Genomic DNA, 144,000 nt, shown 5'->3' on the forward strand with positions numbered 1-144,000 from the left:
AGGGAAGGGGCCTTCCAAGGTAGACAGGCGTCCTGGGATGGTGGGTAAGGCTGTCCCGCTGCCCTGGAGCCGTCCATCCCTCTTGGCTTGGCACCCTGGCCGCTCTTGTGTCTGACAGGATGCTGCTGAGACAGAAAGGCCTGAAGTAGATCCGACCTGTCCAGATGAATTTAAGCTGGTTTCTGGAGCTTGGGAAAGTTTGGAACATGTTAAGAAGCAGCCATGAGAAAATTAGTTTAGTACTTTGCTTGTATTGGTTAGTGTTCATGAGAGAGACAGAGAGATTGGAACATGTTAAGCTTTATCAGAGACAGATTATTTAAGGCACCTGTTTTCTTTACTAGTTTAGCATCCAGGAGACATGGGGTATCAATTTTTGAGAGTATTTAACAGTAATAGATGGTTATATTAAAGTCTGTTTTTGTAGAGCCCAGCACTTTTGGGTCTGGGGTATAAATACCTTTTAGTTGTTACTGTTTCTTACTTGATGATCCCTGGACTCCAGTTCTGTGGTGGTCCTATAACCATTAGCTGGGCAGTTAATTAGGAGAGGAAACTGGGAAGAGAAAAGCTTGTGGGTGAGAACTCATTTTTTGGAATTAGGGGCAGGGCAGAGATCAGGGCCCCGTCTGTGTCCCTGTGGACGAGGAGAAGCACTGTGACAGGTCTGGAGTGAGGCACATGGAGGGAGCAAAAATGACAGCTCCTATCTTAGCTGGAAATTTTTTTCCATTAAGTAAAAGTACAATTAAGTCTGGAAGGGGGTAAGGCTGTTCTTCCTACCCCAACAATAGAAAAACGAGGACAGGTGAGACCCCAAAACTCCCAGGACTGGGTTAGTGGCTCTGGTGTCCAGAAGGGAAGAAATGAATCACTTCCATGCTGCATTCTGGGTTCCTGAGAACGAGCCTGTGACTGAGCCTGGGTCTGCTGGAGGTCTTCGCTTGATGTTCCCTTGCCCTTGGTGCCTGGGTGCAGTCAGCTGACCGGTTGTCTTTCTGGGTGGCACTTCGAACAAGGCTCAGTTGATGGTCTGGCAGGCAGCATGCACTAGTCTGTGTGGCCTCTCCTTTACCTCCCCCCACACACACACACACTTAAAACTGGGTCCAGCGGCTTTGTGCCAGCACTTGGCAATTCTGTTCTCGGATTTTTTTTTTTTTTTTTTAAATCTCTCCCCTGGTACACCTTAAATGCTACAACTGAAACTTCTGCCTGTGGGTCAGGAGCCTTGTTCTCCAGATACTTAAGTTTTAGCCCTATGTCAGGGAGGTCTGGGGACAAGAGACAGATTTTACTCTGTGTCTTGAATTTTTTTTTTTATTTCTGCTGGCTTGAGGACAGCTTTAGGAAGACCCGCCAGGAGGCAGGGTGTGAACTGATCTCTGGCTAAAGAGCGGTCCTGACTACTGTGATCCCCATGTGGGTCCTGATCATAAACTTACTCGAATGTATCTTAGCTTGCTTTCAGACTCCTCTGTGTCTCTCAGGCAGCTTGAGAATGAGTGGGAGGAGTTAAGGTGAGTTAAAGCTCGATGAGAGTGGGGAGCGAAGTCAGGTAGACAGCAGTGTTGCACATGCAGAGAAAGAATCAGAGATGCAGAGGGAGAAGGGTTCAGAACTTCGGCAGAAAACTTGGGGGTAAGGTAACTTTTTCATTTGCCCGTTCACTGGCAGAAGTTAGATAATTCCTGTGAAATATTGGGTTGAAGCAGCCAAATTTACTGTATCCGCCCCTGTGTCTCATGGCTGCAGCACCAAGAGAGGAAAAATGAAAACTTAAAATAATGAACCGGGATCAGACTCGAGGCCCAGGCATCCCTGAGGTAGAGAAGATCTATGAATCAGCACTGGTTGCTCCCTGCTTCGTCAAGAGAGGAGTAAGGGCTGGGAGTGTATGCAGCAAAGGACCCCGATATTTCACGGAATTAGGGTCTGGCATGAGGAATACAGCTCAGGCTGCAGTCGCAGCAAACGATGGGGAACTCACCAATCGTGGTGCACGTGTGGTGTATGCAGAGCGGTCCTGTGGCTGAGCAAATGAAAAAGCGTAGTGGACGGTCACAGGTCCTCAGTATAGTCTCCAACAACATTCAGCCCCGACAACGAGTGAGCGGAATTTCCTATCCGAGTCAACGGCACCAATGAAAGGATGATAAATGGTGCCGTGTGGCGCTGGTTACCACGTGGAAAGGTCACAGTCACGACAGAACCCAGTATCAGTATTCAGAGATTTATTTGGAGGAAAAGTCGGGGGGGGGGGGCAGGCCTGGTGAGAGAGAAAGGTGTGGGGTGGGGAAGAGGGGAGCAGAGCAGAGCAGGGAGCAGAGAGCAGAGAGAGCGTGGGGTCTGCATCCAGCTTTTAAGGAGCAGATTATGTGACCACGCTGCACATACGGAGTCGCCAGCACCCCAGATGAAGTAAGACACAAGACCTGAGCTGCACATGCGCAGGATCCTAACAGTCCCTCTGTCTGTCCAACACAGCGATGAGAGCAGAGAGCCCAGAGCTCAGGTGGGGCAGCGTTTTTATCATAGCAGAGGCTGGGGAGGGGATTTCCAGAATTCAGGACCCTGATTGGCTGACAATTGTCTGGGGGTATCTGGAAAACAAAAAATAGGTGTGTGCTAGACTCAAGGACATCTGGCCACCTTATCTAATGGTTGAATGTTTGGGATGTCAGGTACTTCCTCATCCCTGGGTGGATCCCTGGGTGGTATCAGCTTTTCCCGGATCTGGGTGTTGCCTGCCAGGAAGCCTTTCACAGAAGCTGTTTCTAGGCTCCCAAGTCTGCTGTGTGGTCAAGCTGTTTTGGGGCCCCTCTACACAAACAACAATCCTCCTGCCTCAGCCTCCTGGATTAAAGATGTGCTCTGTGATCCAATCCTTAGTGACTCTTGGAGAAAATACATGCCAAAAAATCAAGCATTAGGTAAGGAGGCAGAGGGGTGAAGAACTAAATGACAAGGTCCATCAGGCTAATTCTAAAACGGAGGACACACAGTTCCATTCTCCCAACAGATACCCAGTGCATCTATCTTAATTCTGGGAAATTTCCAAATTGCCAGTATTCCTTCAGTGAATGTTAAATGTAATAATGTGAGACCAAAATGAGCCATCTTAGAAATAAGACCAAAATGCTTTCACCCAAAAACTAAGGCCTAAGATTTCTCCTTTTAGAATAGGCCATTAGTTACTGAAACCAGTCAGTTCAGATTCCAGAAACCAGGAAGTGTAAAAGTACAGAGTCACAAAGATCGTCACGAGTAATGCCTGCCAGACTATGGAATGTCCTCTCCCTGGTTTCCAGGGTAACTGACCACAGAAATGCCCCTACCTGAGGCAGCCAATGAGAAATGGTGGCGGGCAACCACTCCCTTAGAAGTAATTTCTAGAAGTCCCTAGAAGCGAGCCAATCAGAATTGTATCCATACTAGCACCCCTAAATGATGTAACCTTGTGACTTTTCCTTTAAAAACTGAGCTTGCAGACAGGTGGCGCTTCCTCCAGCCTCCACTGCATTGGATGTATTGGACGAAGTCCCTGCCTAGGCTTGTATTGCTTTTGGATATCCAGAATTAAACCTTGCTTTTGCATTCTGGCATGCTTGTCTTTGTGGTCTCTCTGGGGTCACCATCTGGGCACAACAATAAAGCTTAGAATTTTAGATGTTCTGAACAATAGCAAGTAAAATAGTGAGAAAAGGCATACTATGGGTATAGAAGGTGTAGACTGGCACTGTAGTTAAGGTTTGGGTTTAAGTTCAACGTTCTTGGTGCTCAAATTTCAGGTGCTAGGTATATGTCCAATGACATCATAGCCCCAATGGCTAGGATCATGGGCTGCTGTCTGTTTTCTTGTGTATCCCAGTCTTAGACAGTCAGGGCATTCTGACAAACATTAGCTGAGAGAGTGACATTCCTGCTATGGTGGAATGCTCAGAGCACTCCCTCCAGGAACTGTCAAATGAAGGTTACTCTGACTCCACCGTAAGTTCCTGGCATTGCTGAGAGGAAAGGAGAAATAATGAACTCATCAGTGTAGCGAGCCCTTTACTCTCAGGAAGGGAAACTGAGCTGTCCTTCCGGCTTCTCTGTCCTCCCTCCCCTTCCCAGAGGCTTAGCTCTGGTCACTTCTGCTTTCCTTCATGGCTGCCTGTGAAATCCCCTTGCCCCATTTCTCCTGCACAGCATTGAGGATGATTAAGCTGGCCAGCTCCACTTTGCGGCTGAGGAGATGGCTGAACTTTTTCTGTGACAGCCAGCCCTACTTTCAATGTGCACACTAAGCCAGGTCATTGGCTCAGAGTACAGCACTGCACTGTAATTGGGGTGCTCAGACGCAGTCAGTCTAGGAGTTCTGTGCTTTGAATTCCAAGTTCACAAAAGCTAAGAGGAAGTGGAGTACTTCTCCTGGGGCTTCCTGGCTTGGCCAGATCCCAACCATTTTAGCAAAGCCTCTGCCTGATCTACTGCTCCTGGAGCCCATGAAGGACAAGGCTGCCTGCCCAGAAACTACAAAATATTAAAAGACAGAATCTGGTTTGGTTGCCTGTGTTCCTGGAGGCTCTGGCTGTGCCTACCAGCTTTAACCTGGTTACCACAGCCGAGGATACAGACAGAGAACCTCTCAAACAGCTTAGGAATCAAGATCACAAAGATGATCAGGAGGCCTGGATCAGAGCTGTGATTTATTAATTGCCTCCGAGGCATGAGGCTCATGCAGTGCTCTGTATCTGTCTGTGGTATACACAGTGATGAGCCACCTGGGCCTCCTTCAAGCTGCAATACAGCTGCCAGGATTCCTGCTGAAAGACGGCCTTCTGTCCAAGGCCATGCCCTTCCCTGAGTGAAGGACACCAGTAACTGATCAAGGTGTGTCTGTAAGAACTGGCCAATTTCAGCACAATTCAGGACTTCTCTGACAGAGCATTTCAGCTCTCTGGTTCCCCGGAGGTCATCCTAGGCTGCCCCTGGCCTACAAAGCAGTCTGACTTCTACCTCTATCCAATGTGCCCCCTTCTCTTTGGTAGGTATTTTCCAAACGCTGCTTTTATCAACATCCTACATGTGAAACTCGGCACTCCTCTGCTTCTGGAAGAAGCCAGCCTATGACAGGATGGTGGATGATCTCTTCTTTAACCTCTGAGGAACGTCGAGGAAGAACTGAGACGCAAGAAGAGCAGGTAGGATTTGTGTGTCTATAGCCCCAAATTGTGGCTAGCTGCAAAGTGTAAAGAAGGCTATTTATCTGCTATGGTGACTAAAAACACGGAGATAACTGGTTATTCTGAAATCACTGTTTTCTTTATTTACAGGCAGGAGTACTTCCCAAGTTCTCAGCTGAGTTTTGTGTTAGCATTCAGGCATCTGTCCTGGCAGCCACTAAGAGCATCCCATGCTCAGTTGCTGCCCTCCCTCAGTTCCCTTAAATGGCAGCCTTGCCCACCTCCCCACTGCTCTTGTCCCCAGGACCTGTCTCTACTCCCTTCTCGGCTCTCTTCTCTGCCTCATCTTTCTCCTCTTCCAATAAACCTCCCATGTGAGCCCTGTTGTGTGACTTGACTCCTTCCCGTTGTTTTTGAATTATAAACATTTTGGGTCATGAAACTACTCTGAACTTTGCACTTTGACTACTACGATAATCCGGCTTTGTCATTCCTAGGCTCAGAGGGCTACTCACATTCTAGGATCCATTCTGCATCTAGGTGGTGAGCTATTCCTTCCCTTTGGATGTTGTGAGATCTTTTCTCAGTGTTGCTTGAGTGTCCTCAGCCAGAATGAGCAATCCAGGAGGGGAAGCTAATGCTTCCATGACCTTTGTCAAAAGTCACAACTATCACTTTCTTCATATTCCATTCACCAGAAAAGATTTATTAGTCTTATCAATATGTGACAGGTGTGGTATTAAGCTCCAAATATTAAAAGAGAGAAAACCTTGTAAGCATATATTAAAGCTGCCACAGTCCTGATCTGGGGTGGTTTCAAAGCTTTTATGTAAATTTGGGAGAGCTTTTCCCCTCTCAGGACATTGAAGATTTTGGGGGAAGATATCATGTTAGATAACAGTTTGAGGAACCCCCTTATTACTTAACCAGGGCTTCTTTAAACTTCCCAGATATTGCTTTAACAAGAATGCAATATCAAACATTCATCTACAGTTTTTGACTGCACAGAGACCATTCCTTTTCTTCTAATTTCACCTCCAGAAAGCCACACTCATGGCTATTAGTGTGGAACCGGTGATTGCAACCTGCTTTCTTCATTTCCAGAGGTAGTGTGAGAGCTAGGCTGACCAATGAGCACAATGTGTGTTACCCTGTCTGCAGTGATTGACACTGGAACCAGCAAAGCAACATGTATGTTCAATGAAAGTCACCTCCAAACCCTGTTAGTTGGAGTTGTTTGCTTCCGAATGTTTGCTTCCATTGATTCTGAGTTCCTGTCATACCAAGGTTGTTTGCTTAAGAGTGAAGTCATCACAGAGGGAAAACGGCACCAGGAGGAAGGCATAATGGAGAAAAAGGTGCACGAGAGATCCTTTTGGGGATGCATTGGTACTTGCACCTAGTAAATCAAGGTGATTCTGATCACTTCTATTCCTGGGTTTTAAAACCATCAGCTAATAAAATCCAAGTTTTATGTCACTCAACTAGAAAGTCCTAATGCACTGTTTTACCTTTAATATTTATTATATGCCAGGACTGATGTCAAGAACCAGAATGTTCCCATTCTTTCTTAAAAGAACAACATTTTGGAAGTGTTATTATACTTTACAAGTGAGGCTTGGTGAGGATAAAACCAGGCTCCATTATTTTCTGAATCTGTTGAGAAGCTGGGACCCTGATCACCGTGTTTGCACTAGGCTGTGAGGACCAAGCTTGGGTGCCAGATGTCCACACAGTTGTCACTATGCTGCCTTGCCCAAGTTTATTAGAGGAATTCTTTACATCACGGAACCAATTAGTTAGGTGAGAATCATAGTTTCCTATCAGTTACTCCAAATACTAACACTATTCAAAGGTTTATGTGCATGTGCGCTCATTTTACAGATGAGGACACTGAGGGTTAAGACTGTTAGAGACAGAAACACTGCTCTTCTATCAGCAGCACCAGTTTTGATCCAGACAGACCCAAAAGAATACAACCAGTGCATTCAAATCGGCCAAGACAGAACAGTGATGGACTATATGAGATTTTATAAAAATGCCAGGGTCCAATTCAGGGTTTTTAAATATTTCCTCTCCTATTTTAGGATTAACTAACTTGTTTCAATTTTACCCATATTTTTTCAAGCTTGTTTTTGTTATTCTTATTTTTTTTATTTATTCTTTGACAATGTTTGCTCTCCACAATTGATAGAAGATAAGACCTACATAATTCATTGAACAGAGAAGTCACAGTTGTGCTTACCTAGAGCTTTGATTCCTACTGACCAGTGCTCGTGTTACCAGAAAGTACTCTGCATGCTACCAGAGGAGAAATGGAAATACCAAACCCGGCCCACAAACCTTCCAAACTAAAATGAGATCTGTCTATGAGATGTGCTAGTGCAATTAATGGCAATGTGCAATAAATGACTAGTGCAATAAATAAGTTCTGGAGTAATCAATGAATATTCTGATTGATTTACGACCCATTCTGTGAGATAGAACCTATACCTGTCATGCTTGAGTGGTCACAAACCTGAACCTAAATAATCCTTGGCCTAAAGGAAAACCAAATACTATAGTGCTGCTAAAGAATGTAGCAATAAGATGCCTACATTCTGCTACACTTGAAATAAGTGTCTTGCTTAGTCATCATCACAGAAGCTTCCTCCTACACTAGATGGGGACAAATAGAGCCACAACTGGAAAATGTACAGAGTGAAAAACCTTGGAACACTCAGTCCTAAATGGGATGTCTCCTCAAATACCTCCTCTCAGGTCTCAGGGAACTCTGTGGAAGAGGAATATATTACAGCCTGAGGGAATCAGAGCTCAAAGGAAACCACGGAGTTGGAATACTATGACTATTTTAAATCTGAGAGGGTAAGGAAAAGACACATACTCTCCTTTAGATTCCTTTAGACTTTTTTTTTTTTAATTCTTCTATCATATTCTCTATTCTTTATTTCCTGGTGATTTCTTTTCTCTCATTCTTGTGTTTTCTTCTAACTCTTTCTAACTCTATCGTTATTCTTTCCCTTACAGCTTATATGCCCTCAAAAATCTTTCAGGCATCACAAAAATTGCAATGTGGTTACATTCTATTTTTCAAGTGAATGATTATAATGAATACAAGTAAAAAAAACAGCATTTTCTCCATAGCTCTTACATGATTAAACATTTTATGAATTACAGGTGAAAAAAAATATCTCAAGATCTCACATACATTCATACCAAGCATGTTGTTATAGATTAACAGTGTAGGCAAGCAAGGTATTCTTTTTACTGCAGGCTGTGTTTTGTGGTTGCAAAGAAAGCGTCAATCACTTTATTGCTTCTCTTGAAAGGTAATCTTATAAGGAATCTTAAAGGAACCACAAACCTAAATTTTTGCATATGAAAAAAGAGTCAGTCAGCTCTACTTTAAATCTTTAGGGTACATATTCACTCATCAGTAGTTTTGTTTTCATTTTTTTTATCAGGAGGTTGAGGACAAAAAATGGGTACAAGGAATTAATCATCACCTTTGGTCATCAACCAATCCTAGCAAGTAAGGCATGTCAGCTCATGACAGATAATTGGGCTGCTTTTTCTTGTTCCTGACCTTAAAGAGTTCCTCACTCAGTACGTGCTTTTATAAAACTTTAGATTGTCTTCTTGGTTTTCACCTCAAAGATATTTGACAAAAACATCTTAGTCTAAATTAAGTTATTTTCAAAGCCTTGTTCAGCTATGATGTACTCTAACTCTGTGAACACATCCCAAAAATTAAGATAAAAGAATTTATCTAGCTGGGCTCCTGGTACTAAATTTTTTCTTAATCATTAACCTAAGCCAAAGTCTATATTGTTCCTCAATAGAAGCTCATGTGTTCTAGCTGTATGGACACTTCCTTGTTTTATTTGTTATCATCAAAAACTCTATTTGAACTAACATTATTATTATCAATTATGATAGCAGAGCTTAGGAAGAAATCATCTTCATAATAATCCACAAGTAAAATGCCCAGTAGAATGTTAGAATGGGATATTTTCAAGACAAAGATGGCAGTGGCAAACATGTAAAGACACAGCAGAGGCAAAAGCACTCTGGGTCTGTGGTCTCAGGCCTTACCTGTCTGAGATTCATCCAGGGATTTGCCTCCTGATAAGCTGACACCCTGAGGTCAATTGCCACCTGCTGCTCCTCTGACATGGCCACCAGCAGAGGCTGTAAGAGCCAGAGAGGATGGAGGACACCAAGGAATCCAGGCCTTCTAGAAATAAGAGAACTGATGAACATATGAACTCACAGAGCCTGAGCAGCATGCACAGGGCCTGCACAGTTTAACAGATGGGTCCCAGTGCTGAGGGAAGTAGACACGTGCTCCATCCTTAAGCAGTGGAATCGCACTGGTTTAAGGGCTCAGTAGATGGCCAACACAAAATGAACTCAATGTAATTTTGGAGGTTTATGTTGTCTCATAATGCTTTGCAAGGGTTTTGTTTTTTGTTTTTGTATTAACCTTACAGGTGTTTTGCTTATATATTATGGTTTCCATTTTTTTGTTGTTGTTTTTATGGATTTCTCTGTGTGTGAATGTGTATTTCTCTGTGTCTTTATGTGTTTCTTGTGCGTTTTTCTTTGGCTCTTTCTTTCTGTTCGGTCTTATTCTGGTTTGTTTATTTTTAATCTTCATTTTTTAAATGTCTGTTTGTTTTCTAATGAGAGAGAGAAATAAGGGGTATGAATTTGGGTAGGTATGGAGGTGGAGAGGATTTTGGAGGAGATGGGAGAGGAACTGTAATCAGAATATGTTATATGAAAAAAATCTACTTTCATGTTTTTTTAAAGAAATTTCACAGTGTACATAATACATTACCATCACATCTACCCTTCACCCAATTGTCTGTCTCCTACTCACCTGGGCTTCTCTTCAACACATCTCCTTCCCAGCCTCATGTCTCTTCTTTTTTTATTTTGGTAATATAGTAAGTATCATATTCTCGATGGATATCAGGTCATCCATGGGATATAGGTAACCTACTGACATTCATCCACCCAAAGTAAAGTAACTTTCCTTCCCTCAGCAGCCATCAACTGCCAATAGCTCCTCAGTTGGCTTGAGGTCTTCAGAGTCGCCTTGCCCACTCCATACTGGACTTTTGATTGACTTGACCTTGTACAGGTCTTGTGCAGGAACAGTAGCTGCTGTGAGTGCCACAGCCAGGTCACATCCAAAGTAATTACTTCACACACTTCTCCCTATCCTCCAGCTCTTTATATTCTTTTCTACTCCTTCTTTTGCGATGTTCCTTGACCTTTGAGGGAGAAGTTAATTAATACAGATAGGGAAATCAGTCACTCTTCTCAGCACTCTTGAACAGAAAATCTGTCTCTGTATTCATAACTGTTCACTGCTACTAAGAAGCTTCTCTGCTAAGGTTGAAAGTAATACAAATCTATGGTTATGGACATAAATATTTAAAAGGCAATTTGACAAAATGATCATTAATTAAAAAAATATAACAATAGGCTATCTTCTAGGATCTATGATTTCCTTAGCTATAAATTTTGTCTATATTTACAGTACTAGACAATACCAGAAGTGTCTCATGTGGGCTTCAAGTCAATCGAGGGGCCAGTTGCTTATTCTCATGAGTAATCTTCCCAGTACTGCAGCAGGGGGCACCTCTTGCCTCCAGGCTAGTTGAGTTTCTATTCAGTTCAATACTGATGTCTCTATATCCTGCAACCAAAGTGTGTGGTGTCTTCAGCAATAGGGTCTTACTACGTAGTTTGGGTGGGCAACCAAGAGCAATGCAATAACCTGTGTTGTTTGGATGGATCATGAATGTTTGGATCCTATGATCAATAATTCATAGGAAGTAACCCATGCTTGGCACTGAGATTTTCATTTTATAATCCATGTCTTCTGAGGGTAGTTTTAAAACTGAGGCTTTTGGACTCTTTCCAGTGGCAAATAGATATTTGACCTTGACTAATCAATGAAAAACAAGGGTTTGAGACTTCTTGAAAACTGAGGGCGAGAGAACAGACCTTATCCTTGGGAATTAGAGGCAGAAACTAAGAAGGCTCTGTTGCCTGTCTAGTTTATCTGTGGAGTCATCTTGGAGATGGACTTGGAAAATTCCAGTGTTGTTGATGCCCTGAGTATTAGTTCCAAGTGTTCTGAGTCTATATGACATGCTGTAGTTAATTAGTACTTTCAGTTTAGCAAGCAGTGGTCTTTGTCAATAAACATACTCTGTGAGGTGGGAATCTGTCCTTGATGAGCTTTGGTGGTAGATACTGTACAAACAGAGTCAGAATGCTTTGGCTTCCACCAGCAATAATTGACTCCTACATTGCCACCAGGCCTTAATTTTCTCGTCCCTAGAACTGAGTAGGTAGCAAATTTTGGGGGTTTTCAAGACTGCTTAATATGATAGGACATGATAGTTCTTTGTATGTTGAAGTGGTTCTAAATATAGTAGATGTTCCAGGATGGTTTTCTCATATACTATATCTTTTTAATCATATTTTATTTATTTTATGTAAATGGGGCACATGTGTGCCATGATGCCTACGGAAAAGTCAAAGGACAAGCTGCAGGAATTGATTCTCTCCTTCCAAATGTAGGTCCTAGGGTTTGACTTGGGTCATGAGGCTTGGCAGCAGGTGATATACACAGTGTTCCATATCTCTGCCCTATTCTACATCTTTAGATCAACCACTTTCTCATTTAGAGTCTCACTTCTGTTTTAATTGTATGTACTTCTGAATGTTTTGGCCCAAAGTCTAAAAACTTAGAATAAATTTGGTGATGGACAGAATGCTCCCCTCCCCAAGAAAGATGTCTGCATGTTAATCCCTAAAATTCAACTGACCTTAACAAGGTCCTTAAACAAGGAAGAAAAAAGCAGGACAGTCAGTAACAGGATAATACAACACAATAAATAAAGATGTGATCAGTCAATGTCAGCTTTGAAGACAGAGGAAGGGACCACAGTCAAAGAATGCTGCAACCTCTAGAAATGGAAAAGGCAAGGAAACGTTCCTCTGCTCCTGTAGTCTCCAGAAAGGAGAGCAGACCTCCAAATAAATGACTTTAGCCCAGTGAGACTGGTGATAGACTTCTGACTTCTATAACTATGATACATTAGTTTCTTCAAGCTATTAAATTTGTAATGATTTATTAAAATAGCAAGAGTAAACTAATGTACTTGTATAATCAAAATAACCTACATGATATGTGCATGAGATTGTCGTGAAAGGTAGGTCCATCACTTACTGGAGCTGAAACATTTACTTGTGTTTCTCTGAAAAGTTTGAGGTATGCTGTTCAGTAATTCAAAATACAGCATTTTATTCATGCACCTTTATAATTTTTCCATTTATTTTAAAATATTTATTTATGCATGTATGTATATGAACTGTGTGCATGCCTAAAGCCTTGGAGGCAAAAAGAGGGCTCCAATGGCTGTAAGCTGCCATGTGGGTGATGGGAACTGAACCCAGAAAGGCAATCCTTCATAATCAGAGTCACCTGCCCAGGCCTGGAGACATGTGATATTGATATCTTCCTGGACTGGTACACTGCACAGAGGTATAGAAGTAATCTCTGCAAATGGAAAGGTAGTAAAAAATAAATAAATAAAACCCCCAATGTCACTTCTGAATTATGTCTCCAAAACTGTCCTAACTATTCTTGGCCTGCCTTTTTACATTGTGGATAAATGATAAGGCTTCCAGTTGTTTGGAAATATGGTATTTCCCACCATTCTCTCTTAAAACATTTTTTAGAGCACTATAGCAAAATGGCAAAGGACTATAATTTGAATGACACTGTCAAAAGTTGAACTTTGTTCCCACTATATATAAGGTGATGATGTCAGACAAATTCCATGTCATCTTCTATTGGTCAGAGCCTGGCATACCCGAGTTACATGCACAGAGGAAGTGTGTCACTGGGGGTGAGTTTTGAGGTTTAAGAAGCTCAAGCCAGGCCCCATGGTTCACTGTCTCTTCTTGCTGCCTGTAGATGCAGAGAAATCATTTGGTGATCTCTCATTGGAAAAACTTGGCTGATGAGGATAGATCTTTGAAGGCCTAAGAAGAGTAAAATGAATGAGGATAGAGAGATTTTTACAAGATGCCTCTTTTGTGGCAGATATTCCAGGGCTATTAACTGTTTTGCTATCTATTCCTAGTCTAAAGGAAATACACAAGAGAAGAGTCAAGGCCAGCGCAAGCTGAGGGCTCTGTGAGCAGACAGGCACTGTGGGATAATCAACAGGGACAGTCCTCCTCCCTCTGACTGTTGCTTGACCTCCAGTGCAGACGACTCAGGCCTCACAAGGCTTCTTCACTTCGCCTGTCTTTTCTGACATTGCAAACATTACGTTTGAAGAACACCCCACTAGGTGCTCACGTTTCATAAGTAATCATTAAAATTATCTGTAGCACCAGTTGTTAGGTTTCTGGGGCTCATCATCATAAATATCATCATGCTGCTAAGAGACTGAAGGGTTCTACCCATAGCTGGTATAATTTATTGGCAGAACTGGGGCATAGGAGTCACACAGACTTCAAACCCTGAGTCTACCACTTTCCAGATGTCTGTTTTCTTTGTCCATAGAAAGAAGATAACAATGCTTGCTTCCTAGTGATTTCTTTGGGATTAAATGTGATAGTCAGTTGAAGAGTTTGAACAGTACCAGGCAGCCATAGTAGTTGTTATATACTATTATTGTGCTACTAGAATTTGATAATAATTCTATTGGCTACCTTATGAATTTTGACAAAATCCTAAACTAATTCTGAAGCTATTTTTCCTTTTGTACAAAGGAGGCAGTGGAGGTACTAGCTTACTGAGCTGGTGTTTCATATGAGACAGTGCTTACTTACATGTTTTGAAGCAATGAGGATGCAAATTTTTCTGTTTATGCAAAATAATTCACTGACTCTATTTCTCTCCCCTATCAGCCTGAGTGAGTGGATGGTACATAAAACAGGGTCTCAAGTGGTTCTGCCTGGCCTCAAATCTACTGTATAGGTGAGGAAGAGCTTGAACTCCTGATTTTCCTGACTCCACCTCCAAAGCTCTAAGATTATAGGTGTACACCACTCTGGTGGTTTGAATAAAAAGTGACCCCCATAGGCTCATAAGGAGTGGCACTAATAAGAAGCATGGTCTTGTTGGAGTAGATGTGTCCTTGTTAGAGGAAGTGTATCACTAGAGGTGGGCTTTGAGGTTTCAGAAGCTCAAGCCAGGCCAGTGGTTCACTATCTCTTCCTGCTGCATGCAGATACTGATGTAGAACTCTCAGCTACCTCTCCAGAACTATGTCTGCCTTTATGCTGCCACACTTCCTGGCATGGACTAAACCTCTGAAACTATAAGCCAACCCCAATGAAATGTTTCCTTTATAAGAGTTGCTCTGGTAATGGTGTCTCTTCACAGCAGTAAAACCCAAACTAAGACAACCACCACCATGGCTTGTTTATGTAGTGCTGAGGACCAAACCCATAGCCTTCTGCATGCTAGGCAGGTACTCTACCACTGAGTCATGTCCCCAGCTCTCCAGAGAAGAACATGCAGAACTCTGATGAAGCCCCAGTGGAAAACACTAGCGTGAAAAGGCAGGTCTGTGCCCTGTGGCAGCTCAGCCAAACATAGACCAAAAGCAGCCCTTCCTAGGACTTAACTCTAGCCTTGCTTGATCACAGTCCTACCATCAGCTCTATCAGAGGACCTAAGAGAAGCCATGCTTGCCCATGTCCTGATTACAGACCACTGGCTAGGGCCTCAACCATATATCCTGAAGTGATCTGCTTCCTACACTTTTTGAGAGATATGTCCACCTGTGCCTTGGAAGGAGGCCCACTGACATCATATCCTGAAGCTGTCTTGTGATCTCACCACAGTGATGCTCTAATACCAATCCAGAGTTAGTTGTCATATACAGACATTGTAGGAAATATACCTGTCCATGCTGTCAATCTTGGCCCTGCTAACTTTGGTCCTAGTTGTGGGCCCTGAAGCATCCCTGTGACACAGTTCCATTTTCACTCTCAGTCACGCCAAATAGAAACTAGAATAAAACATCTTTGTAGCGGGTTCACGGACCTCAGTTCCCTGAATTCTGCCCAGCTGTGAACTCTGATATGGCCCTGCTTTCCCAGTGTCCAAGAGCAAGTTCTGTTCCATAGGGATCTAGTGGGACCGTGTCTCCAACAATAGCCTGCTGACTGTAGATCCAGTAACAGCCACATGACCTTCCTCCTTTTAACTGTAGTCCAAAAGCCAGTACTGTCAGACTGAAGACATGGAAGAAGAACACATTTACTTGTCAAAACAATACTATCAAGACAGGAAGACATGTTTACACCTTCAAATGCAAGCCTACATAGAGTGTGTAGGAGAAGGTGAGCATGACATCCCCAAGAAGACTTATAAAGCTCCTCATAGGTATCTTTTTTAAAAGCCTAATAAACAATTCAAAATACTTGTTTTGGTGTTTTTGTTTGTTTTTCTGAGATGGGGTCTCACTGTGTAGCTCTGCCTGACCTGGAAGTTGTTATGTAGACCAGGCTGACCTCTAACTTATACAAATCCACCTGCCTCTGCCTCACAAATGCTGGGATCATCAGTGTGCATCATTCTGATCAGTTCAAAATGCTTCTTTTCAGAAATTAATCTAGGTATAAGAGAACAGAGATAAAACTGACCCCATAAAAAATCCTGATAGAATTAATTAGTAAAGTTGTAAAATATAAAGTGTTCCATTGGGACCCCTGTTCCCCCTTGCACAAGCTTGGATACCCCATCTGTCCTACTTCCCCCAAATGCCGCCTGTGCTGAGAAAACTCTGAACAAAGGAATGGCACCAAGTGTCCACCCAGGCACTTGATCACAGACCAAGCTTGTGATCATAATTGGGCACAGTCCCAGCTCCAGGCTGGCACATCATTACCTCTCACCTAAGGTTTATAAAACCTCCCTGCTTTAGCCTGGGCGCACAACTTCTCTGGCCCCACTCTTTAGAACTGGTCAACCCACCCAGGAGCCATGCCTAATAAACCTGCATTTATTTGTTTTAATCTAGTCTGATCTGGCCTTTTGTATCAGCAGAAACTTATCACAAAGTTAACATACAAAGATAAGTTTTGTTTCATATACTGAAAACCAACTTATTGCACGAATCCTAATTGGTCTTAATAAAAACTCAGAGCCAGATATCAGGGTGAAAGTTGAAAGATCAGAGAAGCAGAGCAAGCCACCTCTTCACTCTTCAGCCTACAAGAGCCTGAAAAGACCTTAGTTCCTGTCTCCTCCTGCCTTATATTCCCTTCTCTGCCCAGCCATATCACTTCCTGTTTCTATCTTCCTAGTACTGGGATTAAAGGTGTCTGATCCCAAGTGCTGGGTTAAAGGTGAGTGCCAACACTGCCTGGTTCTGTTTCTATTTTAGACTGGATTAATCTCATGTAGCCCAGCGTGGCCTTGAACTCAGAAAGATCCAGACAGATCTCTGCCTCTGCCTCTGCCTCCCGAGTGCCTGACCTCTATGTCTAACTCTGTGGCTGGTTCTGTCCTCTGATCTTCAGACAAGCTTTCATTTTTTAGATTACAAGCAATATATCATCACACCAACTAACCCCCCCCAATTTTTAAATAAATAACTTTTAAAAGCAATTCCATTTAAATTATCATCACAAAGGGGAAAAAAGACTGACAAATCAATTTAGTCAAGTAAGTAAGATATGTAGACATTAAAAAGCTAGGAAACACTGATGAAAGAAGACATAAATACATGGAAAGAAATCCCATAGTCAGCTGTCAGTACCGTCAGGATGCCATGTACACAGAAGTCTGCAGAGTCAATGCAATCTGCATAAAATTCCCATTTTTTTCATAGAAATAAAAAAATCATAAAATTTTTGTGGAACTATTTAAGACTATTTAAAATAAACTTGAAGAAGAATACAGATGAAGGAAGGCCTTATAGTCCTTCATTTAAAACTATCTTTGAAGTTATAGTAATCAAAACACTATCCACTAGCATGTCCATTGTTTTTGTTTTTAAGGACACATTAGACAAATGGATAAAATAGACCAGAAATAAATCTACCCATACATCTTCAATTCATCCTTGATGAAGATACAAGGAAAGCATAATATACAGTCTCTTCAGTGAAGACTAGCAGCAAAACTGGATAGCCACATGCAAGCAAATGAGAATGGGCTCATCTTAATTTAGCTGAAAATTGATTGATAACTTAAACGGAAAACCTGAAAACACAAAATTATGAAAGAAAATACATAGAGAAGTCCTGATACTAATCTTGATTTTTTTTAAATGAGCAACCAAATTTATAAACAAACTAATGTGATTACATCAAACTAAAAACTTGCTGTATACTAAACAAAATGGTACCTGTAAAGTAGTAAAACAGCCACGTGGAGAACTACCTGCAATCCCATATTCACTCACAGTAGGCAAGGCATGGTCACAGTCGGCACCCAAGCATGGTAGAAGGACTAAAGAAAATGTCACACACACACACACATACACCACACACACACACACACACACACACACACACACCACACACCACACACACACACCACACACATACACACACACACCACACACACACACACGCACACACCACACACATACACACACACACCACACACACACACCACCACAACCACCATACACACCACACACACACACCACACACATACACACACACCACACACATACACACACACCACACACACACATACACACACACACCACACACACACACATACACACACACCACACGCACACAGCACACACACAGCACACACACACACCACACACACACACCACACACACAAACACACACCACACACACACACACACACACACACACCACACACACACCACATGCACACACATACACACAAACACACCACACACACCACACACACAAACACCACACACACACACATACACACACACACCACACACACACATACACACCACACACACATACACACACACACCACACCACACACACACACACCACACACAAACACCACACATACACACACACACACCACACACACACACACACCACACACACATACACACACACACACCACACACACACCACACCACACACCACACACACACACACATACACACACACACCACACCACACACACACCACACACCACACACACACACACATACACACACACCACACACACACACCACACGCACACGCACACACACACGGCAAATATATATATATGGAATAAGTGTATTAGTTCTAGTATGGTGATGAACTCACACCCCGTGTGGCAGCTTCCTCCAAACCTAAACACTTCCTCAGTGAGGGAGTGGAACACTCAGGAGACTTAGCGGGTAAACAAAATATCACACGCCTGGGAGAACAGAAATTTACAAGTTTCCGGGGCCCCTCGAGAGCAGTATACAAACAGGGCTGAATGCCTGCTTGGATAGGAGACTGACCAGGAAGCAGAGAAAAGCGATTCTCGGACTGTGGAGCAGCCCACCAGCTGCCCTGGGGCCGCCCCTGCCCTGAGTCATCACCCGCCGGGGTGGAGCTTTTCCATGGGGGGTGGGTTTCTCCGTAACACAGATGCTTTTCAGTCATCCCTACACCTGGTAAGAGACCCCTCACCCATATTTCTGTTCCTAACTCCAATTAAAAACTCCTAAATGACAGGTTTCTGATAGTCATCCAGGGGATTGCCAGATTCATTCCTTGTCAGGGACAAAGAATTGAACACCAAGGAAAAACAGAAGACAGTGCTGAGGAGAAAGAGGAAGAAACAGCTTTATGCCCCAGGATGGGAGAGGCCTACCGTGGCAGTCCACTCTACAGACACTGGCTTAGGTACTCTGTCGGTCTCCTGTGCCTCCTGGTTTTCCTCACAGTGTCTTCTGAGAACAAGGAGCCACAGTCAGTCCCAGGGAGGCAGCTTTCGCTTCCCTTGTCGACCATGTCCTCTAACTCTCCAGTTGAGTGTTGCTGCAGTCACGGCTTCAGTCTGCTGCCGGTTCCCTTTCTGCAGTCAGGAGCCATATTGCACTGTTTTTTTTCAGGAAAAGTCTGCCATACAGCAGTGTGTAATAGCAAAACATCACTTTGTACACACTAAATATTTATAGTTTTTATTTGTCAATCATTTCCTGATTAAAACTATGGGGAAACCCAGTTGGTTACAAAAATTCTCCAAGACTTCATACCAATAGATTTGACTTTCCCCAAGGACTACTTACTCACAGTTTGCCAGATGTGTTTATCATATTTATGTATTGGGTATTTTTTAAATTCTGCCTTTCTATGTGTTTCAGCTTGTCTGCTTTTCCTTGTGCAGCAGATCTATGTGCTTGTACTCAGAAGCTTCCTAATTATCTTTGAAGCCATGAAAGGTTTTGGGTTTTGTTTTTTTGGTTTGGCTTGGTTTTTTGTTTGCTTGTTTGTTGTTGGTTTGTTTTTGGCCTTTCCCCCCTCGTTTCCAGAAGCTCTTCCTGTTTGTGGACACTGAAAGAAGGAGAAAGAAGTGTGAACTGTTTTTTATAGAGACTTGAGTAACTGGCAATTTGGACATCTGAGACAGTGGTTATCTGTTTCTCTGGGAGACAAAAAGCAGGGTTCTGAGGAAGGAGATGGATTGTTTCTCTCTCTCTTGAAAACTATAAAAATCAAACAAACAAACAAAAACCCTCAAAGGTTCTGAGTGTGAATATAGTTTGGCCCCATGGAATCTTTCGAGAAACTGCACACGTGCTTGGCTTCCCTCAAGCTTGAGATTTATAACAATCCTTGTACTCAACATCAAGGTAGAGGTCATATGGAGAATAATAGCAGAGATTCTTATCCTTGACGTCCTATAATTTTAAGAGCCAGTGAGATATACTATAAAACAGGAGCACAATGTTAACTAAAATACTTAAATATTCAGGGTTAGCTGTATTTTAATTAGTGTAAATATTTGTTTATAAGTCAGTTGAATTTATCAAAGTCTATTATCTGGCCTTCCAGCTTTAAGGTAATTATGTGAAAGCAACATTCTCCTTTTGAACATCTGAGCATCTCATGGGATACAGAAATGGAACTCCACTTTGGATCAAGCAATCTTGCATTAAATGAAGTATCTACCTCCCAACCGGATACAGAGAAGGCAAATGACGTCATGGCCAGTGACTAAGTAGGGCAGTCATTTCCTCCGGCATAAAACTCCGCAGAAGCACTCAGTACAGCTGAAGAGTTAAAGCTGTTTGGGAGATAGTGGTGGTCACATGGTGCTGTGTTACCATTCTGACCCACCCCTTGAAAACCCGCCCCTTGGGGCCACCCTGCATCCTGAAAATCTCCTCCCCTTCCTCTCTCTCTGCATTCCCAGGAAGGGTGCACACCTCTGCTTTCTCTCTCTTCTCTTTTTTCCTTGTCTCCCTCTTTCCTATCTTTCTCTTCATCTCTCTATTATAGCAAACTCTCCACATGGATGCAGTGCCTGAGTGTGAATGACTTTCCACACACAGCTGCCCCTGCTGCATCTGATCAGCATGTTTCCCTCACTCATGGGATATCCTGGCCTGGACAGCTGGGGTTCCCACTAGTGCAAATTCATGACAGACTGGAGCAGGGAAATGTTCTGAAAGTCAGCATAAGACATCATTGTACCTAAGGGTTTATAAAGCCTGCCTCCATGATCCTTCATAAAATGAAACTGAAATGAAGGGGTTTCTGACTGGAGATCCCAGGGGAAGATCGAGAGCTGGGAAGGAAAACAGAAGCCTAAGTAGAAAGCTCTTTCTACAAGACCCACAGTTTCCTACCACTGCGTGATCCAGAGTTCCACTGGCAGGCTATATCTACATGGTATCTGCATTGACACTAGCCCCAGACTTCAGACTGGAGTGATCTTCACTTGGGAAACTGGACTGCCCCCTGACAGACTATGAATGCCTAGCTGCCTATGAAATCTAAAATCAGACTACCAGACGACAAGTCCCATCCTTGCACACAAACTTCCAATGACTTCTTTAGCACCAATGAAGCAATGGAAGTTAAGGATCACCAAGTATTTTAGGGAAGCTATAAATTTGTGTGTGTATGAAAAACAGAGGAGAGAGAATAGAGAATGCAAAGAGTAGAAGAAAACTTAAATGAAGCTTAAAAATATTTTCAAATAGTTTGTAATAGAAGCAAGAGGTACTTACAAAAACAATTCTAATAAATAAAAAGTATAGTATGAAAAACAGCAGGTTAGCATATATCTGCTTCCTGTCATGATAAGCTGACTCATTGCAGGCATAGGAGAAATGGGACCAGCTGACCTTGGCTGATACTCGCAACTGGGAACCAAATAAACTCTTTCAAGTTGCTTCTCCTGGTTTTGGGGTTGCAGTAATGGAAAGCTGAGTAACAAAGAAGAAATATTATGTCAGGTACTGAGGTTCAATTGAGTTGGGAGAATCTGAGAAATAGCGTAGAACACACACACACACACACACACACACACACACACACACACACACACGAGAGTTATTAAAACAAAAGAAGGTGTGAAGGGACCCACACACTGCGGGGTGCCCCCCTCTGGACCTTGGATTAGGCACAGATCACACTCAAACACTAATTCCAAGCACAAAGAGATCCTTTATTAAGCAAGGCAAGCAGGAAAGGTGGCTGAATCTGAATCTGAAACAGCTGTGAATGGCTTTGCAGGAGTGATTTTTAAAGGGAAAAAGGGGAGGTCCATACCAGGAGAAAGTGGGATGAGTTGGTTGCTTCTAATTGGTAATCTTAGGGTAACCAAATGGAGAATAAGGATTGCTGGACCTTGATGATCAGCCTCAGGAATGAGTCAGGCATAAGGAAGTGACCAAATAAGGGAATGGACCTTGGTAGCTAGGTTTAAGATTGTGGAAGTGTCTAAACAGGGCAGTTTAGTGGTTTAGGAAGGATGAGGGAAATGGGGCAGGGACCTGCCGAGACCATGATTGCCAGGCTTGGGCCTGCTGAGTCTTTCTGGGAGTGTCTGTGGTACTTTTGATGATGGTCTCTAGACATGTCTAGCTCATTTTCATGGTCAGATGTGCACCCGTAGCTCAGGTAACAATCTCTCAGGATGCGGTCACAGGAGGTAACAGTCACTGACTATGCTTCTTGGGGCTGCAATGACAAATTACCAAGAACTGGAGGCTTAAAGCAATGACAACTTATTTTGTCACAGTTCAGGAGGCCAGAAGTCACAAAGTCAATGCTTCATCAAGATTGGCTCCATCAGGCAGCTCAGAAGGAGAAAACATTCTGTAGCGTGCTCCTCGCTGTGGGACTGTTGGCAGTCCTTAGCCATCAACAGAGACAGCACTCCAACGTCCATGTCCACTGGCACATCGTCTGCCCCAGCATCTCCATGCCCTCACCTTTTTCTTTGTTTAAATATGTTTTTAGTTGAAATGGAATGGCATCACTTTCCTCCTTCTTTTGCCTCCCTCTGACCCCTCCCGTGCCCTGCCTCCAATTGATTGTCTTTTTATCTTTAATACTGTTACATTCATATATATATATATATATATATATATATATATATATATATATACATACATACATATATATGTGTGTGTGTGTGTGTGTAAAGGTATGCATAAATGTATAAACACAGCCAGCTGAATCTGTTTTTGCTGTATGTGTATATGGCTTGAGAAATGATCACTCTGCACTGGACAAAACAATAATGAGGCTAATCCCAAAGAAAGGTTAATTTCCCTTTTCCCAACAGTCATTAGTTACCCATAGTTCTTTGTCCAGGGGCAGGACCCCACAAGCTTTTGCCCCTTCCACATTAATAATAATTAATAATATTATTAATAATAATAGATATTGTCATTGTTCCAGTCTTATTTAGGCAGCCTTTTCTATGGAAGGCTGTTTCACCCAGACATCCTTGTATTCTGGCTCCTATCATCTTCTTGCCCCCTTCTCCACAATGTTCCTTGAACTATAGATGCAGGAGATATGATGGTGATGTACACATTAGGACTGGGCTTCCTACAGTCTGTTTATTTCTGCATGTGTCCAGTTGGGCTTTTCTATGATGGTCTCCATTTGCTGTAAAGAGAGCAATCTTTGATAAAGTGTGGTATAGCTATACTTATCTATGGGTATAGGATAAGATTTAGAATGTCATAAGGAATTATGCTGGTCTAGCAAAGTGGCAGTAGTGGATTCTTTTCTGATGTCCATGAACCTTACTAGCCCAGGCAGCTGGCTAGGTTTCCAGTACTAGTAATGATTCCCCTTCTGTTGGGTAGGCCTTCCGTACAATTAGATAGCTTCAATGTACCAGCCTACAAAAGATTATCTTGAGTGAAGTAACAGATCCAGAAAGACAAACACTGTGTGTGTTCTTTCTCATCTGTAGTTCCTAGCTCCAAATTCTCATGTAAGTATACATGTAGTAACCAGAGGAACCAAGAAAGTATAAAGAGAACATAGATAGAGTGGGAGGGACTTGGGCTTGAGAAAGGACTAGCAAGACATAGGTATATGAATTGGGAAATAGGAATATGGGCAAGGGGCTACAACTATGGAGGAGAGAGCAGGGCCAATACGTGTAGAGAAAGAGGGATGAGGGAAAAAAATACAAGTTTCTTTGATAAAGCCTTATGGAATCCTAATTTTATATTTACCTAAAATTAGAAATGATACATATAAGTACACACACACACACACGCACACGCACACGCACACGCGCACACGCACACGCACACACACACACACACACACTCACACACACCTTAAAAGAAGGTAAGCTACTTGTGCTGACATTTTTTCCCTATTATAATCATAGACTAATGAAAAATCCAGTACCAAACTTGAGAATCCTCATGTTGAATGGCTGGCCAGGGTAATCCAAGTAGTGCCCAAAACAATACAGACTCTTGGTGCATTGCTAGCTTGCTCTCGGGGTTAAGGATGGGATCCCATTGCTGAAGACACTGCACGCATAGCACACAAGATGGATTACTGGAGCTGCACCTGACCTGGAAGCCTCTGTCCTGCACTCTAGCTTCCATGGTACCACAAATACTATTCAATGTGTCAAGGGAGGAAGAAATTAGAGTCCTACCCAGTGTCAGTACCCATGAACCACAAGAATGACCATCATGGCAAGCTGTCTGTAGAGGTGCAGTAAGTGGCACTCATGTGTTGGTGGTGCTTTTTCTTTCTTTTTTAAATAAGAACACTAGTGATTGGATATAGAGCTCTTTTTAAGACCAGGTGGATCTCATTTTTATCCTTAACTGCATCTATCTTCAAAGACCCCATTATCAAACAAGATCACATTTTGAGGAAGCATCATTTAACACAGTCCACTAGCTGAAGCTCAGGTAGTGAGGTCAGTGAAATATCAGCATCTACTCCAAAAAAAAATGATCCCAGAACAATATCAGGAAATTGTCTGAGTCTCAAAAACACACTAAGTCTCCAGATTTAAATAACTCACTTAGCCTCCATCAAGGTACAGGCGCATGGATGAAGACTGTTGTACGTCGTTCTGCAATGGTGAAAGACCAGTGATAAAAGAAAGAGCATGGCACCCTCTAAAATGGATGGGAAAACACCCCATACATACACTAAACACATGTATCACAAACGCAGACACATGCATACACAAATAACATGCTCATACACATGTGCATGCATTCACACACCACACAGAAACATTTGCACACACAGGCACATACATAGACATACACACATGCAACACATTTATACACATATATGCACACACAACACACAGAAACATCAACATACAACACACACATATATACAGATATACACATGCAACACTTACATATACACATAAAACACACATATAACACACATACACATGCACACATACAAATACACAGATGGAGAGAGGGGGGGAGAGGGAGAGAGAGAGAGAGCATCAGAATGACAGAAGGTGTTTCACTGACAACACTAGAGCCAAGACAGGATGAAATGACACCTTCGAAACTCCAAGGGAAATCATTTTCAACCTGCAATTTTCTGCCTCCTAAACTACTAGTCAAGTATGAGAACAGAAAAAAATTTCACTTTCATATTTCAAAACAATTGCTTCAGTGAGTCATTTCCTTTGTTCCAATAAGATTGAAGAGTGGACTGCAGTGGAGTAGTGGAGCCCAGAAAAGGCTCAGGTCAGGTTAAGGGAATTTCCAAAATGGGATTCTCCAGAGTGCCAGGTAAGGAAGAGAAAGCCCAGGGCTCCTCGAGCAGAGATGGCAGTCCAGGTTAGAGCTGTCTGTGGAATACACTGAGGGCTAGTAAACAGATTAGTTGGCAAAGCCTTGCAGACATGAGGACCAAGTTCAACTCCTAGAATTCATGAAAAAAAAAATTCAGGAATGATGGCGCAGTGGTGAGGATGTAACCCAGTGCTGGGAGGTGAAAACAGGCAGGTCCATGGGGCTCACTGTTCTGTCAGCCTATCACAGAGACAGTACCTCAAAACAAACAACAAAAGATAAGGAATGAAACCTGAGGTCGTCTCTGTCCCTACACACTCGTGTGTCCCCACACCCTCACTACATGCATATACAACATTGAAACCGAGAGACTGAGAAGTTGAGAACTGAGAAAAATCTATGTTGAAAAGCATTTTGGAAGTGATCTGGAGATATAGAAAGGTTCACTTATTTCTGAGCAGCAAAAAATGAAATCAGTCAAAATGCCAGGTAAAACAAAACTAGCATAAGAAATAAGCAGAATGGTGGCACCTCATTTGAGGAGCAGAGAAATATTTATGTGGTCATAATAGTGAAAGCACGGAGGTGTAGTTAATCAAAAGCTGTCATTTAATTACATAGAAGGTGGCAGAGGTAAAGGAAATGTAACGTAACTGAACCAAAACTTCATCTCTGTAAAGAATTTGGTGGATAATATCTAAATCTGAGAAATCAAGAGAAAATAGTTCAGCAAAACTTTATTTTATTTTTTCTTTTCAGTCCTTTTCTTTTAGAAATATAGGTAGTGTGGAGAATTAAGTCCTGAGTGAATATGTATTGTTGATATGAAGCACCCAAGTGAAGGCCACAGCCTCAGACCTATGGGAACGGGGCAAAGCCTTCCTCCAGAGGTGAGGGTCCAAGTGATAACAAAGCCTTCCATGGTCCATGTGCTGAGGTTGGAAGTGTGTGCAGAAAATAGATTTCTCCCCACCAGATAGTTATGGCCTGGAGACTGATCCCCTACAGACACTGTTCTTATTAACATTAGCTTAACCTGCCTCCTTGATCCAGCTGGCCATAGATAGCAACAGGGCTTCCTTGTTCAGCTCTGTATAATAAACATGCTGAGGTGCCAGCTTTTTAGAACATATGTCTGTCTGACTGCCTGTCTGCTGTGGGATGGTCTATATGTCAAATTGCTCTCATTGGTCAATAAATAAAACACTGATTGGCCAGTGGCCAGGCAGGAAGTAACAGAGAGAACAGAGAAAAACAGGAAGGCAGAGGGAGTCACTTCCAGCCGCTGCCATGACAAGCAGCATGTGAAGACGCCGGTAAGCCACGAGCCATGTGCAAGGTATAATTTATAGAAATGGATTAATTTAAGATGTAAGAACCAGATAGCTAGAAGCCCGAGTCATTAGGCCAAACAGTTTAAATAATATAAGTGTCTGTGTGTTTATAAGTGGGCTGTCAGACTGCCGGGGCTTGGTGGGACCTGGAGAGAAAATTCTCCAGCTACAGTCTGTCATTTCTTCCTATCTTTACCACACAGGGAGCTCAGTCCCTTGAAGTTGGGTGAAGACTTGGTGGAGTAATAAACTGAAGAAACTTCAGCTAAAGGCTTAAAACAGCTGCAACTGAGGACTGTGAGAACAGTGAGTGAGTGTATCTCAGGACGCTGAGGTATCTTGGGGTTCTGAGTGTGTTTCAGGGTGTTGAAATGTCTTGGGGTGTGGGGCAGCTTCAGTTTCTTTCCCTGACTAATTACCTGAAGAATATTCCTTTATTTAATATCTTGTATATGGAAGAGTGCACACTGTCACAATGACAGATGTGGGTCAGTGATGTAGTGATTCTGATGACTCATTTATAGAGCTAGTACTTTGTGTTCAGTGTAGAGCCTCATCACTGTGTGATCCAAGGCCTCATTACAGAAGGAAGTTAGCCATGTCCAGGTGTCCTCCTTAGGCACCACCATCTTGCAACATGTTTCAATTGCACCAAACTGCCTCCAGGTAGTAAAACCTGTTCTGCCGTGCCCTCCTGTTCCCATGCTACCCCACTTCCCATGCATCGCTGTTCTGTTGTCTTTCAAACATGGATAATTCTTACTTTTTGAGACTCAACTGTACCCTCTCTCTGCCTTCTCTGATTTGGTAGTTTGGCTTGAATAGTCTTCAAATGCACAGCTCAGTATTAGCTCTGAAAGCATTACACATGGCTCTATAAATCTGCCTCTGTGTGTTCCTTTGGTTAGGAGGCTACGAGTTTAAAGACCAGAACTTCATGTACACCATCCTCCTTCAGTGACAGCAACTTGAGGCCCTTTATCTGCTGTTTCTGCTGATTACTCTGCAAATGCCTCTAGCAATCATGAAGTTTCTCAATAGATGTGTATTGAACTGATGCAGCGAAGACAAACCTCTTATCTTGGTGTCTTGCTTATTGCTGCATAAAAACAAAACAAAACAAACACAAAAAACGCCTAAATCACTTAATGTCTTGAGACTCTGAGAGCCAAGCACGATAATCAGGTTCAGGTTGTGGTGCCTTTATGTGGGGCTGGCTGCAGTCACAGTTGTGGTTGCACTGTGTAGAGGTTTCAGCTGAAGCTGGAACGTCTAAGGTGGTCCCATTGCAGTGTCAGGTACATTACTAAGATGTTAAAAAATGTAAGCTGGTCAGGTGACTCCATCTGTCTATGAGATCCCTCCTCACTATGCATCAACTAAGGTCCTGTCCATGAAAGCTAGATTCCAAGGGCACAGAAATACAACCTGCTGATTTTCTTAAGACATGTGTTTGGAACATACCATATTACCTGTGTCATATTCTACTGATCAGCTCACTGGACTCTACCTCTTGGTGGGAGTAGTGATGGTACATTCAAAGATGGGAGACAATTGTTGGCATCTGTCTTGCCAAACAAGCTACATTTGATAAACCAATCATTTTGGTAGCTAACTAGATAATTGTTACTCTGAAATAAAATAGTTTTATTTGATTATCATTGAGTCAAGATGGGATTAGGAGATACCTTATTGTGCATTTTTGTTTCAAAGATAAAAGACTGGATGAATCAATGTGGACATATGAATAAACACACCCAAGTGTGAAGCTTATGTATGGTCCACAAATGGTAAGTTGCTTGTGCAGAAAGCCAGAGAAGAAAGCCAGGCATGGAAGCCCACACCACTCATCTAGCATCAGGAGGCAGGGACAAGACTATCTCAATCTCAAGAGCAGCCTAGGCTACTTAGCAAGACACTGTCTGGAGTCAAAACAACCAACAAACAAACAACTAATAACTACTGTGAGAGAAAGAAAGCCCAAGGTGCTTCGCTGACAGCAGAAACATCAGAGGAGGAGTCACTGGAACAGGCTATCTGAGACTGCTGGCTGATTTTAACCCAAATGATATCAAGTTTAAAACCATCTATACATAGTCATTCTCATTTGGAACAGTCTTTCACATGATAATGTTTAAGAGAATATGGGGCAGAATAATGAGTAGTAGATATACCTGCATTTTAGATGTGTGCCTGTTACACTAATTAAAATACATGAAAGCCATGGCTTTTGAATTACTTCCCATCATTGCTGTAGTCAGTGGAGTTAGTTTTATTACCCACTATAATTCCTCACTTATAATAAATCTTCATAAAGCTTGAAAACAGCATCTAACGATGAAATTCCAGCCATGGGCTTTCCTGTCTAATCTTTGCTTGGAGAGGCATGGAAAAATGATGCTTGATTGCTCATTATCTGCTAAGACAAACAACACAAGTATGATCAGTCTAAGTAGACTTATACTTTTTTCTGTCTTTATTTGAATATCATGTTCTCATATTCCAAAGTATCTTTATACCTTAGAAGATTCAGAGCATCCGCTGAGCCTCAGGAGAGCTAGAGACCTGCTGTGAAACTGGCCCAGTTCGGTTCTGACCCTTCAGCTGTTAAGCCACAGGTGAGTCTCTTGAGTTCCCTCCCAGCACCTTGCTCTTTTCAGTCACACAAAAGAAACCAGCTCAGTCACTCCCTCTCTCACAGATGGGAGAAAGACAATGAAAGCACTCCCCAAACTATAAATCTCTAAGCAGATGGAGGAAAGAAATTGATGAAACCATAAACGAGACAGCAGAAACCATAAAGAATCAAAGGTAGGTCTAGACATTCATTTATTTAGTCATTTAATATTTATTGAGTGTCTTGTGTATATTAGGCACTGTGCTGGGAACTGAAGATTAATGGTGAGCAAGATAGATGACCATGTTCCCCTGCAGTAGGGAAATACATAAGTGAACAACTGATGTCCCTGTAAACATGGTAGAAGGAAAGAACAAAATGGTATCTATGAGAGAAACAGAGAGAGATGACTTGGGGACCCTTCCTGTTATATGGAACTAAGTCTGCAGGGGAGGAAGGACTGAGACCAGCAGACAAAGGAATAGACATGCAGAAGGTCCTATGCAGAAAGCAACAAGAAGATAGTTGTGAAAGTTAGATTCCCAGAATTCACATTGAAGAATACAGTCAAGGAGCTTTTAATCCTTTCATGCCACCCCTTGGAGTTTGAGTCTAATATGGTCTACATAGTGAGCTCCAAAACAGTCAGGACTACAGGCATGGTAGTTTATGCTTATAATCCCAGTCTTGGGGAAGCAGAGACAGGAGGGTCTATGGGCTTCCTAGCCAGCCAGCCTAGCCTACTCAGGCAAAACCTAAGCCAATAAGAGACCTAGGCTCAAAAAACTGAGGTGGACAACACATCTGGAGTAACAAAATCTAAGGCTGTCCTCTACGCCTCCATGCATGTGCCTTCCACACCACTACCACAAACAAACAAAAAAATCATGAAAAGAGAAAGATGCCACAGTGATACAGGGCAGTGAGGCAGAACCAAGAGCAGAAGCAGAGGGGCTTACACTGAATGCAGGTGTCATTTGGAGGTGGAAACGGTGCAATTTCCTCACAGAAGAATTACAGCAGGGAAAGAGAGAAGGGGACTCCAACATTTCTTGCTTGAGCAGCTAAAAGGGTAGCTGTCCTGCTAACAGAATTGCATAGCTGAGGCGGGTTTGTAAGGGGAATAAAAACACACTCTTGTGGAATTCTGCCTTTGATCTCTACATAGTGCTATTGAGAAGACAGCTAGCTAGAGAATCTAAGTATGGACCAGAGAAACAGCCAAGCACTGGTTGTGCAGGCTGATGCCACTGTCTGCTGATATGGACTGCATGAGGGCCATCCACCCATGCTGCTGCACTGCCATATTGTGATTGCTAGAAGGTGGGTGACTTCTCAGGTCATGATCAAACCTTTTACGTTCTCTCCAACACAGCCCTAAGATTCTTATTCTATATACCAGAGAGGAGGGCACAGTTTCTAGAGAAATTTGAGGTTGCGTAGCATATAGGGATGGCAAATGGTAGAGCTTTGCCTTCCCTCCCCGCACCCTGCTGTAGAGGTCAAGGGTAGGCTCTACCAGACATGCAGCTTGAAGGCAGAGTAAGCTGTATAGGTGTCCAGTGATTTGACTTGCTAAGTTACATTGAGTAAAGTTCTGCATTTCTCTGTGACTTACTCTGGTGGTCATCCAAATTCTCTTCTCTAACCTTATTTTATGATTGAACTGAGGACAATTGATCTGAATTAAAACACTTTCTGGCTTCCTGTAGTTATTTTTCTGCCCCAGGTAACACTGGGGCTGCCCTTCCTTGTTGGGAACTGAAGGACCATGCTTTGTCCTTGAGAAAGCTGCCATAGGAGCCCCTGACAGTTTGAAACTAAGCTGCAGTACTTACAAGCTCTGTGCCCTTGACCTTGTTCTGTGATATCTCTAGGCCTTAATTTTCTCATTTGTGAAATGTTGCTAAGTACCTTGTTCCAGGGAAGTGAAAACAGTGTCGTCTGAATGCAATGCTAGATACCATGTTAAGAGTCTGCAGCTGTGGTTATCGTTACTATCACTACATAGAGCCAAGGTTCTGATTTGGTTTGGGCCAGCATATCCTGGGACCTCTAATGAAGAGTACAAAAGCACCAGGTTAATAGCCATCTACAAATAATGGGAAAGTGAGTTATTGTGGTCATGGGAGCGTGGCTGACCTGAACAAGCAAGCACAAAGGCTTGAAATTTTCCTCCAGTGAGCTATGCTTGTAAAAATTGTCTACTCCCAAGAAGGCATTAGCATCTTGATAATGATACTTTTCCTTAAGACCTTAGACATTGTATTGTCCACTTTTGCCAGGTTACCCTGTGACCACACCTATCAAGACATAAGGATGTAATTGCAAAGAGAAAGAAAGAAGAGCCAGTCTTTGTGGCTGTAGGAAGAAGCCATAGCAGGCAGCTAGCTCTTTAAAGATTATTGCATGTTACATTTAGAGACAGGCAAATAATGCTATTTAAACCATTTGGATTTAGGGTTGGGCTCGGTGTGTGCTAGATTTGAACCCAGAGCCTCACCATAGAAGTAGGCACTCTATAACTGAGTTACATCCTTAAAACAACTACTTCAATTTTTAATCATATCTTATTTTTGTCTAGTAATTTTCCACTCATGTTCTTTTATTCATACAAGATCCTCAATTATTCTAAAAGTATTTAACATCTGCTTCATTCCTGACCCCACACCTCACCATGGGCTGCTGTGAGACAGATAGTGAGAGAAGATTTGGGAAATGCATTCTCAAGGAAGTTATATCATTTGTTCCAAGGGTTGGGCTTTCTCAGAGCTACTGTTCACTGTATGATCTCTAAACATTTTGGAATTGAAGAAAAAAAGACTATGCAAAACCTTGGAATTTAAATTTGTGTTTTGTTTTGTTTTCACTGTTAATTAATAATTGAAAGTTTCATGATTGTGATGACTGTCCATATATTTTAATTTTGCTGAAGCATAAGTCTGAATTGCCACAAAGCTGCCTCATGGAGGTACACATACCATGCATCTGAGGTCAGAACTGTTCACTAGTGCTTTAGAAATGTATTGTTATAAGATTTTTACCATGTTACCATGGTAACAAAAATGATATGCCAGCGTGACTCCTCATCTTCATTTTTCAGTAAGAGTTCCTTGGGTTTGCTTTGGATTCAATGCCCTTCCCATAAGATGATGTCTCAGTAGTAGAAGAGGTTATTAAAAAGCTTAGCTCCCTTTGGGAAGTGTTCAGTTAGCTTATCCAAGAAATTTTCATCTTGAAATGAGAGGTGTATCCACTGAAAATGGTGAGGGAACACTTAACTCATATGCAAGTTCTGAAAATATTCGCCATTCATTCCCATGGCTGGCAAAGACACTTGCTAAACTTTTTATATAATAATCCCAATACTAGATATTTACGATTGGAGGAGCATGGACTCCTTGCCTCAGTTGCTCTCCTGCTACTATAAGGCAGTGGTCACATGCACACAGGCTCACTATGGGGATTAGTGTTCCAGAGTATTAGGGGAAGCAAGATTTGCCTTTGGGTTAGAGTTTACAAAACTGCAGATTTACAGATCCAGAGGTATTTTGTTCCCTCTCTTTACTAATATTTTCAACTTTTCTTCTTATTCTAAGCCCTCTACTTCTGAAGTTAGTCTCTTCCTATGTGTAATATTGTCACCATCCACTTCTGTTGACCACCACCAAAGAGCTCTTACTGATCATGACCTTCTTGGCTCTTAAGTGAATCAAGATGAATGCCTACATGTACCAATCCATCTTCTTTATGACACCCATAAAAGAATAGTGCATAAAAGAATAGATGCAAAGCTTTAAATCAATTTAGGTTGATTTATTTTATTTTATGTGTATGTATGTATGCCACATGCATACATGGTGCCCAAGGAAGTCATAAGATGGTGTCAGGTCCCCTGAAACTGGAGTTACAGACAGTTGTGAGATACCATGTGGGCACTGAGAATTGAACCTGGGTCCTTTGCAAAAGCAACAAGTGCTTTGATAAAATGGTGTCTTAAGAAAACTTTCTGTAGCTGGTGATAAGCACAAAAACAAAGTGACACCCGACAAAAGTAATGGTGCTTTGGCAGATGTTTAGGATAAGTTAAAAAATGAAATGTTGAAGTTGGCTGTGGCTCAGTTCTATAATTTACATTTGTCCTTTGCAATGAAGTTAGAAACAGTGAGTTTACAACCTGTCTAAGGAAGCATTCCAATTTTTTAAGTGATCAAGAGGTTTATTTTTAAATATTTTCAAGTGTTTTAAAATGTTAGAAATGATGTTTACTTATAGTGTAGTTTAATCCAAGAAGGCTTAAGCCTTACACATTGGAAATCTCTAGCTCCAGTCTATGCCAAACTTTCCCCATTGGCACCAGCATCCTTGAGGGTCTCAGTCTCCCAACTGGCAGATTCCTCCACGAACAATGCTTGTCCTTTCTATCTTCTACCACCTAAGAGAAAAGAGGCAGCCCATTTAGACGGAGCAGATTAAATCCACGTCTTCCCAGCCTGGCACTAGGACACTTCAGTAATGGTGTGTCTGAGGCAAGGATGTTACCCTCCTCCAGGCAAAACAGACAATCAAAAATGGCCAGTTGCAGCAGAGAACAAATGGCTCTCAAGATTCTCTGATGTTGCTAACCAGAGGGACACAATGGCACTAACCTTGTCTGAAGCAGTCTAAGAACCCATTCTTGCTCTGATGAGTGGTGTCCCTGATACTAAAGCTGGCATCCCTAGGAGAATCATTTTTTAGGAACCACAAGGACCTAAGAGCACCACAATGAGATCATTGTTTCAATTCTAAAGAGAAAGTTCTCAACTGAGTACCAATTACTTGGACTCTCCTGTACTTGCAGATTTCCCTTGGGTTAGAAACTGCAAGCCTCAGGTTTCAGAGCTTCAGCAGGGAATAATGTTTTTTTGCAACCTTCACAACATTGCTTAAGTTCTGGTTTGTGCTTCTTTTGAAATGATCAGGGTTTTCATTTCATTCCAGGCACACAGAGTCTTTTCAAATGAATGTATCTGAGCTGTAGATGTGGCTCAGCAGGTAAAGTGCTTGCCAGGCCAGCATCAGGACCTGAGTTTGGGACTCCAGATCCTTTGTAAGCCAGACAGTGTAATTCCAGGGCTCCCCGTGGGAAAATGGAAGGCTGGTACAGGAGAATCCCCAGTCTGGCATAAACAGCAGAAAAACAAGGGACTGTCTCAAAGCAAGGTAGAACGTGAAGACTGATAGCTGATGTTTATCCTCTGACCTTCATATGCACGCTGTTGGTGTGTGCATGTGGGCCAAGCACACACACACACACACACACACACACAATGCACATGCATCACACACAAGATTTTTTTTTAATATGTCAAAGTTTAAAAGCATTAATTTAAAGGAAAATTTAATAAAGCACCTTCACAATGATTCTCTTAAAGTAGGCCTATTTTTATTTGACAAATGAGGCAGGCTTTACTTGTAAGATTAATTTACTCCAGGTTATACAAACTAGAAGATGAGAAGGACTGTGTTCTGGAACCCAAATTTCTACTATATGTGAAGCCTTGGAAAGAGTGGCCTTCACCATGAGCTGGCCCGATGTGTTTCCAAATAATTGACCTATCTACTGAAGGATAACTCTCTTCAAACAATACAGATTATCCGACTGAGGTCTTCGTAATTTAACCGTGCCATTGCCACTGCGTGAGATGCCAGGTGTTGCACAAACATTATATTTGACAGATGCAGAATGCCACAAAGAAGGATTGTTTTCCTCCTTGTCTAAAGAGAAACCTGAGATCTATTTGTCCAATAATGCCACGAGGTATGGAACAGAAATCCAACCCAATCTTCTAACTGCTCTCATGCCCTCTGTCCCTCCCCAGTCCAACACCCTGTTGTTATACAAGGCTGTGATGTCCCACTATAAGAACCGTTTTGTACACCCCAACCCTTCCATTTAAAATCAGAAAAAGTTGAACATGCTTGTTCAAGAAAATTCCATCATATTCCAGCCACGTTGCTCCAGAACCTCGATTTCCCATAGCTAAATTAACCAGTGTTTGGCATTGAAGTCATACACCAAATGCCAGTGCAGAGAGTTGAAAATTGCAGCTTGGCCAGTCTGGTAGCAGAAGGACTACTGCAAGACACACAGATAACAAGCAGCAGGCTGTGGATGGAGGGCCATGACATTGAATAATTGAAGGCAGTGGAAGGAGAGCAGGGGCCAAGTCTGCCTGACTATTTGTGAAACTGAGAAAATGGAATATTGATGTTTGGTTCCAGCACCAAGAGCTCTCTGGTTAATTACATTCCTGGGAGAAGTCAGAAAAAAATATGATACTTACATTTTTCAGAGAACACAATAATTTTCAATCATTTGCTGGGAATTGGTTAACTCTCTAGCTCACTTTCTTTCTGTAAGACCTGCAAGAACATTTTATTGACTAGAACATTGAAATCTGTAGCTTTTGCATCTCCTGCTTTTATTGCAAATTTGTCGAACACTTGCTTTTCCTGGCATGGATCCTTTTTGTAAATCATGGTAGACAAACAAACCTAGATATAATTAGATCTAGTTGGAAAACTACTGGAATAATACCCATTCTCTTTCTGACCAGCTCTACCTTACAAAGCCTACTTTTTTTTGGAGACAGTGTTTTTGTTTTCGTTTGTTTGGTTGGTTGATTTGTTTTTTCCTGGCTGTCCTGGAACTCACTCTGTAGACGAGGCTGACTTCAAGCTCACAGAAATCCGCCTGCCTCTGCTCCCAACTGCTGGGATTAAAGTTGTGCGTCACCACCACCCAGGAGTGTACTTATATTTTAACCACTTATTTTTGCTAATACATCTACTTCCAATGCTTGGCATCATGCCATAGGCACCAGTGGCAAAGCAATTGAGGCCATGGGGAATGCAGAGTTGTCCATGATGTACTGTGCTTACCAGAGAGGCCCACATTTCATTTAGTAACTAGTAAGGTACACAATATGCTGGAGGAGTAAGATATGGGCACAGCAGAGAGAGGAGAAGGTAGGCAGAAGGATACAGAAAGGCACAAGATGCCCTCATGCATGATGGAGCAGGGGAGCGAGAGTACACTGCTTGAAAGGGTGACATGTTTGATGGTACCACCTGATCCCAGCTGACTGGGCCCCACTCATTTCTCCCTCCCAATTCATCTTCCAAAGGCCATTTGGCAGCAGCTTTCAGCCCCATTGGCTCAATTGCCTTTTTCCTCACTGGGACAACTGTCTTGAAAGATATGCTTAGGAGAAGGTTTATTTCCGTTCATAGCTCTAGTTCATCATGGTGGGGGAAAGCCAGTCACTTTGACCCTCTCTGGATCCTCGTCTCTGTTTCCCTCTGTCCTTCTGTTTCTTTCTCTGTTGTGGTTTCCTTTTGCCCCATATGCCACACCCCTTCCCTCTTCCACCTTTCAGCCGCCTTCGTTTGCTTCTGCGTGTTCACAGCATCTAAGAAACCAGCTCAGATGACTGACTACTCCCCTCAGTCTCTCAGATTTTAAGATTCATAGAAAGGGAATTGTATTGGTTCAGCTTGGGCCCCACAAGCCCCACGCTCTAGTTAACTGCAGTAGGAAACAGAATCACACTGTATTTATATGCCTTAGAGGGCTGGGGCATTGTCCCATGGGAAGGAATTGAGCATTTCTCTAAGAATGCACATGAGCTCTGACTTACAGCCACACCTGGAACCAGCACTCGGAGGCAGAGGCAGGCGGATCTTTGTGAGTTCGAGGCCAGCCTGGTCTACCAAGTGAGTTCCAGGAAAGGCGCAAAGCTACACAGAGAAACCCTGTCTCGAAAAACCAAAAAAAAAAAAAAAAAAAAAAAAAAAAGAATGCACATGAGCTAAAACATGTCCATTTCCTCCAAGGACCAGGATTAGTCAACATTATAGGAGGAATTAATGTTCTTTACACTAAAGTTGATTGAACAAAAAAGCTTAACAAAAGATACTATGTGGAAATATCATACTTCATGCTAATCAAGACTTTGAAATTCAGGCCATTTTGTGAGTTTGTGTACGCAAGTCAACAGCTTCCTGGCATCACTAGGGAGAAGAGACTGTGGCTACCTCCTGCATCTATCCAGAACTCTAGCCAGCACTTGAACTTTAAGCATGGGCTCTAGGCCTCTTCCCAAAGGCTCAGCTTTCATCCTGGAGAGCCTTGACAGCATGTAAACCAAAATCTACAGGCAAAACCTAGTGTTGGGATGAGGAGACCACACATCAGTGATTTTATCTGAAAATGGCCAAATTCCTTAATCCACGTGGAGTTGTAATTTTGCTTAGATTCATTTAGTTTGGTGGTAAGTCTAAAAATAAAAATGGAAAAGGAATACAGAAACCATTAAAATGATATTTTGTTTCAGTGTTGATGAGGAAGAGTGTGATATACTTTAAGGTAATTTTTAACTTTGAATTTTAAGATAATCATAATGTATATGTAGTTGTAAGAAATATCATTATCAAGAGGTTCACTGTAGCCTTTTCCCAGTTTACCTCAGTGGTAGCATCTTGCTCATCCACATGCAACACTGTAAGAAGTAGATCACTGTTGTCGATTTCAGTATGAGGTTTGTTCAGAGCTCATCAGTGACCCTCAGATAAGCAGGAGGCACTAAACCCTGTCTTCCCTAGCTGGCATCTGGCATCTGCTCGCCTGGTGTCTTTTATTTTATCAGGGTTAAATAATGACAGACAGTCTGCTACAGGAGTAAGCACATTTATCAGGAAAGCCCCCAGGAAAATGAGGGATTTGGGTGCGGACTACACTAGACAAGTGGAAAAGACTGTACCTCTCAGCCAGTGAGGAATTCAGGGTAAGGAAATTTACTTAGGAATGAATATAACACCCACTGTTAGGGCCAAATTGGTTAGTAGTTTATTCTTGCTCTTTTCTCTTAGCTGATGCCTTAACCTGGCAAGGTAAAAAAAAATAACCTGTTTTGGTTTTCACTCCTCTGAGTCTTCCCTGGGAAGATGGACCTGAATTGTATAAAAAAGCAGTCTGAGCAAGCCATGAGCAGCAAGCCAGTAGCCAGCGTTCCTGCCTTCAGAATCTTGAGTCCTTTTGCCCTGACTTCCCTGAATGATGGAGTTGCAAGTGATAAGCTGAAATAAGCCTTTCCTCCCAAGTTGCCTTTGGTCATGGTGTTTATTACAGCAATAGAAAACAAAAAGGAGATGCCTGCCTTATTTAGGGGAGTGATATCACCAAAAACCATGCTATGTAGACTTTTTTCTTATACACATATACATATGATAAAATTTAATTCATGAATTAGACACAATAAGAGATATAATAAAATGTAATGAGAACAATATGTTGTAGAATATTATTTTAAGATGTGTTACATTTGTTTATGCTGTGGAACATTTGTTTAATTATGCAAAGATGTGTTGCATTCTTATATGTTGCATTGGTTTAACTCTGTGAAGCTGTGTTACTTTGCCTTGTCTAAAATATCTGATAGTCTTATAAAGAGCTGAATGGCCAATGGCAAGGCAAGAAAAAAAAGGTCAGGTGGGATTGGTGGGCAGAGAGAATAAATAGAAGGAGAAATCTGGAAAGAAGAAAAAGAAAGAGCAATAGAAAAGAAGGGGCCAGCCACACAGCCACAGCACACAGCCACATAGCCACAGCCACACACAGCCACACAGCCAGACATAGAATAAGAAGGAAAGAAAAGATATACAGAAGTAAGAGAAAGGAAAGCCCAGAGGCAGAAGGAAGATGGGATAATTTAAAGTTAAGAAAAGCTGGCAAGAAACAAGCCAGCTAAGGCTGGGTATTTATAATTAAGAATAAGCCTCTGTGTGTGATTTATTTGGGATCTGGGTGGTGGACCTCCAAAGGAGCCTAAAGAGCAAAAGAGCAGAAAAATAACCCACAATAATAATAGAAGTTACAGAATTGCATCTTTTTCTTATGATACTTATTTATCATCTCCCTGTGTTACCACTGAAGATATTGCTTCTCTGTGGTGGCTCCAAATTGCCACTGTCACCACCCTTTAGCTTTGGTGGCATTATTAAGAGAAGCCGGGCTTACCAGAACATGAACACATATATTATGAGAACAGGTCTGATGACTGAGACAATGAAGGAATTAATGGGCAGGCAGCATATTACGTGTAGATACTCTGAACAAGGAGTGATCATGTCCTGGACACAATATTTTATAATGCTACTTGGAATGGCCCATAATTTAAAACTTACAAATTGTTTATTGCTGGGAGCTTTCATTTACTGTTTTGAATCCTTGTGAGATTTCATGTAACAGAAACTTTTGAAAAACTAGCAGGCCTGGTAGTGTATCACTCAGGAGGCTGAAGCAGGAGGATCAAGAATTTGAGGTTAGGATGGATTATATAGTAAGTTCCCCCATCTCAGGCCCTGAAAAGTGAAACTAAGAATAAGGAGGACCATGGTACTGCTATAGAACATTACATTTCAAGATGTTATTTATGTGTTTATTTGAATACATTTTCTTCAAGAAAGTTTTTAACAAGAATTTATTGTGACTGCTTACCTCTCTTAAGAATTGTTAGGTGCCATGGGCTCAATATAATGTGTGCTAATCTTCAAAACAGTCCAAGTATTCTTAGAGAGGAATAGAGTGCACTAGCTTGGAGCTGAAACATGATTCTGATTGCCAAAGCTTCTCAAAGCCTACGAATAGATAAGAGTCTATGATTATCTTTCAAGCAAACCATCCATGTTATAGAGCACTGGTTCTCAACCTTCCTAATGCTGCGACCCTGTAATACAGTTCCTCATGTTGTGGTGACCCCCAACCATAAAATTATTTTCATTGCCACTTCATAACTGTAATTTTGCTACTGTTATGAATCACAATGTAAAATATCTGACATTCAAGGTATCTGATATGCAACCCCTGGGGGGTGACCCACAAGTTAAGAACCACTGTCACAGACTGTAGCAGGCTTTTTCTTTTGGGTCACCAACCAGCTCCCAAGTCATGACACAGAGACTCATTATTAGTTATGAATACATGGCCTTATCTTATGCTTGTTTCTTGCTAGCTCTTATAACTTATATTAACTTATTTCTCTTCATCTTCGTTTTGCCTTGAGGCTTTTTTACCTATCTTTCATTCTGTATGTTTTACTCCATGTCTGATTGGCTGGCCCCAGGCATCTCCCTCTCCTTCTCCCTCGTTCTCTCCTCTTCTCCTGTTCTCTCTTATTCTTTCTACCAGCCAGCTCAACCTATCCTTTTAATGCCTAGCTATTGGCTGTTCAGCTTTTTATTAGACCAATCAGGTGCCTTAGGCAGGCAAGGTGAAACAGCAACACCTCTTTACATAATTAAATAAATGCAGCATAAACAAATGTAATACATCTTTGCCTAGTAAAAGTAATATTCCATAACAATAAAGGGTAACCAGAGTCTCTTGTCCTCTTCCTCTGTGGCACCTTTAGAGTTTGATTTCTCTGCTGGATGTTCCTAGAGTCTCCACCAGCTGTTGTTCTAAAGCCTATCTTTTAGGACATGGCCAGGTTACCCCAAAGGCCCATGTGAGAATCATGAACTAACACAGCATTGATTGACAAGTACATCTTTAGATAGAGGCTTCCAGTAGAATGCAAGACACTGATAAAGAGAGGAAATGGGGATCTTGGCCATTGCTCTGACAATGTAACATCTCACCAAGTGAAGCAAGAAACCCTCCCCTGGAAATTGTCTCTACCGTGGGATGTAAGTGTGCAGCTAACTGTTTCCTCTGGGTTGGAAATGACCATAACAAGAGCAGCAGTGGTGACCCCCATGAGATGCTCCTGAGATCACATCTATTACCACTCCCCCATGGAAGGAGAGGAGAAGACTTATGGTACTCTTGGTACCTCACAAGGCCTTCACAAGAGCCTTAGGAGACCATGACCCTCCCTGAGATTACATGAGAGGTTGACTTCCCAGTGATGTAGCTGTCCTCAAGTCATTTGGAGACCTCCCAGTGGTATGGCTGCCTGTGAGTTACATCCTATGAGAAACATCAATAAACTCATTGGCTGGCCAAACTGGTCTTCAATGGAGTCCTTTTATGTTCTGCTGGTGCCCTCTCTCTGCAGACTGAATGGACACTTATTTTTGTCATTGAGCTGTGTTGTGTTTTGAGAGGTTCTTGCTATGTAGGACTAGCTATCCTGGTACTCACTATGTAGCCTAGTCTGTCCTTGAACTCATATCATCCCTTCTGCCTTAGCCTCTGTGTGCTTAGAATACAGACATGAACTATCACGTAAGGCTATGACAGATATATTTCCTTACATTTCTACAGGCAGTTCTACAGGATAAGAGGTCTGCTCATCTCTAGAGCTAGTCCCTTCTACCAGCCATATGACCAGGCAGACTACCTGATCTGTTTATGTCTCTGTGGTTTTAATTTGAAAGTAAAATCCGTGACAACAATCACAGCATCATAGTGAGAGAAATTTTTCATGAACAAAATTGTTTCCTACTAGCTATTTCAAGCATGTATTTCCTATCAAGTTTGGATCTTAGGTTAGCTGGACAGTCTAGCATAAAATACAAACTATTTGGTATATGCAGAATTCGCTTCTGAAAGTGCCAAAGAATAACTGGGGGAGAAAATTCATCTTCCCAAGCACCCGACGCTGCAGAATGTGCACCTGCTGAGTCTGGAGCCTGGCACTGAGATGACAATATGCAGAATGAGAAAACAACCACTACAGCCACCAAACAGTATCTGCTGGGTCCCGGCCCCAGCCACATCCCCACAGCAGACTATCCGAGACAGTCTCGTGGTTGTTGTGGCTGCATTGCCTCACACACAGACACCTCTGCTGGCACGTTTTACTGAACAGGAAGAACAACAAGGACACTCTCCTGCTGCAGAGTACACCAAGCAGCTACAATTGTCTCCTCTATGCATCACCACTCGGGAGTGACTTCTGTCACTGCTCTTCCCTTGCACAGGAAGAAGCAGCGTTAGCAGCACACTTCCTTTAATCCTGGGGAGAACAGGCCAGGAGTGAAGTGAGCCTGCGGCACAGCTGATTGCCATGTTAGCTGCACGGAGCCTGGAAACTCTGTCACTAAAGCTAGCTGACAGCGCCTACGTGAGATGTCGAGTGGTTCTCTGTGCAAAGGGCTAGGTCAGTCATTTAATTTGTTGCTAATTCAAGGGAAGAGTTTATCGAAGAGACATCTGAGCTGAGTGCTGTCCAGATGGGTGGGGGGAGGGGAGGGGGGTCTGTGTCCTGATGGAAGGCCTGCAGAGGAGCCACAAGCTGGGGCAAAGGCTTGAGGGCACAAGTGCAGGACACACCTGCAGAAGCAGAACACACCCAGGGAGCAGCAGGCCAGCTGCTCCTTATGCAGTTCTCCTAGGACCAGTAGCTTTCAAAATTTGTTTCATGCGACACAGCCTCAAAATGGTGGCCCTTTGGCAGATCTGGCCAATGGGCCTTTTATTTGTGCTACTCAGGCTTCTTTCGTTCGCAAAACTTGAATTCATGATCACAACTTAAGATGTGATATTTTCTTCCAAGCATTACAACTTTCAGCTTTTCTTGAAAAGTCCCAAATGTATCCCATGCTCATTAAACTTTCTAACTTGGCAATGGTGTCTGGGGCTGAAACACGGGCTGCCATTTTAGAGTTGTTTCCATAGTTCCTATCTCTTCCCTGGTCATGCTCTGGACACTTCTTTGATTTACATCACCTCTCCATTTCCTGTGGGGACAAGAGTTGGTGGGCACCAGCTGTGGGAAATGTGGAGTAATTTAAAAATAACTTACTGCATACTTAGAGCCTGCATCTCCACTGAGGCAAGGAACTTGATTAATACTATGTTATTTCTGGAATATTCATAATCTAGTCCAGTAATAAGGCAGGCCCTTACCATGTGTGGTTATTTAAAATGAGATTAAGTTGAACTGAGGTTTGGTGCCTTGTCACATCAACCTCATTTCAAGTACGCACTGGCCATTGGCCATCATAGTGGCCAGGCAGCTTAAGAAACTTTTGTCTTCATGGTCAATTCTGATGGGCAGACAGACACACAAGAAACAGTAAGGGGACATATAACAAGGCACTCTGTATTTACCTCTGATGGCGCTAGAGGACCAGAAAGGGGGGAAGATCCCACAGGACACAGTGAGGAAGGAGGTGGCCAAGGACTGGCAGGATTCACAGGAGGGGCAAGTATGAGGGAATGATGCACTGGGAGTACTGTGACTCAAAACCACAAAACAAGTGACTAGTGATAGCATAAACAAGTGTTTAACATTTCTCATACAAGAAGAAAACCTGAACATTAGCTATGGGACTAAGTGCACCAGGTCTCTGACACTCCTGTGGCCTTTCCTAGGTTGTTTCAAGGTGGAGCCCCTCTGTCTTCAATAACAGCAAGCAAGAAAGGGACAGAGGTAGTCTTCCATTTATGTCCAGGGGCCTCTAACACAAGCAATTCAAGGCAGAAGCAAACCTTGCCAGTTTAGTGACGTCGTTGGCAGTCAATTGTGTGGGAGCTGGGGTGATAGTTCAGGGTGATGGTAACTATTGACTACCATCATTGCTATCAACTAAGGGTGCTAAGCTTAAAAAAAAATCATAGTAATATGAGCCTTCCTATGTATCACCAGTTTATATTTAATGCCTCTTTAGGCATGGCTTGAGGAAGCCTGTAAGGTCATCTCCTCACATTACATTCACAAACCTTTATTTTTGTAAATATATTCAGATTACAGTTAATCAATTTATAACAAAAATTAAATAAGAAAATGTCAGCATTGATATCTTTCCTCAAGTTTTGTTTAACATGCAAGTATAAAAGCACAAGTATACATTACCTTTATAGTAAGCCCACAACTGGGAACATAGTTAGCTATTCCCAAGAATGAGCACTCATGGGAGGTCTGTAGCCCATTCCCCAGTGTATGGCATTAATTTGTAGAGCTGGAATCTTTGTCAGCTGCCTCAAAGGATGCTCCCTGATCCCTGTATATACTCATCCCTTGTACCTCAGCAAAATGGGTGCAGAAGTGTTCAATGTCAATCATTTTCTGACCACAATTATTTCATCTGTAAGAATCCTTTTATTCCGACTATGCATTCTAATTTGTAAACATCTAGTACCAAATCATCCAATTTTATGAAGTATTCTATAACCAAATAATATCTACATTTGGCTATAAATAAGAGGTGTAAGTAAAGTTTGTGAAGAGCTTTTGGCATACATGTGCATAAGAGGCATAAGTCATTCTTCTCCTAACATAGCATAATGGTCCCTACACCTGACCATGGACCTCACCAAAGCAGCAGCTAAATACTGACTCAAAGATTATAGAAAATCTAACAAGTGCACATATGCAAAAGAAAAAACTCAACAACAACAACAAAAGCAGAAACATCACAGTCCCCTATAGCTGGAGTTTTTCTCTCCAGGTCCCGCCAAGCCCCAGCAGTCCGACAACCCACTTATAAAATAAACATACAGACACTTATATTATTGACAAACTGTGTGGCCATGGCAGGCTTCTTGCTAACTGTTCTTATATCTTAAATTAACCCATTTCTATAAATCTGTACCTTGCCACGTGGCTTGTGGCTTACTGGTGTCTTCACATGCTGCTTGTCATGGCGGTGACTGCAGTGTCTCCTTCCTGCTTCCTGTTCCCTCAATTCTCCTCTCTGTTAGTCCCACCTATACTTCCTGTCTGGCTACTGGCCAATCAGTGTTTTATTTATACAGAGCGATATCCACAGCAGTCCCCCTGTGACATATGCAAGATTGGGTTTATAATTCGCAGGTGTATTCTTGTTACATGTTATAATTGTACTGCAAATGAGTCAAGTAGTCAAGGCCTTTACTGTCTTGAAAAAGTTAGAATGAACTAGTGAAACTTCTTTCTTGGTGATACACAATAAACACTTATTAATACAGTATGTTTGAGATTTTTATTGAAAGGCACAATGTACAATGCAGGTTTTTATTAAACTCTGTTGAAAGAACACCTGGCAATTGGACTGCAATCATCTCAACAACCAAGAAACACTTTGTGATACAGCACCATATTTTCTGGGTTTGGTGGGTCCCTCTAGCTGTCCTCTAAGCCACAAACATACCTGATGTCTTAAAAATATTTATCTTTGCTCCAATAATGTTCATCATTAAGACTGTATCCTAGTGACAAATATTAATATTTCAGTTCAGTTCCTTCATTGACTGCAAAGATAATGTCACAAAATGGGAAATAACCAGAGTGTGTACTGTGGGAAACTGTTTTCAAAGGTGACTGTGTATACACACAAAGGTTTTTCAGACATTCCAATAACATAGTGACAGCTATGTTGTTTCTAGGGACAAAACGCTGCACAAGCTGGCACAGAGGCTCATGAGCACTTTAATGCACAGGGATTCGTAATGCTGCCAGATTGGCAAGATACAGAAAAGGCACCTAAAAGAGGAATGTTGATTCCTTTTTTGTGTATGGAATAGAGAGGCATGAAACAGAGAGAAATGCCAGGATAGAGAGGCATGAAACAGAGAGAACATCCAATGGGGTTAAAGTAAACACAGCGAGAAGTGAGGAACAGGAAGGTCAGCAGTGGAGTAGAAACTACCCTGCCACTCCTCACACTGCCTCGTCCACATCCCAGAAGTTCTCAGCTTATAGCCTCAACCTTCACTGCACCTTGGCTCATCTTAAAAAAAAAAATTGATATTGTAGTCTTATCAATCCAAGTCAGTCACAACCTCTGGGAGTGAGGACTCAAACATCAGCTTTGCTTTATTTTGATTTGGTCTGACCTTAATTTTTGCTTTATTTTCCGCTTCCTATACAGTACCACTTTGGAGCCAAGTTTGAGAATCTTATTAAAGATGGTAGCTCAAGCTTTGCATAGCACAAGCAATTAGGTTATAGAGTTGAGGATTTCTGTTCTACAATCATTTTGCCCCCCTGGGCAGATCTGAAAGAACACCCTGGGCTTTCAATGAGGAGCTGCTTAAATTTCTACAAATATTCAGCTCTGGACAATGGAACCATGGCCTTCCCACTTTAGAAAATCCTCATTATTAACAGGAAGATAGATAAGAACCTGTGCCAGTGGTGATGGCTCAAGCCGGTAGGATTTGCTGAAGGAGGCAGAGGCAGGAGGATCACGAGTTTGAGGCCAGCCTGGGCTACACATTTTAAGCCGGGCAGTGGTGGCGCACGCCTTTAATCCTAGCACTTGGGAGGCAGAGCCAGGTGGATCTCTGTGAGTTTGAGGCCAGCTGGGCTACCAAGAGCTCCAGGAAAGGCGCAAAGCTAAGCAGAGAAACCCTGTCTCAAAAAACAAAACAAAACAAACAAACAAAAAAAAGAACCTGTGTTTATCCACTTGATGGCTCCATGCTCAAAGGCAGCTTAGAGACATAAACTGGAGGTTCAACTGGGTTTCAAGACTTGCCCTGTCAATGTGGTATAACGTCATTGACCAGTAGCCTCCAAAATCTCTGTTACATTATATTTTATAGGAATCAGGTAATGGCTCCAAGTCTGGCCCCATGTGCTCATAAAGTTTGTAGTTCAACAACAAAAACCAAGGAATAATGTGTCTACTTTGTTCTTTGCATTAGTAGAAAAACTGGATCTTGTTTATATGGAGGGGAAAATGACTGTGGGAGCAATAAAAAGATATTTGGAAGGATGCTTTCAGCAGCAAAATAAATTAACTGAATGAAAACAAATAATAATGTTAGAGACTCACTGTCCCAGTAAATTTGGATTTGCAAATTTCCACCCTGAAGTCCATCAATCTCAAAATTGTAAAGCACATACAACACAGTAAAGATTAAAGCACTGTGATAAACATCATGTATGATGCTACATCAGTCCATATAGTGGTAATAAAGAAAATGCCCATGTGGATCTTTGAAGGATTTGTGTGGTCTCAGTTCATCCTTTCATATCCTCACTATGGGCTGAAGCCACTAGAAGTGTCCCGTGTTTAGTTTAAATCATAATTGCACATTTGGATAATGACCACTAAACCTTCTGTTCCTTGAGAGGATTCATTCCGGTTCTCCTAAAGCCTGGCCCATTGGTGCAGAACCAAGAATCAAGAGTCATGCTCTCCACCCATTACAGGGAGGAGCTCAACAGGAGCTTGGATCAACTATTAAATTACTGGCCAATGATGCTCTGAGAAACAGCTTTCTAATTCTACAGAAACCACCAGAACAAATTACGGGACCCACTAGGGGCAGGGCCTGTAGCTGCTCTATTGGGTACCACTCCAACAGAGTGCCAGCCATCACATCATAAACAACCATGAGGCAAGGCAAAGATAAGACAGAGGCAAAGAGACAGACCTGCAGCAGCCTGTCCGCCGAGTAAAGAAGCCACCACCCCTGTGTGGAACCTATGTCTTTTGAATAGAGGGCCACAATGGAGAGTAATAGAGTCCCTTTATTTAAGTAACACAGGTGGTCATGGTTACTTTCACTTTAGGGAAGCCATAGAAAGAAATTTTTTTTCTTCATCCATCAGAAACACCAGGATAAATCTTTATTTTTATTGTTCTTTCTGTTCAATAAATAGAATCCCATTAAACATAGTTTAGAGAGGTAACACTGTCTCCCCACAGATCTTAGAGCCTCCATTCATACATGTGAGGACTCCACACACAGCAGGCTGATGAGTGAACCTGCTTCCTTCCAGCTAGTCTCTATTGCCAAGCTCTATGCCTCAAAGCAATGCCTCATAGGCATATAGTAGCTGCTTCAAACAGCCTCCAGGAGTTTGGAGAGAAAGATCCCTCCTGACCACAAGAGGTTTTCTAAGGGAATGGGACTGAAGATGCACCCGAGAGAGTAGGCTGTCACCACAGGAAGGGAGAGGAAAGGACAGACTATTTGGAGCTGTGGGTAAGGATGTGAGGAAATTGCTGTCTCATTAAAGGGAATCTACTGAAAATAGGAACCAAAATTTCATGGCAAGTGATATAGGGAAAACTGATTGGAAATTATCTCCAAACTAAAATAGTAACATTCTAAAATAAGTTTAAATGGTATTTCAGAACTTACTTGCCAATGATAGTCATAGCCACATGCTGTCTATTTTGTTTGTTTGGGATTTTTAGCTTAATTTTATTTTACAATTATTGTACAACGTAGCAGGTGTCTTTAGGTCATTTTCACACTTACTTAGTTTTGGTTGACCCTCTGCACACTGAATCAAAAGAGGTACAGGTACGTGTGTGTGTGTGTGTGTGTGTATGTGTGTGTGTGTGATGTAAGTTTGAATATGAGGTTCCATGATGTAATATTTGGAACTCTGGACTCTGAAATGCTTTAATCGATTTGTATGGTAACAGATGAACACTGACATTGTACACTTGATCCCCATAGGATGGCCAAACTCACAAAAATGCTTTGAGTGCCAAGTATCTTGTATGCCCTTTATTGCCCCACAACTGCTGCATCTGCTGCAATGTGGATAGTGCATTTGCAGTCAGTTCACTTTGTACTGATGAGCTTGCCTTCCACTGGGGAAAGTGTATGACGATTGTGGAGAGAGAAATTGACTCAAAGATTAGGGATACTGGGCAGGTCCTAGTTTTTAAACATTTTCATTTATTGTAAATTTCACATATAGCTTTGACTTTCTTTGAAACACCATAATTTTTATTAGTGGTTATATAAAAGACTCATTATCAACGAGACTTCATAATATCAGAGGAGATGGATAAATGCTAGAACGATGGCACGTGTCTGTGATCAAATGCTTGGAGGCTGAGGTGGAGGGATCCTGAGTCAAAGCAGGGTTTGAGAGAGTGTTAGAGGATAGTCGGAGTTTATAATGAAACTCCATATAGAAAATAAAAACAAACCCAAAACAGAAACAGACAAAATCAGGAATGGGGCTATTGATTCCAGGCACAGCAGCGTAGGTCTATGACTCCAGTAGAGGGCATGGGATCAGGAATTCAAGGTCACCATTAGCTACATAATGAATCAGAAGCCAGCTTGGTATATGAAACCATGTATCAAAATATCAATAACAACAATAAATAAATAAATGAACATTTGAAATTGATGGGATATAAGATGTATTATATGTTCAGCATCTGCATCAAATAAGGAGTCAAAGTTAACTCGCTCCTTGAACTCCAAAGTGAAAAGATGGGGCTTCCATCAATGCTTACAGGAAAGTTACTGAAGGTGTTTGAGCCGGGAGTATTTGTCTGGGAGTGGAAGGGAGGAGTTCAGTTGAGGCTCGGGTGTGCACACACAGCCGAGCAGCTCTCAGAAGCCATCAATCCAGTGTTCCCACAGTTTGTCTACAGGGAAAGGCAGCGAATCCTCATTTATCACACTCTCCTCCTTTGGCTTCCACTGCAATTGATGGAGAGGTGTGCTTGCATTAATCTTGGTGAGATGAGAGAGGTTTTTCAGGGCCATTTACATGTTTTAGACAGCCCACATGGAGACTAATGTGATTGGCAATTTGGAACATATTGTCTTTATTTAGTTCCAGTATCATGCCTGAGGAAGAAGGGTTGAGAAGGGAGATAGATCCCTCTCCTTCCTACCTCTGTGAAAATCTGAAATTAGTTGTTCATCTTGTGATATTTAGTTTAGAAGTTGTAGTAATTAAAAAAGCTAGACCTGTTTTTTTGACTAAAGTCTTAGTGAAGTCTTGAAGATAAAGTGATGGAGAGGTTTTCAAACCATCTTCAAAAAGTGGTTTATGTAATTCAACTGTGTGTTATTCTTTCAGACCCTGGAGTGAGTACAATACATAGAATGTTACAGGAAACTGTGGTTTGAAGTCTTTTTTAAAAAAGAGTGCTAATACATGCAAGATTCACTTTGTTAATTATTACACACAGAGAGAGAGAGAGACACAGAGAGAGACAGAGAAAGAACACAGGACATATTCTACTAGAAACACAGATGCAAGTTCAGTAAGAAAAAAAATTATGCTATCCAAATAAAATTACTAAGATTAGGCTCTCATTTTCTTAGTTGAAGGCTTTTAAATTTTATTAGCCACCCATGAGCAAAAAAATGTGCCCTTCTATTTCAACACAAATGTATACATTGACATCAGGAGCAGGGTAGCCCTTTCCCGCCAAGATGTACTCCAGTGGTACTGCTAAGAGGAGAAAAGGACTCAGGTCTCTGTCTTTGATATATTTTTAAACTTTCTAAAGATTCCAGGCTAGAATTTTGCAACATTTTCTACAGTTGTTCATTTACTTCTCTCCAGAGCCTCTGCCGTAAATCAACCTGAATAAGAGAAAACCGAAGAGATCCCAAACTGAATTTGAAAACCATTTCTGTTTTATCTGTGAGGCTTAGTGACTCCTCCTTTGCCAACTGATAAAGGCAGAAACCACGTCAACCATTTCCTATATCTGAAATCGTCATATGTTGAAACTCCAGCCTCTGAGACGATGATATTGGGAGGTCATAGTCATAAGGTGGTGTTCTGCTACCTAGGGTTAGTGCCCTTAAAGGAAGGCTTTTAGAGAAATCTTCCATCTCTTGCTAATGTTCCACACAATGAGAAGAGAAATTTCGCCTATGAACCAGGAAGCAGACCTTGCCAGACCCTGAATCTAACTAGTACCCTGATCTTGGACAGCTGTTTAAAACCCATCAAGTATGCAGTATTTGTTTGTTTATAGCAATCCCAAAGACAAGACTCTTCTGCTTATCAGGCAAGCAGCCAATGTGTTCAGCTCCCACTGCATGCTGGGCCATCAGGAATGGAGTAGAGTGATGCCTGCCTCAAAATTAAAAGTTTTCCGCAAGAGAAGAAAGAAATTGACATAATAAATGACTTTATGCTGAGAGCAATAAAGAGAATGAGGCCAAAGTGCATGGCATTGAGGTGAACTGGTTCACCCAGGTCCAGCGGCTTGGTAGAACTCTGTGAGGGTGATGGTTGAACAAAATGTAACATTTGGACTAAAGTTCCTACTTGAACAAAAAGTTAGGTAGCACTTGGATTTAGGGTTAGTTTTGCCAATGCTAAATCTCTATGAAACCCATATTTAAGTGGACCGTTCCCTTCTACCATGAGTGGAATAGAGAGGAGCTAGTTTGTGTACTCACAAACCACGTCATGTAGTGAGAAACACTCTGAACAGTTTCACAGTGGAGATGAAGTAAATGACCAATTCTGAGCTTTTTTAGCCCTGATTGTAGATAGGAAAAGCAGTCTGAGTTAACTTTCAAAGCTAATTTCCACAACAGATAGAGGAACCTTGATGTCTTAGTGCTAGTTAGGATCCTCAAAGATGAAAGAAATCGTAAATGGTATAGTACCACTGATTGCTATATAACAAGCCACCCTGAAACATGGCAGCTTAAACAAGAAACATATATTCTTGCCTAGTTTTGTGAGCCATGACCTGTGACTCGTGTCTCCTCAAGAGGCTGTTATCATGAAGTCAGCTGGGCTGTCATCAGCTCAAGCTGTGTTTGAGGAGGCTGCACTCCATGCTCACTCACCAACTGGAGGCAACCTCCCGTTCTCAAGGCCTTTGGTCACATTATTTGTTACACTTCTCATTGCCAGGACCAAATGCCTAGCAAGAAGCAACTAAAGGAGTAAGTTTTCTCTGGGTCGAGAGGGAGAGTGGGACCTTAGAGCAGAGGGATGCAGTGTGTCTTAGTGGGCAGGTGTGGAGCAGGAATGGAGGTAAGTGATCATATTGCATGTGCAGTCAGGAAGCAGAGAGAGATGAATCAATGCTGGACCTCAGTTCCCTTTCTTCTCTGCCAGACCTCCTGGAAAGTGCTGCTCATATTTAGGGTGAGTCTCTTACCTTAATCAAGCTAACCTAAATAATTCCTCACAGACATTCTCCGAGGTTGTTTTTATGGTGATTGTAAATCTCATCTAGCTGACAATCAAGATTAATCATCTTGAGATGATCAACTCCTTGCCATGTAATGCTCTCAATAGGGCAACTGGGAGTGTGCAGCTTACTTCTCCCACAGCAAGAAGTCTGAAACATTGTGAGTGAGTGGGTGTACAATGTGGAAACTGGAGTCTTTTGGAAAACTAATCAAAGTGACATCTTCCCATTTTGCCATATTCTCTTCATTATGTCTGAGTCATGTCCTACCCCACACCAAAGAGAATGTGTGTACTTACTACAAAGACAGATGACTAGGGCTGATTTGGAACAATGTGTTAGATGCTTCTTACAGAAAAAGGAGGAGTTTTAAGAAATGTGAAGTCAAAATGAAAAGTTTCACTAGACAGTTATATAAAACTTTATTGTCATGGTTTGGATACATGATTCAATTGAATGGTACAACCAAAACAATGACTAGAATTAACTAATATAACTTGAATAAGGATCAAAACAACTGCTAGAGCAAGTCATTTACCTATTGAGTCAGAGACATAGTAAGACCTTCCCTATCATTAAGTACCTTTGACTGTATCAGCTTCCCAAATAAATAAGTAGAATGATCCATACCGATGCCAAAACTAACAGTCTGTCTTTCACAGACGTTGCTAGGTTATCCAATTTCCTAGCCTGTTGCTGGAGGCTTCTCTCCAGGTTCCCCAAGCCGGCAGTCCCACAATCCACTTATAAAATAATCACTCAGACGCTTATATCACTTATAAACTGTATGGCCGTGGCAGGCTTCTTGCTAACAGTTCTTTATCTTAAATTAACCCATTTTTATAAATCTATACCTTGCCACGTGGCTGGTGCTTACCAGAGTCTTTACATGCTGCTTGTCCTGGCGGTGGCTGCCATGTCTCTCCTCTCAGCCTTCCGCTTCCCAGAATTCTCCTCTCTCCTTGTCCTACCTACTTCCTGCCTGGCAACCTACTTCCTGGCTGGTCACTGGCCATCAGTGTTTTATTTATATAGAGCAATATCCACAGCACTAGCCATACACTTATCTAACATTCCAACTGTTAATTTGTAAACTGTAGTTAGTTTTAAAGGTTTCTTTGTGCATGGTGAACTGCAACCTAACTTGATGCACAGAGTGAAACCTATTATTTGTATCACATCCAAGATAGACATGAGTTGTAGCTAATCAGACTACCATTACACCTTATTTCTGTTTCCTATGTTCTACTTTCTTTTCTCTGGCTATAAGTAAAACTTACCCATGTAGGGTCAAGACACTCTTAACCATTTTGGTCCAGATTGCTGCCTGGTCCTAGAATAAAAATAAATCCAATTAAGGTCCACTGTAATTTTAACACACCCAATTTCCCAATACTTCCTGTTTGCCCACCCGCCCCTTCCCATCAACCAATGGTTGACTCTACTGTCCAGACACTTGCTGTTCCTCAATGTTCTCAACCCTCATCTTTGTTCTCCACCGTGTATTTATAGCAGACCAGCACACTAGTTGGACTGATGGTTTTAAAATATCTACTTGACTGTATGGCTAGAGATGTAGAGCAGTTGTAGAGCACTTGCCTAACACACAGGAAGCCCTGGATTTCATGCACTGTACTGCCTAAAAACTGGGTATGGTCTTTTACACCTAAACTCTAGTGGTAGAGCATCAGAAGTCCAAGGCCACCCTTGGCTACACAGCAAACTTAGATAATCCTGATCTATGTGAATACACACCTTAAATATGTGTAGGGCTCCTTTGCTTTACTCCAATGTGTGTGGAGTTGAGAGCTTATATAAAAGATTATATTTCTACAGATATAGGATAAAATAAATTCTTAAGAGTTAATTAAAAAGAAGCTTTTACCTATCGTAATAAAAAAAAGTTAAAGACTCAATTTCTCACTGTCCTACATAGTGTTTAAAACACAGTGAACAGGTGGGTCTGTTTGAATTTACTACATGTCGGGTCCCATCTGGTGAAAGACACACACACACACACACACACACACACTGCCTAAGGCTCTGGAGAAAGGCCAGAGTGAGAGTGGACTATGCCCCACCCCAACCGCCATCCTCCAGGCACGAGGCTATTGACACCTGAAATGAGATTGTTTTCTGCGCCTTTGGGGACACCCGAGTCAACATTCCATATTCATTAACTAGTGAACAGCTGTGGAAGGGAAAGCCTTTCACAGAAGGCCACTCAGAGCTTGCTCAGTCAACGCCTCCTTCAATGGCTCTGCTAAAGCATCACCCTTGACTTCCTCCTGAATGTCCTCCCGAGTTGTCCAGCTCTACTGTGCAGCCTGTGATTGTGTTTGGACTCCAGGTGCAGGAAGGAACATCTAGGAAAGCCTGAGCACTCAGACTAATGAAGGTCCTTTTGAAATCCCAAAGCAAGTCTAACTCTCTCTCCCTCCCTCCTCCTTCCCTCTTCTTCCCTCCCTCCCTTCCTTCATTCCTTCTTTACTCCCTGTCTTCCTCTCTCTCTTTTCATTCCTTCCTTCCTCTCTTTCATTCCTTCCCGCCTTCCTTCCTCTTTCTCTCTCTTCATTCCTTCCTCTCTCTGTCTCTGTCTCTCCACTCCTTCCTTTCTCTTCTCTCTCTTCATTCCTTCCTTCTCTCTCTCTCTTCATTCCTTCCTTCCTCTCTCCACTCCTTCCTGCCTTCCTTCCTCTTTCTCTCTCTTCATTCCTTCCTTCTCTCTCCACTCCTTCCTGCCTGCCTTCCTCTTTCTCTCTCTTCATTCCTTCCTTCCTCTCTCCACTCCTTCCTGCCCTCCTTCCCCACCTTCTCCCTGTTGCTGTGCTCTCATTTTTTCACTCCATTCCTCCCTCCCTCCTTCTGCTCTCCCTCCATCCTCATCTACTTTTCCTTCTCTTATCTTGTCTTTCCAACCTGTTTTTTTTTTCTATTTGCTTTGTCTGATGACTATTTCTTGGATGATCTACCTGTTTATTCAGAGTTTTCATTGCTGAGAAGACAGTCTGTTTCAGTCTAGAGAAGTACCTAGTAAAATGCCAGAGACAGGGCTAGCTTTGTGACTGAGGACCTGGGAGAAGTCTGAGGCACCTGTATTTCAGGTTTGTGAATATTAGTAAATAATGTTCAGAAAGCCGTGTTTGGCATGGATAAATTACTGCCTGAAATAATTTCATCATCTCCCTCTAATCGCCAAGCCATTAAATAAAGAACTTCTAAGTCATCCTGACAATCAGATTAAAAGCATGCCACAGAATTGGAAGTCATTTTTCATTGTGTCTTGTCTTGTTCTCAGAGGTGACTGAGGTAATTCTAAACTTTATCCCTGAGTCATGGGCTTCCCTGGAATAAATTTAGTTCTAAAAAGAACCACAGTTTCCTTTCCTGTACTTCAGAGAAAGCTGTCATGACAGGCTAGAAAAGGTGTGCTAGTGTGGCTGTTAACACTGTTTGCACATTCTTAGGGTGCCCCCTTCTGTATCCTGGTAGTAACGGTGTAGACCATTTTAGGTTGCAAATTTAAATCCAATTGTTCTTTCTGAGCTGTGTAAAGGGGGATAGTACTCACATCATCTTAAGCTGGCTATGGATCCTAAGTGAGCCAACAATGGTGGCCTGATACAGCTTAGCAATAGTCATACTATAATAATTTTCTAACAAGTGTCTTAACCTGGTCTTGTCTCTAAACCCCTAAGCAGGAAGATGATTACTATGATCCCTTAGTTACAGCTCAGAAATGAGTTAATTTGTCAATGACATACACACTTTTCCAAAATAAGATTATGCACCCCCATATCCTTTTTAGGTATGGTTGGGTAGACAGATGACCTGCCTCCCTCAGGCTCTTTGAAGGTAAGCAGCTGAAACCAACTAGACTTAACCTGAGCAAGAGAAGTTAAACCATTATAAGGTGCAGGAGCTTCTTGTAAGAACTCAAAGACCACAATACAAAGACACAGCTGAGCCAGCAGAGTTAACAATGGCATCTCCTGGTCTGCACTGAGTGTCCCGTTCAGTGCCTTGCAGCTCTAAGTCAGTTTGTCTGAAACCTCGGGTACTCTCTGGAACCAAACTATTCATTTTACTCCCAAGTTTTCAGGTAACCCAAATAGATGGCCTTCATCCGAGAGAGGTGCCTAGATGCAGGAGTGCAGTGTCAAGCTCCGGAGGCACAAGCTCAGTCCTGTAGACTTCCTGGCAAGAGTTTCTGGCAGATGACCCAGCACCAGACACTTGACTTACCTGCACAGCTGTGGCAGCCAGGATACTTGATTTGTGCCTTGAGAAGAAGAGTTTGAACAACCGATGTCCTGGCCCTTCTTTACAGGAGGCTCCGCAAAGATGATGCTCTGACCATTGCCCCCTGAGGTGTGCAAGAGGCAGAGTAGGGCAGTGGGACCAGGTCAGCACCGGGACTCATTGCTCCTAGAACTTGAACTGGGAGGGAGCAGCAAGCAGGCCTTCTTTATGTCTAGAAGGTCCTTGAAGATGAATGAAAGTCTGTTTTACCAGATGGCAATACATCATTATCATTATTAGTAAAACAACGTAGTTGCCCTGGTCTTGACACCCTCTGGAAAACGAAAGTAGGGACTGAAAACCTGTTTGTCATCCTATCACAGCAGATGACAGACATTTGTCATCTGCAAACTTTCCATGAAAATACAAAATCAGCGTTTCGCCTGAGTGGCCGCTCGCTTCTGTGTGGCGCGGCCGGGAGGGGCCGCGCCAGGAATCTACAATTAAGAGATTGACTAGAGCTGGGCATGGTGGTACGGCAGAGGCAGATGGATCTCTGAGTTGAAGGCCAGCGCTGGTCTACTATTCAAGAAATGAAAAAAAAAAAAAATTGGCAGCTTTAAACATGAGCTTATTTGGGGTTTTAAGTGCATTTCAACTTGAATTTATGAGGCTATAACCCCATTCATCATGGAACATCAGGACTTTAAATGAAGAGTCCAGAAAAGATGGATACAAAATATGGAAAGTCCAGACAGGAAAAGACAGAAAGTTTTAAAGGCCAAAAAAACAATGCCTACAAGTTGCCGGAAGCAGTTGGAGATCCTGAACAAGTCAAAGAATCTTGAAGCTTCAAAATCAACAGTTGGAACTAATATTCCAAATGGCTATGATCAGAAGATGTTTTCAGAAAACAAAGAAAATGTTAAGCTCATGAAAGCTTCAGAGCAAATTAATGAAAATGGTTGTGTAGCTCTGGAAAGGCATACAGCACTGCTAGAACAGGTTAAACATTGGATCCGACAGGAAAATCTACATGATAAATGTAATCTGTTTGATAAAAAACTGAATGAACTGAAATGAACGCATTGAAAGACCCAGTGTAAGAATAAGCATGAAGCAATAGCTGGTGAACTCTTTATAAAAATCAGAAGACTTCAAAGACGTATTAAAACAGTATTATCATCTCAAGGAAATTGTTTGAACCAAACACATTACCCAATAATACAGTCTGTGAGGTTACAGATTCAGAGCAATGAATTCAAGTGTGACCCAAGAGTCAGTTAAAAGCCGAAGTAAAAGAATGCCTTCTGTGAACCCTGATGTTTTAACTCTTCAGAAAAAGCAAGTAGAAGGGTTAATTTGTCATCACCTTGTGTTGAGTTTTTCTGAAAGTAACACTGATGATGTTATGTTAATTTCTGTGGAAAAACCTAATTTGACAACTCCAGTTACATCAACTCCAACAGAAATTGGAAAAAACACATCAAGGAAATTTAGCAACTCACCTAATACCGTAATTGAAGTTGGGGCTGTAGAGAAGAAACTTGATTTTTTATTGAACTTGACAAAAGAAGGCCTGCCCAACTACAACAGAGAAAGCCAGCATTCACCCTGAAGTCATCTTCGAAAGCTGTTTTAAGATCAAATGAAATAATCCCAGTGGCAGAAAATGGAGCTGAGGGTTTTGATTCATTTGAACACCTGCCACCTCTCCCAGAGCCACCACCACCACTCCCTGAGATGGCAGACAAAATCCAAGACACTCTTCCTCCCAAAAGCCTGAGCTGAGAGTGAAGTGGGTGTTGAAGCCGCCAGGCATTGCCCTGACTTGAACATCCCCAAGGTCAACCCCAAGTGTGCTCCTTGGAGAGCTACCACCTCTTCCTGTGCTATGAGAACTCAAATCATTTGACTTGGAAGAAAATTGCAGAAATTAAAGCTTTACCTCTCCCAATGGCCTGCACTTTATCTCAGTTTTTAACTTCCAACAAATATTATTTTACTGTTCAGTCGAAAGACATTTTTGGGCGATATGGACCATTTTGTAATATAAAATCTATTCTTGGTTTTCTGAAAACCTTACCTAAAAAGTTCTCAGTAATTATATGTTGTGTACATGTCATGTTTTCATATTTGAATGTTTGTTTACAGTGTTTCTCTAACACTATACATTGTAACATTGCGCAGTTCAGTTTGTGACCCCTTTGTATGGAACAGTCCTACATGTATTGTGTCTTGGAATTTGTGTATTTCTAATTTGCATTCAGTATGTACTTCTGTGATCTGTGTTCTCACACAATACCTATCGTGGACCCATGTTGCCACTGTGTGTTCCTGTGGTGGCAGTGAAGTTGCTGCTGTGTCAGAAGCCCTCTTGTACAAGCAGCCACTTTCCCCATTCTTGACAATCAGCTGTAATCCTGGATGTATCCCTGCCATGATCTAGTACACAGAAATCCCTTCCTTTTCTTTTATTCTAAAGCAGACTTTTGATTTGCACCCTTTTCTTTGATTTTGTTTGGCTAGCAATCATTTGAGAGAAACAACTTGGAGGTTTGCCTAAACACCACAATTAGTTAGGTCAGGCATTTGGGCATTGTGGGACAATGCCCTAATCCCAGCACTTTGGGAATTCAAGGCAGGCTGATCTCTTTGTTCAAGCCAGACTGGTCTACATAAAAAGTTCCAGTCTAGCCAGAGCTATTTAACAGGCTGTTTTAAAGAATTTTTTCTTTGTTAAACATTGTGTGATATATATATATATATTTATATATGCACGGTGCTTCTTTAAAAAAAAAAATTCAACCTGCTATTTCAACCATGGAGTTGATCCCTTAGGTTGGAGACTTTAATTTGCTGATTTCTAATTTCTTTAAATGCCTCCCTTGCCGTGTTCCTGGCTTCCCTCAGTACTAAGAGAACGTAATGCTTAAAAAGGCTCTGATAAAAGTATTTTGTGCACACCTCTCCCCAAAGAAGCACTTAAGTAGAGTGCAACCAGTCCAAGAGATGGTATGCCAAGAGAGCCCTGAGATGTCTGCGTCATCACTCAAGAGAGACAGACTACGTAGTTAGTAACTGGGTCAAACAAACCAGCATGGTGCTCAAGTGGCACTCTACTGGTGCACAGTGGAACTGAGGTACGAATAGGGAGCGGTTTCCCTGGGTGTCTGGTGTTCCTCTAAATCTTCATAAATAAAGCTTTTGTCAGTTAAAAAAAAAAAAAAAAAAAAAAAAAAAAAAAAAAAAAAAAAAAAAAAAAAAAGAAAATACAAAATCATAGGTGAATAATCCACACTAGGTTTCTAATAGGGTACAAGAAAGATCATGTTCTTATTTTTCTAGCCCAATTCAGTTGCAAGTTCATTCTCATGCATCTTAAGGCCATTTGTGAGGATCTGGGGACAACTTTCTTTACCACCTGAGCATTGTATAAAATGTTAACCCCTTGGTGCAACTTCTTGTATTTTGAATAGCTCTCCTCACCTTCTGTACCCAGTGTGGGCCAAGGCTCCCAGGACTCTGGCACTGCAGTCTTGACCCAGCATCTGTGAAGTAAAGGTCTCAAAGGATTTCTTTCTTTGGGATCATGTGACCTGTAGCTGATTCAGGGAGGTGATGGTTCCTAAACACAACGAAGGGTCCAGGAATATAGAAAATAAAATTATAAGCTTAAGAGATAAAAACGGACAATCATCAGCTCTAAAGTTAACTGCTAACAATGGCTCTGCTTTACAGCAGGTCCTCTGTCAGCAGCCAGGGTTAACTTTTAACCCTCTTGCCCCTTGTAGCAACAACTACCTCGACCAGGGTTAACTTTTAATAGTCTGTTCCTACATGACTTCTAGCATGCATCCCATGCCTGATGCCCTACGTGATTTCCCCAGGCCTATGCACACCGTGCCTGACACTATAAAAAGGGGCCAGTAATCGCCTCCATTGCCACAGCCCAGAATCCCAACATTGGCTGTGGTCTCATCTAGCTGATAAGCTTTTGTGCCCCACAGTGTTTTATTTTAATTTTAATTTTTTTATTTTTATTTTTCTGGAATAAAGTTTGTTCTGGTTTAATAGACTTTGGTGGTCTGTCCCCCATTATTGTGTGACCCTGGACCCAACACACACTCAGTCATCCCAAATGCCAAAGAACTGACTTTCTTAAACAGAGCCATCCAGGATTTCCTCGTGAATTCACCCACAACCATTCCCCCCACCCCCACCCCCGAGAGAGAATCAGACTCATTCACAAAAGCTCCTAAGTCAGCTTTGAACTCTCCCATCTGCCTGTACTCTACTCAGAGTTAATCTCTACAGGCAGCCATTGATAATCTGGCATTTTCTGAATGCCCATGCAGCATCTAATTACTTAAATCTCCAGTCCATGTTAATTACAGCAACCATTTTTGAGAGTCCCCTTTGCCAAGTTCTTCATCATCCTTAGCTTTGATCCTTAAAGCAATTGACAAGAGAAACTGAGTTTTATGTATGTTGCCAAGGTTATAGAGCAGCACACCATCCAACAGAAATAAAATTTTAATTTATTTTTTTCCAGAGCCATAGTAAAGACGTAAAAAAATACCTTTTAAACAACATATCAAGAAGATTGCTGTTTTGACATGTCAATGATGTAAAAATTGATTCAATGTTTCACTTTTTTTTTTTTTTTTTTTGCATCGTCTTTAAAACACAATGTAGCTCTTTTGGTTTGTCTTTACTTGAGTCCCTCTTGATTTGGTTTAGTCACTTCTAGAAATAAATGCAGACATTCCGATAGTCCGGCCTTGCATTTACAATAGACCATTATCTTTGCTTTTGCTTTGTGTGGACTCAGAGAGAAAGAGATGGCAGAGGCAATCAGACGGGGAAGAAATGTATAGAGACTATCACACTGATGTAGAAGAGAACCTCGCTGCCTCCTGGTCATGTCTGCAATTTAGTGCTGGGTCCTAATTAGCATCTGCAGGCCTGGAGGATTCATCTCTGTCATTCCCTTGATCTTGAGTTCTGGTTTCCCTTTCTCCCTCTGAGTATTCTGGCAGAGTTCCAGCAAAGAAGCTCATCTGTCTCCAAGACATTCCTGCCTTAGGGGTGTGGCTGCCTCAGAGCCCAGCCAGCATCTAGCCTTGGGGCAGCTTCTGAAGCCTTACAGGACCTGCCAGCATTCAAGGCAGTTATGGGACATTGGTCTGTCCTTCCACAAAGGTAAGTCTCAAAGAGGAAATCACCTAGGAATCTGGACAACGTCTGAATGTGGTCACTTACCTAAGGAAGCTGGGAGGAGCTATGACTACATCCCAGGGTACCAGGCAGGGCCCATAGCAGGAGCTTAAAATGGAAGGTAGAGACAGCTGGTGTTCTCAGAAAGGAGTGCTGCTGTTCCTGATGGTGCCTCCAGTCCCAAGGCCATTATGCCTCAGTCAGCTACCAGTCGCTGTAATCCAACAAGGCCCCCTTTCATCAGGGTACTGCCTTGGAAGTGCCCCCGCCATTTAAAGCTCTGTCTGCAGGTTGAATTCCTTCATAGAACTTGGTAAACCCAGAGACACTTTTATGAGATTCAAATGACACACAGTGAAATTGTGCTTTTTGGTACAGATTATGTTTCTATATTGGTATGCCCTTATGATACATTGACCATAAGGACTGTGGTAGTGTGAATGTAGTTGGTCCTCTTAGTCTCATAGGGAGTGGCATTATTAGGAGTTGGAGTAGTATGGCCTTGTTGGAGGAAGTGTTGGGTCAGGCTTTGAGGCTTCCTTGCTCAGGATAGTGCCAGTGTCTCGTTGGACTTGCTGTTGCCTGCAAGATGTAGAGTGCCAGCTCCCGCACCAATCTGCCTGCATGCTGCCATGCTCCCCACCATGATGATTGTTGCTCGAATTTCTAAAGGTCTTTAATAAAAAAAAAAAAAAAAAAAAAAAAAAAAACGCAGCCAGATATTGTAGTAAATGCTGAAAGATCAGAGAGACAAAGGAACAAGCCACAGCCTCATCTTACCTCTAGGACTTCTTAGCCTGAAAAGCCTCTAGTTCCTGTCTCCTCGCGCCTTACATACCTTTCTCCACCCAACCATCACTTCCTGGGATTAAAGGCATGTGTGCTTCCCAAGCAAAGGCATGAGATCTCAAGTGCTGGGATTAAAGGTGTGTGCCACCATGCCTGGCTCTGTTTCTCTCCTAGACTGAGTCAATCTCGTGTAATCCAGGTGGCTTTGAACTCACAGAGATCCAGACAGATCTCTGCTGTCCAATAAAGGGTATGCCACCACTGCCTGGCATCTATGTTTAATCTAGTGCTTGCTCTGTTCTCTGATCTTCAGGCAAATTTTATCAGGGTATACATTATATCACCGCGATGATAATAGACTAAAACCTCTGAAACTGAAAGCGAGCCACACCAATTAAATGTTTTCCTTATAAGAATTGCTGTGGTCCTGGTGTCTCTTCACAGAAATAGAACCCCAACAAAGACAAGGACTACACCAATACGTGTGTGTGTGTGTGTGTGTGTGTGTGTGTGTGTGTGTGTTACACCTCTCCCCACATCTGTGTGTCCATTCATGGACAATCCAAAGTCTCTATTCCTGTACCCTGCAAACATGACTGGGGTTTGTATCTTGCAGCTTTTCCTCCTCTAGAAAGTCCTCTATATGAGTTCAGAATGTGCAGCCTTTAGACTCACCTTGTCTTATACCTGAGCTTTGGAAACTCGTCCTTGTGTGTGGATGTGTGTATTACTAAAAGTTGTCTCTTTTCTGTTGCCATGTAGTATTCATTGTATGTATATACCACATTTTGTTTATCACCTTGGGGCTGTTTCCATTTTCAGCAATTATGAGTACAGCTGCTATACATGTTTATCTAGGAACCCCAGATGCATATATATAATAGCTAAGTAATATATATGTAGAACTATATCCACATAAGACTGCTAAAACAACAGAAAATGATCGGACTGTTTCATTTGTTGATCCTTTTGGCTTTATTCATATTATACTTAGCTTATTTGCTGAATTCCTGGGCCAGCTAAGACTACAATGTGCAGTATGTCCAACATGATAATTTATAGCTTCTTGTCACTACTCTGAGGGACAAAGAAATACTGAGAATCTCCAAAAAAAAAAAAAAAAGCATTTAGCTTTTTCTCTGGGAATATATTGGTGCATCTCTCTTCTCTGCCTCAGATAATTTCTGAACAGTACAGAGCTTCCATTCCTGGCCAGCCACTTGCCTGGGCCTCTCTTAAGAGTGTCTCCTTCCATGATTTAGCCCCATATCATCCTGCTCTAGGAGGGAGCCTGGCCCTCTCAAATAAATGCTGTCTGCCAATCACCTTGTGTGTGCAGAGTCGTCTGGAAGCAGCACTTCACATCTGCTTCCTGAGTGTGTGATGCAGGGAGGGTCCCTCTGAGGGGAGCTGAAGCCCTTCTTGTTTGTTTGTATTCTACACCCAGTGTTGCAGTGCTATGATGCATTTTGGAGCATTGCAAGGCTGTAGTTAAGAGTTAATGCTGAGTCTTCACAACAGTCTCTGGATCAAAAGCATGTTAAGAGAAGTTGTTGCCAGATGGTGGTGGTACATGCCCTTAATCCCAGCACTCAGGAGGTGGATCTCTGTGAGTCTGAGGCCAGCCTGGTCTACAGAGCAAGATCCAAGACAGGCACCAAAACTACACAGAGAAACGCTGTCTCACCCCCCCCCAAAAAAAAAAACAGAAAAAGAAAGAAGTCATGAATATAATATAAAATGTTTATGACAATGTAATCTCCCTTGCCATTATGAAACATATTTTTGTCCATATTTAACGTGATTTATATAAAGTCATTTTTCCACTTAAAAAAAGAGTGATTCAGACTTGACCTTAAGTGTCTAGAAAAAAACCTTCAAGGAAGAGCAATAAGAGTCAATATCATTGACCAAAGGCCTACTTCATGGCTGTACTGTGCACAGTGTTGTGTTCGAGCAACATTTATAGCACACACTAGCAACCCCCAGGACTCCTCCATGCTATTCCATGACTCCCTGTCTACAGATGAGAAAGTCTAAGCTCACAGAGGTTTAATGTTGTGCTTAAGAGGTGCAGTATGGTAGAGCTTGGGAAGGACCACCCATTTCTCTAGTGTCCCCACAACTCTGAACTGTGGGAGACAGTGGAACTGGTACTGCTCTGGGCTCTGGGAATGTCACTTTCTTACTTGCATTTGTAACCCCTGTTGTGCACTGTGCATTTCACGTGTCTGTTCTTGGCTGGTGTCTCCAGTACTGAGGTTCGTGAAGCTTGACTCAATCCCTGATATTACAGATTGGGTGGAATGGGCCTTCTTGACTAAACTTCCCACATCAAGATGGCTGGGTAGTTCAATGTTGCGAAAGCTATAGCTAGAAAGGTGAGGAAACTCATCCACATTCAGGCTGAAAATGAACAGGAGAGGAGTCAGAATACAAACTCTGGCTTTTCTTCTCAGTTCTCCCTACCTGATCTTTTCCTGAATGAGGACAGTGACTCTAACTTCCATGGGCACCATGAGGCTCCTTCTGAGCATCTGGAAGGATATACCTGGAGTCTGGGATGAGAAAACACTGAAAGCCTATGTATTTTAGCTTGGCATAGATGGGATTGTACAAGTGCCTAATCCCCAGGGAAGAAGCAAGATGATCTACCAAGTGCTGTGATAGAAGGCCAGTCTGACCATGCCCAGGCCATAGCAGGGCTGTGTAAATATGTTGAAATTGTGTTGGGAACAGTATGCTTTGTGTATCCATAAGGTTCTAAAATAATATGTGTATAATGAAAATTGTTAAGATAGTATTTGTATAATGAAAATTGTCCTCAATATTTCCTTAGGAAGGAGGCATGGGCACTGAGCAATTGCCTCGAGTTCCAAGCCTGGGTATGTCCCACTATTACAGCAGACACTTGTTTTCTTGAATTGAGTGCAGAGTGAGAGGAAGGTTGTGTGATAAAATGCTGCAAGCAAGCTGCTTGCATTGCAGTTGATGAGATGCAACATCTGTGTCTTGGCTCAGGCTCCCTGGGGTAGACACCATACCACTACCATCTTTCCTCACAGTTTGGCCTACCACCTTGATTGAAGGGCTATCACTCAGGTGCAGAATCAAGCATGCAGAAACCCCCCCCTCTCTCTCTCTCTGTCTGTGTGTGTGTGTGTGTGTGTGTGTGTGTGTGTGTGTGTGTACATTTCATGCAGGTGTAAGCACATGTGATGTGGGTGTGCATGTCTGTAGAAGCAAGAGTCCAACCTGGGTGTCTTCTTCAGTTGTCTTCTGCCTTCTGTTTTGAGACAAGATCTCAGTGAACTTGGAGCTAGATTAGCTACCAGTAAACCCCAGAGACCTGCTTGCCTCCACCTTCCCATCACAGGCTTATGTCTGACTTTTACACAGATTCTGGGGACCCCAAATCGGATCCTCGTGCTTGCAAAGCAAATGTTTTCCCCACTGAGCATCTCCCTGGCCCCAGAGTCACTTTCTTAACTTTTTATTGTTGAAAAAGACATATAAAATCTTCTATCAATTTAGAATAAACATACAAATTGTTAACAGACATTTTTGCTGTTGTTTAGCCAAAGGAAATTGGTTGTCTGGTACATGTATAGCTGAAACACAAAACTCAAACTACAGTCTATTCTTTTTACAATGCACTAATCTTCCTCCCTGGCTTTTAAGTTGAATGGGCTATTTTCACTCAAAGACTATAACGCTCGATTGAGATGAGTTTGTTGTTTTGGTTTTGATGATCTTTTTATAGTCACTATGAATGTGTAGATTTAAATGCTGTGAGAAGTTTAACATGCCTCTGGAAAGACCTAGAGGATGTATTTCAGAAGAAAGCTATGCTGGAAGGGAGCAGCTGCAAATCTTGCTGCACAGCCAGATTTGCATCAAGGTCATGGTGCCATCTCTTCAGTGACCTGGACCTTAGTCCTTTAGTGATTAAAAGCACTGTGCTTTGCTAAATGGCTTATGGATTCCTTTCTGCACAGTATAACATTCTCTGCATTAGTGACAGTATGTGTTTGAAATCACAGTTGAACATGTCATGGTTTTAACAATAGTTCATAAGTATTTCTCCTCATCACATTTATAAATCGCTGGTGGGCAAGCCTCCCAAATGGGAATAAGATTGGAAATGGGAGAGTGAAAGAATGCTTGAGCTTGAAATAAAAATCCTTCATAGATAGTAAGCAGCTGTATCTCATGAACCTCAGATCCAGGAAAGAGAATGGCAAGCTCTACAATGTAAGTGTGAGTAGAATTTCTTGGTTTCAAAGTTGAATAGCTATGGTATTTTGATGAGAATAGTCTCCCATAGGCTCATTTATCTGAATGCTTAGTCATCAGGGAGTGGCTACACTTGAAAAGGCTAAGAAAGATGTGGCCTTGTTGGAGGAAATATGTCACTGGGGGGTGTGCTTTGAGATTTCAAAAGCCCAAGCCAAGTCCAATGGCTTCCTGTCTTCCTGCTTCCTGTTGATCCAGATGTAGAACTCTCAGCCACTTCTCCAGCAACATGTCTGCCTGCATGCTGCTGTGCTCCCAGCCATAATAAAAAATGGACTAAACTTCTAAAACTGTAAACAAGCCTCAATAAATGCTTTCTTTTATAAGAGTTGCTGTGATCATGGTGCCTGTTCACAGCAATAGAACAGTGACCAAGACAGTAGGGACATGAAAAAATTATCCAGAGAAGGATCTCACATACCTCAGGCTGGGATTACAGCAATGTGCTGCAGCACCTGGCCTTGTGTAACCCAGGGAATCGAACCCAGGCCTCTGTACAAGTACTCTATCACATAACCCAGACCTTATTTTGCCATGCCTGCTAAGAATAAACTTATATTCTTTCAAAAAACAAAACAAAAAAACTCTGCATTTCCAAGTAAATTCTCAAACACATTTGAGAATTGGGGTCAGGTCCCTCCTTTACTATAGACTTTCCCAGAGATTTTAATATATTAATGCGCATTGGGATTTCCCAAGGAAAAAGAAAGCTTGCACCTTTCAAATTATGTTGATCATGGACATTTTTTAAAATGTGTTTCTGAGAAGCCAGACTCCTTGGAATGGAGTTGGAAAAGCCACTTCAGTCATCCAGCACGGATGGAAACATAAAGAATGTCTTTTGTGCTCTAGGGCAGCTGGAAGAAAATATAGCACAGCAGGTGAACACTCACCGTTGCTGGAGAATCCCAGGTGACCACTGTGGAAACCAAGCCTGAGCCTCTGATGGACTACACAGCCACAGCTACCACATTCTGGAAAACAGTGACTGAGCTTGCCATTGCTTCTAGAAAAAATAGAGCTTCAGTAAGGTCTTGCAGGCCCTGTGTGGTCACACCAGCCTGACTTAGCACCAGTAGTATCACATTCACCATCTAGGTGCGCACGACAAATTCCTCAGAAGAGGCAGCTTACAGTAACTGACACTTACTGGCTCACAGCTCAGCAGGTCAGATGCCTCCTCACCTCAAAGACACTCACAGCTCTCCAGAAGCTCTGAGATGGCACCCCCCCCTTTTTTTTTAAATTTCTACTAGTGTTTTCAAGTATCTTTGTTCATGGAGGCATGGTCACAATAAGAGATCTCCCTCTGTCTTCATGTGGCCACGTTCCTTTGTTGCATATCATATATCATATCTCTGTCTCCTCTTCTTCTTTTTGTTGAATTTAAGCAAACTTTTATCAAAATTTCTAATAGTGACCAAGATGGAACCTGTCAGGACCATCACCTGGAAACTTTGCAGGTGATTGCCTGCAAAACACTTGGTGGAGCCTATGAGTCTTTGTCCTTAGTTTCCAAGAACTCCAACTGCCAGAATCCCAGGAAGTTACTTGGTACTTGGGCAGGTAGGTGTTGTCTTTCAAGAACTACAATTTCCAGAATGCCATGAAGTTACTTGGTCATTGGGCAGCTGTTATCTTTCAAGAACTATAGCTCCCAGAATTGCAGGAGGCGCCTTGTCCTTGGGCAGGTGGGGCTTAACTTTTGGACTAACTGTATGTTTTCACCTTTGAAAAAGCAAAACAATCATCAGAGCAGATACATACACTGGCAAGATGACACATGCATAGTTGAAATCAAAAATAACAATTGTGAAAATGTACCAGTTTGAATGAAAAAGTTACATTACAAATCTGCTCACTGTGCATAAGACCCAGGAAATTAAATTTTTTTTATGTATTTCTGAAATAATAGATTCTGCTATATACAGCTTAACTTTTTAATAATTTGTACTTTTAGACAGTTATTAAAATCAAATATTTTGCAACCCTTCATAGAGTTCTTTTTTAACTTTCTTTTTATTTATTCTTTGTGTTCTGTCCCTGCATATCTGCCCTCTGCCCTTGCATCCCCACACCCCCGCCCTGAGATAAAATTTAAGAGATAAATAAATAAAAGGGAGAGGATCTCATGGAAGCTGTAGTGTGACATAGTGAGTCATGCTGTCATGGGCCATGACATAAATACAACAGATGTCAATTAACAATTCAGGTGTTGACCCACCAGATGAATAACTCTTTGATGGAAGAATCTCGTCAAGCAAGGCTTATGGAACCACAGACTATGAAAACGGGTTTCTCCTGTCTGTAATTTTTCTCATGTGCCACTACATTTCTTCCCTAAAAACAGCTATGGGTATTTCCCCACTGCTCATGTGTTTATCTCATATGTAGTCCACCTGCTGGGCACACATATATTTGTGGATGTGTTTATCTCATATGTAGTCCACCTGCTGGGCACACATATATTTGTGGATGGTCAGGAAGATGATATCTTCTTCAGCTGTATAATTTTGAGGAATAGAAATAATACTAGGATGTTTTTTTATAACTCAGACTGACATAGGAAAGTGATGGTGTTCTCAGCTGCAGAGACAGCTTTTTGCACAATTAGCTAATTTAAGACCTCAGAGCAAATTCTAAGCAGACTAGTTGCCCAAGCAAATGAAATACATAAGGACAGGTTCCCAGGTATCTAATTATGGTACCAAGGTCAGGCATGAAACAACTTTAGTGCCAGTTTTTTGCTTGCACTTGATGAGACATAACTCCCTGCAGCAATGAACTCCTAACTTCACTTTCATGATACAAGACTGAAGGTTCAGCCAAGTAACTGCTTATTGTTTAGGTCCTGAATTTCAATGTCACTCTTCCTCAGGAAATACTTGGTGTTCAGCCTATGTGCCTCCTGACTTTGTGCACATCAGAGAACTTGGCTGACAGCCAAGCATTGATTGCCATGGTCACTCACTGGCCTGTCAACGTGACATCCCGAGCCTGAGAGAAACCATGTGATCTCTCATGTATTAACAGAATGGCTCTGTTTCTTATTGTTTACTCAAAATAATGCTTGTGACCCTGAAAATGTAACTCATATATTGTCTAGAGTTTTCTGTTGGGAAAAAGATTTTTCAAGATGTGTAGAGAAATGTGTGGAGAGAAGGATAAGAGAAATGTGTGGAAGAGAGATGTGTGCAGAGGAGAAGCATGTAGCTGTGTAAGAGAGAGATGTGTGGAAGAGAGATGTAGCTGTGTTGAGAAATATAGCAGTATGGAGAGACATGTAGCTGTATGGAGACAAAAAGATTTTCAAAGAAGAATTTTTAAGATGAAGTAAAAGAGAAAGTTACCATCACAAAGCACGTATTTCTTTCCTTCCATACCACTCAGACAGAAAAAGTCTAGCCCTTGCCACATTTGTGGATTTTTTTTTTTTTACGTACCCTGGGTGCTGCCTGAAGGGCAGTTTACCCTTTTGTCCATATGTCTTTACTTGTAGGTGTTCATTGCGGAGTCGTTTATCTGGTTCTAGGTTTCTGCTACATTACCAACGCTGGTTTCTCACTGGAATTCTTGGTTACCCTGCTGTTGCCCTGTGTTGTAGAGATCCTGCACCTTTGAGTCTGCAGGACTGGTTCCTTCACATGCTCCAGCAGATCACAGATAGGATGGATATTGGGGTGGGCCAACCCATAACCCTGGTTCTGGGCCTACGTAGTTGTAAGGTTGGTTTGCCTGCCAGCTCTCCCTTGTCCTCACCACCAGGGTGAACTCTCCTGCATTGCCTTGGTGAGTTCACTCTTTGCAGTGATGAGCAAGGGTAGGGTGGGAAAGTTATGCTTTCCTGTCCTCAGGGTCAGATCTCCCACATCTACACCTGCAGGGCCAGCTCTACTGTGCTGCCCAGGCATAGTCCAGGGGCCTGCTCTCCCAAGTTTTGCAGCAGATGAGGGGCAGGCCTAGCTCTCCTGCTCTTTAAGACTTCAGGGCCAGCTCTCCTACCTGCCTCAAGCATTGATGGGCAGGGGTAGGGGGGCATCTCCTTCTTGCCCATGCTGCCACACAACAGGTGAGTAATGGGGACAGCTCTTCGATGCTCATAATAACTGGGCTGGCTCACCCACACTTCTGCCAATGGAGCTGGCTCTATTGTGCTGCCAATTTGAGGTGCAAGGCCTGCTCTCCTGAGTGTTGCAGCAGGTGGCAGGCAGGGGCAGCTCTCCCACCTGCCTCAGGCATTGATGTGGGGGGGAGGGGCATCCATCTCCTCTTTAATCACACCAGTTAAGCAGAATTAGAGTTACAATACCACAACAGGACCTCACTTTTATACCTGCGGTGGCCACATATCAAAATATTCTGAATTATGAGAGACTAGGCCTTTAACATAATTTTTCTGGAGGGGGGAATACAATTCAATTCTACTCCCTCTTTTTGATGAGGAATCATCTTTAAAAGAAAATAATGTCCTCAGTGTTCCTCCCTTATCTGACACTGTCACAGGACCTTCGCATCAACTTCTCCCTCCTTTACCTCTTCCGTCACTAGGTATCCCCATTATCGCCTCCCTCATGTATTTCCTGTCCTTTTCTGACCTCTGTGCCAGTCTAAAAGGTCATTTCCCCCTTTATATTTATGTTGTGTGTGTGCACAGTTGTTATGTGAAGGTCAGAGGTCAACCTCAGGTGTCATTCCTCAGTTGCTACCCACTTGTTTTTTGAGACAAAGTCTCTTGTTGGCCTGAATCCCACCTATTACGCTAGGCTGATTGCCAAGCCGAGCCTCAAGTATCTTCCCTTCTCCAGCTCCCCACGCTGATCGCAGACGTTATCACCACACTTGGCTTTTCATATGGGTTCTGATGACCAAATCCTGGCTCTCACACTTTCACAGCAAGCACTTTTTCACTGAACTATCTCCCAAGTCTTCCCTTTATACACTTCTAACGCCTGTAGTAGTTCCTCTTTTTTGTAGTTAGAATGAAAATGTTCCCACATAGGCTTATGCCTTACCTTGCCTATGGCTGTGGTAAAATACCATGGCCAAAGCAACTTAGGAAGAAAGAGTTTATTTTGGCTTAACATTCCAGGGATAGAGTTTATAATGATGGAGATGGCATAGTAACAGGGGCAGGAGCCAAGAGGTTCCACTTCACCTGTGATAGGAAGCAGAGCAATGACAGGAAGTGGGGGGAGGCTCTAAACACCCACCCCACCCCCCAAGTGACATACTCCAGCAAGGAGATTCCAAAACTTTACCAAAGAGGGCCACCAACTGGAGGGTCCAAATATGTGAGTTCAAATATATGAGCCGATAGAGGACATTTTCATTCAAACTATAATAGCATGCCAAAGATGTACACCATAGAGAATCTGCTGCATTATTATTGAATGTAGTTTTTATCGCTGTCTTTACTGTTTTTTTTTTCAGACAGAGGCTTTGTTGAGTTTATATTCTGCCATTTAGCAGGATTCCCCTAGAGAGTTTAATGAAAACATCTCATTAATATTTCCACAAATAATATATATATTTATATATATATAATATATATATATATATATATATTATATATATATATATATTATTCGTTTTTTCCAGACAGGGTTTCTCTGTAGCTTTGCGTCTTTCCTGAACTCACTTTGGAGACCAGGCTGGCCTCGAACTCACAGAGATCTGCTTGCCTCTGTCTCCCAAGTGCTGGGATTAAAGGCGTGTGCCACCACCACCAAGCCACAAAAATATTTTGAATCCACAGATGAACCCTTGAGTTTAAGAAGCTTTCGAAGAAAGTGATCCAAACACTAATTTCTTCTGCTTTTCTGTGGCAACAGTTCTGCCTTTTCATGTAACACTCTGCCCTGTACCTTAAAGTGAGGAAACAAAAGCTCCTGCTCACTCACATGGAGGGGGTGCCTCCGAAAAATCTCAAGTAGCTGTTATAGCAGGATGAGATCTTCATAAAGGCCTGTGGTTGAGCATAACTCTGAAAAATGCCCTTTATAGAAGGTACTAGTTCTTGTGGAAGGTCCTTAGCAAGCAAATCAACACCATTCATTATCTATGAGGATAACTGGGCTCTGCCTCTCTAGGAAGCTAGCCTCAGGTTCATAAGCTGTGTAAGTGAGTGATTGATAGATATCCATATTTGTTATCTGACTGCCTAAAATACGTGATGTGTTGTCTGCCTCAGTCAAAAATTCTTTTATCTGAAATGAGAGTTTTTGTGGAATATTAGTTTAAATTGTGTTACATTTGTTATGATGTGGAATATATGTTTAATGATGCAAAGATGTTGCATTCTTTTATGTTGCATTTGTTTAACTCTGTAAAGTTGTGTTACTTTGCCTGTCTAAAACACCTGATGGTCTAATAAAGAGCTGAATGGCCGATATCTAGGCAGGAGAGAGACAGCATAGGCAGGCTGGCAGGCAGAGGGAATAAATAGGAGAAGAGAGAAAACAAGGAGAGCAAGAAAGGAGAAGCAGAGGAGGACACCAGGGGCCAGCACCCAGCCACACAGGCAGCCATGGAGTAAGAAGTAAAGAAAGGTATATAGAATAAAGAAAGGTGAAAGCCCTGAGGCAAAAGGTGGATGGGATAATTTAAGTTAAGATTTTCTGACTAGAAACAAGCCAAGCTAAGTCTTGGCATTCATTAGTAAGAATATATCTCCATGTTTTTTTTGGGAGCTGGCCAGTGGGTTCCAAAATAGTAAAAATAAATAAATAAAGAGAGAGAGAGAGAGAGAGAGAGAGAGAGAGAGAAAGGAAGAAAGAAAGAAACAACTACAGAGAGTTGCATTCCTTTATGGTTTTGACAGGACATTTCTAATCATGTATTGCTAGTGTGGAGCATGGTGTGTGTGTGTGTGTGTGTGTGTGTGTGTGTGTGTGTGTGTGTGTGTTAGTATTTTTACATGAGAGAAGTACCCTCTCAGACCAGGTTAAATTCTCATGTTTTTGTCATTATCATAATCAAGTTCATTGCAATTAAATAGTATTTTTCTGGTCAATGAATGAGTCAGGAGGTTAAAGGATCAATATTTACATTTTGGGAAAGCATGTCAGTGATGTGTATCTGGTACGTATGGAAATATTCAGGCTCAATATTAATTTCCCTGCTTAGGGGGCGCTGCTCCAGTCTCTTTCATCATGTTATCTGGTCATGCTAATTCATCTCAAAGAGGCTTTGAAATCAGGACCCAGAACAGGTGGATTTAGTCTTCAGCTTGACTAGTTGTCAAAGACATTGTCCCCAAATGAAAATGACTTATAGGAAATATTTGTCACTAACAAGATTGAACAATTAGTAAGCATTTCTGAATATCTTTGGTGTACCAAGATGACTTCTTTCTGGGCATTTATCTGAACTAAGTCATAAGTTGTATATTTCCACATAAAATCACAACACAACACAGTGTGAGGCTGTACAAGTAGAATTCTTGAGGGAAACCGAGAAACTAGGGACGAAAGACAAGCCACATTCTATACTATCCCAGTATTAGCAAACTCGCCAGCTAATGACTGTCTGCATCGTGTTAGAAAAAGAATGGTTAAGAGATTTGTCTATTCACATTTCAACAGCAAGCTTAATGAGCTTTCAGTGAACCTAAAATAGTGTGAGATGTGTTGTTCCTACCACCTGCTCCTTCATTGTCCTTGGTCATTTGAGTAGAGCCAAGTCACTGTTCTCCTAATCAAGAACTTCAGAGAAGACTTTGATTCGCAGGTGGCCAGAAGATCAAAGTTTTCATTGGTTTTATGTGCACACACAAGAAAGACTCAAGAGTCAACAGCTTTCCAAATGTGTACTTGCTTTCAGAGCTAAGACTTGATCATCTTAATTAGCTTCACACCCAGATAGACAACATTATTTCAATTAAAATGGCATCAAAATATATACCACCACAGGATAATTATGGTGTAACTTGTCTGAGGCTGAAGTCACTTGGGAAAGGTTAAGGGGTATGTCTTAACTGGCTGGGGGAGAGATGAGTTTCTGTGGTGTGTGTTGTGTGTGTGTGTGTGTGTTGTGTGTGTGTGTGTGTGTGAGATACCTGTGTGTACATAGTCATGGGTTCATATGTAGAGGCCACACATATGTCAAGGAGAATGTCAAGTGACCTGCTCTATCATGCTCCATCTTATTCTGTGAGATGGAGTCTCTCTGCACTGGCAGCTAGTCAGCCCCACTGATCTTCCTATCTCTGCCCCCAACTGTGCTGGGTTGCAGGTGGGCATGCCACACCTGACTTCTTAGATTGGATAAGGCATTTGAATTCAGGTGCTATGGTGCACAGCAAACACCCTTGCTGAGCCATCTCCTTAGCCTAAGAGACAAGCTTGTAGTACTCATTAGGAAAGTGCCTGATGCTGTTGTCAAGCCCAGCAGAGAATGAGTTAGCACTTCCTGCCTGGGTGCATATGGTCTGATGTTGCTGGTTCTCCATTTATTTTAAAAGCCTGCCTTACCATATGTCATCTGCTTCATCCTCTAGGAAGCAAGGCCTTGTCTGACATTTAAAAGGTATTTCCATATCACCATGCAAAGTGTTTGGGGGAAACTGAGTATTGATTGGTCCAGACAGGAGTGGCATTTCTCAAATGTTGTTCCTTGCAATACCCTGCTAGGGGAAAAAAAATTCTATACTCAAATAAGTTTGGGGATGTCTGCAAATGTTTCCTCCATCTTGGAAGATCACAATGCAAAGTCTACGGACTGTGAGCTTTATGTGGCCAGAAACCATGACTCATTGTCATTCTACAGGGAACAGTAGCCAGTTGAAATAGCAGAGTCCCAGGGAAGCTCTCACCTGTTTATTCATATTTTTTCCGGAGGTCTGACAACAGAATTCTTTTGTGCATTAGCCCTGAATAACATTTGCAGGGCACATTCTTGTGACATTTCCCCATTACTAAAAGTTTGCTTTTTTCCTTCAATAAGGGAATGAAACCATTTATAAGCTCAGCACTCATTAAACATATATGCCTCTGGTGAATCTAAGAGGACATGGGGAAGAATATGATCAAGATACATTGTATAAAGTTCTCAAAGATTTAATAAAGATATTGTGTAATTAAAAATATTCGCCGGGCGGTGGTGGCGCACGCCTTTAATCCCAGCACTCGGGAGCAGAGCCAGGCGGATCTCTGTGAGTTCAAGGCCAGCCTGGGCTACCAAGTGAGTTCCAGGAAAAGGCGCAAAGCTACACAGAGAAACCCTGTCTCGAAAAAAAAAAAAAAAATATTCTAAAGAAAAAGATACCTCTGGTCTGGGAGTCTAAGAGTCATTTTATGATTTGAAGGTCAGGAAAAACTAAGCTAAGGGGAAATGTAATTTAGGAAGGCTAAGACTTTAAAATCTGATTTTCGTGCACACGCCAGTGATGACTGAAGGGGAATTTCTCAGTGGTCTGAGAGTACTAATCAGAGTATACTGTGTGGCTGGTCCTGTCCTTCAGTCCCTGCCCTCCTCTCAGACATACCTGGGCTGTCTGGGTTCCGTTTTTCTGCCTTCCACTAATTCTGTTGGCATTTTCTGCTATTTATCACTTTTGTGTTTTAAATAAATTGCCTGAAACTTACTTCCGCTCCCTGTTCCACAGTTAGACTTTATTTCATTTATGTATAAGGGTTCAGTCAGAAATGTCTTTCTCAAGAAATAGTGCTCTGTTCTCTGGTTTGTAGGCCACACACAGAATTCTTGACAGTACCATTTCCTTAGTCTGTTTTCTGTTGATGTAACTGAATACTATAGACCATGTAACTGATGAAGAATCAAGTTTGGTTTGTGATTCTAGAGGTCCAAGGTGGGAGGAGCTAATGATGTGGCTTCTTCCAGGCAGAGTTCTTAGGCGGTGCAAAGCCTAACATGACTAGAAAGTGAGAAAATGCATTTGTGAGTGTTCCTTCTGGTCTCTTTCTCTGATTTTTCAAGTCCACAGTATTCAGTTACGGGACCCTAATCCACAAAGGTCTGTCTCTAAACACCAGCTTGATTGCATTTCTCCTTTCTCTGGTATTTGTTTGGATGATTTGTTTTTGACTTTTTGGAGACAGGGTCTCAGTTTCTCAGAGACTGGTCTCAAACATACAAAACTCCCCTTGCTTCAGTCTCATAGCTACAATTTCTACTTTCGTGGTATGTCAAAATACAGACAAAGAATAAATAAATAAAGAATACAGCCATGAATAAAACACACTCAAATTCTGTCCAGACAGGAAACATCTATCACATGTTTGTCAAGTAATTAGTTAAGTAATTATTTGCTTAATATCTGCCTTCTTACAGATGTGAGGTTCCTTGACACATGGACAGTGCTGTCCAGTACAGCACAAATCATCTGTTTGGCAGGTTACTGATAAATGATTATTTGATAATTTCAGAGTGCATTTTATTTTTATTATTTATTTATTTATTTATTTATTTATTTGGTTTTCGAGACAGGGTTTCTCTGTGTAGCTTTGCGCCTTTTCCTGGAACTCACTTGGTAGCCCAGGCTGGCCTCGAACTCACAGAGATCCGCCTGCCTCTGCCTCCCGAGTGCTGGGATTAAAGGCGTGTGCCACCACTGCCCGGCCAGAGTGCATTTTATAATGAAATAGAGTTTAGAAAAAATTCATAGATCTCATACTAACTATCCCTTTGTTTTCTCCAACAGGACATTGGCCTTTTTCTGAAAGAGAGCAGTAAAATAAATATTACTATAGAAACCATTTGAGTTGTTAAATTAAGAATGTTGGTTTTGAGAAAAATAGATTTAGTGCACTGTATACATTTTACACCTTAATAAAAATAATTCTCATTTTACATACCAGTTAGTATTTCTTTTAAATTACACTTGTTTAGCTCATATTCAGGATCTACCATGTGCAAGAATCATGGAAGGCTCATCTTACAGGGTTTTGTTTATCTTTTTTTCTGCCTCACAGAGCAACAGAAAGCTACCAGCTCTTAGCAGAAAGCTGTCAGCAACCTCGTGTGGATTGAGACTGCTTAGGTCCTAGAGAAGGCCCACTCAGTCTACCTGCAGGAAAAGATGGACTGTTGCAATTGCTTTTCTTTTGCCGTGAAGAGACCAAGGCAACTTAGAAAAGACAGCATTTAATTGAGGGTTTCCTTACAGTTTTAGAGGGTGAGTCCTGTGGCCATCAAGGCAGGGAGCATGGCGGCAGCAAGCAGGCATCATGGGGCTGGAGTAGTAACTGAGCTTACTTAGCTCTTTATCCACAAGTGGATCCAGATAGACAGACGCTGGGAACCTTAAAGCCCACCCCCAGTGACACACTTCCTCCAATAAGGCCAGATCTCCATATCCTTCCCAAACAATTCCCCCAGTAGGAACCAAACGCTCCAGTGTATTAGCCTCTGGGGACCACTCTCCGTCAACCCAGCACATGGACAGAAGTGATTTTGCCCCGGGTTTTTCCTTGACTTCCTTTTCTATTTGTCTGGGCATCGGGGGGGAGTGGGGGGGTGGGGGGGATGGGGGTTGGGGTGGGTGGGATGGGGGCGGGGGCGTGGAGGGAGCTGCAGGCCTCCCTCTCATGTTTGCTGAGAGTAGAGCTGACTGGTTGGTGCTCTCCTGTAGGCAAAGCTTGCTCTCCATTCCCCTGCCTCATTATTCGTCCTCACAACCACCACTCCTGCCTTTTGATGACCCACTGCAGAGAAGTTAATTAAAAGCAGGAAAAGGTTCACCTCCCTCCCTGCCCTGCCCTTTCCTTCCGCCTTCCATCTCTCTCTGCTTCTTTCATTCCTGCCACTTCCTTCAGTCTTCCATACGTTGTTTCCTTTGAACCTCGTAGCGTGTTTTAGCAGTGGCTCTTCTGACCATATGCGTCTACCGCTGACAATGGTGTATTCATTTTGTGGATCCCCACAAGCCTGCATATATTCCTACCAAAAGTTGGATATTAGGAATGAATCATCAGCAAACAAATTAAGAGTTTGTTTATATTTTGTTTGTAAGTCACTTTGAGAATGTTCTCTATTAATATTGCCTCTCTAATACTAAAAGCTTATTTGGGAGCTGGGTGGCAGGCACGAAAAGAGTAAAAAAGCTGCAGTTCAGTTCATAGGTCTCCAAGAAATGAACTTCAGTGAGTAGACTCCTCCCACAAACAGAAGCCTGCTCCGCAGTGGGGAAGCCTTTGGGAAGCCTTAGAGTGTGGCTTCATTTGCATCAGAACCTTGGAGTGTGGCTTATATCACAACTTCTCCCAGTCTCGTAGGCTTGGCTACATCAGAATTCTTTCCAGTCTCACAGATTTCTACTTAAAATCAGGAAACTCCTCACCCTTTTTAAGGCAGAGGAGCCTATTCTTCTGAAACAGAATTAAAAATGACCACCATTACAATGTGACCTGAGGGGTAGGAATGTGTGTTGTCCATGTTCTTGGCCTCCATAGTCTTCTCAACAAATTATAAACTTCCACAGAACATATTGTTAGAGCCATTAATGTAAATGCCTATTGCTTTTAGAGTGTCACTCTTGATAATCTACCTTCTCATTTGATATCTTCCTGTGCACATGGGGTAAATAAATTCTTATTCCTGCGCTTCCCCTCCCTCTCCCTCCCTCCCTCCCTCCCTACCTCCCTCCCTCCTTCGCTCCCTCCCTCCCTCCCTCCTCTCTTCTTGCTTTTTTCTTCTGGCTTCCTATAACCTCTTTTCTTGATCGTCCTAGTGTATTTGAGCAAACACCTCTTTCACCAACTCCTCTGGATCTATTACCTTAATTAGATTTCTTTTAATTGGGCTGGTAAGATAGGTACTAAAAAGCCTTTTACTTCAGGTCAAGATGCCACAGCCATAGAATAGAGAGACTCAAGGTCACAGCCCTGTGGAAATAGAATTCTCACTACTGCTCCATGGGCTAATCCTGCTGTTATTTTGGTATATGGTTGTTCTATTTTCCATTTGCCTTGGTAGATGACAAGGATTTTAGAGATCTCAAGCTGTTTTCAATTTGAGGGAGAAGAAGAAAAATTAGCCTGCGATTTGAGCTTCCCAGGGTCTGTAGAAAGCCCTCTGCTAAGAAGTCAGATTTCAGAAAGTACTTTAGATCTTTAGTAGAAGGTTGACTTGGATAAATTCCTGTAAGTGTGCTGCGGTCTTAGAGGAACACATAGTTGAGAAGAATTTCATTTAATTTTTGGTGGGTTCCCCAAACTCCATTACAAAGCATTTGCTAAATTGCTTGGTACTTGAGGCTGTTAATAAATACTATTTTTTAGAGAGAAATCTCAGATACTTCAACACTGTGTCTCCTTTATTGAAACTAGCATTGCCTACCAGTACTTGGTTTTTCTCTAGTTATTTCCTCTGAGTTGATTATGTTTAAACAATTGGGTTTTATATTCCCAAAGCAGGGCCATGTTGAGGATTTGCTGGAGGGATGAGAGAATTTTAGAGATGAAAAATAACAAGTGATACATTAGTTGAAAACTCTGTCCTCCAGTAGTTAATACAACCCATGCCAGGACAGGGCTCCGAAGACTACAAGCACTCTCTGCACTGAGATGTACCCAAGGGGTAGGTGAGGTGCAGGAGCCAACAGCGAGTGAGGGCATCAGGGGTGCATCAGGCGCTCCTCCTGCCTTGCTGTGCCATAGTCTTTCCACAGTCTTGAAATGGTGGGACTGCCTGTTATCTACATTTCATAGGAGACATTAGGACTAGACTCCTATGGCTTTATAACTTTTCTTTTGCCTGTATTCTAGAACACCTCCGAGGTCTTGGACATGCCTGTAAATTCTTTGCTTTTTGCTATTAAAAAACAAAGTACAACTAGGTTCTATGTACATTCTATGTACATTGGAAGGATGATGGGATGATGGGACGGGCCAGATGGTCTCAACTCAATAACTGTTCCCCAATAAATGTTCACAGAACATGAGTTTTTATTTGATTTAGTTTAGGATTTGGTTTTATCAGACAGAGGCTCACTATATAGCCTAGGCTGGTTTCTTAAATGTGTAGCTCTTTGACTTTGAACTAGGGATCCTTCTGTCTCAGCCCCTCACCCCTGCTGAGTGCTGGAATGATAAACATGTACCATGATACCTGGCAGAAAGCGAGGATTTTTAGTAGAACTGAGAATATTATGTTGAAGTATGATTCTGTGGCGAGATAAGTTTTGGTGTTGCTGGGACAAGCAATGCTGCACTTACTTCTTGGAGCCTTTACAATAATTGATTCACTCATTCTGCAAATATCTACACACAAAAGGCACTGTGCTGAGTATGGGAACAAAGTCAGGGTCCTGACTTTGTGGGTTTTATCTTCAACTGGGGAGACAGTGATGTAATATATAGACAGCCAGTTTACCAAAATTACCTCCTTTTTCTAATTTCTCCAAAGGAACCATAAAAAAAGAGGTAATAGAGACAGAGGGTGTGTGTGTGTGTGTGTGTGTGTGTGTGTGTGTGTGTGTGTGTACACACGTGTGTGCATTCTGTCATCTTCTCTTGTGTGCAATTTGCTTTCTGTGAGTTCAGTTATTGATGATCAACAGTGATCTGAAAAGGTCGAAGAACTCCCAGTTCACAAGTCATGCACCATTCTGCGGAGTATGATGAGACCTTCTGTTGTGCTTACCATAGCAGGTGGAACATGAGCCCTCTGAGCAGCATGCCCATGCTGTACATGGCACCTACATGTTTGATGATCAATAGCTGTCTCAGCTTTGGTCTGACTATTGCACTGTGGCAGCACCCTGTTCAAATAACCAGTCTTGTGCTTAATTACGTCTCCCACATACAAGAATGGTGCTGTGGAAGCAGCACTAGGGCAGAACACAGCGAGGCCAGTAGCTGGCACAGAATGGCATGCTGCACAGCATCCTTGGGAGCTGAAGTGAAGTTCATGTCTTAGCAGACACCAAAATAGTGAAATGGAGATGGGCTTGTAAGTGATTAAAGATTTTTCTAGAGGGAAACAATGCAGAAAAACTCTAAGCCAAAAAAGATCGTGATGTATTGAAGAAAAGGAAACAAGGTCAGAGTTTCCACAGTACAGAGGACAGGAGAGGGCACCCTGAGTGGCCAGGCGAGCAGTCTTCAGGTTATGCGCAGCTTCACATGGAATAGACCATCTGGCTTTTGCTCTGTTTGGAATGGGTCTCACTCACTATCATAATCCATGTGTCAACCAGGGCCTTGTACTTAGCAGGTGCTCAGCCTATGTATTTAAATGAATGATTACTTTGGAAGAGACTAAGTATAACTTTAAGAAGTCCAGTAAGACAGACACTGCTACAGTCAGGTTAGAAGGGACAGAGCTCCGGGTTCGAGTTTATTGTAGAAAAGAATGGGAAGGTTTGTGGGGGGAGTGTTCTGGGAGCTTTTATGCTAGAATTGCAATTAGTCATAAAGAACCAGAGAGAATTTGACTATTAAGAGGCCGATAATTGTAGGCTGATTACTAGGTTTTTAATAGATTTTCTGCTTCATACCCATAATAGGTTTCTCCACCAGTGCAGTAAGCCAGATCACACTGAATTGAAAAAGTATAACAACAGATTTATTTAAGCACAGTGACTCCTAGGCTGGTTCTTCAGTCCCAGAGATCAAGGCCAGAGAAGCCACACGCCTGAACTAAAGCAGGGAGATTATATAGGTTGTAGGTGAGGGATGATGACATGTCCCCCACAAACTGGGTTTGTACTCACTTATGGTCCAAAAACTGACTGCTTTAGGTGGGGACTTGGGCAGCTGGCAACTTGAGGGGAGAAAGCTGCCTTAGCACCAAGAATGTGGAACTGGACATTTTGTCTCCTTGCCTTCTCGTTCAGAGACTCTCTGAGTGGCGGGTTTGGAGAAAGAAACAGGAATGGGGCTTTCTGGATCTGCAAGAGCGAGCTAGAGTTTCTTTTTTTCATCTCAGTTTAGAGTCCCGTCTGTCTGTCCTGGATACTGAGACTTTGTTGAAGTCACTAGTAGGCTTTCCCAGTTCAGGCATAGGGGTGACTGAACAGCAGGAAGAAGGGAGCAGGACCCATCCCTTCTGGGACATCTTCATGGGGGCTTTTTCCATTTATAAAAGGCACCACACATTTCCCTTCTTCACACCAGTAGAAGCACTTCCTCCCCAGAGCAGAGATTTAATCCAGATTGAGCATATCAAACACCCACAGAGCCTCTCCATGGCCTCTGCTTCAAATCCTGCCTCTGGGCTGCCTTGGGCTCCTGCCTTGCACGGTGGACTATAAGCTGTAAGATGAAATAAAACACTTCCCTCTCCAAGTAGCTTTTGGTCAGGATGTTTACCGCAGCAACGGTAAGCATTCTAGGAAACAAGTATTTAGTGAATAAGTATAGTATTCTCAAGAGAGGGTTAGACTTAGTATGCAATTTGGGCATTCAATGATATAGATGGTATCTAAAGGCAGAAGGTCACATGATCTCCTCAGGGAGAGACTGTAGGGGGATTTGAAAGGGTTTAATTTAGAGAAGAAAACAAGGCTTTAGGGTTGAGCAGCTATGCTGTGTACTTATATTCAGTACTAGCGAAAATTATTACAGAGAAGGCTCTAGGGCACCCAGGAAACAGCAGCCTGGTCCGTAAGGTTCCTGCAGCGAAAGTGTGCACCAGGCTGGCTGTGCTCAGTGGTGCAGCCCTTGGCCAGTGTGTACATGGTCTTGATTACATCATCAGCACTGAGCGGAGAGGGAACAATACAGCTCCTTAGCACAGAAAACAAGAAAGGGGCTGAGAGGATTCCCAGCAGAGAACAGGAAAAACCTGTTACCTTCTGTATTGTACCTTTTGTGACCTTTAAGCAGAACAGCAAGGACATAAATGTATCTGGCTGGGGTGAAGAATGCTTTTGCACCATGTTGGTGACTGTTCTAGTCCCCACCTAGTGAGAAGTGAGCAGAACTCTGACCAAACCCATGAGCTCTTCAATCAGCAGAACCAGGTTTTAATCCTGGCATTAACACTGTGTAGATTTGCAGTGGGGCCTTGTTTGTAAACTAAGTGTAAGAATTTGTAACACCAAGAGATACAAGGCTAACTAAATCAAATATTTCTCGAAGGGTTAGCATGGGGCCACCAGGCTGGTAATGGTCAGTGAATAGTTGTGTTGCGATGCAGTGACAGCATAGGAAAACTAGATTTTAAGCAGATCAAATGCACTTGCACCAGAGGGACTGCATTCAGGAATTTCTTGCAAAGCACAGAGCAGAGTGCGCCTTTTTAATATGAATTCCATGTCTAATGACAGGTCAGGTGTCAGGACCCTGCCTTTTCTGAGAAGACTTAAAGCAACATGTAATTCTGTCTAGAATAGCAATGAGCTTGGCCTTGGATGAAAGAGATCCACTCCTGATACAGTGCCTGCAAAGTCCTAGGTGATTCACAGACTTAGACATGAAGCTGATGAATGACTGTGCCAAGAGTGGACTAACAACACAAGTATTTAGGAACATTTATCCAGAAGAAACGAAGAACTAGGGCTATACCTTACATTTGGTTAAACAGGATTTCCAATTTTAAGAATAATTTTCATCTTTAAAAAAGATTCCTGGGGCCTTGATATACTGGATAAACTAGGCTGGGTAGGAGGTGTAAAACTGCGGCTTAAAGGAGACCAGTGACAACAGTGACATTCTTTTTATGTTGAGCTGAAGCTCTATAAACAAAAAGAAAACTCTGTTGTGCTTGTGTAGTCTGACAGGGCAGAGAGAGCTAGACTCACGGCCAACCAAGTTAAACCACCAGTACCTTGGCTTCAACAGAATTTATTTGTGTGTGTGTGTGTGTGTGTGTGTGTGTGTGTGTTGTGTACAGGTACACATGGAGGCCAGCAGTTGATACTGGGTGTCTCCTATTGTTCTCCAGCTTATGGAGAACATTATGTGGCATATACTTGTATGTGCACACTTGTGGAGGATGAGTGCATCCGTGTGTGAGTATGGAGCTAATGTTGAGCGACCTTCCCTTGTGACTCTCCACCTTACTTGTTTTTTATTTTATCTTTTAAATTTTGAGACAGGGTCTCTTCACTGACTCACTAGACCAGATGGCAATCCCTGGCCCCCTCTCCCTAGTGCTGAGGTTACAGACACCCACAGGAACACCCAGCTTTTACGTGAGTGCTGAGGCTCCGAATTCAGGTCCATGGCTTGTGTCCTCTGAGCCTTTCCCTTAACCCTTGTGCTTTAGTTTTTAGAGAAATAGAGTCTCTCACTAAGTTTAGAGCTCATCAACTGAGCTCAACTAGGTGTCTATTCATTGCTTGTATATATTGTATTATAGTTATTGTACTTATTGTATATAGTTTTTCTCATATTAGTTATAACTTTTTTCTTTTTATTAGAATAGAAGGGGGAAATATGGTGATATTTTATTTGTGCTGAAATGTGACTTTATTTGTATGTTAATAAAGTTACCTGGAAATCAGAAGTCATAGCCAGCCATAAGCGGGAGTCAGGCGGTGGTAGCACACGCCCTTAATCCAATCACATGGCAGGCAGAGTCTCTGTGGTCAAGGACACATCCAAAGCAAGGTGACTTGAACTTTTAATTCAGTACCAACCATAGAAACCTGGAGGTCTGCATAGACAGGCAATGACAAAGAAATCATGTTTTGGGGTTTAAGCCAATGAGAAGGCAAAACAGAAAGGCAATAAAAAGACAGGGCACGGGAAGAAGGTCTCTCTCTCGGGAAGGACGAAAGTGAGTGGTAAGATAAGGTGGTCTTAGCTCTTGGCTACTGCTCTGATCTCTGGGCTTTTAACTCTGCATCTGGCTCTGTGTTTCTTATTTAATAAGATCATTTACAATTTCATCTACAGGCCAGTTTGCTACAGGGATCTGTCTCTCTCCACCTCCTCAGGGCTGAGATGATAGAGGCAGGGACTGACCTTGGCTTTTTTCCTATGGGAGCTGGGATCCCTGAACTCAGATCCTCATTGTTTTTGGCAAAAACTTTACCAGTGAGCCATCTCCCCAGCCCACGTGTATACCTGCTTACATACACTTGATTTTTGATAACTCAGTATCTGCTGTAAGTCAGCATTCTCCCAGTCTGTTGCTGCATCCAGGGCTCAGCTCTTGTGGTTCACACCACCTCTCTTAACCCGGGCTCCATATTCCTCACAGAAAAGGAAGAGAGAAACTCCACAATTATACAGAGGTTTCTCCTGTTTGAGTCTGAAAAGGACACAGGTCTTTCTGGTCCATTTGTGGGATAGAATTTGTCTCACTGCCCTTTTCAACTGCCTGGTGGTAGGGAACTGTACCCTTCTATGCCCAAATCAGGACAATAACTTAAAGATGATCCTAAAGAACTTAAAGATGAGCCTTAGTGACATTTGCCATGGTCACTGAGGTCATTCTGGTGTGTTTCTAATATGGAAACTCTGACTATTAACTGACCTACTTAATATTGTGGTGCAGCTGCTGCGTGTAGTGATCTCATGATGGCATTTGATGCCCTTTGGCCTTAAAGTTTTCCCGTGAACACTCCAGAGGGACATCGGGTGCCTTGAGCCTGTGGCACCTCAGGTTTGGTGGTGGCCACAAACCAGCTACATCAGAGATTCTGGACTCCATTTCTCCTGTTTCCCAACCCTTATTTTCAGTCTTCCTAGACATTTGCCAGCTAGCTAGTATCCTTCGTAAGACTCCGAGGCTGCTAACTGGCACAGCCTCCTGAAGCATGCACGAAGACAGGGGATGTCCAGCCAGAAGCAATGGTCCTTCCTCCACATACCCAGAAAATTCCATTTGCTCTTATTGTTTCCCAGTTTTATGTTTATCTCACAGTGCTTGTCTCTGAAGACTTCCTATCTCCTTGCTTTGAAATGTAAATATAAGTTTTATCATGACATCAATTACAAATAAAAATACTAATGAATAGATTCTTATTTTTTAATGAAATCAGGTATCCCATTGTGTTCTATAATATTCTTGAAATATTTCATCCTTTTATTTTGGGATAGTTTTGTGAGCATAGGGTCTTTGTCTTTTTAGGGGCATTCTAGAGTCTCCTTTTATTTCACATTTTATTTTCTTTCTTATTTTCTGAAAGGCATTTCTTGGTATTTGTTGAATTAGTGTTTGGAAAGACACACTGTTGGATTATCTTTCCTGTACCCTAAATTCAGCAACTAGACTTTCTTGGGTATTTTAAATTTTGCTTTCACATACTAAATCAAAAATGTTTATTCCCGCTTTTCAGAGGAACAAAAGCTAAATGACTCTGTATGAGTGTGTATATGGACACACCTGGGTAAGGAACACGTACACACACACACACACACACACACACACACACACACACACACACACAGTGCGGTTTGATGTTAAGTCAGTGACCCAGACGGGATTGACTTGTAAGTGGTTTTGGCTGTTGTTTCCACCATCTATGATCCTAAAATGGAAAAACAAACAAACAAAAAACTCTTGTAGTTTAGATGGCTTTCTGGGTAGGGAACTAAGTTAGAGGTTAGTTTGAGGGGAAAATTGACAGAGTAACTAAAAGGTAAGCCTGGTGTGCCCAGAGATGAACAAATGTGTAGCTCTGACACTCTGACACATTTAGATCAAAATTGACATCTTAATCAGTTTGTCGTGGTTTGAAGAAGAAATGTTCACATGGGCTTATGTGTTCGTACATTTGGTCCCCAGCTAGTGGTTCTTCTGGGGAAGGTTATGGAACCTTACTGTGCTGTGGGATGTTCTGTATGGCAAATGTGTTGCTCTGATTGGTCAAAATAAAACACTGATTGGCCAGTGGCTAGGCAGGAAGTATAGGCGGGACTAACAGAGAGAGAAAAGAAAGAACAGGAAAGCAGAAAGGGACACTGCCAGCTGTCACCAGGACAAGCAGCATGTGAAGATGCCGGTAAACCACGAGCCATGTGTCAAGGTATAGATTTATGGAAGTGGATTAATTTAAGCTATAAGAACAGTTAGTAAGAAGCCTGCCACAGCCATACAGTTTGTATGCAAATTAAGTCTCTGTGTTTACTTGGTTGGGTCTGAGCAGCTGTGGGACTGGCGGGTGACAGAGATTTGTCCTGACTGTGGGCAAGGCGGAAAACTCTAGCTACATTACTGAGGCTCAGACTGGCTGGAGGAAGTAGATCACTGGGAGCTGGCTTTTGGGTTTCATAACTTTGCCCACTTCCTGTCCTCTCTGCTTCTTGTGTGTGGACAAAACCCACCAGCATCCTGGTTACCAGGCTACCCTATGCTCCCACTGCCAAGCCTTCCCTGACGTGATGGACCGGATCCCTTCTGGAACTTTAAGCCTAAATACACTCATTCTTCCCTAGAGTCACTCTTGCTCTCATAAATACCAGGACCAAAAGCATGGGGAAGAAAGGGTTCATTTCAGTTCACAACCAGGTCACAATCATTCACCAAGGGAAGTCAGGGCAAGAACTCAAGACAGGAACTTGGAGATAGGAACTGAAGCAGAGGCCATGGAGGAATGCATCACTTGTTCCTTGCGGCTTTCTTAGTCTACCTTCTTACAGCTCAGGACCATCTGCCCAGTGGCGACATTGTCTACAGTGAGTTGGGCCCTCCCACATCAATCATGAAAATGCTCTAGAGACATGCCTGCCAGTCACATGGAGGATTTTCCCCATGGATATTCCTCTTCCCAGATAACTCTAGCTTGTATTAAGCTGACAAAAAAGTAGCCAGCACATTTCCCTAAAGCTTCTTTTGTCAGGAAATTTTATCACAGCAACAGGCAGGTAACTAATTCAAGGCTACACCTAAATTTCCCATTATTGAAATCAAGGTGAATTAAGTAGGAGATGAAATGGGCTTCCAAATCTGTGTGAACTGGGCTTTTCTGTCTCATTGTATCCCTAAATTTTTCTTTTCTCTATTATGTTGTTTTCCATGTGCCATGAATGTCCTCTGCCATACTGTGGCTTGAGTTCCATGAGACTAGAAGTCCCCTCTAAATTCCTTCATTCAGTTCAACTAAAGTGCTCTGCCTGGCTTGCCTCTGGCAGGGATCACTGTATTACTATTTAGTAAATGTGTACTGGTTGCTTCAGTAAGTAAAACACAGTCCTTGACTTCAAAGAGTTGTTTTAACTTATGAGAGAAGCTGGGAATGGATATTTCAAAACTAAATGAATGTGCCCTGTATTGCAGGAGTGTGAAGATGTGACAGCTTTGATCAGGAGAGAAAAATTTAGGGTGTGTAAGATGAATCTTAAAAGGTCTTATTAATAAAAATCCCAGAGCCAGATATTGGGGTGAAAGCCAAGAGATCAGAGGGACAGAATAAGCCACAGCCACAAGTTCTTATCCTAGGAAATTCTCGGCCAAGAGAGAGCTACTTCCTGCATACTCACGCCTATATCCTTTCTGTCCTTGCCATCTCACTTCCTCTCTCCACCCAGCTACATGACTTTCTTCTTTCTGCCCAGCTCTATCACTTCCTGTCTGTTTGTACAGAGCTCCAGACCTTCATGGTTAGTGCTGGGATTTAAGGCATGTGCCACCACACCTGCCTCTGTTCCCAGTGTGGCCTTGAACTCACAGAGAACTGGATGAATCTCTGCCTCCGGAATTTAGGATTAAGGGCATGTGCTACCACTGTCTGGCCTCTATGTTTAATATAGTGCCTGGCTTTTTCCTCTGATCTCCACACAAGCTTTATTTATTAGACCACAAATAAAATATCACCATAAGGGTGGGAAAAGTTCAATGCCTCATAGTTGAATCAAGTACTGTTTCTTAGAAAGTGGAAGAAAGGAAGGATTTGGTTTTTAAAGTGAGATGTGGAACTTAATAAAATGTTCCTAACAGTATTGAAGACAGTTTCCTTTAGGTAAATTCCACTTTGTGTAACCTAATATGCCACATGTAAGTTTTTTAGCAAATCTATTATAGCATCAAATTATTACTTCAGTTTCTCCTAGATCAGTATTGCATCCTATGCCAGCATAGATGATTGTAAAATCAAAATATCAGGGCTGGAGAGATGTTTCAATAGTTAAGAGGGTTTGTGGCTTTCTTAGAAGATCTGAGTTCAGTTCCTGGCACACAACTGTCTGTAATTCCAGCTCCATGAGATCTGATGCCCTCTTCTGGCCTCTGAACCATTTCCCATGCCGTTCAGTCAGACAGAGATACATGCACATTCATATATATATAAATTAAAAATATTACTCAAAATAAAACTATCTGGTGACTTGAAAAGTGTTAAAGATGCCTAATATCCTGCAGTATCAAATATTCAACCCAGACTTAATTCTTTACATAAAAATAAATTAACATATTTATCCCATTTGAATGTAACTTTGCTTTTGTCTTTAATGAATGGCAAAACTTTATGTATTCCAAAGAATCATTTGAAGACAAATTTCTGTATGATTTATTATGAGTAAATGTTTAATTTGTATACCTATTTCATGTTCCTGTGACCTGGAGCCATGAAAATTTTTGAGTGAAAAGGAGTCTTGGGTAGGAAAACTTTTAAAGCCTCTATCTTCAGCACCTGGGGCATGGTAAAGGGTGAAATACAGAAGATAAACTTCTAGAAGCTGAGCGGTGGCACATTACATGTACATCTTTTAGGAACGTGAGACAGAAGCCTGCCTGTGGTCACTTCATCAACTAGAGTTACATTTTTATCACATTAGTCCAAAGCCTTGAGCCTTGAAGCAGGGAATCGGTGATGGCCTCCCAGCCCGAGCTATCTGGGCCTCAGCATTGGTCCTTTTGTGTTTCTGTTTCTCTCTATAGCATGCAGATTTGGTCCTAATCCCGATCATGGCTCTACCTACAGGTCTTGCATTCCTGTTCAAAACAGTGTTAGTCAGCCAGCAGTGACTGTCACAGCAGGCTGAGGCCAGATCATGAGGGCCTGGTGACTCACAGGATCGAGTGTGGATTTCATTCTCCAGGCAGAAAGTAGGTCTTGAGGGATTTAGGCAGAAGAGTCAGGGATTTGCTTATTCGGGCAGTTGGGTGCAGTGGACATAGGGAGGAAGAGCAGGAAGGAGGTAGCCAGGATGCTGTAGGTCAAGGGATGGCTGTGAGTGGAATGCAGGATAGATACATGGCTGAGTTCTACCGTCTCTTTCATTCTGCTTAAGTCAAAGTGCCCATGCACATAGAGAGGACACTGACATCTAAATGTGGTATCACTTGGATGGGCACTTTCACAGACTGGCTGTGGAGTAGGAAGTTGACCTAAGCATTGTGGCAGATAAGGAATGGCCATCTCCATTTTATGGAAGAAACCATTAAAGACGCAAACAATTAAGCCTCCTGGTGAGTGGGAAGTAAAAGACAGTGAATTGATGATTTCCGAATCCGATTGTGGCGTATTCACACTTGTGCTACTTTGCTGGTCACATGCAGCATTCATGGAGAAACCCAGCCGCCCAATCTTTTCCCTTAGTTTTCTTCTGTTTTTCTTAGCTTTCTCAAGGTTTCTGGATCCCCTCTCCCAAAAATGTTTCATGAGTTAAACTCGGGCTGGAAATATTTATGGAAAAAAAAAGGAAAGGATTTCTTGGCTGCTGCTTGTTGTAGAGGCATACTCATTTCTGTCCTATGTTGTTCCGTTTTCCCTGTATGTAAACAAAAGTAGAATTTGCCATCTGGCGCCATCTCGTGGCTCCTTTAGAGATTGCACGAGAGAGAGCCTTCAGTGAGCTTCAGTGCTGCCCCGAGACTCGCTGCCATCATGAAGTCATGCTGTTCATGAGATGCTGTAAACCCCAGAATTCTTCACGAAGACCCAGGGACAACAAGCACGAGGAGTGATTGTCCCTCTAGCCTTTCAGGCCTTTGTCACCATTTTGGTTGGGGACTCTAGTTTTCATGACTTATTTAAAGTCCCACAGTTGCAAGCAGGTGAATTGGATCTGGACCACCGCCTTCCACAATACCAGTGATTACGGGGAAGATGGACAATGTCTAGGATGTGATTGGAGGCATCTCTAACATTTATCATACTTATCAGTAACTTTTACTAATAGCCACTTTAAAATGGATTTTGGATGACTATGAACGCCCCATCTTCTAGGCTGTAAACGCTAGTAATAAGAAGCTAGTAAAAGCCAATCATGCCCAGAGCTGCCCTGTCTCACAGGTGCCGTGTCCCCAACGCCCACCTCACTGTTGTTGTTTAGCGGTATCTCTTCACTACAGGTGCAGCTATGAGGTCATAGTAACTGTGTGACTCAGGTGTCATTCTTGGGTATTCTGAATCTGCTTACTTCGTCAAGACACCTATAGGCAGAGAATGTCCTAGCTACTGACAGAAGATACGGTGACCTACTCACAATCCTAATTCAGTGACAAACTCTCATTGCATCATAGTTTATCTTTACCTGGGACCTTTATCCATAATAAATGGAACTCTGTGTACCTATATTTACAATTTCTCTCTTGTGGCTTTTTCTGTTTGGGATTATCTAAACACTAGTAGAAATAGGCGGCAGTTTAGAACCAAAAACTTTTGATAAGAATCATGACATTTCCACTTTATAAATTTGTAACTACAACTCAATAAGGCTTAATTTTCAGTGGTATTGAAAGAATAGAGATGTGCAAAGTATTGAAAACTGTTTGTGGTGCATGCATACATCTTATGTGTTAAGTGAACAAAGTTATCACTGTTGTCACAAAACAATTTCCATCTAAAAAGATATTTACAAATCTTTTTTTTTTTTCATTCTTTCTTTTCTGACTGAGAATGTAACCCAGGCCTTGAGATGTCAATCCAGTGCTCTCCCCTAGCTACATCCTTAACTCATACAAATCTACTTTTTAAAAACCAGCTGTGTATGTGAGGTTATTAGAACCAGAGTGTTATGTACCAGAGGAACTAATTAGCTCTGCTCACGACCCCTGATGGTGGCTTCCTGGTGAAACACGTGAAATTTCTTAAGAAGGTAGACATTTAACTGTACCAATAGGAAACAACTGCGTGGATGGATATGAAGTGCCAATATTAAAAAATGCTGACTGAAGCTGGGCAGTGGTGGTGCACACCTTTAATCCCAGCACTCGGGAGGCAAAGCCAGGCGGATCTCTGTGAGTTTGAGACCAGCCTGGTCTACAGATCGAGATCCCGGACAGGCACCAAAACAAGACAGAGAAAACCCATCTTGAAAAAAACAAATAAATAAATAAATAAAAATGCTGACATAAACCAGGTGTGTGGTGGCTCATGCCTGTAATCCCATCATGCCAGAATTTAGAGGCAAGGATTTTTGTAAATTTGACGGCAGTTTGGGCTGCAGAAAGAGAGACTTCCTCAACTGTCACCACAAAGTAAGTCATTATATTTTTATTGTTTGATTGGGGGGAGGGGGTTCTGAGCACAAGTACCTCTGTGTGAATGGAACCTTCACACCAATTAGTTCAAATTCAAGAAGTACTTGGTTTGTCACAACCTAATTTCCCTGCTCTGCAAAGCAGCCCTACATCCACTGCTAAGGTATCTTAGGTCAATGTTTAGCGATGTCTCCAAATGTGTGGATTCTCTGGATCATTGTGATATCTCTGAGGCCTTCTAGGGATCCACAGTTACCATCGGGATCCCTCTTGATTCAGTCAAAAGCTTTCACTGTATAGTCAAGCTAACTAGATCACAGGTGTGAATAGATCACCCCCGGAGGATAGGAGGTCCTTATGTTCACAGATAGTACTAAAGAAACCAGAATGTTAAAACATTTTCTCTTCGATGGAAGAGATTTATACCTGTTCCATCTAGAAACCTGGAGTAGATGTTGGTTCTAGCCTGGTAATTTTTGCTGTCTGTAGAGCCACGCTTCACCTGAATCCCTCTTATCCTGAGCGTTGTTTCTCAGTCAACAGAACCCATCCTTAAGGAAGAGGTAACAGGTACTTTGCAAAAGAGTTTCAATGTAGTCATGCTTTAAACTTCATTGTGATATTTGTCACGAGGGAACTTTTCTCCAAAGTACGCTGTGTTTAAATATGTCAAAGACAAACTGTTAGGGCTCAGACTTCATAGTTTGAGCAGCCCCGCTAACTAAGTCATACTGAAGGAGGTTTCCTTCTTGCCTCTCATGGTTTATTTCCCTGACAGCATAATGTTTGCAGGGACCCCCACACCAGGCATCCAACGTGAGAGGCTCAGTCCTCAGAGAGGGTAAGAAATTTGTCTTTAAATAGAAATTAGGAAACTTGAACCTCTTACCCAAGGGGTAGTAACTGTAAGGGAGAGAATGGAATTAATATGGCTGCTTCTCAGTGCTTTGAGATAAAGCATTTTATACGATTTTTGAGATGTTTGTTAAGATCCAGAGGAACAAATATTCATAGCTCCGCAACCTAATATTCACAGAGACTAATGTGAAGAGGGCCCACGAAAGGGGAGATAAAATCTCTGTCAGCTATTTTACAAGCTGTAGTACAGTAATGCATTGCTTGACCCTCTCAGGAGGAGGAGAAGAAAAGAGAAAAAGAAAAAAATGAGAGAGGAAAAAAGAAAACTCTGATGGACACATCTTGGCAGGTCTTGGCAGAGCTGGGCAAAGGGACTCTGTGACTACTTGACCCAGGCCAGCCATGCGTTTTGGGGCTCACTCTCCCAAGCAATCTGACTGGAACTCAAAGCCCTCCAGTGCCTCAGCCCTTCCGCTGCCTGGGTTTGAATACAACACCTGATTACCCAGGAATGGTGAGCGTAGGCCTGCCAGCTGCAGTGAAGGCCTGCCAGCTGCAGTGAAGGCCTGCCAGCTGCAGTGAAGGCCTGCCAGCTGCAGTGAAGGCCTGCCAGCTGCAGTGAAGGCCTGCCAGCTACAGTGAAGGCCTGCCAGCTGCAGTGAAGGCCTGCCAGCTGCAGCGTGACCTAGGCCTCAGCGGCCCCAGCTTAGCTTTTGTTTGTGTTCTCCTAGAGCACTGGAACATTCAAAAGAAAATAGGTTCACCCTGTAAGACTGCTCAAGACCAGCACACAGCACTCACTGGAACTATGCTATATTTAGCTATGCTAACTTTAAATTTTTAAGATTTGTTTTTTCACTCTAAAGGATAATGCCTTTTCTGTTTCCCAAAATCATTTTTTCCCTAAAGGAGACACAACTTACGGTATGTGTTAGTCAGAGGAAAATGCCCAATGTTCTAACATGGAGGTGAGGTTATGCTTATTTCTTTCTAGAAAATGTACAAATTCCCAGATGGCTCCCACTTCACTGTATCCAACCAGAACAGAATGCCAGAGACCACCAGACAAATGAAACATCTAAAGACAGAGGGCAACCCATCAAGAGGAGATGCCCCAATAGGAAGAATAATCTGATGACTTGGGAAAACCAAAACTAACTCATCAAGCTGAGACTTTGGGGAAACAGCAAGGACATTATACTATGGACTCAAAAATGATGCTGTTATGTTACTGACTATGGCATGCTAATTCTCAGACTGTCCACACAAAATCCAAATGCCTTTTGTCAGGGTTGTTGGAGGGGAGGGCAAAAGGCACATCTCTAATACAAGACATTATGATGTTGTTTTGTCATGCTAAGTATTGTTTATCTTTTAGGACCAGTTGTCTGGATAAAAGATGGTGTACAAATATTTAGTGACTTGAATGGGCAATATTTTGATTGGACAAATCTAACTGAGCAGTCAAAACATAATAATATGGATTTTAGCATAATTAAGTTATCCTTTACAAAACTCTAGTAATGGAATGATGGGTGTAAAGATGAAGAAGGAAATGGCTGATGTGTTGCTTATCAAAGTGGATACACAGTAGAGCTACCGTAGATTATTTGTTTCTCCTCAACAATCTCCTGGCATGTTGCTTTCATGAGTCAGACTTGCCCCATACTACTGATGGTCAAACTATTGATTTACACAAAAAGATCGATAAAATCTCTCATGGTTTCGATGGCTTTCCCCTTTCCTTGGCCCCTGTTAGCTATTCTTTCATTCTCTTATGCTTGCCTACATTAATCAGACTGGCCATGGAGGCAATGCCTTTAACCATGGCCTCTATTAAAGCCACTATTTTTTTTTAAAAAAAAAAAAGTTAGAAATGGGGAGAGATAGAAGGATGTGGTGATATTTTGAACAATAAAATTTGCCTGAAAATTAGAAGACAGAACAAACCCTAGATTAAACATAGAAGCCAGCAGTGGTGGCACACATCTTTAACTATATAGCTCTTGGGATCTCACACCTTTAATTCTAGTACTAGGAAGGTTGAGACAGGAAGGTTCTGGACAGAGAAAGGAATATAAGTGGAGGAGACAGGAACTCACTCTCTTTCAGGCTGAGGAGCTGGTGAGATAAGAGGTGGTGGCAGTGGCTTGTTCTGCTTCTCTGATCTTTCACCTTTCACCCTAATATCTGGCTCTGGGTTTTTATTATAAGACAATTTAGGATTCAAACTACGTAAGGACACATGGTCTTTGTGCTCACAGATAGCACTAGAGCTACCAGAAATGTTAAAACACAGGAGCTTTTCTCTTCAGTGAAAAGGATTTACACCTGTTCTGTCCAGAAGACTGAAGTGCATGTTGTTTATAGCCTGGTAATTTTTGCTATTCTGTAGTTCCTGACTCTCCCTTACCCTGAGCATGGTTTCTCAGTCAATAGAACCCATTCTTGTGGAAGAGGTCACAGGTACTTGCATAGGAGTTTCAATTAGTCATGCTTTAAGCTTTATTGTGATAACTGCCATGGGGATCCTTTTCTCAAATGTGTACTCTGTTTAAATATGTCAAAAATATACCACTTGGGGTCAGACTCCAAAAGTTTGAACCAGCCTAGCTAACTGAGTCATGCTGAACTGGGTCTCCTGTTTGCCTTTCATGGTTCACTGCTCTGCCTGTCATAGCATTTGCAGGGACCCCACATCCCTCAAGTCAAAAGCTAGCCCATTTCTGAACAGGGAAATAACTGGAGACTCTGTCATCATCTGATTTCTCTATCAGAGTGTGAGAGATTGGTATGAATTCCAACGCTAATGTTTTATACATGTTGTCAGTTCTTTTCCATCTCTTTCAATTATAATATTATTCACTCAAAGCTATTGTTTGGATCAGACTCATTCCTTCAACATTAGCCTTGTTCTAAGAAACAATGCCAGAAATTACAGATTTTACACACTTGATTTTTTCCTTAATTGCTGATGAGATTAATATACAACCACAAACATACCTTATAAGAACTATCTGTGAACAGCAGTAGTTGGTTTCTTCTAGGTCTGTGGCCTATATGATCTCTGGGTCTTGACCACTTGAGCAATACTGAGGTTCCTCTTCATGGAGTGGGCCCTAAATATAATCAGATATTGGTTGGTAATGCCCAAAAGCTTTGTGCATATACAGTATGGCATCTGGTTTTGTGGTTTTAGGGAATTCCTGTGTTTCAGTTTGTTTTGTTTTATTATTATTCTTTAGATGTCTGTTTGTTTTCTAAGGAGAGACAAAAAGAGTGCTGTGGATATCGTTCTGTATAAATAAAACACTGATTGGCCAGTGGCCAGGCAGGAAGTAGTGGGACAAGGAGAGAGGAGAATTCTGGGAAGTAGAAGGCTGAGTCAGAGAGAGACCTGTGAGCCGCTGCCATGACAAGTAAGATGTAAAGTATCGGTAAGCCATGAGCCACGTGGCAACTTACAGATTAATAGAAATGGGTTAATTTAAGATATAAGAACAGTTAGCAAGAAGCCTGCCAGGGCCATACAGTTTATAAGTAATATAAGCACCTGAGTGATTATTTTTATACGTGGGTTGTGGGACTGCGGGGGCTTGGTGGGACCTGGAGAGAAGCCCTCCAGCAACAAAGAGTGTGGATTGCAATGGAAGGAAGGTGAAGGAAACCAGAATATATTTTATGGGAAAAAAAAATCTATATTCAATAAAAGAAAGAAAAATAAAAAAGAATGTATTCATGTATCATACAGAATCATCTCAGATGCCACTACTGCAATAATTTACAACCCAGCCCTTATCCTGGTCATCTCTCCAGGGTAGGAATATCAGTCTTCTCTCTCTCCAGTGACTTCATTCCCCTTTCATGTTTCCATGGTTGTTCAGGACAATCTTGTAAGGATGGAGTTTTAAATCATTGGTAAGTAAGGTAAAGGCCTTGATATTCTGGAAAGATAATTTAATACAGATCTGAAGTGACACCCCAGTCTCTAATGTGAACAGAAATAACATGTCTGGGGAATGGTCCTTTTGATATAGTTTCTGCTTATTTTTTCTGTCTACAGAGACTCTGGTGGATGGACTCTGATTCACTGTAGTAAAGAGAACATGGAAGTTTGACTCAGCTTGACGTGTCATCCCCCCTCCCCCGCCACCATTAGCCTTATCTCAGTTTTCAGAGTCTCTGATCCACTGATCCGCCTCTATCCCCCTCTTCTAGAGCACTAGAACATTAAAAGGGAAATAGATGCTCACTGTAAGACTGCTCAAGCCCAGCACACAAGCACGCACTGGAAATGAGTCTCTGTGAATTAACTGTGGCAGGGCACAGGAGCCTGCACTTGAGCTTGGGCTGGTTTTGAGAAACCGTGGAGGTCTGAATGAAAATGGCCCCCATAGGCTCATAGGGAGTTGCAATATTTGGATTAGGACATATGGCCTTGTTGGAGTAGGTGGCCTTTTTGGAGAAAGTGAGTCACTGGGGCAGGCTTCAGGGTTTCAAATGCTCAAGCCAGGCCCAGTGTCTCTCTCTCTTCTTGCTGCCTGCCAATCCAGATGTAGAACACTGGACTATCTTTTCAGCACCACATCTGCCTTTATGCCACCATGCTTCCTCCCATAATAAGGAACTAAACCTCTGAACTGTAAGCCAGCCCCAATTAAATGTTTTCCCACATAAAGAGTTTCAGTGGTCATGGTGTCTCTTGACAGCAATGGAAACCTTAACTTAGACAGACTGTTCCCCACCTATTTTCATGGTAGCTTGCTCTACCAAGTCTCGTGTCCAGGCTCTGTAAAATGGGCACAGTAGTAACAACTATGCACAGTGTTATTTTACGGAAGAAATAAAACATTGTAAACAAGTTTCCTAGTACCTGATGCCAGGAATTTGACAAACCCAACTGTGATTGTGACAACAAGGCTTGTCTGTGTTTGAAGATCTCCAGCCTCAAAACCCATTCAGTATGAGGTGGATGCTTAGAAGGTACCGTTTCAGAAACCATGAGGGGACTGTGTAGACGAATTTCTAAACAGTCTTATTAAATAAGAAACACAGAGCCAAAATACAGGGGTAATAGCCCTAGAGATCAGAGAAATAGTGATAGCCACCAAACTAACCTTAGCTCACCACACTGCCATTGTTTCTCAAGAGAGCCTCTTCATGTCTAACCTGTGCCTTTATTGCTGTCCTGCTCTGCCTTCTCATTGGCTCTAAACCCAGCCACCTCACTTCCTTGTCACTGCCTGTCTATACAGACCTCCAGGTCTCTATGGTTGGTACTGGAATTAAAGGCGTGTGTCACCACACTTGGCTGTGTCCTTGAACACACAGAGACTCTGCCTGCCCTGTGATCGGATTAAGCCTGTGTGCTACCACAGCCTGACTTCTGTTTATGGCTAGCTATGACCTCTGATCTCCCGGCAAACTTTATTAACATACAAATAAAATATCACCACAGGACTGACTCAGTCCCCCCCCCCTCCCCGATGCAAAGGAGGAAACGTCAGGTTACAGCTCAGTTACAGCAACTCCCTCTTGCATTACCTTCAGGTAATCACTTCCAGCCAGGTAAAGATGCAAAAGATGTCCAGCTCCTCACAGAGATAGCAATGCTGGACCTACTCGGGGACTCTAGTGAAAGCGGTCAGCATCCCTCTAAGGAAAGCAGCCCACTGCATGAACTGCAGCTGCTCTGGGAAACAGAACCAGCCCAAAGCATCCCCAGGTGCCTTTAGAGAAACAAGAGCTGCATGTTAGAAGGAGGGAGGAAGGAAGGGGAGGAAGATGTGTTCAGATGGGCTGCTTCACAGGACTGCTTTTGTCTTCCCACTTTCCTTTCATGGGATGACCAAATGTGGCTTGCTCTATTGTTCTCTTGAATCCTAGTTTGTTTTGCTTTTCCTTGGTGTGGTGGTTGATCTGGACTGTCAGCTTGACAGAGTACTGGTCAGAAATTCTGCTGGGGAAGTGTTTTCAGAGAGTTTCCTAGAGTGGCAGATGGGGTGAGGAAGAACAGCATCACTGGGTAGGCTGAGGGCTTGGGTGGAACTCCAGTGAAAAGAGGAAGGGCCTGCTTGGACGGCTGCTCTGCTCTTCCTGAGTGGACGGCTGCTCTGCTCTGCTCTCCCTGAGTGGACGGCTGCTCTGTTCTGTTCTTCCTGAGTGGACGGCTGCTCTGCTCTTCCTGAGTGGATGGCTGCTCTGCTCTTCCTGAGTGGATGACTGCTCTGCTCTCCCTGAGTGGACGGCTGCTCTGTTCTTCCTGAGTGGATGGCTGCTCTGTTCTTCCTGAGTGGACGGCCGCTCTGCTCTTCCTGAGTGGACGGCCGCTCTGCTCTTCCTGAGTGGACGGCTGCTCTGCTCCCCCTGAGTGGAGTTGCTCTTCCTGTGGACGGCTGCTCTGCTCTTCCTGAGTGGACAAGCGTCTGCTGCCGCCCTGACTCCCAGATGTCAGAGCCCACACTCTTCAGCCTTTGAACACGGGCTTGTTCTAGCAAGTATTTGATAAAACTGAGAAAGCAAAAGGGGAGAGGGCAGCCAATGACTTTCTTTTATTGCCTTGACAGTTTCATGTCTTAAAACATCCGCATTATAAAAGTTTTGAAGCATCTGAAACTTTTTTAAAAAGCATATACAATGAGCAGTGTTCATAATTCATAATTTTAATATGCTACCTCTAGTGGTGACTAGAACTAGCTTCCCTCCACCCCAATTTTTATTTTATTTTTGAGAGTCTCATACATGTATATCATGTGTTTGGATCAGCTACCCTCTAACTCCTTTTATTCCCTGGTCATTCCCCCAATTCCAAGTGTTCTTTCACAAACTCACTGAGTCCATGTAGTGCTGCCAGGAATCCCGAAGGTTCATCTACGCAGCATGGGTGGACTCTCAGGGACCAGATCCTAAAGAAAACTAAGTCTCCCTCTCTAAGCAGCTGTCAATTACCAATGGCTCTCCACCTAGTGGTGGGCTTCATAACTGCTTCCACATCCTGGGATTTGGCCTGGCTTGACCTTTTGCAGGTCTTATGCATGCAGTTACAGCTGCTGTGATTTCATGTGGGACTGTCCCGATGCGTCTTGAAAACAGTTTTGCTATAGTCATCCACCATCTTTGGCTCTTAAAATCTCTCCACCCCTCTTCTGAGATTACCCCCTGAGCACTGGAAGGAAGGGGTATGATGGCTGAACACCCCGAAGTCTCTTGTTCTCTGTACACTGACCACGTGGGTCTCTGTTAATCACCAAATGCTGCAAAAAGAAGCTTCTTTGAAGAGGGTAGAGCCCATGTTTTAATTGTATTTGAAGAGTGTATTCACTCATTTGACTCATAGTACAGGGTTAAGGTGAGTTTAAATTTCCATCATTCTCAGTGCATTTCCTAGAGTGGTCCACAGAACTGCTGCTCCACACAGTTTGGGGACCAAGCTAAAAGCGAAAGGATCAGATTTGAATGCAGCCTTTTCCAGGATTCATTCTCCCCAATTTAGACCATGATGAGAATTGCCTCTCACAAACTGGTTGTGTAGGAGGTTTTCTGATTATTTTTTGTTTCAAGATACAATTGATTTTTATAGCATTTTAATGACTGTTGCCTTGACATTTTTGACAGATCATTCCAGAATATTGTTTGTCTTGGTAGATTTTCTTGTGAACTCTTGGTTTTTCGTATGATGAAAGGTTTTCACTTATATGTGGACATTTTGTACCCTGTATTAGGAGACTAAGCATCCTATTGAATTCTTCCATGTTAGCAAGCAGTCATCTGTCCAGGTATAAGACACACTTCTCAGCCCACTGTTGTCTCTGACTTCAGACTCTCAGAGTTCCTGTGTTGGTGTTTAGTCTGCTTAGGATATGTGACCCTCCACAAGCTCACACTGGCTTATCTTGTGCCATCTGAGGACATAGAAGTGTTTTCTTTGGGGCTGAACTAAAAAATCACTGGACTGACTGTAGAGTTTCAGCTCAGAATAGAAGAGGATGGTTCCTAGCTGGTGAGGTGGTAATTGGGCTTCCTCACTGATGCCTTGTGTGATGTTGCCTGTGAGAATCCTTTATGATCTGGGTGAAGAATGAACTAAACTGGTGTGTCTTCTTTAACAAGATCAAGGATTGGGAACTCCATGTCCAGGTGACCTCCAGTAAAGTCTAGAACCATCTCGCTTTTACATTCAGAATCCTCCCCTGCTTGTTTTGTGACCATTTCTGGAGTATATAAGTTCATCATATAATGGGGAGGAGAGGGATGTACTTACCTACCATTGTGCCCTGGCCAGAAATTAATCTTAATGAAAAACACTCAATTTAAGCCAACAGTTCTATTTTTAACAAAAAATTGGCGGCCACAGAAAAGGCCCTGTGTGTCTGTCTGCGTCTTCTTTCTCATTAGCTTCATTGCCCATAGTCCTCATTACCCTCCCCACATTGCTCCTGCCTGTTCAGTAGAATTTCAAAGTGTTTTTTAGAGTATGAAAATTAGTGGCAGAAAAATCATAGTCACAACAGGACAATGTTTCTGTTAGGTTAAACAAAACAGAGTGGTAAGATAGGGAGGTTTTAAAATTTCAGGGTCTTTTCAGTGTATTAAACTAAATGGGATACAATATAAAAAGAGATGTGAGATTTATCTACTTAATTTTAAGATAGAACATAACATTTCAACATTCTTAAGAGTCAACTTATACCTAGTATAGATCAAAGTGAGATGACATGGAGCCCTCCAGGCAGGTCATTTTACAGCAGTGCTTTCTGAAAGGAAGTAGCAATGAGAATTCAGTGCATTTATATTTTGAAAGTGGCTGTCTTATCATGAAAGGATAGATTCTATTGCTGCCATTAGTTTGCTTTATTTTTCATCACACTAGTTGTTTATGTTTTGTTTTTGAATAGAGTCCTCATGTGGCACAGAATAGCCTCAGACTCACTATGTAATCAGGATGACCTTACATTTCTGATCCTCCATTTCCCAAGACACCACTTGATTCACACTCATAATTTTCATTATTAAAAATGTTTTGTGGCCGGGCGGTGGTGGCGCACGCCTTTAATCCCAGCACTTGGGAGGCAGAGGCAGGCGGATTTCTGGTTCGAGGCCAGCCTGGGCTACCAAGTGAGTTCCAGGAAAGGCGCAAAGCTACACAGAGAAACCCTGTCTCGAAAAACCAAAAAAAAAAAAAAAAATGTTTTGTGGTGATATATTGTGTCCCAAATATTGTGCATCCTAATAAACTTATCTGGGGTCAAAGGACAGAACAGCCACTAGATAGACATAGAAGCCAGAAAATGGTGGCACACACACACCTTTAATCCTAGCATTTTGGAGGCAGAGATCCATTCGGATCTCTGTTGAGTTCAAAGCCACACTGGAAGCAGCCAAGCATGGTGACTCAAGTCTTTAATCCCAGGAAGTGATGGCAGGAAGCATAAAGGTATATAAGGCATGAAAACCAGGAACTAGATAGGGTCTTTTTAAACTTTTAGCTTTTATCAGCAGTTCAGCTGAGATCCATTCGGATGAGGATTCAGAGGCTTCCAGTTTGAGGAAACAGGATCTGTAGCATGAATCTTAAAAGTTCTTATTAATAAAATCAAACCCAAGGTGAGTTATTGGGGTCCATGCTGGTAGATCAGAGAGACAGAACAAGCCACAGCTATCTCACCTCGCCGGATTCCTCAGCTGGTTCTTGTCTCCTCAGACTGGAGGCCTCTGAGTCCTCATCCGGAATGGTCTCAGTTGAATTACTGCTCAAAGCCTGAATGCTTAACCAGCCAAATCATCTAGTTTCTGGTCCTCACGCCTTATATATCTTTCTGTTTTCTACCACCACTCCCTGGGATTAAAGGCTGGCTTTTCTGGGATTAAAGGCGTGTGTCACCATGCTTGGCTATTTCCAATGTGGCCTTGAACTCACAGAGATCCTGAGAGATTTCTATCTCTGGAATGCTAGGATTAAAGGTGTGAGTGCCACCATTTTCTAGCCTTTGTATCTAGTGGCTGTCTGTTCTCTGACCCCAGATAAATTTATTAGAGTACACAATATTTTGGGGAACACAATACCACCACAAGGATCGGCTGAGAAATTGGTGAGGTGAGGTTAGCTGTGGCTGGTTCTGTTTCTCTGATCTTTCAGCGTTCACCCCAATACCTGGATCCAGGTTTGTTTTTATTAACAAGACTTCTAACAATTTGTGCTACAATGGTTATTAATATTTTTAATTTTGATCAAAATCAAGATTTGTCTAAGTCATTTTGGAGAATGAAATAACACAAATGTTCTATTCCCATGGAGAAAACCATAGGGTTTGTTGCCAGTTGTCCACATAAGTTTTCCAGTAAGTTAGAATTTTACACAACTCTTAAAACAAACCAGGCAGGTTCTATCAGTTACTACTTTAGACAACACCATTCATTCATCAACTTTTGTTCATCACCAACACATTTTGGACTAATTATCTAACTGTGGTAGCATTTTGCTATGTGGTGAGAGGCTGCACTCTTCCTAGACAAAGACATCATTACATACCTGTGCCTTTCAGCAAGACCAAGGGACTTCTGAAAAAGCAATTTTTCTAAAGCAGGATAGAGATGAAATATGAGCCAGGATAAATTACTGCAGTTAGCTAGGTCTGAAGATGCTAGTGTGTGTAGGCTTTTTGCACCGACTGCAAGGAGACTTCCAGCCATCAGGGTCTGCCTCCACTCCTCACACAGGACAGAGAAAGAGAAACCATGGTGGTCTGTGGGAATGCTTGGTGCCTTAGGAGGAGCTGGGATTGGAAAGAAAACAAAAGAAAATGGTGAGGGAGGCAAATGGAAGAATGAAAGAAAGTGGACAAATGGACACGGGGGTTCTCCCTGCCACCTCCCAGTGACCTGAAGGGTGAGAATGGCTAGCATTCCTGCCTTACCTATCCACACAGGTACAGATGCCCGCGGTACTGGTCAATCAATCACCAGCTTTGTGTTCCAGGAAGCCTGAACGTGAGACCAATCCCATTGTCTTAATTTGGTCTTTGTTCTTTGTTAAAATTCTATTACCCTTGTCAGTGAATTAATTTGAGAATGGACTTATTTCTAATCATACCCAGGTGAGACCACCAGAAATTAGAGAAGTTTTTTTTTGCTTAAGGTGGAAAAAATGACCTAAGCAAGAAATAAATGCTCATTCTCTCCTCTCCTGCCTGTGGATGGATGTTGGAGCCATCTTGCCTGAACCACCATAGTCACCTCTGAATGAAGGACAGCACAGTGAGCCGCACTGTGAAGCTCCTCTCAAGTGACTGTTTTTTATTTGGGAAGGTGTGAATATGGACCTTCCTTTTCTTTTCTTTTTCTTTCTTTTTTTTTTTTTTTTTTTTTTTTTTTTTTTTTGTTTTTTTTTTTTTTTTTTTTTTTTTTTTTTTTTTTTTTAGGTTTTTCTAGACAGAGTTTTCTTTGTGTAGTTTTGTGCCTTTCCTGGAACTTGCTCTGTAGACCAGACTGGCCTTAAACTCACAGAGATCCACCTGGCTCTGCGTCCTTGAGTGCTGAGATAAAAGGCATGTATCACCACCGCCCGACTGAGCTTCCTTATTTTTTAAAAGCCACTTTTAGTTGTATTTTTTTGTTATTTATAGACAAAGATATCAAAAATAAATTGTTAATCAGATAGAAAATTAAATAAATATTTGGCAACATGGTGTGTGTGTGTGTGTGTGTGTGTGTGTGTGTGTGTGTGTGTGTGTGCAGAGGCCAGGAGTAAATCTTGGGTATCATTTTTCAGGTACCATCCACATTTTTTGGAAATAGTCTTATGTTGGCCTAAAAGTCCCAAGTAGAATATCCAAAATGGCCAGTGAGCCTCAGGGGTCTACCTGTCTCTACTTCAACAGTGTTGGGACTAAAAGAACATCTTACAAGGACCCCATGTCTGGCTTTTTAAAAAATTATTTATTTATTTATTTAAAAAAATTTTCATTTTACATACCATTCACTGTTCCCCCTCCCTTCTCCTACTTCCCTGCCACCACCCCTCCCACCCCATCCACTCCTCATAGGTGGTAAGTCCTCCCTTGGGTAGTCAACACAGGGTGGCATACCAAGTTGGGGTAGGACCAAGCCCCTTCTCCCTGCATCAAGGCTGAGTAAGGCACTGCACCATAGGGAATGGACTTTAAAAAGCCAGTTCATGAACCCAAGATAAGTCCTGGTCCCATTGCCAGGGGACCCACAAACTGATAAAGCCACACAATTGTCACCCTCATTCAGAGGGCCTAGTGGGGTCCCATGAAGGCTCCCCAGCTGTCAGTCCAGAGTCCATGAGCTCCGACTAGCTTGGGTCAGCTGTTTCTGTGGTGGTTTTTCCCATAATGATCTTGTCCTGTCTTGCTCCTATAATCCCTCCTCCCTCTCTTCAACTGAACTCCAGGGGCTTGGCCAAGGGCTTGGCTGTGGGTCTCTGCATCTGCTTGCATCAGCCACTGGATGTAGGTTCTATGATGACAACTATGGTAAGTCACCAATCTGAGTGCTGGGGAAGGCCAGTTCAAACACCCTCTCCACCATTGCTATGTGTCTTAGCTGGGGACGTCCTTGTGGGTTCCTGGGGATTTCCCTAACTGCAGATTTTTTCCCATCCCCTTAATGGTATCTCTGTCAAGATATCTCTTTCATTGCTCTCTCTCTCTCTCTGTCCCTCCTCCAACTCAGCCATCTGGAACCCTCATGTTCCCACCCATCCCTTCCCCTCTAATTTCCCCTCCCAGTTTACCCAGGTGATCTTAATCCTTTCCCCTTCCTGGGGTGATCCATGCATGTCCCCTTAGGGTTCTCCTGTTTACTTAGCATCTCTGGGGTTGTGAATTGTAGTCTGTTTATCCTTTGCTTTGTGTCTAATATTCACTTATGAGTGAGTACATGCCATGTTTGTCTTTCTGTGTCATCCATCAACTCATGATGACGTTGTTTTTTATCGCTGCATAATGCTCTATTATGTATATGTACCACATTTTCTTTATCTATTTTTCAGTTGAGTGACATCTAGGTTGTTTCCAGGTTCTGATTATTATGAATAGTGCTGCTATGAACATAGTTGAGCAAATGTCCTTACAATGTGGTTGAGCATCTTTTGGGTATATGCCCAAGAGTGATATTGCTGGGTCTTGACGTAGGTTGATTCCCAATTTTCTGAGATCATACTGATTTCCAGAGTATGTCTGGCTTTTAAAATATAGATTCTGGAGCTCAAACTTGTGTTCTTTTGCTTACAAGTTAAGCTCTTTACCAACTGACTTATCTCCCCAGCTCTATTTTACATCATTTTGAGGCAGGCTATGGTAGATTCACAACACGCCCCACAGTTGGGCATGGTTGCGCATGTCCGGCAGACCTAGACACTTCCACCTAGCCATTTCTGGGTCAAAATAGCCATTTCCAGGTAAAAAACGTCTCATGTGACCAGGACCCCGTGGCTTTGCATGGTTGCTTTCGTAAAGTGTGCAATGCAGGGTCAGAGCGCCGCCAAATAACTAACATCTGGTGTTGTGACAGCACGGGCACTTCCGGGCACCCTGCGCCTGGAAACCCGTACACGGGGACTGCTCCACACAAACCGGGGACTCTGCTCCATACGCGACAGACCACTGTCCATTCGCCTGGCCGCATGAAAATTCCGTGCAACACCGCCTCTCCAATTGGTGAGTCCCCCACTTTTCAGCCAGCATAAATGGTTTCCTGAATCTGTGAGAATGACCGTTGAGTGTCTGGCGCCTCACTGAGTATTCATGAACCCGGGGAACACCCCCCCACACACACACCAGGTCTTTATTGGCTACAGTTGGCCCCTATCGCAGGCCTAAATTTCTAGCCACCTAACATGCCTGCAGCCTGAGATATTCCTTACAGTTTGACCACCACCGTTGGGTGTGTTTTGGGGGTTGTGTGAGGGTGACACGTTTTCTGGCTTGACGAAGCGGTAGATGCTGTCTGGATTCCCAGGGAATCCTTGCCTCATGCAGCAGGGGCCCCTGCTTTTCAGCTGACGAGCCATCTAGCAGCCTGTGCCCGGTATCTGTCCTTGTCCTTGAGGACGCCTGGGGCCTTGGCTGCGGATCACGTTTGTTTTTTTTGTTTTTTTTTTTTTTATGTTTTTTTTTTTTTTTCTACCTCTCTGCTGCAAACATGGGAAATAAGGCTTCCAACCCTATTGGTTCTTCCTCTCCCTTAGGCTGTCTTCTTGAAGCTTTAAAACCTCTCAGCTTAATGCCTTACTTAAAGATTGCTAATCTGATCCATCTCTGTACTAAAAGATGGCCCAAATATGCTTTAGAAAATAACAAAAAGTGGACACTGAGCGGCTCCTTAGATCCCAATATTTTATAGGAATTATCTAATTTCTACCAGCGAACAGGCAAATGGAAAGAGTTGCCCTATATCATAGCTTTCTTCTTTCTCAGTGCTAAACCATCTCTTCTGGATTCCTTCTCTCCTGCTCATATGCTCCTAGCTCTGCCTAAACTGGAGGATTCTCTGACTCTGGAATCTCTGACTCTAGCTCCTGCTAATGAACCTCTACCTATCCGACATCCGGCCCCCACCCCTACTCCTAAGGTGACTGTTCCTTCTGCTCCTCTTCCGGATTCTTGTTTCTCTAAAGCCTATCCTTCTTCAGCAGCAGCTGCTCCTCCCTTGGCAGTGGACATTTCCAAAGGCCCTGCCATGGCTCCAACCTTCACTCCCCCTACCACCCATTCTCGAACTGCTAGATTGCCTGATTCCAGCCATCTAAACCCTTCCACTGTTCTCCCTTTGAGAGAGGTGGCTGTGTGGATGGACTGATTAAAGTTTATGTTCCATTCTCTCTAGTAGAACTCTTTCAGATAGAAACTAAGCTGGGTTCTTATACTTCTAATTCTGCTTCCTTTATTAAACAGTTTCAATATATAACTCAATCTTATAGTCTCACTTTTCATGATATATACATGATACTTTCTAATAATTTACTTCCTGAGGAGCACAGGCAGGTATGGGAACAGGCTAGGACTCATGCAGACGAAGTTCACCAGACTAACCCCTCACATCTTCTAGGAGCCGAGGCGGTTCCTGACCAAGAACCACACTGGGACTATAACACCCAAGGTAGCTGTCTAGCCAGAGATAAGTTTGTTACCTGTCTCCTGACAGGCCTCCGTAAGGCTGCCCTAAAACCAGTAAACTATGAAAAACTAAAAATGATAATTCAGGATAAGGACGAAAATCCATCTCACTTCTTAGAGCAGCTCACCAAGGCTCTACTTCAGTTCACTAGCTTAGACCCGGAGAGCCCTGAGGGCAGGCAGCTGCTAATGACCCACTTTGTCTCACAGAGCTTCCCCGACATTAGGGATAAACTTAAACATTTGGAGAACGGCCCTCTGACCCCACAGGCAGATGTGCTGGTGATAGCATTTAAGGTGTACCGTGGGAGAGATGAGAAGGCCCAAAAAAGGAACTGCCAGGTACTGGCAAACACTATCCGACTGGCTCCATGAAAGCCATCTGGTTCCTGTTTCAAGTGCGAAAAAGAAGGCCATTGGGCCTGGGCTTGTACCACTGCCCCACGAAGGGCACTGACAAGGCCTTGTCTAAGACTGACGCTACCCGGTTCCCGCCCTGGCCACTCCCATCTCACACAGGGAACCAAGGGTAATAATAAAAGTAAATGGGTGCCCCATCTTGTTCCTTTTGGACACCGGAGCTACCTACTCTGTCCTGAGAGAATTTTGGGGGTCCACCTCTCCTGCTCATCTCCCTATTGTCAGGGTTGGGGGACAGCCTTACCTACCTCATCAGACACCCCCACTTAATTGAATTTTCAGAGGCATCCCTCTCACACACACATTCTTAGTGGTGCCAAGCTGCCCTGTACCTTTAATGGGAAGGGATCTTCTAGCTAAGGTAGGAGGGTCCATTTCTTTTGCTCCACACACTCGCCTCATCCCAAATGCACCAGCAGCTCCTCTCCTTCTTCTCCTAGCCACTCACTCTACTGACTGGCAGCTCGATTTTATCCACATGCCCACTGTCAGGAAAGTTAAATATCTCCTCGTGATGGTGGACTCATTTTTAAATTAGATAGAGGCATACCCTGTTTCTAATAAGTGGGCTCAGACAGTTGCAGACCTCCTTCTCCGAGAAATTATTCCTCGGTTTGGGGTTCCTGCTTCTCTTCAGTCTGACAATGGCCTGGAGTTCACCTCTCAGATTTCTCAGACACTAGCTAAGGCTCTTAACATTCCTTGGCAATTTCATATTCCATACCGTCCTCAATCCTCAGGAAAGGTGGAGTGTACCAACCGGTCTTTAAAAACTATTCTTACTAAGATGTCACAGGAACTTTACCTTGACTGGGTAAGATTATTTCCTCTAGTTCTTCTCAGGCTCAGGGCTCTTCCTAAAAAGCCTCTTTCAATTTCTCCAGTTGAACTAATGTATGGAAGGCCAGTTCTAACACCAGGTCTTTTATCTAACCCTCCAACTGTTCCAGATAGCCTGTTAACTCCCCTTTTATGTCACCTAAGGTCTATCCTATGGAGCTATGCAGACTGTTCATTACCTCAGCCGTGTGACAATAATTGTCCACCTCCAATACATTGGGGATCAGGTTCTTCTCTTCCCTTCAGGCCAGCGCCCTTCACCCCTTTCCCCTAAGTGGCAGGGACCCTTCAAGGTAAATCTTGTGACTCCCACAGCTGCTAAACTCGAGGGCTTTCCTCACTGGGTCCACCTTTCTCATCTAAAACCTTTTATCTCACCTCCATGCCAGAAAATCTCTCTTCATATACAATGAAACAAACAGGGCCTTGTACTCTCAAGCTCCAGAGGACATCAGGACCCACTGCCTTGTCACCAATTCCAGAGGAAAAAGGTATCACCCCTTCCTTTCCCAACTAGGGCCACACAGAGCTGGAGGCAAAAAGGACCATCAGAAATATCCAAGCGGTAAGGAAAAATGTAATACAACAGTCTATCATTGTTCAATATTCAGCAACTAATCACCTGCATTTCCTAAATGCTAAACTAATGAAGGAAACAGGTGCCTTAAATAAACTACCTCTAATAGGGCTTGTCTCAGATAAAAATTAAGCAGAATACTAAGGCCAGATCTACCTCAGATAAATGTCACATGTCTCCACCTGGGCAGGACAGATCTAGCTCAGATAAATGCCAACTCCAAAAATAAAATAATAATGATTCTTTTTCTCTAAGCCTTTTCTGTGTCACCAGTATCTTGTCAGACAAAAGGTTCCCAGCCACAGCACAGATGGACAGCTGCAGAACAAAAGGATGGCAGAACTTCATTCCAGGACCCCCACCATCATCCCAGGACTTCACAAGCTACCCTCCCCATTTCCCCCAAGAGTCAACCAACACCCACTATTCAGCCAGAAGCAGTCTTTTAGAGAAACAACTCCCCATACCTACTCAACCGCCATTTTTTTCTTTAAAAAAAAAAAAAAAAAAAAAAAAAAAAAAAACAAGAGTCAGGGATGATAGATTCACAACACACCCCCATGGTTGGGCATGGTTGCGCATGTCCGGCAGACCTAGACACTTCCGCCTAGCCATCTCTGCGTCAAAATAGCCAATTCTGGGTCAAAATGTCTCACGTGACCAGGACCCCAGTGGCTTTGCATGGTTGCGTAAAGTGTACAACGCAACCATGTGATCTACATGCATGCGTGGAGTAGCCACATGAGCCTGTGTACACATGTGTGACCCAGCCTTTATAAACCAGCGTCATATTCCCGGCTCCTCTCTTTATGCATGTGTCTTTCTGAGCACACCTGTCACCCTCTCTTATTTTAATAAAACTCTTGTTAGTGGATTTTGTCATGTTTCGTGACATTTCCTCACAAGGTCAGAGTGCCGCCAAATAACTAACAGGCTAGACATCATTGGAAAAGAGGCAATTGCATTAAAGCTAAATCTAGCACAACCAAATTACAATACAGCAGGATACCATCTAACTACTTAGTAAAAAAAATAAGACATTGCTGGATCTAGGTAGGACCAGCATTGCTAATGGAGACAACCACCTTCCTTTACTTCATTGTGAAGATATGTCCATATCATTAAGCATTATGCTGTCCATATATATATGGTGGATGCAAATGTCTCTGAGAGCACCCACATTCATCCCTGAATGATAACTTTTACTCTGAAAAAAAAAATGCTTTCAATTTTTTACTTTGTCTTATCTTTGAATTCTTGATCTGATAAGAGCCAGGGAACCAAGTAGAGGTCTGTCTGTCTGTCTATCTGTCTATCTCTTCTTGAGATTTCCCAGCCCTTACCATCCATAGCAATTTCATGAACTTCTTGCAGATGTATCATTATCTGAGAGTAATGCTATTTTATTTCTGCTATTGGGGTATATTTTATACCCCTGTCTGATAATTCTAAGACTGCAGATATTATACATTATGGAAGAATCTTTCTGTAATTCTCAAGCATACTTTTCTTCTGACATGATCAGTATGGAGGCTAAACCTGAGGAGAGGACCTGTGCTGGCTATTCTTGGGTTGTCAACTTGACTATATCAGGAATGGACTACAATCCGGAAATGGAGGGCACCCCTGTGAGAGATTTTTTGCCTGGTTTAAAGTGGGTGAATCCACTTCTAGTCCAGACCTTTGAGGTAGGAAGACACACCTTTAGTCTTTCTGCTGGAAGTCCATATGAAGAAATGGAAGAAGGAAGCATTTGCTCTCCACCTGCTTGCTCTTAGCTTGCTAGCAAATTCATTCTTTCTTTGCATTAGAGCCTACTTCTTCAGGATTCCAGAGTCTACTGAAGACCAGCTGAGACAGCAGTCTCATAGGCTGAGCAACTCCTAGATTCTTGGGCTTTCTGTTCACAAGCAGCCATTATTGGATTAATTGGACCATAACCTATAAGTTATTCATTCTAATAAGTTCCATTTCTGTATATAGAGAAAGAAATTCATTCTTTAAGTTCTGCTGCTCTAGAGAACTTGACTAATACAAACCACTACATTAGGATCTGAATCCATAAAATGTTATGGAAGAAAATAAAAGATGTGAATTGAAATCCAAAAGCAAAAGAAAATATCCATCTCTAGAAACAGAGCAGACTCTCAAGTAAGGTGACTGAAATGGGATTATTATATTAAAAGGAGTGATTAGACACCAGAGATGAAAAAGGACACAGCCCTTATAAAAGAACTTGAACTGAAAGCAAGTAATACTCAGGGCTGGGGAAACTGTTCCCTTGTCAGCTACAAGCAGAAAGAAAGCTTGCCGTGGATCCACAGTGAGTCTTAAAAAGAGAAACTAACCTTAGGAAATCCGAATCTACCACCATCTGAGTGAGTAAACCAAATTCACATCATCAGTATAGAATAGAAACTCCAAGTTGACGAAACAATGTGAAAATCAACTGGTCAGAACCTCAGAAGGAAAGCAAAAGCAGCTTAACAGAATAATTTCCACAGCTCAGAGAAACCATGGCCATTAGTCTCCACTGAAGATGAACTAGGGAGTTCAAACTGTGGAAGGGAGAGGGATGGAGAATAAGATTATCCAATGAAAAAAAAATTGTGTATTAAGAACAAGAAATCCAGAAATTACCTGCAACAGATTTTAATACAATTGTTCTAAAACGTTTAAATAGGTAGATAACACAATGCAACTAAAACCTATGGGAAGAACAAATTCGAAGAATGGAAAACAATAAGATGGAAATCTGACAGTAAAAACTGTAATCCATTGAAAAAAGAATAATTTAAAATGATTAAATAAAAAGGCAGTTACACACACACACACACACACACACACACACACATACACACATCTTGTGAGCAGAAATTCAAGATAACTGCGTTGAAGCTAGACAAGGCTGAAATTTGCCAAAGCAAGGAAGTTACTACCATCTTAGGGCCACAGTGAGAAATTCAGGTAGAAATCAGGAGTAGAATATCTTGTGGGAATCAAGACAGTGAAGACAGTCATTATCCTGCAGAGATGGGAGCCCACAGGCACCCCAGCTTGAGAGGATGCCTAAAGCACAGAGAGGACAGAACGGAGTAGATACCCCAGATTTGTCTTCTGCTTGCTTCCCAGGCCTCTATTTGAATCTCTCAGCTAAATCCAGTTCACAGTAGAAGGCAAGGTGCATGGGAAATGTAAGTCTCCTGCAGTGTGTTGTCTGGCAGGGAAGGATAGACAAGAGTTCAGACAACAGCCAAGGCATGCTTTACCTCATGCTGATAGATGTGGGGGAGGCTTATTGCAAGGACAGACATTTTGATTGCCCAGAGCTTCTTCAGAGTCCTCTGGTTTTTCTCTTCCAACTGCCTGAGAGCCTCCACTCTGGCTTGTTGGGAGTCAATGTTTGTTTGAAAGAGGTCATGCCAACATTGACTCTTTTCAGTGAGAGCCCTGTTCTTCTGCTGTACGCAGGGACTTCATTTAAGACAACTTGTCTACTGAGCTTTCCAGAATATCTATGTCCTCTCAGATCCCTGTGCCCAGAAGCTAATAGTAGAATACAAAAATAGCTTTGCTGTCTTCATGGCTTTTCTTATTTGTATTCTAAGGAAAATCACTTAGACATAGAAGCAGAAAACTCCTCTTATTTGCATTCATTTGACAGAAAATGTACAGTTCACATGACTGCCCAGCTTCAAAGGGCTAATAAACCTACCAATCTACTGAACTGTAAAGACAGCAACTCAGAAAACTTAGGATAAGGGAAGGAAATTTGATGCAGTTTAACACAAATGAAAGAGGTCTTTGCCACAACTACTGTGATGATGTCAACTTGACTGGATTTGAAGCACCTAAGATACACCTCTCTGGATGTGTCTGGAGGGAGTTTCCAGAGAGGTTTAACCCATCTGAATGTGGTGGCACCATCACATGGACAGGGATCCCAGAGGGAATAGAACGAGGAAAGTGGTGGAAGCCGGCTGAGCATCCCCATTCATCTTTCTGCTTGCTGACTGCAGACACAGCATGATCAGCTGCCTGAAGCTTCTGCCTTCACACTCTGCCCACCATGGTGCACTTATCCTCCTAACATGAACCAAAACCCACTTCCTTCCTTAAGTTCCTTTGTTGGGTACTTCATCACAATGATGGAAAACTCCTGAATACAGTTGACGTCAACATGGATCTCACCACATAAGTAGAAAAGACTTTTGAAAATCACATAGTTCATAGACTTTCATTCTTTTCAAAACTTTGCTCATGACTATGTGAACCAGAAAAGAAAGGTGTCTAATGTCAAAGCTCTGGTTCATTTAGAATATACAGCCAGATTCTAGAATGGTCATTCTGGTGGTGAGCAATACTTAGTAACTAGCCATATTATGTTGCCTTCATAAGAAAAGCCTTTGAACAAAGAACATATTCCTAGCCAAATAAAAAGGCTTCTTTTGTTACTTAAAATATGTCATTATCTATAATTTTGATCAAAATATTTGTCCTTTTAAATGTCTTCTTTTAGTTTTGATATAAGGGTGTGTGTGTGTGTGTGTGTGTGTGTAGTGTGCTTGCACGCTATTCTTAAAAAGAATATCAGCACCCTCTTCTGGATTTTTTCTGAGGCTAGAATGACAATACTCTGACAATTTTTCTGATTTCCTCACAATGAACAGTTGGAATATTCATGAAAGTTGCCATTGAGCAAAGCACAGCCTCCGAGCAATTTCATTACACTGTGTGCTTCAGAAAGACTGGTGAGCGCTGCAGACAGACACACGTCTTTGCTGACTGTCACCCATTGGGAATACGTGTTTTGCCTCATGACAAGGGAGAAGACTGTTCCTCCATGTCTCTCACAGTGGATGTCCACAGTGACTCCTTAACACAGAGAGCTATGCAAGGAGGAAGGGAACAGGAAGCAGACAGGCAGACAGTGGAAGAAGATGTGCACATTCTTAGTCCAGATGTCAGTGTTGAAGAAAAACAGAGCCCCTCATATGTTTTTCTTGAAGTTGGTTCTTGTTTTTGCTTTTTTTTTTTTTTTTTTTTTTTTACAGGACCAGGTACACTTTAAATAGTACTTCCTGGAGTCCTCCAAATAGTCCTGTCATGTGGTGTGTGATGTGGTGTGTGTGTGTGTGTGTGTGTGTGTGTGTGTGTGTGTGTGTGTAATGAGGCTGAAGGTAGAGATGAAGTTGTATGTGTTGGTACAGGTGTGATTTTCTTCCTTCCAGGAAGTTTTTACTGAGTGCTCCTGTATATCATGCTTTCTTCTTGGTATTGGAGATACAAGAAACAGAATAAAGTCCTTGACCTCATACAGATGACATTTCTATGGGAGACAAGTACAACATAGAAGTTGATATTATATGGCAGGTGACAGTAAATTTTATGTAAATCAGTGAGAGAATGAAGGTATTAAGAAGTATGAACACAAGGTGTAGGTGTTTTATACCAAGTGGTTACAAAAGTTTTTTATTAATAAATTGACATTGGAGCAGAGACTTGAAGTAAGCCAGAGTTTAAACTATGTGGTCATTTAGAGAAAAGTAATTCCAGGTTGAAGAAACACCATGAGCAAACTCTCTGAAGCAAGGCTGCTGATTGGCTGTAAACACTTCTCTGATATAAAGAGTTTGAAGGTATCAAAGTTGATGAGATTTTGGTTTTAAATTAAAATCCTGAGTAAAATTCTATGTACATTCATGCACTGAAACACAACATTCTGCTTAGATAGACCTACCTCATAAAGGATGGTGTCCTATAAGAATATAGTGGAGCTGAAAATTTCCTAATCTAGTGATGGAGTAGCCATGGTAACATCATACTGCAACATGCTATCACATGTTTGTGCTGATGCTGCTGGAAACAGACTCACTGTAAGTCAGACCTGTAAACACATTATAGATCCATTTAGGCACTGTATATGATATGTATAATGGTTGATTTTGTCAGCTTCTTATACTGAGAAGCACCAAAGAAATTACTAAATCTCATTATTTGTTGTCCAAGAGTATTTTCATTGACTGTTATATCATCAGTGTTCTGTCTTCATCAATAGGTTAACCCTGGTCGATTTTTATAATATGATGGTGTTGGGAGTGGTAAAAATAAAAGGCAATGAGCAAGTCTGAGAGTGGAGATCTTGGAGCTTCCTCCATCTCTAACCCCTTCCTATATTCCTGACTCTTAGCCTTCTTTACACCAACCTCTGCCACACACTCCTTCAGCTGTGATGTCCTGCTTAAGATCATGTGGTCAAGAAACCATAGCAGAACTCTTTGAAACTGTGAGGCAAAATGCTGGCTTCCTTTAAGTTGTCTCTGCCAAGTATTCAGTTACAGTGACAAGAGGTAATAAAGTTAACACTTCCTAATTATAGTAAAGACTGCTCTGTTCACCGGTCTCTACCACCCTACTTTTTATTAATTTTTACTTGATGAATAAGTTGGCACAGGATGGTGCCATTTGTGCCATCAGCAACCTACTGTACCTTGTGGTTATGTGAGTAGTCTGGGATGTTTACCCGGCTACAAAATTTCCCAATAACCCATTTCTCAAACCTATCCTTATAATTAAGTGATACTCAACTATGTTAGAAATTAGTAGGTCTTTATTTTTTTTACTTATAAAGTGAAAATTGGTATAAATTTCTTTTCAGTGATTGCTGAGAGCTGCTGGTAGTAAAGGATTTATCAGAGGCCATGGAATATGTAGCAGATGGTAATTCCTCCCTAAAAAGAACTGCAGTGGGGTTATTTCCACAGCCCACTAGTGGTGTGTTTTGTACTTTTTGGGCACATATGTAGCAGGAATCTTAAAGAGTATTGGTAAAATTATTAAGGCCACTCCTTGTAGTTAAAAGGGAGGTTTATTTAGTGGCATAACTTACAAATGAAGGGATAGGTAGATTACAGGGTCTGGGGAAGATGTAGCGCAGTCCGGCGGTGTTCTCTGGAGAACTCTGCTCAGTCTACCTCTAGTGTCCAGGGTCCAGGAACCAAGAGATCCAGATCTAAGGTCTTCAGGGTCTCTCTTGGCCCCACCTAGTAGGCATGACAGTTACCAAAGCCTCAGTGGGGGTTGGAACTTCCAGATCAAAGCTGGAATGGCTACCCACTACAAGTCTTAAAAATAAAATCAAACCTGAGCCAGGTATTGGGGTGAACTGGAAGATCAGAGAAACAGAACAAGCCACAGCTAACCTCACCTGGCCAACTTCTCAAATGGTCTTGTTTCCTCAGACTGGAAGCTTCTGTGTCCTCATCCCAGTGGCTCTCAGCTGAAATGCTGCTTGAAAGCCTAAAAGCTTAACCAGACAAATTCTTCTAGTTTCCAGTTCTCACGCCTTATATACCTTTCTGCTTTCTACCACCACTCCCTGGGATTAAAGGCTCACTTTCTGGGATTAAAGGCATGAGTCACCACACATTGCTGTATCCTTGAACAGATGGATTTCTGCCTCTGGAATGCTAGGATTAAAGGCAAGGGCTACCACTGCCTATCCTAAGTATCTAGTGGCTTTTCTGTTCTCTGACCCCAGATAAGTTTATTAGGGTACACAATATTTTGGGAGACACAATACCACCACACACATATGTCTGTGGATGGTCAGAAAGATGATTTATTCTTAAGATGTATATTTTGATGAATAGAAAATATACTAGGATATATTTCATAACTAGATCTATTGCTTTACAAGGACTGCAAGACACTTAAGCCTGTCTTATATAATTAACTCAAACTAACATAAAGAAAATAGCAATTTCTTCTCAGTTCTAAGACAAGCTACATACAATTAGCTGATTGTAGGCCTCAAAGCAAATTAAAACTAGACTAAATGCCTTGTAAGTTAAACCTTCACAGACAATACACAAGGACAAATTCCCAAATATTTAATTGTGGAACCAAGGTCAGGCACAAAGCAACTTCGGTGCCAGTTTTCCACTTGCTAAGTCTGGCTGATAAAGACCTACTCCCTGCACAAATTCCTCAGCAGCTTGTTTCACTGGGCACTGTGCCCCCAGCCTCAGATTACAACCTGAACCTTGCAGCTGAGCATTGCTATGGTTACTCACTCCCCTAAAATGTAACTTTTTATTGGTTTTTCAGGGGATGTATAGAGGGAGGTAGAACAGGAGATCTGAGAAAGAAGCTTGAAAAAAAATAAAGAAAATGATCATGAGTACATGTATGAATCTTATTCCCTGGGATAATAAGAATTAGTCCTAAGTCCAGCTACTCTAAAGGCATTTTCTTTGTTACCCTGGTGCAGTTCTGGGAGCTGGTCTCTCAGGCTGCAATAAGGAATGTTAGAAAAACAACTGAGAAGTGCAGGCAGAGATTAGCATCATAACTGATACTGTACTAAGTTACATGTTGGCTATCACCATGAAAAATGCTTTCCAGGGAAATTTGATGCACCAGCAACATTTGGATACAAGATTGATCACATGTTGAAATCAAACTATCTTCTAAATTTTAGCTGAAAATTATAAGGTGAGTGGAAATGTTTCTTTTTCTTTTCTGTGTGATCTTGGACACACTGTTTCTCTATAAGAACATTAATATTTTCAAAATGAAGGAATTAAATGAAGTTGGATGCTGTCCATCTAAAACTTCCACATGGCATTTTTCTTCCTGTCTTAAAATCTCTGCATGAAATTTCAGATTTACTTCTGGCAAAGATGATAAGGGACTTTACCTTCAAGCTTAGCCTCAAAATAAAGTTGATTATGAAGGATAGAATCTGGTTGTTCAGAAACTCTTCCTATGGAGTGTGTTCATCAGGTTATGGGGCTGTCCTGAAATGATGTCCAATTACATGTACCAGATGAGGATTACTTTCCCCAACCTCCTGCCTTCTTGATACATTTTCACAGTGCTCTATTATCTAAGTTTTACTTCAACACATGAACTGGATTCCATCTCATGACTAAAAATTTCATCCAAATCCTTCCTTCTTAAACTTATCTCCTATTTTTGCCTCTTAATGGAAAAGCATTTCCCAAGCTCTTTCAGTGACTTAGACTATATACAATGATGTTAGTGGTCAGAAGGCTGTAGAGTGGACAGCCATGATCAAGAAGGGGAAGAAGAGGAAGGGGTCCAGGGAGGATCTTTCGATTGCAGAGTAACTGGCTAAGTGATGGAATGGGTAATCAATGATATAGGCTGTATCTCATATACTCTCTTTCTCTACATTTGACTTACAGAAAACTGGCTTTCTCACCCACCCTTATATTTAAGTGTGGGGGCCCACAAAGACTCAGGCTTGTGGCTTGTTTTAATCTTGATTCAAGGTCAGAGAGTTGAGCTTGTTTTCTCCTGCAAAGCTGCATAATAGGACGTTTTGGCCAAAGGCGTGGTTCAAGGCTATTTACAGGATGCTTTGCCAAAGGCATGGTCACCAGATGTCTTGAGTACTAAGGAGGTGTTTACATTTAACTGTATTTGTACCTTGAACCATGATGTCCTTGAAAGGAGGAGGTCTTTTTGCCCCCCTTGCTTTTGGGTATATAAAGGCTGTGAGTAATAAACTCAGGGTCTGCGGTATTGATCCAGACTCCTCCCAAAGCTAGCCTGTGTCTCTGTCTTTTTCTTTATCTATGTCTGTATTTCATAGCTAATATGTCCCAATTCCACACTCCCACTTCAGAACTGTTCAACAGGTCAAGGAGGACTCAACATTTAAGGAAACTTAAACAGGACTATCTGCATCAAAGAAACAACTAGCTGAATGGAGGGAATATTATAGAAGGCTACTTAGCATTCAGAATATTAGTGATTGCTCAAGCGAAGTCTATTCCCAGAAATACCTCTGCTCATATTAAAAATCACCCTCATTCTCCATATAAAAGTTATCAGTCTCTGAGAAATGTTCAGTATTGATCAAGCCACTAACCACATACTGACTTTGAGAAAGATTTTAAATTTTTGTGTGTATTGTGGTTTGAATGAGAATGTTCCCAACAGGACCAGATATTTGAACACCTGGCTCCTAGTTGTGGCACTGTTTAGGAAATTTAGGAGGCTTTGTTGGAGGAATATGTCATTGGGGTGAACTTTGGGTATCTATATTGTTATCCTATCTCCAGTTCACTCTCTCTGCTTGGAGCTTGCATTTAAAGATATCTGACTGTACTTACTGTCACAGTTTCCCACCATTATGGACTTGTGTCACTCTGGAAACATAAGCCAAATAAACTCTTCCTTCTCTAAGTTGCCTTGCTCATGTTGTTTTCATCACAGAATTAGAAAATGACTAATATACTGTGAGTGTTAGGCTTCATTTGTGAAATGGGTAGGTGATAGTTACCCCAGAGTTCTCCAGCACATAGTATAGTGTGGTAGTTTGAATAGGAATATCTCCATAGACTCATACATGGTCCATAAGGAGTGGTACTATTAGGAGGTGCAGCCTTGTTGTAGTAGATGTGACTTTGTTAGAGGAAGTATGTCACTAGTGTGTGGGCATTGAGGTCTCAGAAGCTCTGACTTGAGCTGACTTGTTCACTTCTTGCTGCCTGTGGATTCAAATGTAGAACTCATAGCTACCTATCCAGGACCATGTCTGCCTACATGCCACTATAACAATAATGGACTAAACCTCTGAATTGTAAGCCAGCCCAGTTAAATGTTTGCCTTTATGATCATTGCCATGGTCATGGTGTCTCTTCACAGCAATAGAAACCCCAACTAAGACATGTAGTTTTAGGCATGGCAGCAATTATGATCAATGTAGTAGTGGCTGCAAAGCAGCTTGGTATTTAGATTTTAAGTGATCCCTGCCCCCAGGTGGAAGAACTGGGTGATATCTAGGTAAGTATGAAGTAAAAATACAATAAATGGGCACAGAATTTGAAGAGAGCATATTTTAGATGCTTTCAACACCTGCTTAAGGATTTGATCATACAGTTGACAATTAGGCTCATCTATTTTTCTTGAAACTCTTATGTCTCTTCGTTTAACTTCTATTTGTGGAATTCTTATGGGGAGAAGAATCTATACTGGGAAGTCTGAGTCAGTAACAGCATGGGACATGTGAAACAGATGCTTTGCAAAATTTGAATTGAGACCAAAATCCATTGTACTAATTAGACACTGGAGTCTTTGCATAATTACACATGCTCAAGGGACACGCACTGACGGTGCTAGCTGTCTCCCGAGGCTGCTGTCGTGTGAGCATTGGAACAAATTTCACTGTAATGAGAACCATTGCTGGTTTGCAGCTTGGAGATGCAGTGATATCATCACAGAATAATGATTAGCTGTATCTCAGCGACTTGGGTTTCAGTCCTCTTATCCTTGCACCATATTTGTTATCAAATGAAGGAGAGAGTAATTGCCTTAAATTCTATATAATCTATGTCCTTAGTCACTTAAATCAATATATGACTCTTGAATTCCACTCAACAGACTTTAGGATCATTTAATATAATATTTTGTATGTCAATAGTAATACAAGATACAAAATGTTAGAGTGTCCATGATAATACAGAAAGTCACTTTCATAATTAAAGACATGGAAAATCATAAATTGTGAGAACATTTGCAGCTACCAAGCTGAGAAAATATAGAATAGGTGTTAAACATAAGTGTAGGAAGCTGTGGAGAATGAAATACCCTATGGAAGATGAAGACAATATAACTATTGTAGATGGAAAAGTGATGGTCCATCAATACTGAAAAATACCCTTTATCCCAAGAATTCCAATAACAGTGTTTTCATTGTCAATATTCACACATAAATCTTAAGCTATAAGACCACAGATATTTATTGTAACTTTTTACCACAATAATAGAAGTGAAAGAGATGCAAATGTACATGTGACCACTAATAAAGAATCATAATTAGGATACAAACACGTTAAATAGCATTTTATGTCATTCCTTCTTTTGGTTTGAATTTCTTTTTCATCCATTGTATTGTATAACTTGCTTCAGGGGACACAGGGCACAGATGGATGCAAATAAGAATGAAATAGAGAATGCTTGCTTTTCAGTTTAAAAAGCCCAGGCCTGATAGAAACAGAATGTTTGCAAGCTTGTTCAGTGAGTAGGAAAATTTTGTTCCCATGGATTTAAAAAAAAAATACTTAAGCTTCAAGGGTGGGATAACATTAGAAGTGAATTATTTTAGCCTAATAATGTGCCTTCAAAGAATTAGTTTTCCATTTAAGGCTGAATCTCAAGAAAAAGGTTAACAAGACCATAGATTATGTTTGCCTTTGTGACAGAAGAAAATTAGGAAAATGACAAAGCCCTGATTCCATGTGTGCTCTTGGTGGGATGCTAAGAGCAGAGTGGGAAGAGCTGTGTGGTGTAACTAAAAGGTACATCTGAGGGAGCTTGTGAGGTTCCCCAAACTCCATGCCACTGATGTAGTGAGAAAATTCTAAGGCTTGAATTGGAATCAGGGATGCAGGGTTCTACATGGACCATCACGAGAAACATGCATGATAACACACAACTCTGCATTTGCCTACCTTGACCAAGAACCAAGAAGGACTACATACTATACCTTGTCCACACCCTCTCAATTCCACATAAGCCTCGTGGAATTCAGCTAAAGAATGAGAAACCTTATTTGAAAGACATTAATTTATGATCATCTAAGAGGATAGAATTATCACAAAAATAAAACTGGGTGAAAGAAATTCAAAGCCTTCCATAGCTGTTCCTGTAAAATGAGGTAACTTCTCACATCATAGAGCATGCAGGAATGCATGCTGATTAAAGATAATGAGACAAGTAAACACGATCTGATAAAAAAGATCTATAATTTATATTTAAATTTTAAAAATAGGGAGTTGTACACTGGCTTTAGATCAGTGGTTCCTTCAACTGTGCAGCAAAAAGACAAGATAGAAACAATTAGTTTTCATTACCCTTGACAAAAACAAAAAGCAAGCAAACAAACAAACAAAAACCATTTCAACTATGTAGATGTAACAGTCTTATTAAATAAGAAACACAAAGCCAAATGCAGAGTTATAAGCCCAAGAGGTCAGAGCAGTAGCTAAGAGCTGATACTAAAAAACTTTTCTTACCCTTTGCTGCCGCTACCATCCTTCCCCTCAGAAAGAGAGCTACTTCCTGTGGATCTGTCTTTTTATTGACTTTCTGTTCTGCCTTCTCATTGGTTGTAAACCAACCACATGACCTCCTTGTCACTGCCTGTCTATATAGACCTCCAGGTGTTCTATGGTTGGTATTGAGATAAAAGCGTATGTCTCCATGCTAGCTGTATCCTTGAACACACAGAGATCTGCCTGTCATGTGATCAGGATTAAAGGTTTGTGCCATCACCACTTGGCTTCTGCTATAGTTTGCTATTAGCTTTGACACCCAGGCAACTTTATTTATTAACATACAAATAAAATCACATTTCAGTACAGATAAAACATTACTATACAACTAAATATCACAAGGATGTCTATGACAGGATGTACTGCCATCTCCTCCAGAGCCTCCAACTTTCATTTTATACCATTGCGTAGTAATTTTCTTTAAGCTAAGGACATGCATTTCTTTTATAGCAAATAATAAAATATCTCATTTTTACTTTGCCATGTCTTGTAACCCATTCTGTTGAATTAGGATTCCATTAATGCTAACTTTCCATTAATAATAACTTTGGAAAAAAATAAAGGAAAACACATGACTTAAATATATTTTGGATGTAGCAGAAAGATTCCAGACAACTGCTTGGTTTTCTTTTGCCATCTTGAGAAATGTTACCATATACCTTTAAGAGAAACTTTCCTACATCACTTATGCAAAAGTGGACATGTACCTTTTTCTCAACACAAAGTTACAGGAAACTTTGCTAAAACTGTATTAATAATCAAAATGAGGATAGATGGCTTCATGGACTAGATACAGTGATGCATTTTCAAATTCCTCAGCACATGGTCATGAAGGCAGGCAACTAGATTTTAAAAAAGCAGAGCAGGTGTCTTCAGGTAAGAATGGATCACTTTGAGATCATCTTATAGTTATTTCAAACACATCTGTTCAAGAGATTTGCTAGTCCCTGGAGACTTGTACAATCACAGTTATAAGACCCAGTACCTCAATGATGTGTCTGAAGTAGACATCCATAAACAGTTGAATGAATGGATGTTTTTACTTTTTAGAAACATAGTCACTTGATGAACTTAAGTTGGACTTATCTATATGTAACATTATGTTGATATTGCTATACTCACTCTAAAGTAGCAGGGGTATCAAAGACCATCTTTCTGAGACCTGTGTTTGAGAGAATGCCACATCTTTTGAGGCTTGGTCCTATAAACCTGTCTGGGGTGATGAGAGAATGAAGAAAGAATAGACGTATGTGAAGAAAAGCTGGGTCAGATGGACCATGCACTCTGACACGTCAACTGCAACCCAGAACTCACCATGTTTATTTTATACATCTGAATCAAGGGACCAGGTTTATATAGCCGAAGGAGGAGACAGGCATAGCTAATCTTGAAAGGAGCAGTCTCAGGCTGTGGTCATCCAGGAAAAGGAAGCTAGAATTATTGCGTACACTGATAAATTGTTCATTAATACTCATACTTGGACCAGAGGACAGTTTGCCATTCCCATGCATCTGAGGCACTGCAGTCCTTGACATGGCTGTGCTTATATCAGTAATACACAAATTCAGGAGTTCATCTGCTTCCTGAAAGAGAGGGCCTTGCTATGTAGCTCAGGCTGGCCTCAAGCTTCCCACAGCTCTTGCTCAGCTCCTGAATGAGTATTATATTCATTCATGCCATTGCCTTCTTATGGTTTCCCCATCATCACATCATGTTTTTACTTCATATATCCAAACATTAAACATTGCAGGTATCTGTTGCATTTATTGTTTTTAGTGTCTAGTACCTGAACAAATTCAATGCACCGTTAATAAGAGGGTAATGAAAATTAAATTGTGCTGTCACGATAGCCACATGGAACTTGTAAATATACATTATAGCATCCCTTGTGGGACACTCAGTAGGAAGAGGGCCTCACACATACCTTTGAGGGGCTTGGGAAACACTTTGATTTCTTTTTAAATTGGAAGAAAACAATGGATGTAGCCAGCCTCAATTCACAGTCATGCCAATAACATAATAAAATACAATTCTATGGGATTTTATGAAGATAGAACCTAGGTGTCTGTGTAGCCCTGGTTCTTTCTGCTGTACAGCAAGAACCAAAGAGCAAAGCTTGAGCGAGTCACTGGCTTCACTGAAACCTACAGAGCTCATTGTGCATCCCAGTAGTTATGAAAGTGAGCTCACACACCTGCCTTCCAGAAGATATACACTGGGCCAGCTAAGGATAATCACAGGAAAATTGGAAAGTTCAAGTGATTAATTCTCTCCAAGTTCCTTGTGCAACAGGATTCACAAGTTTTTATTGTGTTCCAAATATAAGGCAGCTGCCATGGCTTGTGGATAGGCCTTTGTTAAAGGGAGACTGAGGGTCTGTGGTTGATACGCAACACAGAAGGAGGACATGACCAAGTAGGTGAAGAAGAGGCAGCACAGTGAAGTCTAGGGGGGGCAGTGAGCAGATGGGGAACTGGAGGATTCTGAAGATGAGACAGTCTTCCAGGCAGAATGGGGATGCAGCCAGGTCCCAGTGGTAAGGATCTACTTGGAGCATCTCTGGTCCCTTAGCCACCCCGGTTGCTGCCAGAGAGCTACTAGCAAGGGGCAGAAGAGGATTAAGGAGCAACAGAAGCCATCCATGCCATCCCCAGCAGGAGACCCTGCTTGCAAAGACTTTTAACTTTTAATCTTGCTTGCAAAGCTGTTTTAGATGTTGGCTATTCCTACCAACACTGGAGGCAGGGACAGCTTTCCCTGCCCATGAGGAACTCCAACCACCAGGCCATGGCCCTGAGGAACTCCAATAACCAGGTCCTGCCCCTGAGGAGCTCCAACCACCAGGCCCTGCCCCTGAGGAGCTCCCACCACCAGGCCCCGCTCCTGAGGAACTCCAATAACCAGGCCCCGCCCCTGAGGAACTCCAACAACCAGGCCCCGCCCCTGAGGAGCTCCACCACTAGGCCCGCCCCTGTAGAGCTCCAATGCCAGGCCCTGCTGCCCCTAGACTTCACTAATGGCCATAATGGCCATTCCCTAATGGTTGTAATGTGCCCCCAGCCCCTCAAGGTAGAAGGGTAGTCAGGCTATGTCCTAAAGGGAAAAAAAATCCCATCAATGCCTGAGCTTGCCCCAAGGGCAGGCACATAATGCATCCAATCCCAGACCTTCCTGGAAAGCTCGGCCCTCAAGAAATGCAACATAAACCCTCACTTCTGCTCGGCTCTCTGCTGCTTCTCTCTCCAGCAGAGGCAGCCACCCTCCTGGTTTTTCCCTCCCAATAAATCTCTGTGTGAGGTTAATTGTGCTGTGTGACTTCATGGTATTCCTTGGCTCCCAACTGCCAGGATACCTTTAAATCTGAACTGTAACACTTACATTGTTTTTGTGACTCAGGTAGGCTCCCTGGTGCCTGTGTTTCCCCTCAGGGGCTGAACCACACTGGGACCTCTCTCCATCATCTTCAATCCACCCACAACAGACTCATGTTCCGGTTCACCCATCACTTGGCACCACATCCGCCAGTGGCAATTTGGTAGGTTTCACCTTTGGTCAGTGTAAACGTTTTCCTGGGTTTGAGGAAGTTACTGTTGAGTGTCTGGCACCACTCTGGTACTCTTGGAGGCAGAGGTACCCTCAGCCAAGGTCTTTAAGATTACAGCTGCCCTCTTCACCTGACCTATTCCCTACCCGTGGAGCTGCAATCCTGCAGTTTCCTTAGGCACAACGGGGCTACTGGGCCCTTCCTGCCCTCTTCTCCATCTTCCTGATGGATCTGTGCACAATCCCACAGGCCCTCTGTGGCTTTTGTCACCCCATCTCCTGTCCCTTCCTGTGGATGAGGTTTCTCTCTTAGAACTCAAATTTTGTCCTTGCCTTCTGGCCTCTACAAGAGTCCTGGTACAGGCAACAAGTCTCTCTTCTGGCTTAACCAGAATAAGCCTCTCACCACGCTGAATGCAGTGATGACCCACTGAATGGCTTGGTCCTCATCCAGTCCTCCCTGAATCCTGGTGAAGCCCTTGGCTATGGCTGCAATAACATTTTCCTTCCCCTCTCTCATCCATGGAAATGGTGTCATCCATACCCTCTCATTCTCACTTGGGATACCCTTAGAAAACCTCCAGCCCCTATACCTGGAACCTGACCTGAAGGGCCCTAAATTTATTTGCTTTTGCAATTGAATTTGGCCTCAGTGTCCCTGAGACAATCAATCCAAATGGACACCTAATGGCACCTTAGATCCCAATATTGGTCTGGACCTTTACAAATACTGTAAGCTATCAAGAAAATGAAAAGATTCCCCACTCCCTACATTCAAGCTTCCTCCTTTCTCCACTCTGAGCCCTATTTGTTTTTGTATTGTCTTCCCCCAAACAGACTGTATAAATGTCTTGTCTTTTAAGTTACCTGATAGATCTTTAAGTTTATTGCAAAGTGGAAGCAGGTAGCAAGGTGTGTGTGTGTGTGTGTGTGTGTGTGTGTGTGTGGTGGGGAGGTGGGGGAAAGGGGCGATGAGAAACCAAAGGAATAGGCCAGCTGCAGCATGCACACACTTTGTTGCACACACTCTTCACTGGCTGGTGCATCTCTTATTTCTCTCCTGCAGTGTCCTCTGTCTGTAGCCAAAGCTCAGAAATTTTCTGTCTCTAGGCCTTCCTTGTTCTCAGCTTACTGAATTAAGATTTACAAGGGTTCAGGTGTTTTTTAGGTATGAGTACCATTGACAGTTGTTTCTTGCTATCCCACTTCAATTAAAAGTGGCTCTGGAGTTGGGGGTCTGTATGGGTTTTCCTCCTCTAGACCCAAGCATGCTTCCTCCAAAATCTATGTCCTATATCAGATGAGCCCCCGACTATGTGACAGAGAAAGGAGAGCAAAACAAAATTAAGGGACAGAATGTTCCCAATGGGACTATTAGTAGCAGTGGACTATTGCTACTCATCTCATACTCTTTTGGTTTTGGTTTAACTCTATAAAACTTTTGTGCTCTGGATAATGCTTTTGTTCACTGGTTTAATAAAATACTGATTGGCCAGTAGCCAGGCAGGAAGTATAGGCAGGATAAGTAGACAAGGAGAATTCTGGAAGAGGAAAGCAGAGTTGGAGGCACCAACCCACCACCCAGGGAGCAGCATGTAATGGCACACAGGTAAAGCCACGAAACATGTGGCAACATATAGATTAACAGAAATGGGCTGAATTTAAATGTAGGAGCTATCCAGTAATAAGCCTGAGCTAATGGCCAAACAATTATAATTAATGTAAGCCTCTGTGTGTTTACTTGGGGGACACGAGTGGGAGAGATTTGTAGTGACCGTGGCCAAGATTGTTGTGTGAACTTTCTGTACCTCAAGATTTGCAAGCATATTGGGTATGACTAAAATCTGTAAACTCTGTAACAAAGGAGTTAACTTCAAACTCGTAACACTGGGTTGGTAGATTAAAAATCTATACTTAGGTAATCTTAAAAGAAACGTGTGACTGTGACACTGCCATCATAGCTGTGCCCTCCCATCAGGATGGAGGCAGGCACGTGGCTGACAGCCATCTTTGCTAGGGTTGGAAAGGATGGGTTTTTGCTATGTGACTTTACTCCTATAGTGATTAAAAGTGCCCACCTGATATAATCCAACCAAGGAAAAAAATCAACTACTCCTAGCTATAAGACCCAAACCACTACTTATGATCCAGTTAGTGAGCCTCTCTCCTATTGTCCCCAGCCCATAGCTCCTTCTTCTCCAGCCTCTTCAATCTCCCCTTATCCCTTTAGAGTGGCATGTTGCCCATCAAATCTACCTGGTGCCCACTTTCAGCCCATCAGCCACTCTTAGTCCTCCAACTACTCATGCTCCACCATGGGACCCCTCTACCTCCCTCAGCCTGACCCAGCCCCAGTTCTCATTTTGTGAGAGGTTGTGAAGATGGATAGCTTGGTCAAGATATATGTCCCTTTCTTATTAAGTGATCTTTTTCAGATAGAAAAAAAAGTTGGGATCTTATACCACTAATCCTCCATTTTCTTTAAAGAGTTCCAATATAGTACCCATTTTACTATCTCAATTTCCACGACATTTCCACAATTCTCACAAGCAACCTTCTCCATGAGGAGCACAGGTGAGTGACATGTGGGGCTAGGGCACATGTAAATGAAATCCACCAGACTAATGCTGCCACCCATTTTGGACTGAGGTGGTCCCCATCTAGGATCCTGAATGGAACTACAATACCCTGGGAAGCATTCTGGCTAAAAAACAATTTACAATTTGCCTCCTGACAAGTCACTGCATGGCCACACTTTCAGTGGTAAATTATGAAAAAAATCCAAGATGTCATAAAGGACAAACATGAAAACCCATCTCAATTCCTAGACCACCTTACAAAGACTCTCTTAAAATATATCAATATGGAGCCTGAGACTTCAGATGGAAAACAACTTCTCATAACCTTCTTCTCTTCTTCTTCTTCTTCTTCTGTCTTCTTCTTCTTCTTCTTCTTCTTCTTCTTCTTCCTCCTCTAACCTCCTCTTCCTCCTCTCTCCTCCTCCTCCTCCTCCTCCTCTCTTCCTCCTCCTCTTCTCTTTCTTCTCCTCCTCCTCCTTACTCTTCTTTTCTTTTCTTCTTCTTCTAGAGTTTCCCTGATATTAGGGCCAAACTTAAATGTCCAGAGAAAGGACCCTGACTCACAGGTGGAAATCTTAGAGGTGGCCTTTAAGGTGTACTAGGGAAAGATGAAAAAGCCCCCAATACAAAAATATCTGATGATAGTGAAGGCATTCAGCCAGGCATAGCAGCTGACCAGGCTCCCAAGCCAAAACCTCTGGGTCTTGCTTCAAATGTGGTCAGGAGGGTTACTAGACCTGTCCAATCCCTTGTAAACCACCTGGACCATGTTCAAGGTACATAAGGAAGAACACTATGTTGTTTACTGCCCCCATGTTCTTGTAACATGAGGACATCAAACACAGATCACTGTTCAGCCAACCTCACAGTCCTGGCCATGGAAGACTGAGTGGGACCAGACTCCTTGGACTGACACCACCATCTCAAACAGGAAATCTAAAGGTAAACATCACAGTATTCAGGGTGATATGTCTTTCTCCTTCTGGATACTGAGTGTACCTACTCAGTACTGGCAGAGTTTTAGGTAACTCACCTCTCTTTCTTGTCTCACTATTGCTGGGGTAAGGAGACAGCATTGCCAACTTTACCAAACCCACCATTTAGTTGTATCTTTAGGGGTACTCCCCTTACCCAATCATTCCTAGTGGTACCAACCATTCCCTTGCTGGGAAGGGACCTCAGCCCACATGGGAGCCTCAAATTCCCTCAATCTCCCCATCCTCTTGCCCATAGGCTTGCTGGCCACTCCTCCTCCAAACCACAAAATCTGACACAGCTTTCCCTAACTGGTTTCCCAGGTGGGTTCCCAGGTATGGGACACCCAAAACTCTCCATCGCCAAACAGCATCCCCCTCTCATCGTTCAACTACAAAATCCTACCAATTATTTTACCTAGGCTCAATGCCAACTCTCTCTCCACAATCTCAGGGGACTTAAGCCTCTCATCTCTGACTTCTTCAGAATGAATCCTCTGTGCCCAGTTCCTCTCTCTTTAGTACCCCCATACAAGCAGGTAAAACCACCAACAGGTGTAGCTGGAGAATCTCTCTTTAGCTCCCGCCAAGTCCGCCAGTCCTGGAGCCCATTTATAAAATAAACATACACACTCTTACATTATTTAAACTGTTTGGCATTAGCTCAGGCCTATCATTGTCTAGCTCTTACTCTTATATTTAGCCCATTTCTATTAATCTATACTTTGCCACATGGTCGTGGCTTACTGGTACCTTACATCTTGCTTGTCCTGGTGTGCCTCCAGCCAGTCTCCTCCTCCGCCTTCCTGTTCCTCAATTCTCCTCTCCTGCCTATACTTCCTGTCTGGCTACTGCCATCAGTGTTTATTTATACAGAGCGATATCCACAGCACTTCCCCTTTTCTTCTTTTCAAAAAGAAAGGTTTTAACTTTAACATAGTAAAATTACATATAACAAAACAATTATCAAGCAAGAATTACAGTTTACAATATTAAAGAAGATATCCTATCTATCCTATATTGTGGATTTCTGTGGACCTCTCTAGCACTTTGCTTCTTTCTAATCTCATGTGGTCTTCATTTATCATGGTCTTTTATTCTTGTTCTCTCTCTCTGTTCTTGATCCAGCTGGGATCTTCTGCTCCCCTAAGCTCTCTTTCCCTCAAACTTGCCCTTCATTACCCCCACTCACGTTCAGGTTGCTCATGTATATCTCATCCATTTGTCTGTCATTGGATGATCCCTGTGTCTTTCTTAGGGTCCTATTTTCTAAGTAGCCTCCCTAGAGTTGTGAGTAGCATTCTAGACATCTTTGTTTTACACATAGTATCCTTCTATGAGTGAGTACATACATGTTTGTCTTTCTGAGTCTGGGTTACTTCACTCAGGATGATTTTTTTCTAGATCCATCCATTTGCCTGCAAACCTCATGATGTTTCATGTTTGTTTTTTTCTGCTGAGTAGTTCTCCATTGTGTATATGTACCACATTTTATTTATCCATTCTTCAGTTGAAGGGCATCTAGGTTGTTTCCAGGTTCTGGCTATTACAAACAATGCTGATGTGAACATAGCTGAGAAAGTGCCCTTGTGGTATGATTGAGCATTCCTTGGGTATATGCCCAAGAGTGGTATAGCTGCGTCTTGGGGATATTGATTCCCAATTTTTAAAGAAAAGTACCATATTGATTTCCAGAGTGGCTGTACAAGCTTGCATTCCCACTGGCAGTGGAGGAGAGTTCCCTTGCTCCACATCCTCTCCAGCATAAGCTGTCTTCAGTGTTTTTGATCTTAGCCATTCTGACAGGTGTAAAGTGATATCTCAGGGTTGTTTTGTTTTGCATTTCCCTGATGAGTAGGGATGTTGAGCAATTCCTTAAATGTCTTTCAGCCATTTGAACTTCCCAAGATAGCCAAAAGAATCCTGTACAATAAAACAACCTCTGGAGACATCACGATCCCTGCCTCAAGCTCTACTCTAGAGCTATAGTAATAAAAACAGCTTGGTACTGGCATAAAAAACTGACATGTGGACCAATGGAATCAAATTGAAGACCCTGACATAAATCCCACGCCTATGAACATATAATTTTTGACAAAGAAGCCAAAACTGTACAATGGAAAAAAGAAAGCATCTTCAACAAATGGTGTTGGCATAACTGGATGTCAACATGTAGAAGCCTGCAAATAGATCCATATCTGTCACCATGCACAAAACTTAAGTCCAAGTGAATCAAAGATCTCAACATAAATCCAGTTACTCTGAACTGATAGAAGAGAAAGTAGAAAGTAGTCTTGAACGCATTGGCATAGGAGATCACTTCCTGAATATAACACCAGTAGCACAGACACTGAGACAAATCAATCAATGGGACCTCTTGAAACTGAGAAGGTTTTGTAGAGCAAAGGACACCATCAACAAGACAAAGTGACAGACTACAGAATAGGGAAGATCTTCACCAACCCCACATCTGACAGAAGGCTGATATCCAGAATATATAAAGAACTCAAGAAATTAGATATAAAAATGCCTAATAGTCCAATTAAGAAATGGACTTTAGAACTAAGCAGAGAATTCTCAACAATCTCACCTTTCTACCATGAACAGTCCTACGCAGGGATTCCAGGGCAGCCCACATCTATTTGGCCAGGCTCTGGCCTCTATCTTATTCTCATTGTCTCTTCCTAAATCCAAGATTACTCAGTATGTAGATGATCTTCTACTTTGTAGTCCAACCCTGCAAATGATCCAGACACCCCTACCTTATTAAACTTTCTGTCAGCTGGGGATGTAGGGTCTCACCTTTTAAGGTTCAACTGTCCACTCTCAGGTAACTTATATGGTACTAACTATTATTCATCTCACAAGGCTATTACCCTAAAATAGAAAACATTTAATCTGGTCACTTTCAGTTCCAACTACCAAGGATGAAATTCTATCCTTCCTAGGGATGACTGGTTTCTTATCTCTTGGATCCCTTCTTTCTCTTTTCTTGTCTGTCCCATATGAAGTGGCCTTTGGCCCCTCACATGAACCCCTCCTGCTGTCCATTATTAAGCCCTTTCATAAGCTTCAACAAGCTCTCCTCAAGGCCCTGGCCCTATATCTTCCAGGATTAACTTGCTCCTTCTCTATGTTACATAAAAGGAGAGATATACCTTTGGTCTTGGGAAAGCGACCAAGACCTTCCTTTTTGCCCATTGCATGCTTATCAAAATTATAACAGATTATCCAAGGATGGGCACCTTGTCTGTGCTCTGGCCACAGTCATACTTCTTATACTTGAATAAAAAACATTAACCTTTGGGTCACCCACTACTACTTCTCTTTTCATGGTCTACCCCACCTCCTAACATACAAGAGTCTCCAAATACTACTCCCTTCCTGAGTTCTCTTTTTCAGGAGCTTTGGTAGAGGGAAGCACACTTACCTTTCAGCCAAGTCCACATCTCAACATTTCAAACTGACTCAAGTTGCTAATTTGACTCTCTTAGGTATATATGGATCATGTCTTTTTACTGGCTTCAGTCACCCATCATATTTGATTTCGAATCCTAGAGTCCACTTCTTCCCTCCACCTACTTTATTCATTCATCTCTCTTTGCCTACATGGTAAGTGTTGTCTCTTGGGATTCTGGAATCTGCTGCATGCTCCAGGGACCTACCCTATGGCAGCTCTCTAATTACTAAGATACTTGCTCCTCTCCCTCTGTTGGAAGCCTCCCTGTTTCCTGGCCTCTTCCCCCCAGGAGCTGCCTGCTAAGTCCTGCAGCTTCCTTAAGCCCTTCTGGGTGTCTGCAACCTTGTTCCTCCTGTCTCTCAGCTCCATCCTGGAAGTCTCACTGCTTCCCTATGACCTCCTGGACTTCTCTCTTGCCTCTCAACTCACACTTGAATCTTATAGGAAACTCCCTCTCTGGAGCTTATATTGCAGCCATTCCTCTCTTCTTCTATGGACTCAGATTTTATTAAAGCCTCACTCTGTTGCGACAAAAAACTTGGCCTCAGTATAGTTCAATGGCCAAAACTGGCATGCTTGATTTTCAATGGTGGCAACTTCTGCCACCACAACAAACAAATTATCTGAAAATCTATTATATCTAAACTTGTTTTTTCTCCTCTTTCTTCCTAACTACATCTGTCCAGGGAGGGGAAAAGGTAGCTCTTACATATGGAGACTGCCAGCTCTAACTAATAACCCATCCTAATAGGGTCAGGAAATTGCTCTATATTTGGCTGTCAAAGGCACATTCAGTTCCTTATAATTCCCTTATCCATCTGTCCTTCACCAGGGCTTACTCTCATGCCTATTTTCGCTATTTTTAAATGATAATTCCTGTCCTGAAAATAAAAAAAAAAAATCATAAAAATAAGGTTTATGAATGATAGGATAGAACAAAGCAAAGCAAAGCAAACAAAACAAACAAAACAATGTTTATGCACATGGGAGAGTGGGCCCTGCACCCCACCTGAGCAAAACAGTAGAGCTGGCTCTGGTGGTTTTGAGTGTAGATGAGCTGGCCCTGAGGGGCATGAGAGCAGGAGAAGTAGCCCCACTCCTTGTTGCCTGCTTCATTGGGTGAGGTATCCTAGGTTTACGCTGAAGAGTTTGCCTGGATGGTGATGATGAGGGCATGCTGGCAGGCTGAACAACCCAGATACTACCAAGATCCAGAACTAGGGTTATGAGTTTGCCTAACCCAACATCCTCACCTATGAACTGCTAGAGCATATGAAAGAGCTGGTCCTGCAGATCCAAAATTACAGGATCTCCATAACACAAGGCAACAAGACTATCCTAGAGAAGTCCCAGTGATGGCCTAGTATTGATAGTGTGGCAGAAGCCAGAGGCTTTGAACCAAACCAATGACACATTGCAATGAACACTTACAAGTAAAGATGTATGGACTAAAGGGCAAACTGTGTGACTCACTGGGCCACACTACAGCTTCCACACCAAGACTTTTGTTTGCTTTTTTTCTTGTTTTTTTTTTTTGTTTTGTTTTGTTTTTAATTTTAAATTTTGTTTTGTTTTGAAAAGGAGCTTGCAAGGGCAGAGGGTGGAAGCAAGGGGGCAGGGAGATGAGTAGGACTTGGAAGCATGATGTGAAATTCACAACAATCAATGAAAAATTAAAAACAAAAAAATCCTTGTTTAATTAGGTATTAAAGCTGAACCTCCATATGGTCATACAAGAACATACCTCATACTGGTAGTTGGACTTCATAAAATAAGAGTAACCTAGGTGGTATTATTTTAAAAGACAAGAAGGCGTTAAGGGAGAAACTGAGACTTGGTACCGTGTAGCAGGACTGAGTTCCTGAAGAGAGCCCTGGAGATGCTATTGGTTAAAACACAGCCCAGTTGCAGTGAGAAAATATATAATAAGTATACAATAATAAAATGTATAAAGGTCCGCAGATGTGAGAGTTTAAGTAAATTCTAAGGGTCTAAGAATGTGTCTGAGGATGTGAAAGCTTAAGTATGCAATGAGAGGGTAAGAAAAGTGTTATAGAGGTCTGAGAATGTGAAAGCTTAAGTTCTGAGAGTCTACAAAAGTGTTATAAAGGTCTGAGGATATGAAAGCTTAACAAAGTTCTACAGATATAAGTAAGTGATTTATTGTAATAAGAATGTCTCAGATTTCTTTTCCTCTCTATACTATTGTTATACTATAGATTTCAAAGGTTTAGGAAACCTACACTTAACTGTTCAAGACCACTCCATGGTGTGTGGTCTGGACACTGCTCACCAGCAGGTTACCAAAAGGAATATACTTGTCCCTATGACACCTAATCAACTTCTAAAACACCTAAACCCTATGCTTGCTTTCTCTGTGATCAAACTAGAGATTACTGTTGACATTGGCCAGAGACTTATGGAGGTTCCTCTTATTTGTCCTGTTGGAGACATGACACATATTCAGGAAGGCATTCTACCTTTTATGTAGATGGGGGAATCCTTTATATTTTAATTAAGGACTCATGGCACCCAGATGGGAGATGGGGTCATTGGTAAAATTTATCACAGGCTGCCCATCAGGCAAGATCAAAATATAAAGGGTACACATCTCACTTTCTCAACCCCTAGGTTTAGGCACTGTTTTATTTTTAAAGTGGCAGGAGAGAGACCTTGGTGGGTTGGAGTCCAGAGGCCCCACAGTGGGTTGAGGAGAGATACACCATGCAGACAGCACTCATGTGGGAGGAGGGGGAGGGGGAGAAAAAGGAGTCTCAGAGTGGCCTCATGGGGAGAGAGAGAAAGAGAAGGAAAGAGAGAGAAAGAGGGAGAGGGAGAGAGGAGGCAGGGGATGAGAAGAGGGAGAAGGTAGGCAGGACCCTGCCTTTTGAGGGCACGTAGCAATATGGGCTATGTAGGATGATGTTGTCAGGACCCTGGGTGGGCCAAGATATTACCTGCTTATTGCAAGGTACACAAGGGTGGGTCTGATGGGCAAGTAGAAGTGGTCCAAAGCTCCTTAAAGGTCTTTACATCCTCAACATTACCCGTTTTAGACAATATTGATCCCATCTCCCTGTTGTACCATCTCTTGTATCAGATCTTAACCTACACATATCAGCCATTGAATAATGTTCTGGTTGACCATTTGGGGAATGTTGGTTGTGTGTCCCTCCTGGATCAAAATGATGACTACCTTTTATCGCTTATTAGACTCTCTCACCTCACCATTCATTAATTACTCTAAACCAAACCTCTTACCACATCTCTCTCTTCAGTATCACAGACTACTTTAATTCCCCAGGAACATGCTTTGTGGGCACACCAGATACCATAGACTGCAATAGTATCTTAACCCTTAGAACCCAACCCCTATGCCCAAACATTCACAATGCCTCAATTCTCTGACATATTTACCACTGCCTACCCGTTGGGTGGTCTGGGATTTATGCCCTCATTCTCCTTTCCTCCAAAACTAGGATAGTACCTGGGGAAGAACTCTCGCCAGTTCCCATCATGGGGTTTATAGCTGTAGAGCATGACAAATGAGCAGTTCAGGTCCTATCTTTTCTCCCAGTCCTGGATAAAACCACTGGAGTAGTGGAACTGACTGCTTCCCTAGTTATTTACCATTGGTTTCCCTCAAAGTTTGTCCAGGATCTCCAATGGGTGTCTCAGAGCAGCCTCAGCCTTCAAGGCCAAATAGACTCACTGGCTACCTAGAGCTACAAAAGATGATTCGATTCACTAACAGCAGAAAGAGGTGTTCTTTGTTTCTTCATCAGGAGGAATATTGCTTCTAGTTTAGCCAATTGGTATGGTAAAAGACAAGATCTGACCAGTAGCTCACTGGCAACCCATGTATGGAATTGGATACTACCCTTCCTAACCTCCCTCCTCATACCACCATCTCCTCCTTTTTCTAATCCTTCTAGTAGCACCCTGCCTCATAAATTTCTTATCTATATTTCTTTAGCAATAGGTCCAAATGATTTCTAATCAGATTTTTAATCAGTGTCTATTCCAGGATTACCAACCTCTAGCTATGGAGCCACAGTCCTGCAACACCCAATCATACTCTGATGGGGAAGATCAAGTTTGTCCCACGGACTTCCACACCTCCATTCAACAGGAAGTAGTCAAAAAGATAACATTGCCCCCCCCTTCCAACCCTGTTTATCAATAGTAAACAAAAAAGGGAGGAATGTTGGCTATTCACACTGACTTGGGAGGCAGGGGTGGCTCTCCCTGCCCCTGACTAGCTCCAACAGTCAACCCCCCACCCCCAGGAGCTCCAGCAGCCAGATTCTGCCTCTGAGGAGCCTGGCCCCAGACTTCTCCCAGCCCCTTGGGGCAGGAGAGTGGCCAGGCCATACACTAATGAAAATATCCCACCAATCTTTCAGCTTGTCCCAAGATCAGGCCACAAAATCCCTGTAACTGTAGGTAACTCTGGTGAGCTCCAATATAAAGAAATACTGTAAGAACTCCATTTTCTGCTCAGTTCTCTGCTGCTTCTCTCCTGAGCAGGGGCAACCACCATTCTGGGTTTTTTCCCTCCCACAAAATCTCTTATGTGAGGTTTGTTGTGCAGGGTGATTTATGGCATTCCCTGGCTCCTAACTGCCAGGATACCTTTCCATTTGAACTGTAACACTTACAATACACACTGTCACCATGAATTTCAGAATCAAGATGATTTATTAAATAACCAAACATTTTTTTTAACAGAGCAAACAAGTATGACTGAACCTTCTTTAAGAGGCCTGGAAAAGGTTTTTCCCCACTGAATAAACATTAAAGGAACTATGAGATACCCATCCTCCACTCCAGAAAAGCTTGTTTATTATTATTAAGTCATCAAAAAGTACTCTGAAATAGCTAACTTTGAAGAAGCTTGACATATTCAGACACAGTTGGGTATTCAGTGCTTTGCCCAAGGGAAGCACCATTTCTAACATAATCAGGCAGATGTTAAATCCTGTTTCTTCACACCAAGTCTCAAGTGGGGAAATGACCTCCAGGAATCTAAAGAGTCACATAGGCAATGAAAGGAGAAGCCTGGGTGTTGAGGATGTTGCACTTCAATGGGGAATATCAATAGAGTCTACAGCTGCATCCTTTCAGTAATATGAACAATTTCTCTTTCAGTTTCTCAAAGTTGGCCTCCTCACTCATTTGTTTCTTCAACATTGTCATGTAGATTCTCATTCCTTCCTTCATAGGGGGAGCACATTTGATCCTGTCACAAAGACATGCAGTATATGTGGAATGGCCATAGGCCCTGTAGCCATGTGTCCCTGCATCATAAAAGCCCAAGAAGCCTGTGTAGGCACAGAGCTCATGCAGATCTTATAATGTTATTATAAATACCAGGGTTGGGACAACCTAGTGTATCTGTAAGGGCTGTATTGTTGGATGACAACAATGGATGTGTCAAATGCTGGACCACAGTGAGGTGCATTGCCAACTGGAAGAACTGATGCTGTGAGGCTCCTGGACCCTGCATTGCCTCAGATGACAGCTGACTGTACAGGGACAAGAAACAAGGAGGGGGAAATAAGCCATCTTACTGCTGGACTAATCAGTCATTCCTGGATACATACAGGACATATTTAATTGTGATAATTTTTGATTATATAAAAATATTCAAAGTAAATACTAATACTTTGAAAACTGGTTGTGAGTAGCTATTTGTTAATATTTCCCTGGGAATAGTGTCATACAATACCCCAAACAGCAACAATTTTATTTCTCAATATCATATGATGAAAATGTGTGGTGTTTTCAGCAATTGTATTTAAGTTTTGGTGGACAGACAAGGGCAACAGCAATAAGTTAGATTGTTTTAGAGGATCTCCAGGGTACCCTTGATCAACAACTTGAGGTATCCTACACTTGGCATTAGGAATTTTAATTAGATGACTTATGGTTTCAGGAAGGAACATTATCCTTTATTTAGGGTAATTCCATTTAAACTCTTTTTACATGGATATACATGGATGTATATAAGCTTATAAAATCCTGGGTTTCCATATGACGTTTTCAAATAATCCCTAGTGTATCTTATCCCTTCTCTGCCCTACTTTCCGTTCCTTCTCCACAACTAAACCTCCATCCCAATTGGTCCCTCTTTCCTTTTTCTGTCACCCATGCTCTACTACCCCCTCTCCTTTAAGATCTTTTGCCCTCTCTCTTATACTACCCATAATCCTTCTCTGGGTTCCTGGATTCTAGAGGCTCTCCATGTTAAACACATAAATCTAAAGATTTGAGGTTAAGTTCCACACATGAGTGGGCATGTGAGAATTTTGCTTTCTGGTTCTGGGTCACTTAAGGTCGTCCATTTTATTCTACCATTGAACACTGCTGATCTGTGACTAGGAAAATATTCGTGTTAAATAGTCATTCATTAAAGTTAAGAATTATTACTACTACTGCATTAGTATTTAACAATTTTTTTTCTTATTGATTTTTGATCCCCATCTACAGATTGTGTTGATTCTGTAGAAAGTTTCATGAGGTGCAGTCAATAATGTATATTCTTGTGTGCTTGGGTGAAATGGTCTTAAAATACCTTTTAGTTACATTTAGTTCATACCATCTTTATGTCTATTATTTCTCTGTTTAGGTTTTGTCTGGATGACCAGTCCATTGGTAAAAGTGGGGTATTGATTCTCACACTATCAGTATGTGAGAGTCAATATATGATTTAAGCTATATTATTGTTTCTTTTACAAACTTGGGTGCCCTTGTGTTTAGGACATAGATGTTAAGAATTAAAATGTCCTCTTGGTGGATTTTTCCTTTGATGAGTATGTAGTGTTCTTCCCTATCTCTTCTGATTAATTTAGGTTTGAAGTCTACTTTGTTATATATTAAAATGCTATACAAGCTTGCTACTTAGGTTTATTTGCCTGGAATATATTTTTCCAACCCTTTACCCTGAGATAATGTCTATCCTCTATCCTCGATATTGGGTGTGTGTTTATTAGATGCAGCAAAAGAATGGGGTCTGTTTTTACATCCATTCTGTTAGTCTATGCCTTTCTTGAGGAATTGAGACCAGTGATGTTGAGAGATATCAATGACATGACCAGTGATTGTTGATTCCTGTTTTGGTGGTGGTGGTGGTGGTGGTGGTGGTGGTTTTGTTTGTTTCTTTGTTTGTTTGCTTCTTTGTGTGTGTCCCTTCCTTTGATGTTGCTGGGGTGTGATTATTTATTTCCTTTGCTTTCATGGATGTAGTTAACTTCCTTAGGTTGGAGTTTTCCTTCTAGCACCTTCTGTGGGGCTATATTTGTAGACATATGTCATTTAAATTTGACTTTGTCATGGGATATCTTGTTTTCTACATCACAGTGATTGGAAGTTTTGCTGGGTATAGTAATTTGGGCTGATGTCTGTGGTCTCTTAGAGTCTGTAGCCCATGTGTCCAGGCCCTTCTGGCTTTTAGTCTCCATTGAGATGCCACATGTGCCGGGCGGTGGTGGCGCACGCCTTTAATCCCAGCACTCGCGAGGCAGAGCCAGGCGGATCTCTGTGAGTTCGAGGCCAGCCTGGGCTACCAAGTGAGTTCCAGGAAAAGGCGCAAAGCTACACAGAGAAACCCTGTCTCGAAAAAACAAAAAAAAAAAAAAAAAAAAAAAAAAAAAAAAAGAGAGATGCCACATGTAATTCTAATAGGTCTGCCTTTATATGTTACTTTGTCTTTATCCCTTGCAGCTTTTAATATTCTTCCTTTGTTCTGTATGGCTCTGTATGTTTAATGCTTTGATTATTATGTGGTATGGTGAGAAGGCTTTCTATTCTGGTCCAATCTATATGGTGTTCTGTATGCTTCTTGTACTTTTACAGGCATCTCCTTCTTTAGGCTAGGAAATTTTTCTTGTATGATTTTTTTGAAGACATTTTTCTGGGGCTTTGACCAGGGTTTCTTCTCCTTCCTCTATTCCTATTATTCTTAGATTTTTGTCTTTTCATAGTGTCCCAGAATTCCTGGATGTTTTGCGTCACGAGTTCTTTTGATGTAACATTTTCTTTGACTGATGCAACCATTTCTTCTATTGTATCTTCAATACCTGAGATTTTCTCTTCCATCTCCTGTATTCTGATGGTGATCTTGCATCTGTAGTTCCTGTTTACGTACCTATATTTTCCATCTCCAGGATTCCTCAGTTTGTGTTTTCTCTATTGATTCTATCTCCATATTCAGGTCTTGAGCTGTTTTGTTTCCTTCAACTGTTTGTGTTTTCCTGGATCCTTTAAAGGATTTGTTCATTTCCTCTTTAAGGACCTCTATCCATAGAGTTAGCTTTAATTCTTTTTCTTGTGCTTCAGCTGTGTTGAACTATTCAGGGTCTGCTGTCCTGGGATAGCTGGGCTCCAGTGGAGGCATATTGCCCTGGCTGTTGTCTTTTTAAGCTGGCATCTAGGCATCTGGGTTTGGGAAGATTCGGCCTGGGTGCTGATTTCTGAATTTGTCTTTGTTGGGTAGGTGTTTTGTTCCTTGGTATCTGTTTCCTCTGGGATGTTTGTGAAGAGTGTTATGGCTGTGTGTTAACTGTCTATTTCCCTGGCCGACTCAACTGCTGGGAGCCTGGGATACTGGAATGAGATGAGGGAAGGAAGGTTGGAGGAGAAGGTCTTTGTGATCTGTTGGGGATAAGATCAGAGAGGAAAGGAAACCTGATGGTTTTTAGCGGTGCTCTTACCCTGTGAGGAAAAGTCACAAAACATGACAGAATTCACTAATAAGAGTGAATTTATTAAGACAAGGAGAAAGGGAAAGATGTGATCAGGCCTGCTGAAGGACACATATGGGAGAAGGGGGTAAGGGGGACTTGGGGCCTGCTGTTTAAATGGCAGCATGCTCTTGTGCACCCAGGCCCACATGGCTACTCCACACATGTGCATAAATCACATTGGTCACGCCACACGATTATGTGACCATGCAGCACATGGGACATGGGTTACGTAGTATGACCCAGAAATGACTAGACAGAAATGACTAAGTGTCCCACCAGGGCATGCATGACCTCGGGGGTGTGGTTAGAATTCCTATCAGAGACCCCAGCAGGTTTCCTCCTACAGAGCTGGGGGCGAGACTGGAGGAATTGTATCTCAAGAGCAGTAGGAAAGGTGTGGCTCTGCCTTCAGCCTACTAGTTGTCTTGGGAAAAGTGGCCCTTGGGTTAGCAGGGGCTGATGGTTTGAGTTGAGCTCCGAGAGAAAGCAACACCTTGTGGGAGGAAAGTCAGAAGGGAAAGATCTGTGGGATCCACAGGCGATGGGGGCAAGCAAGCAGGGAAGGCTGCCAGGGGTGCTCTGCTGCAAAGCTGGGTGTTAAACTGAGGGATCCTGTCTGGGGGAACAAAGCAATTCCCAAACATAAGTAACCTACAACAATGATGATGATATCAATTGATCTTGAGTTGGGAAGACTCTTTCATAGCTGCCCCCACCCC

The 144,000-nt window shown here is 42.2% G+C and overlaps 1 pseudogene; it reads left to right on the forward strand.

Moving 5' to 3' along the window:
• The first annotated feature begins 57,094 nt into the window (after positions 1-57,094).
• Positions 57,095-108,736, forward strand: LOC114700780 (annotated as a pseudogene).
• The last annotated feature ends 35,264 nt before the right edge of the window (positions 108,737-144,000 follow it).

This window comes from Peromyscus leucopus, unplaced genomic scaffold (assembly GCF_004664715.2).
Source record: "Peromyscus leucopus breed LL Stock unplaced genomic scaffold, UCI_PerLeu_2.1 scaffold_500, whole genome shotgun sequence".
Classification (NCBI taxonomy): domain Eukaryota; kingdom Metazoa; phylum Chordata; class Mammalia; order Rodentia; family Cricetidae; genus Peromyscus; species Peromyscus leucopus.